The following is a 137,914-nucleotide window of genomic DNA, read 5'->3' as shown; positions in this document are numbered from 1 at the left end:
CTGCACCCCTCCTTTGTGGGCACGAGATCACGACGTGAGGTGGGGGCCGTGGCCACGGGGTGGAGGCGGTGGCAGGTGCACTGACCCTTGCACAGGGCGTGGCACAGGGTTTCCAGGGCTCAGTACTGGAGCCGCTTGGCAGTTCCTGACAGTTTTGTCTGCAGGCGCTGGTCTCCGCCTCGGCTGTGGGTCCCGACGGCCAGAGGAGCGTCCAACGCCAGCCGCACCCTAGCCACAGTCAGGGCTCTGCGGGTGTGGCCCCAGGGTCAGTGGTTGCACAAGTCGTGAGGACCCGTGTGCCTCTCGAGGTGAGACCCGGGACGGCCGGGTCCTCGAAACCCCTCTTACCGGGGAGCAACATTTCTCTGGTGTTTCTGCTGCTTCTGGTTTGCTTCAACTGGTTCCTCTCCGGTTCATTTCCAGTAAAATTAATTGTATGTTTTATTAAAACGCTACGTATGCATTAGCCCAGTTTTTTAAAATGATGTCTTTCTAGCTATGAATATGTGAGCCGTTAGATTTTGGGGATTTTTTTACTTTCTTGGTGGTTTTTTGTGTCGTTTGATTGAGAGCATGGATCGCACGTTGCAGAAATCATTAAATCCTTCTTGCTGAAGGAAACGTACCGTGGACGGAGAACATCCCACGAAAGCACATGACGTGTCCTGCCGACACTCTGGGGCTCCTGGCGGGCTGAGCCCTGCTCCGGGTCCACTCAGTGTCCACCCGGGAGCGGGCAAGGCGGGGACGGGTTCCTCACTTTGGTGCCCGGTGACCCTGGCGGGCTGAGGACCCCTTTCCTCCGTGAGCAGGAGTGACGACGGCCCCCCCGTCCCCGCGGCTGTTGTTCAGCTCCCATGAGACGGCGGTTCTGGGAGAGACGCGGCCGTCATAGCTCCTTTCTTCACGGGGCCCGGCGGCCGCCACGGGGCACTGCAAGGAATGTGCTCCTTCCACAAACCTCCAGCCTGCGCGGAAGCACAGCCAGGGTGAGCGTCCGAGAAGGGCATTTTAAGAATTATTTAGGATATAAAGGTTTAAAAGGCTAAACATTTTTGCTTTGTAGAGAAACCATCATTTTAAGAAACACATTAATGTTTAAAATATAAAAAGGTAAACCTTTTACCCGATGTAACAGCCTTAAAATGTTGGAGCGTCTCAAATAAAAGCTAATACATTTTTAATCAATCTAGTCTCAAGGAAGTGCAGTTTTGGAATATTTTAGGGAAACCTTTTATGATAAACTTTCCACTTCTGCCAACATATAACATTTAAAATTATATTTAGTATAAAAAGATGATGCCACATTATAGATTTAGTTCATAGGCCCCGTTCCAAAATTGGGAAAGTAAGAAAAAAAATTTGAAGTAATAAGGAACATTTTCTTTTCCCAAGAAAAACCTCAAATGTTCAGGTCCAAAATAAATTCCAAATAAATAGTGAAGTTGTGACCAAGAAAATTATGGCGGAAATACTGAACCCAAACCTTCGGGGGAAGTGGGGCTGCCGACCTTCATTTCGGGCGCATCTATATTTCTGAGCCGAGGGACCCTCACCTGGATCCCAGATTGTCCCGATTGTTGCGAGGACCCAGGACGGTGGGCTCCACCAGGGTCCACAGGAAGCGCTCTGAGAAGTGGACATCCCAGATCGGGCCATCAGTGCATCGCGGACAGCCAACGAGTGCCTGTGTGCCCGGCTCGGGGTCCATCATGTCCGTGTAGACACCACCAAGATTCCCCATTGACATGGGTCAGGAGTTAGCAGGGGTCAGGAGCACGGCTCTCTGCCAGAAGTCCTCCCAGGGTGTCCGCGCGGGGGCCATGCGTGGACACGGCTCCTGGGTCTGGAGCACCTTGTGTGCCAGGCACCCTACGGCGTCGTGGTCCAGCAGAGCCCCCTCCCTCAGCAGAGGGGACTAATCTCCGCCTGTCGAGGTTACTCAATCGAAGCCTTTCCTGGTCGTCAGTGCAGTGTCGGGGTCACGGATGCCCGGAAGCAGGTGCCCCAAGGATAGACGCATCCCGCCCGGACCGGGTGAGCCCCAGCACCGCGCACCTGCCCTCAGGGGAGCGGACCAAGACTCGGGAGTTGCGGGACTGGGTCTGAAAGTCTGCATCTTGGGTTTCGAGCTCCGCGGACTTCACCCGCTCCAGGCCTGCCTGTGACTTGCCAGCTCTGCCCGGGCTGGATCCCAAGGAGGGCGTCATAGCTCTTTGTGGGTTCCATGCACTCTGTTTTCAGGGCCCACGCTAAGTGCAACCTGCGTTACCCCGAGCGGGTTGTCTTGTCCACCGGGAGGGAATCCCGGGGAATCTGTCCTGCCCCCGCTGCTGCCGTGCCCTCGCCTGTCGACGCGTCCACCTCACCCCGACGACCCGGGCTGGGAGTCCCCAGGACCGAAGAGTGTGGTGGAGTGTGGCGGCCCCCAAATGTCCTGGCCATGTCTCCCGACACCCGTGCGTGCAGCCGCCTTCGGAAAAGGATGAAGACCTCGACGTGAGATGGTCCTCGCTCGTCCGGGTGGGCCCTGAGTGAGGCAGAGGCGGGGTCGTGCGGCCAGCACGTCAGGGAAAGCCGACAGGCGCGGGGCTGTCGAAGGCCGGACAAAACCCAGAATCTCCCCAGAGCCCCTGGAGGGAGCGCAGCCCTGCCAACTCCTCGACGTTGGCCTCCCGAGTTGTGAGAGAGGGCACTTCTGTGGCGGTGAGCCCCCACGTTCGTGGTGATTGGTTAGGGCAGAGCCTAGACAACGAACACCAACATCTCCATCCCGGGCCGGTCCCAGCTGTTTGTGTAGGAGAACGAGCCGCTTCCCAGCCAGCAGCGCAGTGAGCGAGAATGATGGCTTTCACTCAGCTGAGAGGAGACCTCACCTCACCCCGGGCGTGCATCAGGGGCCCCGTCTGGACACCTGCCCTCTCCCCCGGAAGCCCGGTGGGGCAGTGTCTGCCCTCAGCTCCCGGGCCGCAGCCAGCTCTAACTCTGGCCCGAAGCCGCACTCCTGTGCTGGCGAGCCTGTCCCCGCCACAAACTTCCGCTCTGGGCCTGTCCCGCGCCCGCCCCACACCCACCACCTTGTGGGCCTGCTCAGCCTCCACGGAGCCCGCCGGTGGCTTCCTGCGCCTCCCCTGGCAAGGGGGCACTTTGTAAAGATGCTGGAGCCACACGGTCCCGCTGAGACCAGGGGGTCTCCGCTCACAGCACCAGTGACCCTGAGAGGCAAGCCCTGGACAGGTCAATGTGGCTGGTCCCCTCAGCCATTGCTTGGACTGTGAGCTCTGGCCCCTCAGTGATGTTTGGAAACTGGCGCTGGTGCTGGTGTCGGTGTCGGTCCTGTCGGCTCTTGTGCTGGTGCTGGTGCTGGTGGTGCTGGCTCTGGTCGTGGTGCTGGTATTGGTGTCAGTCCCAGTCCCAGTTCTGGTCCTGGTTTTGGTGCTGGCGACCATTGACTGCCTTGGTGGAGGGAAGCGGGACTCCTGAGAGAGGCTGTGCCCGGTCACTGTGTGCCGCTCTGAGCTTCTCTCAGGGACCGTTCTCCTGGCCCTGACTCTGCCCTCCAGGCTCCACGGGACGTCTCGGCTCCGCGGCTCCCGAGCGGTGTGGCTCTCGTCCCACTTGGAGGGAAATGTGCGTGGACCGTGACAAACGATTGGGCGGGAGCACGTTCTGAGCTGCGAGGGTCTGCGGAGGCAGAGTGTGCCCGCTGGGGGCTCTGGCCATGCGAAGGCCCAGGCGCGGGCTGTCACCCCAGACCTCGTTTGGTCCCCGGCCACCTGCCGGCTCACAAATCCCCGGGCGAGGTGGGGCGCGTCCCAAGCACTGCTGTCCCCGGGCCTCACAGACAGGTTGGGGGGACGCGCTGACACCAAGTCTGGTTCCCCAGGACAGAGGCGCCTGCGCCATGGCCCACCCACAGCCCACAGCCTGAAGGCCGGGCCGAGCCGACAGCGTCCTGCGGGGACCCCCTCAGGACCTCTCAGCCGAGACCCCTGGACGAGCCGGTGTGAAGTCAGGGCCAGGCTGGGGCACCTCTCGGTGCGGCACGAGGTTTCTCAGGGAGTGAACGGGTCTGCCGTGAGCTTCCCCAGGCCCACCAGACCGAAGCCACCTCCATGTCCACGGCCCGTGGCTCTGTGGGGCTTGGCTGGAGGCTCTCCTGTCTCCACTGGGCTCACACGGGCATCCGCATCCAGCCCCGGCCAGGGTGGCTTGTGCCCACCACACCGGCTCCTGTCCCCGGGGACCAGCTCACCTGAGCACGCAGTGTCCCAGGCTCCGGACCGCGAGCAGGGGCTGCACGGCTCCGAGAGGCCCATCCAGAACGGGTGGTACACGCACCGCCGCAGCCCCTTGGCCAAAAGCGGCCACAGAGGAGCAGAGTCCGGGCGAGAGGGAGAACGGAGAGACGCCGAGCAAGGACGCGGCTGTTTCCACACGCGACCCACCGCAGCGGGCGAGCGCGCTCCTGCGCCAGAGCCCTGGGCGTGGGGCTTCTCTGGACTGGGGCCTAGACGGCCAAAGAGGCCAAGGGAGCCCGGAGCCCGTCATGTCTAGGGATGGCGCCTCTGTCACCCCTTCAACCCTTATTCCTCCGTCAGTCGTCAGGCCGACCGCCTCCGACCCTTTCAACACAATTGCCCTTGACCCCATATGCCCGTGGCCACCCCTCACCTCCCACGGCCCAGCCCAGCCACCTCGGAGGCCAGGTCCCACTGGCCCACGGGGTGAGGCTCCGTGGCAGAGAAGTGTCAGAAAACCACCTCAGCTCTGTGAAACCGCTCTCGTCAGCACAGACACCGGAGCCCCAGCGGGTCTCGGCAGCTGGCCTTGCCCGGCCCTGAATGCTGGCCACGTCCTGCTCCCATGCAGCTGTTGCCCGGGCCCTGCTCAAACAGGTGGCAGGGACAGGGGTCACAGGGCACCCGTCCAGTCCGGGAACACGGGCCATCTGGTTCTGAACCAACTGCAGCGGCAGAAGCTCCTGGGGCAGCCGGACGGGGATGGGGAAGAGGGAGTGTGGGCCGCCCTGCTTTGTGCTGCACCAACGTGACCAGAGGCCACAACTCTCCAGGCCTGGCTGGGGCCTCTGGGCCGTGGGCTGGGGGTCTGGGGGCGGCATATGTCTTGTGAGCACCCTCATTCCCCCGTTGGAAGGAGGCCTGGGATCCAGCCACACGTGCCCCACACAGGGTGTGCTTGGAAAGAAGGAAGAACAGGGGCGGGGCTGAGCGAGGGGTGACTGGTCCCCGGGCTTGTCTCTCCTTCCAACCCAGCTGAGACCAGGACAGTGTAGAAGAGCCACCCGGAAGTCCTGGCGGGCCCTATGGGCCTGAGCGAGCCGCGGAGTCTGGGGGAAGAGGGGCTGCAGGACGGCGGTCGCTCTCTCTCCTGCCCCCCCCCCCCCGCCTTGGAACTGGGTCCACAGAGAAGGGGAAAGACAGAGCAGCCTGCTCCCCTCTGCCCACCTGCCCCCGGTACCACTCCAACCCTGGGGCAACCACCCCTCGCTTCTGGCCCATCAGGAGGCCCAGGCTGGCCCCAGGAGTGAAGCCAGGACAGCACTGGGGCCTGGAGGTGGCTCTTCCACGGGGAACCTGCTGGAATGTGCATGGGCTCCACAAAGCCATGCCTCCCGTGTGACGCGGGCACACCGCCAGGATGGCAGGACCAGGCAGGGCCGTGCCGCAGAGGCGGCCAGGGGCCCGGGGCAGGCCAGTGGGCTCGTGTGGCACAGATGCCAGAACTCCCTGTGCCTTCTGGGCGGGCCGGCTGACAGCATGTGCCCTGGCCGGGCCGACCAGTCCCCAAGTCAGGCTCTGGGCCCCAGGAGCCAGACGCATCTGCGGGGACAGGGCACAGCTCAAATACCGTGCCCGTGAGGGGTGGGAGCAGGGGCCTGGGGGCGCAGGGCGGCCCCCTGAAGCCGTGGGTCTTTTCTTCAAAAACGACCATGCGGGACCTTGATTTGTGGATCATTAGGAATTCTGCGCTCACCTCCCGTCCGGAACAATGACTCAAACCATCCCGGTGTGATGGAGTTTTAAGTGGGCCATTTGCATCCTGTGATTAATCACGCCGTCCCTGGGGGCTGGAGCAGGAGGGTCCGCTCAGGTCAGAGGCTCCGTGTCTTCTGCTCACCCCTGGGGTCAAGGAAGCAAACGCGCCGCCAGGGCAAAGCCGGCCCAGGCAGCTGCTGCACTGAGGCTCGAGGGCCGGGGGCACGGCCGCGACAGCTGCCTGCTGTGCCACCGTTCCTCCTCTGGACATCCCTTCCGTGGGGACAGATCCTCCAAGGCCTCTCGCGGCCCCGCACCTCCTAGAAGAAAGACTCCGCTCTCTTCCCAGCCCCAGGATGGCGCTGGCCTCCGGAACCTGAGCCCGGCTGCCCCCAGGCACCTCCCTGGGAGGACGCAGGACCCCAAGGTGGACGCGGCTCCGCGGGGCTGGGCTGAGGGCAGCTACGCTCAGCAGGCGTCCCCCCCACCCCCCGGAGACCACATGCACCTTCAAGTGGCTGACACCGGACAGCTGTCCCCGAGACGTGGACTGAGGCCAGATACTCGGGACAGGTGGAAGCCTGAACTTCAGTGGGACAAGTGTTAGGGAAGGGGGCCCAGGCCAGCTGTCCAGGCCCTCGCCCCCGGACCCAGCTCCCTTCATGAACACATGGAGGGACCCCGCTCCCTACCACTGCCGCGGGGCAGCCGCCGCGGCTGAACCTGTCTGCGCACACGTCCCCCCGGCCACCCTGGCTGCCCCAGACAGGCTTGCTAATGCCAGAGGACGCTCGCAGTGGCTAAGCTGCACGCGGTGACCCCAGGGCACTCCCTCCGGGCCTTCCACAGGTACACCTGGGGACAGCCTATGACCCCATGGCCTGGCACATGCCGGCGGCCCGCGGTGAGGCCCTTTGTGCCGAGGAGATGCTGCCGCACCTGTTCTGGCCTGTGGGGAGACACCGCAGAGCTGCCGGCAACTGGGAATGGTTTGCACTCATTACGCCGGCCGTCCGCCCAGGGACGGGAGTCTGCTGGGACCCTCGCAGGGGCCCGGCCGCGTCCCCCGGAGGGCTGCCCCCGCCCTTCTGCTCTCCCACGGGATGTGCGGCCTCGCCACGAACTATTCACATCACACAGACAGATAGAGCCTTTTTCCTTTTTTTGGTTTTGCTTTTTTGATGAGAAGAGAGCCTCTTCAAATGAAATCCGCTTTAGTGAATTAAGTACAAATCAAGGGGAAAAACTTGGAATTAATTTTTTAAAGTCTTCTGTGTGTCGTTGTTCGGTACCCGGAATAGTGGAATTTGCAGCCATACCGTCGGGTCACAGATGCCTGCGGCGCGTGAACGAGCCGGCAGGAAGGGGCGCTGTGCCCGCCGGCCTCGGAGAGACCCAGCTCGGGGACGAGAGCGGATGTGGTGTCCAAGGACGCAGTCACGCCAGAGAGCCAACCGTTTCATGTGCCAGAGCACGAAGGTGGTTTCCTCCTGGGGACGCCTGTCCACAGGGGTCTGAGCAGAGCCTCCTGGGCAGCACGGAGCCATCCTTGGGGAGAGTCAGTAGAGCCCTGGGAGTCCCCCTGCAGGAGCCCCCCAGGTGACCCCCAGGTATCTCCCTCCTGGTGACCCCCTCGGGAGCACGGTTCTCCGCAGTCCATCGGGCTGTGCCCCCCGCCCCAGCTCTGCCGGTTACGTTCCTGTGGTCTGAGCCGTGGCCTGGGCTTGTAGGCCACCCCACCGAGCTTCCCACGCATGCGGAGCCTGCCCGCTGGGCCGCGGCCTCGTTTATACCTGATGGTTCCTTCGGGATCCGTGCACAGCCTCTCTGAGTGCGCTCTGACGTGCGCGTACCTGTGTGTGCGGACGAGAGCGTCGGGGCTCGTTGACCGAGCTGTGATTCTCCGGCCATGCATCTCGGGGCCCTGGGGTCAGCTCCTCCTGCCTCTCTGCGCCGCTCCACGGGGCTCGCCCAGGTCACCCGAGCCACCGAGCCGCCGGCTCTGTCCAGGGACTTCTTCTCCGGGAGACAATGCAGAGGCTGCTGGGAAGTGTTGACAGGAGAGACAAAGTGCTGTCAGTCGGGTCAGAGCTGTGCATTTTCTCACCCAACTCTGGAAGTGACCCCAGACCAGCAGCCCGGGGCCGCTCACAACATGGGGTGTACCTGGCCTCGTACGGCTCGGAGCCCGGCCCTTCCCTGTGAACACCCGTCAGGCCCCCGGGTACTCCAGGCGGGGGCTCAGGAGCGCACCTCACACCCAGCACCGGAACCCGAGACCCCAGACCCTGCACCCACGCCCTCTGGCCCCCATCCTGCTTCCCTGTGCCTCCCAGAAGTGCCTCTAAGACTGCAGATTCCTGGGATTTGCATCGAGGGCCCCACTCACAGCCCATGCCGGCCACCCAGCGTGTGACCCCCGCAGCGAGACGGGGCCAGGGAGGGGGGCCGGTCCTGCCCCCTCAGTAACCCCTCACGCTGCCGCTAACTGCGTCCATTGGCGCTTTTTCCTGACTCTGTCCCTGGTCATGCTGGGAGTCACCGGCCACACACATAGGTCTGCTGGCAGTACTCCATCTCCACAGCAGCTCACTCTCAGTCGCCTGTTTTCCGTTTACCCATGTGCTCTTCTCCCGTCTGGTGTCCCAGGAGGGACCCCTTCGGGCCTAGTCCCCACCTGGGGGCCTGACGCCACATGCCCGGGACAGCAGGGCTCTGGGCGGGGGAGGGTCAGCAGGGGACAGCCAGTCAGAGGAGCACTGGGTTTCCATAGCCATGCAGTTTGGGGACAGCGGTTGAGGGGGCCACACGGGGCCTGGGACAGACGCACACGCACACGCTCTCCCACAGACCCTGCCGTGCCCCCACCCAGCCTCCACACAGCCTGGCTTCGCCACAGCCTGGCCCGCGAGCTCCTGCATCAGAGGCCGCCGCAGCCTGGCCCCCACATCCCACCCACGGGGCTGAGCACCAGGACAATGGCAGACCCGACAATGTCCCCACGTCTGCTGGTGTCCTCCAGCCTGGAGGCTGGCCACAGGGGCTGTAGGGCAGCATGGAGAGCAGGTGCCCTGCCCTGGGGGACAGCACGGACAGCTTCAGGCCCACTCATGAGGGTGCCCCAGCTCGCTGACCCTCGTTGGGGACCCTCGGGCCCAACCCACTCTATCTATTGGCTCAGAAGTCACGAACTTACCCACAGCCTTCCAGTGTCCACCAGCGGGCAGCTACGAGTGATGAACGCAGGGGAGAGTGGTCCGCGATCTGCTGGGCTTGGTCTCTGGCCCCAGAGAACAGCATTTGCTGAACTGGAATTCGTGGCCCTGGTGTGGAGCTGGGTGCGGCTCGTCCTTCTGTCTGGGGACGGGCGGGGGCAGCCCCCTGGGGCAGGAGGGCAGGGGTGGCCAGCCAGGGGGCCTCTGCACCACCACGTCCACACTGAGCTGGCCCCCAGGGCTCTGGGTCCTTCCTGTGGGCCTGAGCCAGGGCAAACGTGAGGTCAGAGGTCACTTATCAGCCGTCTCAGGCCCCAACACCTGGTCCTGTTTCCTGAGCTTACGGAGAAGCAGCGGACGTGCATCTCTGCGGACGTCTCGGGGGGAAGGTAGGGTGTGACTTACACCTGCTGTGACAGGACCCAGAGGGCTCGGTGAGGGACAGACAGACGGACACCTTCTCCTGTGAGCGACGCTTGGGATCGGTCGGCTGGGGTCCCAGCGGCCGGCTGGGGTCCCCCTTCAGCACTTCCGGATCCTCCCGTGTGTGGGTGCAGAATGAGCGAGCGTTCTCGAGTCTCTGAGAGTGGGAACGAGTCTCCTTGCGCCCAGCGAGGACAGCCTCCGGGGGAGCCGAGCTCTCGGCGCGCTCGGGCAGGGGCGCCCTGGGTTGTCCGTCAGACACTGCAGATGAGCGCGCGGCAGCAACCGCAGGTTTTGTAGTACAGGAGCACGGGGGGCGGTGACAGGACGGGCTCCCCACGGGCCACTTATTCTCAAGCAGGTTCACCTCGTGGGCCTGGCTTCCGGCTTGAACAACGTTGACACGGTCCTGCTGACGAAAATGCCTTCTCTCCTATCTCGGGCCTCTGGAGAGCTCTTCTCCCGTCGTGTGTCCCAGTCCAGGGCGTGCTGGCCGGCCCTTCCAGAACTCTCCACTGGTCCCCCACCCAGAGGGTCGGAGATGAGCATGGGTCCCCTCTCCTAGGCCGGTGGAGGTGAGGACCCTGGGGGAAGCCCTACCCTCACCTCCACCCCAAGGCTGGTGGGCAGGGGGCAGGATGAGGCCTCCACGGACCTCCTGAGCTCAGGCCCGACAACTCGCAGCCCCAAAGACCACACACCTGGACACTCGGAGGGCAGCTGGTGGGCTGCCTCCCCATCACTGCCCCCAGAAGGGGCCAGGAAGGAGCTTCACGGAGCACACGGAAAAGGCGACGTTCCCTGGCCTTGGTGCCAAGCCTACCCCCACCCCCAGGACACACACCGGCACAGCTGGAGGCCCCAGGGGCACGGCTCAGGCGGCTGTGGGGCTCCCTGTGGGAAGCAGGTAGGGGCACGGGCAGGCCTGCTGGGAAGTCTGGCACCCCGGCCCCACACTGGATAGGGTCCGTCACCTGCCCATCTGGAAGCTCACCCACCGCTGGCGGGGACATCGGGGCAGCACTTGGGCCCGGACCGGGGGAGGGCTTGGGCGACCTGTCCATGTCACGCAGCCCCGTGTCCCTGGATTCCTGAGACGGCCCTAGCCCGGCGTGTAGCTTCCATGGCAGAAAGCGGCGGAGGTCCTCCCCAGCGCACACTTGCCGCGGTGCCCGCGCACACCGCCACTCGCCCACTCAGGGACTCGCACAGCCCGCTGGGAGGAGGCCCCCGCTGTCTGGTTGCTGTGCAAGCCCCAGGCGCAGGCACGTGTCCGGCCAGGAGTCCCAGGCAGGGCAGAGGCTGGGCCCCGCTCTGCCCCTGCTCTGCCCAGAGGGCCGACTCCGGTGCCAAGGTCAGGGTGAATTCTGACTTCGCAGAAATGCAGATTTGGAGAGAAAACTGAAGCACTTTCCTCTTCAGAAAGTGCCTGTGTGAGAGCGTGTGCCGAACTGTGTGGACTGACGGACTGACTCGGAACCAGCCTCCAGCGCGGAAGCAGGAACCTGCCCGGCTCAGACCTCAGCGGGGCCGTAGGACTCGCGGCTGAACCTGGCAAGGCTTCCCCGACGGAGGCCGCTCGGGGGCCCAATGGGCTGTGGAAGTCCCACCGCCCCCACAGCAGCTCGCCTGTTTCTGGGTCTCAGGTGCGTCACGCAGGGGGGCTGTGCCCCTCGCGCGTGCCCACCGGCCCAGAGGCACCACCTAGAGGCTGTCGTGGGCCTGGGGGTGGTGGGGGCCGGGTTAGGACCCACGGCCGGCGAGTGGCACCAGGTGAGTGGTGCAGGCACGGGTGAGCCTGGACGACCTCTGGGTGCTGGCGGGAGCCGGATTCTGGCCCCATGCCCGTCCCCCTGCCCCTGGCCCTGCACTTGGGACCCCCGAGGGCCGAGCCACAGCGGGCATCCTCCGCCCATGGTGGCCCCACCGTCCGCAGACAGAAGCAGCCCCGAGCTGGCCTGCCCAGGGAGGTCATGCTCCGCGCCCGGCCGAGATCACCACGAGCTTGCCGGCCGGAGCCAAGAGGGCGGAGGGAGCCCGCGCTGCGGATCTGACCCGTGACCCGTGGTTGGTCCCCCTGAGCCGGTTCTTCACAGCCCACTGGCTGTGGCCAGCCTGGTTGCAGCCGGCAGGTGGGCTTGGGTGTGGCCCCAGTTAAGGTCCGGCGCCTGCCGTCATGTGGCCGAGGTGGGACTCTGGTGCTTCTAACGTCCCCTGTGGGACAGGATCCCAGGAGCCGTCTCTGGGGGTCCCATGTCAGGGAGGACCCTCACCCCTGGGGTGTCTGAGGCCAGGGCCCCCGGTTTGCAGATGTCAGCCGGGCCTGCAGTTCTGGGCCCCCCCAGGGACCAGCCTTCCCCCCCCAGCCTGACCCACGGGGGCCCTGTCCTCTCCTGGACTAATGACAACTCAGCCAGATGCTCCTCGCTCCCTGGGCTCCCGACCTCTGCTGCCAGACCCTGGCCCACTCCTTGTCCAAGCAAGGCCCACCCCTGCTCCGAGTCACCTGGGAACCGGGGAGCGAGTCCCTGGGGTGTGGGGTGGACCGCCCACTACGCCATCCTGCAGACTCGGTCTCCCTGGGCCACCGTGGCCTCTGTGTCCTGCCACAGGACGGACAGCTCAGGGAAAGACAGGCAGATCTTGGCCTGCCTTGGGAACGTCTGCCCTGCCTCCCCTGCCCGCTGGAGGTCCCCCGGCCCGGAGCTCTCCTGTGAGGAGCAGCTGTGCCGAGCAGAGCCGGAGCAGGACCCGACCAGGGCGAGGAGGACGTGGCTCGGGGCCTGGGGGACCAGACTGCCGGGCCGTCTGCCTGCTGGGAGCTGAGCCTAGACCGCGCTCCCTGAGCAGCCTGGTAACGGCCCATCCCCGTGCGGGTAGCAACTAGTGGCACCATCGCTCTGGTGGGGAGGGTCCGCCACGACCTCCTTGGGGACCCCACACTGCCTGTGGCCATCATGGCTGAGGAAGCAGAGCCGTGGGCGGGATGCTTGGCTACCAGCCCTTGAGATGCAGGATAGCCCGTGCCTGCCAAGGCTACAGCGTGAGAAAGGACACCGGCCACCCACCCAGCCTCCTCCACTGTGTAGGTTCTCCAGAAGCGACCACAGCTGCCCCCCTCCTGCCCCCCGAGACCTCACAACACAGCAGGCTGACGCAGGAAACAAAACCACGTGTGTCACCTGGTCCACGTGCAGTGCAGCTTTGGTGGAACCGACCCACTCTGTCCACCGACATGGCAGGGCTGGTTTCGCCAAAGCTGTGGGAGCCGGGGTGTGGCCAGCCCTTCTGTCCTCATGCCCCATGCTCGGGCTTCGGTTTACAGACGCACCTTCCTAACGGGACACCTGCAGTACTTTATGCTGCTTTGTTTCGGAGAGACCGTGGGAATTAGGAGCTCATGCCTAGTCTCCGGGGCCAGCCGGCACCGCAGTCTGAGTGGTGTCCCACCCGGCACCGCCGGGGACCAGCCAAGGCCGGAGGTCTCCCCAGGCACGAGGCAACAGACAAGCCACCCGAGTGACCCTTGCGCCTCACAGGCTGGTGACCATGGGGACAGGAGACCCGACCCCATCTGGGTTTAGCTGGAGTGGCTGGAGGCACAGGATGGGCTGGGGCATGGACCGGCTGACGCTGGGCAGAGGAGAACCCGCCCAGGCTCTCCAAGCTCTTCCAGGGACCCCAATTGGCATGACCACACAGAGCAAGACCCGTCCCTGGGCACAGCACGCCCGCCGCCCCACCTCCCCACCGACCTCTTCCCAGCACAGACCACCCGTGTGCCGGGAGTGCCTGGGCCCCCAGAAGTCACCCCGCTCACCCTCGTGGCGCACCTCCTCCTCCTAAATGGGAAACTGGCAACACCGCTATTTGGGGACGAGCCGGGATCTGGGCAGAAGGGAGTCGCTGCAGAGAAGGCCGGAGGAACGCCAGGAGGCAGCCGTCTGCAGGGTGCGGCTCACTGGGTTCCCCGCAAGGATTTCATGCCCTGAGACCACACCTGCACGGGGCCACCGTACCCATGGGGAACGTGACCCTGGTGTGGACGCTAGGGTTGGTGGGGGTGCCAGGGTGCCAGGCGTACACTCCCCGGGGAGCAGGCCCAAGGCCCCAGCCCTGCAGCTGTGTGCCTGCCCGAGCATCTGAGGGCAGGGTTTTGTGCTGGTCACCTTGCCGAGACCAGAGAGAGGCTGCCCTCGGAGCCCGGTCCCCAGGCCACAGCTGTCCATCTTTGCAGGACTTCTGTGGGCATCGCTTCTTGCAGAGCGAGGCCATCACGGACACACAGACAGGATTTCCACTGGGACAAACCCGTCACCCAAAACACAGACACACCTGCTGGCGACGCGGCCACCTAGGGACAGAGGGCAGAGTATGAAGTCGCATCATTCTGCCAGGCGCATTAGAGAGAGGGATAGAGGGGACCCAGGACGATGTTCTCATGGCTGGGTGGGCTCAGCACTGCGGGGTCTGTGGCAGCCAAGGACATAAGAGGGCAAGGCCCGGCCCTCCACGCCAGGCCCCTTCCGGGAGTTCTTGGGAGCCCTGACTCAGGAAGACCACAGGGACCCTGGTTTCTGTGGCAAGCCACAAGACGGCTCCGCTGGGGTCACGCTACGGCCCTCCCAATGTTCCCAGGGCCTTGGGGGGGGGCACACGGGTTTTGTCAGAGGTGAGGAGAGCTGAGCACCGCCACAGGTCACAGACCAGACAGGGGTCCCCCGGCACGGGCTCCCAGTCTCAGGCTGGCAGCCAGCTCTGTCCACCCCAGCTGCTCCGAGTCAGTGCAGGGACCCGCCACACTGACCACCAGCCCCCAGACAGGCCAGGCCAGCTCAGAGCTGGCTGAATCTGACCATGGAGGACGGCACTGGGCAGACCCACTGTGCACATGGGAGATGTCCACGCAGCAGCGCGTGGGGACAATGGTTGTGCAGAGCCCATCGGAGCCCCAGGCCACGGCTTCCAGACCATCCTCACAAAGGCTTTCTGGGGAGAGCTAGAAAGACTCAAATGAATGACACGGACCTCGGTGAAAACCTGGCAGAGAATAACCTTCCCAGCTCATGGCCCCGGGAGACCCTGGGACCCGCAGTGAGGGCAGGGCCCTCTTGGCTGAGGTCCGTCTGTCTGTCACACTGTGCGTGCGGCTGTCTGGGGGACAGGACAGGGAGCAGGCCCCGGAGCAGGTGGGATGAGCGCTCCCCGTCCCCCGATGGCCGTGTCATCACACAGGCCGTGGAGCTCGACCCTCGGTCACGATGTGTGGAGGAGGGAAGGTAGCAGACAGGCCGAGGACACGGCCTGCAGCAGGAACGGGGGTCGCGCACGGCACGGCCAGGGCTGAGCTGCCCCTTCTCACCTGCAGCATCGGGGGGGCTCCCTCCCCTCCAGACCAGGCTTCCTGGCCCCAGCCCCTAAGTTAGCCTAGTGCCCGGTGCCAAGAACCTCATGTGGGAGATTGGAAACGTCCAGTTCACCAGACGGCTCCCTGCGGCTCCCCAAGGGGGGACAAGGGCTTGTGGGTGGACGCAGGTGCTGGCAGGAAGGTCCTGCAGGAACCTCCCGGGGAGCAGGGCCAGGCCAGGCCCGACCTCCGCCACCCCGTGCTGAGCGGGTTTCCCTGGACCGCGCCCCATGCCCTCGGAGATGTACGTTTGCTCCCATTTGCTGCGGACGCCTGTCTCTTGGGGTTTGCCCCTTGTGGCTCCACCACACGTGCACATCCCAAGCTGCCCAGGGGACAGTCCCAGGCTGGGGTCCCGGGACGGGCTGGGCCACCGGCCACTGGGACTAAGTCTGGAGCGTCACACCCGCTGCCCATCCTCAGGCCCGGCTGGCCAGGACGCGCATCATCAGAAGAGACGGTCAGGGCCACCAGCTGCAGCGTTTTCTCCAGGGAGTGTGTCCTCATGGGATGGTCGAGCAGCCGTCTGGGGCCTGGCCCTCGGACACTGTGCAGCCGGACGAGGAGAGCCTGGCAGGTGTCCTCGGCCCATGCGGGCTTGTGCCTTCCCCTGCCCTGGCCCAGGCCCCAAGGTCGGCTCAAGGACAAGCGATGGAAGTAACAGGCGACAGAATGGAGGTGGACTCGGGCCTTAGCCGCCCGCCGACTTGGGCTTCCTGTGGAGTCTGCGGCTGAGTGGGACCGCCTCCCGGAGGCTCCCAGCCCAGCGGGTAGCACAGCTGACCGCGCAGATGCCTGTCCGCTGGCCGGCTGAGCCCGGGGCCTCCATGGGGCCGCCTGTGGCCTCCGCACGTCCCCTAGCGCTTTCCCTCGGCCCTCGGGATCCGTGCTGCACGCCTGCGGCCTCTGAGGGGACGTCCCAGCGCAGTGAGCAGGGAGCTACCTGGACATCCAGAGTCAGGGGACGTCCCGGGCCGGAAGGACACCCCGCTCTGCCGAGGCTGTACGTCACACACAGGGAGAAGCAGACAGCCTTCGAAAGTCACCGCATGGCCCTGTGTCCCACGCAGACCTGCCCCCCAGCAGCCGGCGGCTTCTAAAGGTGAAGTGTGATGGCGCTCTGAGGCGAGTCTGCCGTGTAAATGCCGGGACGGAGAAAAGCTCAGCCAGAGGGCTCTCTGGCTCCAGGCGGGTCACGTTTTCCTCCACAGTGAGTCAGATGCTCCGCATCACCTCCAGCCTCAAGGTGCCAGGCAGGGACCCGGCTTCCCTGTCACCCACCGGTCCGGCACAGGCAGTGGCTACACCGCACCAGAAAGCCGATCGCCTCTCTGCCTCGTGGCACCTCTCCTCTGTCTCGTGGGAGGGGCCCTCTCTCCTCCAGGAACTTTCTGGAGGGGTGAGTAGGCCCTGAGTTGGGGGGTAACCTGCCCAGGACGGCGTTCCTTCTCCAGGGCGTGACCCAGGGCACGCAGGGGCATACGCCTGGCCTGTGGACACATCCCCGTCGGGCCTGTCTTGGGGACGCCCTTGAACCCGCAGATGGAATTGTCTGGCTCACTTCCTGTGTGCGGTGGGATGCCCCGGGGGCCACCCACACCCCCTTCTAGTGTGGCTGCTCCTGTGAAGACCCCACAGGGCACCCGTCCCCCGCCGCGGGCATTAGGTCACCCCCCGTTCAGGTATCAGGAGTGGCAGCACGGGGAGCTCACCCAGCCTGGCTTTCAGACGTAGCCTTCGTTTCTCTGGGTCATTCCCAAAATCAGCGGACTGGGTCACAGAGAGCACGACCGGGTTGCCAGCCATCTGCCCTGCCTCACCCTCTGCTGGCCCAGGGGACAAGGAGGTGACTCGGGCAGGAGGCGGGGGGCGGGAGGGTGCTGCAGGGCCCTGGCACCAGGAGGTACGGGCACAGGGCAGAAGCGGACACGTCTGTCAGGCTCTCCTGAGCACGGGGGTCAGGGTCCAGGGGTCCTGGAAGCCCGAGCGCCTGAAGACAAGGAGGTTTGGGGGTGCTGCCTACGGCTGGGACTGGTGAACGGGGTCCTGGTGATGCCTGGATCCCAGAGCAGAGGTGCGGACCACAGATCTGGGACCTGAGTGTCCGGCGTGCGCACACCACCTGGCCAGGGACGGCCATTCCCTGCAGGGGGAGGGGCTGCATGACCCCCGAGGCCTCACAGGTCTGTTGGGGGGCGTTCTGTCCCCCAGGAGGGGGCCGGAGGTCACTGGAGGGCTTCTTCAAGTGAAGCAGCAACGTGACCGGTGCCATCTGCCAGAGGTTGGAGTCCTCACGCAGAGGGTTGTCGCGTGGCCCTGGGCAGAAGGGGTGCACCGTGGGCTTCTGGAGAAATCCAGTGCGTGCAGGGCACGGCTGGTACCCGGCGTGGGGCGTGGGGCTCAGCACTGACCCACGCTCCAGCCTGGGCTTGCGGCCAGAGCATGGCCTTGGGTCCCAGTGTCCCCCCAGGGGCCAGGGATGCCCAGGTGAGGCTTTTTCTGAAATGTCAGGATTCGGCCAATGCGTGACCAGTAGGAGGTAGCAGGAGGCTACGAGTGGAAGGAGTCACTTGTGTCGTGGTGAGGGCTGTCCAGCAGGCCTTGGACAGGACAGGCTGGAGGAATGTCTTCTCCCCGGCGGCTGTGGGGGCCCCTGGGTGGGCACGAGGCGGAGGTGGGGAGGGGGCTTGAGCCGATGGGGCGTGGGTCCAGAGCATCATGTGTGACAGAGCTGGGCACAGGGTTGCCCTGGGGTGCGTGCTCCGGACTCCAAGCCATCGCGAGTCTGCCTTCTCTCAGGGGGGTCCGCCGAGAGCCCGGAGTCCTGTCTCCCTCCCTCTGCGCAACAGGAGCAGCCCAGGGCTCCAGGGGTCTCCAGGCCCCAGACCCCCACCCCAGGCTGAGGCTGTCAGCTTTCACTGTCCCCTGGGCACAGCCTGGTGGGATTTTGTCCCACATCCCCTGGGGCTTCTGGCAAGGGTTAACTTGGCCACAGAGCGCCCCACAGGCCCAGCCCACCCCCGCCCTGCGACATGTGGGTGACCTCCGGCAGAGGAACACTGTCTACAGGCTGGGAGCACCCTGACCTCACTGTCCTGGCAGTGGTGACCTCCTGACCCTCCAGGCCACTGGAAAAAGGGAGCCTCCTGCACAGTCAGACGCTCAGAGGGGGCTCCTCCTGGCATGTGGGGGCGATGCTTGCGTAACCCCGTACGCCTGTGCCCACGGCCCCACGCCCGCTGCCTCCGCGCACCGACCCCGCCCCACACACCCTGACACAGAACCTCCCCACAGAAACTCCCCCCAGACCCCTCCGGACAGACCCCTCCCCACAGCGCCAACACACAGACCCCTCCATGAGCACACATCCAAAAGTCCCTCCACACGGGCGGATCACACAGTCCCTCCCACAGGATCCCTCAACGGGGCCATTTCCGTGTCTCCAGACGCGCCGGTTTCCAGTAACGCTCAGCTCTTCCCTGAAGCCGTGTTGGGGCTCCAGGCGGAGACGGGGAAGTTCTCACCGCGGGAGCGACCTCTCCAATGGCCGCTCTGGCCGGTGTTCGATTGCGGCGGACCGGACGGAAACCAACGAGCAAGCCCGGCGCCGCGTGAGGGCTGGGCCGCAGGGCTCCGGGCGGTCCTGAGGCAGGAAGGCGCAGCCTCATCCCTCACAGGCCCAGCCCTGCCAGGGCCACGTTCCTGCGGAGAGGCGTGGCGGCCCCAGGCCCGGCTGGCCGGCTCCCCGCCCCCGCTCGCCCCATCCCTGGCTCCTCTGGCCCCAGAGCCGGGAAGCAGGGCGGTGAGGCGGCCGGCAGGCTGTCCTGGAACGTCTCGGGCAGCGACTCCCATAGATCCACCCTGACCCGGGGTCTAGCCCGCCTCTGGCCGCCAGAGCCCCCACAGACGTTTGCTGAACCCAAATGCAGGAATGGAAAAGGATCCGGGGTTTACTCGGAGCACTCGATGGTTCTGTGTGTGCCCGAGAGCCCTCTAGTCCCCCCGGAGCAGAGCGCAAAAACCTGCGCCTGTGCTGGAATCCAGCCGCGATAGGACAAGCTGCTGAGGGGTGCAGTCTGGGAGCAGAGGCCGAAAACACGTGCTCTGGGCCTTTCCTGCCGGACCCTTGCTGTGCAGCTCTTGACCCGGGCCCCGGCCCGCTGGGGCCCACCCCGGAGGAAGGGCTCCTCTGCCTGAGATGCCGGCCGCTTCCTCCTGCCTTTGAGGACATTCCGCCAGCCAGGCCTGCTCCCGCCTGCTGAAGCCATCTCTCCCCACTCGCTGGGCTCCTAACATCCCTCAAGGTGCAGCTCAGAGGCTGCCTCCTCCAGGAAGCCACCCCTGCTTGCTCCTCCTGGATAGTCAGATTGGCCGGCCCTTTGACTCAGGCTCAGTGCCGTCCCTCACGCCATAAAAGGCAGTCATTTCCTCCATTGGCTCCAGGCGCTCCAGACCCAAGCGGAGGACCCCCACCCATCTCTCAGGGCAGCCTATCCTCTCCTCGAGAGGGACCCCTGCCAGGAGGGAAGCATCACCACGGAAACCACTTGCCCTGGACCAGAAGCTGGCTGTGCTGTGAAGCAAACACATGGCCCATGAGTTCCTGTCACTGAGGACACCTGACTTGACAGTTGCCTGGGCAGCAGGGACACAGGCCAGCGCACACGGTGGGGAAACCCAGGGCAGACGGCCGGGGCCTCCCGGGAGCTACCCAGACAAGACAGCGATGTCAGCTCGTCCCGAGCCAATGCTTCGGACAGACCAGAGCCCAAGGCCCCTGATCACCGCTCTGACACCAGCCAGTCACCAAAGGAGAAAAAAGGGGTCAGCATACAAGTGGCTTCTCTGACCCTCCATCCCACTGCTCCCTAAGCCTCTCCAGGGCACAACCTCCCCAAGAGGTTTCCTCCCCATGGGGCCTCCCCCGAGAGACCCAGGGGGTGGGTCCTTCTCTCCATTTCCAACCCCTCGGTCCCTCTGTCTCTCTCTCTGTCCCCCATCTCTCTCATGACCACTGAGGCCTGTGAGTCTGGCAGGGTCTGGCCTGGACCTGGCATCGAGAGTCCCAGCAGGGAGGACCCCAGCCCTGGTCCTGGCCCCCAAGGTTCTCTCAGAGGCCCAAGAGGAGGGAGTGGGCGCCGTCGGGAGCAGAACGGCTGGCGAAGCGGGGCCACTGGGGGTGGAGCCCAGGCCAGGAGAGCCAGGAGAGGTGGCCAGAGGGAGCGTGACCTGTGAGAGAAGTAAGTCAGCCCCTGACCAGGCGTCTGCAGGTTTGACCTGGGAGCTTCGTGCCTCTGACGAGGCCACGTGAGAGGAAAGGCAGGACCTCGAGGACAGGTGTGAGCCGTGAAGGGACAGCCCCTGGCCACCACCCTGAGAAGTCACGTGCTCCTGGAAGCAGGCTCCCTCTGCCTCTCCTGGGCCAGTGCCGGCCTCGGGGGCATCGGGGCCGTCCTCCCCATGAGGACACCCCCCAAGCTGGGACATCCAGGGGCAGCAGGGCGAGGGTCAGGCAGGACGGGTTTGGGACCGGCGGAGGAGACACTTCCAGAGCAGGCCAGTGGCAAGAGCGCTCAGCGAGGCGAGGAGGAGCTTGCGGGGGGCACCGGGGGTCCCGACAGCCCAGAGACGCGAGCGCACGGGAGCCTCCTCCCTGAGGGCAGCTGGTCTCGGTGAGTCAGTCTGAGGGACAGCGGCCGACGCAGCTGGGCCGTCACCATGGGGACCGTGAGCACCACCGAGAGTGGCCCAAGCTCGGGGCAGCAGCGCCCGAGGGACTGTGAGCCGCCAGCCCAGGAGCCAGCACCCCCTCCCGTGGCAGAGCAGCCCGACATGCTGCCGGGGCCCCAGCAGGAGGCCCGGGGGCCGTCCCCCGCCTGCCAGGGACGCCGGGGCCCTGGGCGCCATGCACTCAAGAGCCCCACATGGGCTCCGCCGCAGGGTCAGGTTCACACGCGCTGCTCAGGCCTCGAGAACTTAAGACGCACCGTTTCCCGTTCGCAGGTTTTGAACATCAGGATCGAGCATCAGATCCCATTTAACGCCATCTCTGCAGACGGTCCTCCTCTCCCGTCTGCCAAGGACACTCGTCCTGCTGCCCAGGTCCCAGCGCGGGACTGTGCGGACCCCCCGGATGGCGGCCCAGAGCTGCGCGGACGGACGTGCCGATGTTCAGAAAACAAAGACGAGCCCGGGGCCGGGACGGTGATTGCTTTCCTCCGTCCAGATCCCTCTCCTCCCCGCGGCCAGCGCCGCCAGGTCAGGGAACGGCCTCGCACGTCTGTGGGAGCGGCAGGGAGCGGGGGCCTCTGTGGCCGCCAGGGTGGGGTCAGAGGACGTGGTCGCTGTTCACATCCGCACCCTGCGGTCCCACCGGAGCCCCGGGTCAGGAAACGGCAGCGGACGTGGGCTGGCCTCACCCAGGCACCGAGCGCCGCGTCCTTGCGGCGCTGACCTGTGGTGGGCAGGGCTTGCGTCCAGGACCCGCCTATGAGGCTGCCACGTTCCCGGGCCTGTCCTTGCCCCACACGGGCGCTCTGGGCTGCGGGGAAGTGTGGGAGCAGGGGCGTCCGTGCCGCGGACTCCACGACGGGAGGAGGGCTGGACGCAGAGCGGGGGCTCTGAAAGTCGTCTGAAAGGCCGACTGGGTGGATCCGGCTGCGTCCAAACTGCATTTGGAGAAAATTGCTTGATCGAAAATCTTTTATTAAACGCAGGATTAAGAAGGCTTCTTTCATCGCGTTTCCGGAGCGACAGGATTAAAGCTGCCCCACAGAGAGATTCCAAAGAGGGACAGGACCATCTCCGCAAAGCTGCACCCTCACGCTCCGGGGGCACCGGGGTCCCGAGGCTCAGGGGTCCCAGCCAGATCCCCAGGGGGGCGTTCTGCCCAGGGAGACGGCCAGGCCTGGCTTCGGGGCCCGCGCAGCCCTGTCCCCGCCCGGGACGCGTCCGCACACGTTCTTGACCACCCGCTGCCGACGGGCGCCCCGTGGTCAGGACGACGCGGGACAAGGCCCCGGACTGCTGGGAGGCCCAGGCCCTCCTGCCTCACATGCTGTCCCTGCCGGAGGCACCCCCCAAGCCCAAGGAGCAGGGTTGTCCCACCCGGAGGCTGGGCCGAGGGGTGTCATGTCCGTGAGACGCCGCACACCTGCTTCCCCACATCCCTCCTGGGCAGGGCGACGCGTGCAGACCGCCCCACAGACCGGCTCTGCCTGCCCAGGAGAAGGCTGGCAGCCTGGCCAGCAAGGGTGCCCCCGGACTGTGGAGGAGGCGGGGCAGGGGCGGAGGTCCCAGCCCCTTGGGGTGCCGTGAGGCTGGGGCTTGGGCAGGTCCAGGCTGATGGGCAGGGGCAGCATGAGGAGGGAAGAGGCCAGTGCGGGCCTGTGAGCTCGGCCTGGGGAGGCCGGGGAGGGCAGGGAAGACCAGGGGCCAGGTGGCACCTGGGTCCCACGAACAGAAAGGCGCGTTCAGGGCAGTGGGGGGTGGCCGCGGCGGGGCGTGACTGGCGGCCGCGCCGGCGGCCCGTGTGAGGCGCTGGCGGACCCTCCCGCCACGGACGGCCGTGGGTGCCCGACACTCCCCAGCCCTCCGTCCACCTCCCACTCACCTACATGCTCCTCGGTTGCTCCCCCGCACGCCACGCCAGCGGGAAGACGCTGCAGAACATATGGGCGTCCTGGTCAAATATTTGGCGTCTGTGAGCTATGTATTGAAATGAATGAGGATCTTAGCTTTTGCAGACTTGCGGGCTGATCCGCGGGCCGGCTCGGGAGCAGACCGAAGCCTGGAGGGGTGGGGGGCAGGTCTGCATGGCGGCATGGCCAGAGCGGTGGGCGTCTGGCCACGAGGGGTAGGACCCGGGGCTGGGCTTCGGCTCTGCGGCCCCGTCTCCCTGCAGATGTGGTTCCCACGAAGCCTCGAGTTTCCGTCCTCACCGCGGTCCTGCACACGGTCTGTCTGGGGTGCTCGCGTCACGGGAGAACCCGGGCAGGGGGGATCCAAGGGCACCGCACCGGCTCCTCGCAGTACGTATTTGGGCAAACACGCACTTGTACTCACGAGTTCTTCCTCAGGATTCAGCGGTTTTCCTGCCTTTCCCCCGCTGCTCGATTTTGGTTTTTAGTTTGCAGTTCGTTTTTGTTATCTTTCCCATTTTGCTTTGTGATCCAGGCCGCACTGAGGAGCTCGTGAAAACACCCGACCGTCCCCGCCGTGAAAATGTCACATTCTTACTGTTTAAGCTGATTTTATTGTTCTTTTTTTTTTTTTTTTACAAAAACAAAACAAAAGAAACCTTCTATCCTCAAGAAAGTAACACCTGAAACAGAGGCGCAAAGACATGCGTGGCCCACACTCGCCCTCCGGCACGGCTCCCGTCGGGCCGGCCCCCGGCGCGCGCACCCGCGGGCTCGCACACGCGTCGGTTCTGAACCACGGCCATTCCAGACGCTCAAGGAGGAACAGCTGACAAACGGTTAGAAATTAAAGATGATTTTTATGCTTGTGGATATCTTAAAACGTGAGGAGGAGCTGTTTCAGGATGCGAAGCCCTGGGAGACGGCCTCGGGGCCGCCTGCGCTGCCAGCACCGGGACACCGGTGACTCGGGATGTTAATCTTCACACAAACCACGATCCTGACAGAATTGCCAGGTGGAGAGACGTGCTTCTGAGCACATCGAATCTGGTGAAATTGCTTTGGCTCAAGTGCCCAGAGCCCTGGCAGGAACCTCCCAGCCACAGCCCAGCTGAATGGGTGGCCCTGGCCAGGGCACGTGCCCAGGGATGCAGACAGGCCAAGCGGGCCACATGGGGGACCAAGAGGCTCGAGCTGGGCCAGAGGGCTCCAGAGCAGCTGGTCTCCTGGGCCGGCTGCCAGGAAGGGGCCACAGCCAGTGGTGTCCTGAGATCACGGACGGCTCTGGGATGGAGCCTTGCAGACGAGGTCAGGGCAGGTGCTGAGCGAGTATCAGGGTCACCAGAGCCAGAGCAGGGTGCTGGAGGGTGGTGTGTGTCAGGGCAGAGTTCCCGGGCTCCCGGGCTCCCCCACCAAGAGGACCCCATGACATGACGTGGGCTGGAACCAGCTCTGCCTGTATCCACCACCCTGGACGGGGCTGCGGGGCAGGTGTCCAGCCCTTACCGACGGGGATGGGCAGAGAATGGCCCCCACAGAAGGGGACTCCCCAGAGCCACCCCACCTGGGAACCAGGCCCTAGGACACAGGATCCCACCCCAGCAGGGACGGAACCTTTCAGGAAACATCAAGTCCCGGTTAGTGGTGCAAGTCTGGAAACTGGACTAGACCTACTATAAAACCATCGAACCGCTGGGTGTCCACACTTCGGTCTCGACCCGAGCACAGCCTGGCCGCCAGCTGGGCGAGAAGCAGGGATCCAGCCGAGGAAGGATCGGGCCGAAGACCCGGCTACGAGGGCTGCCCCTCCTCCCCAGACTCGCCTTCGCTTCTGGGTCTGCAGGAGACACGCCCCGCTCCTCTCCACAGAGCCGGCACCGGGGCTGCGTGCTCTGCCGGTGGACACGGCCGTGAGAGGAGCCCGCATTCCCGCCACGAAGACGTCCTGTGGCCGAGCGAGGGAGATGCTGCCTCACCCCAGACCTGTGGGGCTCCAGGCTCCCTTCCAGCCCCAGGATGTGTGGATGGACATGCTTTGGAGTCACCTTGACTTCCTCATGGCCCCGTCACTAACAGGACCTGCAAGTGGCCCGTGCCACGTGCTCTGCTCCGGGCACCAACGGGTCCCTGCGGTTTGTTGAACCCTGCTCCGTGTGGCGCGTCCGACCTCACTGGGCTGGCCCAGGACTGACCGTGCACGTGTCTGTGTGGTGCAGGTCCTCGGGGCGAGAGTGGGTGGCTGGGGTCACCGGTCACAGAGAGCTTACGGCAAGCACATTGCGCGCTGGTCTATGCCTCGAGGCTGCTCCCGGTTCCCGAGGGAAGCTCGGTCCTTCTCCGATGGGCTCGTCGGCGGACCATGTGGGCAGTCAGCAGACAGGAGGGCGTCAGAGGAGAACGGGTGAGGAGCTGCGAGGCAGCATCCCTGCCCCAGGAGTCGGAGCAAAGTCCCGGCGCATCCAACATTCCCATGCGGCCGAGGGCTGCTGTCCCCCAACACCCAGCACGGCTCCCCAGGCCTGCGAAACCAGCGAGGATCCTCGTGCACCTGCCCTCCCCACTGGCTCCAAGCAGCATCGCGGCCGTTCCTCCTCCTGATGCGAACCTCCTCAGGCCCGTGTGCCCCCAGCAGGGCCGGAGCATCCCCCGCACGCCCCTCCTGAGCCTGGCCCTCCAGGAGCCCTGTGCCCCGTAGACCCCTGCCCCGGTGTGTCAGTTCCAGGACGCGCCCTGAAGGACACTCCCGGGGGCCTGCAGTCTAGGAAGGACGAGAAAAATGTGATTTCAGAGAGAAAACACTGATTGTGCAGGAGCAAGCGGGCACCGGCACCGACGCCCATCCCCCGCCACCCAGCGTCTGCAGAGGGGCCGTCAGGACGCACCCGGGGGGGTCCTCTGCCCACCGGCACTCGGACACCAAGGGCTGCACTTGCCCATGGCCCAGGGAGCCCAGGGTGGGCCCACTCACAGCCCCGCCCAAGCCTCAGGCCCAGACACATGTGAACACAGACTCTCAGGGCACCTTTCAGAGCTGGAACCTGCCTAGGCTCTCCTTCCTCTGGGGCCTGCTGACGACACAGGCCCTGTGGCCTCCCCGTGGCCTCCCCGTGGCCTTGGATGGCAGCCTGGGTCCTCCTGGGGCCCGAGAAGTTTGTTCATGTCTTTGTTTGGTCTGAGGTGAGGCTCCACTTCAGGGCAGAATGAATCTGTTGAGGCCAATCTTGGTTAGAAACGGTCTGCACAGATTCCGACGGACGCCTGGGGTGGGGGCTGGTTGCCACGGCAACGGGAGAGCCCGTTTCCCTTCTGTTCTGCGAGCCTCGGATGGGGAGTGCCCTGAGACACGGGGCTGCCTGCGTGTCCCGCAGCCTCCAGGGCCGGGCTGCGCTCCTGCCCAGAGTCGCCATCCCCAGCACCCCATGGCCTCTGCCTGTGCATTCCCGGGGCCCATGCGGGGGCTGGAAGCAGGCGCCGGCTCTGAGGAGAGGCGAGTCTGGCCTGAGACGTCAGCCCCCGGAACCTTTCTCATCCCCGCGACCTCTATTCTTAGTAAGTGTCAGGGTGGGTGTAGACGCTCACTTTGGGGAGGAGGGAGCCGGGCCCTGTGTTCCCTGCGTCCCCCCCCCCCCGTGCCGGCTCTGTCCTGACTGACCTCCCCAGACCACCCGTCTGGCCTCTGATTCCAGCCACTCTGAGGCCGATCTGGAGGCCGTCCACCACCCTCCCCCAGAACGTTTCCTCTTCTCCCACGAAGGCCTGTGGGTTCCCAGCAGGTACAGAGAAACCCCAGCCCCCAAACAGAGCCCTGGGGGAGGGGTCCCGGGACGCTGGCTGATCGGCACGGCAAGAGGAGCAGGGTGGGCTCGGCCCCCGCAGACCTCCCTCCCTGACGAGACAGAGCCCACACTGCCCGCCCCACGCGGAGCCTGGCAGGCCGTCCAGCCGCCCCGTGCAGAAAGCGCCAGCCGCCCACCTCTGCGTCAGAAGCAACTCTCCCCAGACGGAAGAAACCACCCTCTGCCGAAAGAACAGCTCAGGCGTCTCACAGGTTGGGCTGAACGTCCACAGGCGTGGCCCCCGCCGTGGGCAGAGGGCAGACCCACGCCCGTGGACAGAGGGCACACGCACGCCCGCAGTGTGAGCCCGCAGTGCGGAGACCTGTGTTCATGCGGACAGAGTTTGTGGGGGAGCTGCAGGCGGACAGGCCCCAGCTTGGAGGAGTCTGGGTAGAACCCTGAGTTTGCCATAAGCCTTCCTGCCTTCCTCCTGGCCGTGCTCAGCCAGAACCAGCAGCCGGGGCCCTCTCCCCGCGGGGGAGCGACCCCAGGAAGCCGGGGGGGTCGGGACCCAATCTCAGGGCAGTCGGAGTCACGCGGCCCCTCTGGTTTCACAGCTGCTGTCTAAAGCCCAGGGCTCCACGTGGCGGCCCCCAGAGAGAGCCGGGAACACCCCCTCAGAGGCGAGGTTCCACGGGCTGAGAAAGCCAGGCCCGCAGGACTCCCGTTAGTGCTTCATTCTTAACGATGCCCCCCCGAGTCCGGGCCCAGGCCCCCCAGAACCTGGCGAGTCTCCCAAGCAGGCACCAGCATCGTGACCTTTCAGCCTAGAGGGAAGAGCACTGGGCTCCCCGGGGCTCGCATATGCCAAGCGTGGTCCCCAGGCCTCCAGCCACACCTGCCTGGGAGCGCGGAGCTGGCAGGTAGGGGTCATGCTGGGCGGGAGCCCACCCCGTGTCTGGGTCTCTCCGCCCGTCCTCCGCCCTGCTCCCCTCAGCACCTGGCCCGTCACCTGCCGGGGCCAGGACCCTGGGTTGGGGCAGGGTCGCAGCCCATCCCCACCCCCAGGATCACCCTGCTGGCTCACGGGACCGACGCGTGTGCGCTCAGCTTGGGGTGGGCAACTAGGATTTGAGAGGATTTTAATATAAGGTCCATGAAAATTCCTCTGAAATCAATTTTCTTGCTCCCATTTCTGTGCCTGGAGCCCTCAACAGCCATGATCCCCTTTAAAAATGAGTAAACTACACCACCCAGTCCTCCATGTGCCTCCTGTCAGGGAGATGTTTGATGCGAGTTGTCTGATTCTGCTGGAAGCGAAGGCAAAACCTGGCCGGTTGTCTCTTTAAATCGGCTCTGCAGTGTGCCGGGCGGGCGGCCGGCCGGCTGGGAAGAACCATTCCCGCCTGCCGCAGGGAGCCGGCCCCGGCGCCGCCGCCATCCGCACTCCCCCATCCCCATGGTTACGGCTCCTGCTTCCCGGCCGGTCCTCGTCCCCCGGCTGTCACCCGCCCTCCAAGCAGGCGCAGAGGCGCTGGCAGTCCCCAGGCTGAGTTCTGGAAGCCGCCTGCTGAGAAGCACCGATCGTCTGCGGTCCGGCTCTGACTCATCCCCTGGTGCGGGGCCCGCGGCGCGGGTTCCGCTGCGGTCCTGCAATCTGTTGATAAGTCCACTCGCCGGCTCCTGCCTGCCGCCCCTCGGCATGGAAAACCGTCTCCGGGCACGGAGGTCGCGCTGCAGCGGGTCGGCTCCGAGGAGCGCAGCGGGGCCCCCACAGCAGCTTTTGCCAAAATAGGTGAGAAGTTGAGCTGCAGCTCTGGGTGGGGGTTGGGGGGGACCCCGTAAGGTGGTGCTGGGAGCAGGGGTGGGGGGGCTGGGGGCCTGCAGGACATGGCGAGTCGAGGAGGGAGATGGGAACCCCCCCTGGCCGCTGCTCGCCCTAGGGCCAGCCCGCTGGGGTGGTTCCTTCCATCCCCAGTGCTGTTCCCCAGGCAAACGCTGAATAACTTTGGGCTCCACGGCAGAGGGGAGCGTCTGGGGGGCCACGCCGGACCCCGGGGAGGCTGCTCCTCAGGAGGGGGACCCAGGGTTGGCCCAGGGCTCCCCCTGGAACCTGACAGACGTGTTGCAGACTGAGCAGTTGGCCAAGCGGGGTGGCCGGCAAACGCTGGTTCCAGGGGCGACACGGCAGCACTCCAGGGGCTCTGCACGTCCCGCCCGAGGTCCTGGGCCGGCACGCAGACTCTGTGTGCCCGGGCCACCAAGCCCCAAGCCAGATGCTCCATCAGACTGGCTGGATGGGATGGCCGTGTGGGGCCAGCCCTATGCTGAGGCCAGGGGACCCTCCGCCCTGCCCTGACCGTGGCCTGTCTTCACAGATGGGGACAGCCTCTTGACCCTCACCTGCCCTGCCATCGCCCTGAGACACCTTGCCCGGGGCTCGACCCCACAGCCTCTGTGTGGGACCTTGACCTTCGGGACGGCCATGGAGGCCGGCGGGGAAGAAGGTGCCACATAATCGGCTCGGCGGCAGCCCCACTCCATCCGGCACGCACGCTGCAGGAGCTTGGCAGGGCTCATGGTGAGTACGAGCCCCCACCGGGCAGCAGGGCCCAGCCACACTGAGGGCGGCACCCCTGTCCATGGAGTTACCGCATGGCCCATTAGCGGCCTTGGGCCCCCCAACCCCCCGGTCTCCAGGGCTGCCAGCCGGCCGCTCCGCTGTCGATCATGCTAATTAGCGGCAGGGGTGCCGCAGTGTGAAGCCCTGTCATGAGGTAATGAGATGCGGCCCTGCGTCCCTCCCTAGGGCTCCGGCCTAGGACCCGTGAGACTGCCTCTGGCCCCGGCGGGGGTCCCCCGCCCCTCCTGCCCGAGGCCAGGCCCTGGCAGGGCTTCCCCCCGCCCCTCAGAAAGTTGGCCGGACGGTGGGAGATGTGGGCGGGCTTCGGCAGCACGTGCAGCAGTCACGGGGAGGGCACTGTCCCTCTCCCCAGAGCAGGGGGCACGGTGGCCGCCAGCACGAGCGTCAGGGGACTCGGCGTGCCGGCTCGTGCAGCCTCCGTGCGGTCCCTGCCGGCTCAGCTTCCGGGAAGGCTGGCGGCGAGTCAGTAACGCATTGTGTGTCCGCGAGGGTTGGGGGCAGTGGAGGCCCCGGGCGCGTGCAGGGAATGCCGATGGCCGAGGACACGTGGCCGGCAGCGGCCGCGGCTCGGGTGCCAGCACTGAGTCAGATGCACCCCCGAGTGTCTGCTTCCAGAGCGGCGTCTGTCTGAGTCACTGGTCCATTTCCTTCCTGTTCGTTCAAGACGCCCGAGTAAGGTCGGTGCTCGTTGCCAAGACTCCGCATGGTCCACAGGGCTGCTCTGAGCCCCGCCGGCCAGGAGGGCGTCCAGACTCCCCTGCTCCTCGGGAGGCCGGCCTGGCCAGACGCCCGGCTCCTTAAGGGACTGCCTGTGGCCACGCGGCGCCTTGCCAGCATGGCTGGGGCCTCCAGGTCGGCCTGTTCTCAGGTTTCCATCCTCAGGTTAGAGCCTTACTTGCAAAACGAACCTGTTGTCCGCAGACAGGGTGAGCCAGGAGCCGCGGCAGAAGCCTGGGGGCAGGGCGGGACGCCTCGGCCTAAGCCAGCAGCCCTGGCGTCTCCTCCGGTCTGGCCCTGGCCCTCCAAGCAGGTCTGCCCTGCATCCCCCCTCCCACGGTCGCACCCGTGCAGTGCTACCCCCGGCCCGGCCCTGGACACTGGCCCAGTCCAGGACCGTGAAGCCGATGGGTCACACTTGCCAGAAAGGTTTAGAGCCTCAGCACTTTGTTGGTTTTTTATTCCTAACAAATAACCAGTTCCCTGGAGATTCCCTAAAGAAATGCAGATCCAGCCCTGCGGGGCAGCAGCCAGCACGTCTCTGCACACGTCCCTGAGTCTGTGGTGTGGACGCTGGGAGACCTCACCCCAGGTGCCCAGCGATAAGAAGATGAAGACCAGAGGCTGCGGCCAGCAGGATGGCCCCACCCTGGCCGCCCCACACTGCCAGGCACCTGCCAGGCACCAGCCCCAGGCTGGCCACCAGCTTTCCTGACCCCTGAGGTCGGCAGTCAGCCTGGTGGCTCCGGAGCGAGACGGCACACGGTCCCCTGGAGGCACCTGGGGGCTCCGCTGGAGTCCGTTTTGCACGGAGGTCCCGGTCTTCCCTTCAGGACGTGCGCCCACCTGTCTTGCTGCTCAGGGAGGACCCGCCCCTGCAGGGCCTGCGGGACCCAGGCCGCCTTCATAGCTGTTTGCAAACAAAAGAGGACGTGTGTGCAGTGGCCCCGTTCCTGTTCAATTCAAGCAGCGACCACAACGTGCGTCCTTTGCACTCCGCAATCTTCGGTGATTTGCACACGTACGTCCCCAAGGGAACCCAGCGACTGGTGCTGGAGGAAGGAAGCAGTCGTCCAAAGCTGTGCACATTCTCCGCGGTTCCTTTCAGAGCGTAGGTCGGGTAGGTCCCCTGAGGAGCGTGCGGTCACTGGGAGGGAGGCCCCGTTCATTCTGCACAAGCCCGTCTTCCCAGCCACACCTCCTGTGGTGGGCGAGGTGTGGCGGGACTCCTCGGATCACTGGACATGAAGCAGATCTGAGAGGACAGGACGGCCGCTCACCGATGCTGAAGCGGGAGGAAGAGACCCCACTGCGGCGGCTCCTCTGTGATGTGGCCCAGCAGGTGCCAGCAGCCGCCGAGAACCCACAGACTCGCTCTGAGCTCGGGGCTACCCTGTGTCACCAGACCATGCTTTGGCATGTCCAGCAGGGGCTGGACGGGAGAAAAACAAGGCCTACCCTGGCTGTGCTTGGAGCACAGAATCCCAAAGACACAGCCCGGGACACCCCTTTTCTGCAACAGTGGAATTAAAACCCTGAGAAGACCAGGGGCGGATGCAGGATGCAGAGGTGGAGTCTGGTCCGTGCCTGCCACGCTGCGGAGCCGGCGGGGTCAGGGCGGCCGCACCGGCGCGCGGCAGGACCAGCCTGGGCTGTGTCCACGCTGCCGCTCACTAGGCTGCACCTGCAACCCCCAGCCGTGCCACAGGCTTCTGTGGCACCGGCACGCACCCGCACCCGCACCCAGAATCCTGCCAGTTGTCCCCGTGCTGCTCTTCCTCCAGCTTCACGTTTAAGTTTCCGAAACTCGCGAGCGTCCCTCATCCCAGAGATGGAGGCCGCGTCACCCCCGACGTCGCCCGAGGGCCGCAGCGAGTCCCCGGCTGTCCCGCACTCCCCGCCAAGGCGAAAACGGAACCAGCGGTACAAGATGACGTCCGGTTCGGCCCTGTGTGCGCGGGGTGAGTGATTCACTTTCTGCCTCCGCCTGCCCGTGGGGCCCGCGGCGCAGAGAGTGCGGAGGTGCGGCGACCCGGAACCGCACAGACGCGGGGCCACGGCTCAGACTCACCGGTCCGGAGCAGAGGCGGGGGACGCCGCGGTCCGCAGCTCGGGGCAGCAGAGGCCCCTTCCCTCCCGTCCGGCAAATGGCCCCTTGGACAGATGACGGACACCGCGTGGCACCCCTTCCTCTCTCCGGTCTGTCCAGGCACAAACGGATGGATTTGCAGAACTACCAGAAAGGACACATCCACTAAAACGACACAAACATAAGAGCAAGGGGAGCCTCGGGAAGGGGAAGACGCACCGGCCCCGGGGCAGGGGCACCCGGCCTCCAGGCTCCGCAGAGAACACGGCAGCCGCGGGGATCCCCGGGAGCAGAGGCTCTTCGCGGGGCTTCTAAAGGCAGAGCCGTGAGCGGAGACCGCGGGCGGGGGCCCCAGCGGCAGGCCGGGTCCTCCACGGAGCCCGGGCTCTCCGGTGGCAAGTGTGTGCCGGTCCGAGGGCGCTGGAGGGCCCGTCCCGGCTTCAGCCCACACGTCTCAAGGATCTTCTCTGTGGGACACTCGCAAAGCAATTCCTCCAGGAGGAACTCACACACGTATGAACTTTAAAATACAGACTAATATCTCCTTTCGGCATTACCTACTTTGAATTTTAAATGTCACCTCTAAAAATGTAGAAAGACACAGTTGATACCTAACTTGGAGGAAAAAAATCGGAGCCGGAACGGAACTGAAGACACACAGTGTTGGAGCAGCTGCTCTGGGCTCAGGAGCCCCCACACCTCTGCAGCCTCAAAACCGGGCCCTCGGACGAGAAGGCACCCCCGCAGCAGGGTGACCTCGGCTGTGCGCTGGCCGGGGCGTGGGCTCGGGACACACTGAGTCTTGAGCCTTGGCCTGTGAGGTGAAGGAGATTGGATTTCCCACTGGCTTAGCGGAAGGGGCTTGGGGTGTGGGGCTAAAACTTGGCAGGTGGGACACCCTCGCGCGGGAGTTCTCTGACGCAGGTCCTGGGCCCCAGCCCTGTGTGCTACGCCTGGACACGGGCTCTGGGCATCACAGCACGCTCTGCTCCAGAACGGGCGTCTGTCACTCCTCAGCCCCTCTCCACCCGCCACCCCTGCCCTCGCCCCCAGCAGGAAGGTGACAGCCCCCCAAGAAAGGCCAAGAAGGGACTGGGAGTCCCCAGAGGGGTAGGCCCACCCCAGGCCTCAACTCGGCTGGGGCTCTGCGCACGGGAACGCCGTCCCTGCCGCCCGGGCCTTCAGGTCACTAGTGGCAGGGTACTTAGAGCCCAGGTTCAAAGCCCCCGTCTCTGAAAAGAGCTAATGGCACACACGGGGCCTGGGTGACCTCCGGGGCGCTGACTTCTGACGGCCGGCTGGGCCGCTGTCCGCCCGTCAGCAGCAGTCTCAGAAGAAACGGCGGTGAGAAGATACTCACAGACCAGGATGTGACCAGGGAAACTCGCTTTCCTCGACTTTCACGGTGGTTGACAACCGTCAGGAGGCCGGTGCTGGCTGACGGCGGCAGGGGCCAAAAACCGCAGACCTCAGCGGCGCCACAGGGAGCGCGCCCGAAGCCGGGGCGGCAGGTGAGGAGACGTGAGCGCTTCCGGCAGCCAGCACGTCCTGGGGAGCCGCGCGAGCCCCAAGGAGACAGACACGCTGGGCCGCGACTTCCCAGCACCTCAGCCACGATCTCAGAAACCCACGGTGCAGGACGGAGCGCCCGGAGGAGGCCATCAAGGCCTCCGGCGACCTGGGTGCCTTCCGGAGAGACCTCTGTTGGCCGTGGGCGTGGGGACCAGGACGGGCCGTGCCGGCGGGGCTCCAGGCCACAGTCAGCCGCAGCCCTTGTCCCCAGGGGGCCCCGCAGCCGTGGCATCCCTGTCACCTTGCGGCCGGCATCCTTCCGCTGTCCTTGGTCTTGAGCCTCTGACGTCATGGGAACTGGGGCCACGGCCGCAGTGTGGGTCCTGCTGAAACCCCAGTCACCTGGAGGGGAGTCGTGAGTGCTCTGTGCGTGTCCGCATGTGCCCTGTGCGTGGACAGTCAGGACGGTGGGGGGGCCACCGTCGCATGCAGCCTACGGGCTGCCACCTGACACGCGCTCCCCTTTGGCCAGCTGCTGGGTCAAGGGCCATGATTCCGGCTTCGGCGGTCAGCTAGGTCCTTCGCTGTCAGACTGGGAGGAGGCCCCTTCTTGTCTGGGTCGCCGGCACCTTTCCATGGTGACAGGTTCCGTCTGCTGTTGCCGTGACAGCCGAGAGGTCTCTGGGCCGAGCACGATCAGGATGCAGAGGCCACAGCTGGATTCCGGGGTGGTCCTTGGCTGTCCCTGGACATCCGTCCGAGGAGTCTGACATTCCCTGATGGGCCAGGGCCTTGTCTTAGCTCTTGGACACACTGTCTTCCCAGACCAGCCAAGGCCAAGCGTCCTTCGGGGGTATTCCCATCCTTTCCTGCGTGACTCGGGCTGGCACCGTCCTGGAGGAGCACCAGCTGCTTCCCGCCGCCCTGACCGAGCAGGGAAGGGCCCAGCGCCCACCCAGAGCCTGTGTCAGCCTGGGGGGTGGGTCCGCCATGGGCACTGCTGGCAAAGCTGCGTGCAACACCCCCCGACCACCAGCTCGCTGTCATGCCTGGGCAGCTCCGTGTGGTCTCACAGAGGACCCCCAGGCGGCCCCCTGTGGGTACCAGCCCCCCCCCGCCCCTCCCCAAGCCAATCCGGTCACAGGCTGTGGAAGCGGCTCAGCACAAGCTGAGAGGTGGGGAAAGTGTCTCACCCTCTGGCCCCGACAGTGGGCACAGGAGCAATCCCCCCGGTGGGCTGCATCCGTCTGCTTGTGGGGGGACGGGCCTAACCAGCACCCCAGGCAGAGCCAGTTAATGTCCACACTGTCCCTCAGTCTGGGAGCCTGGAAGCCCACGGTCAAGGCGTCAGGGGGCACTTTCTCCGGAGGCCGCCCTCCTAGACACGTAGATCGCCACCTTCTGACCGTGGCCTCCAACGGCCTCTGGGCAGGTTGTGTCCCCGTCTCTGTCATAAGGGCACAGGTCCTATTGAACCAGGCCTCATCCTGTGACCTCTTGTGACCTTGGTCACCCCCAAAAAGGCTCACCACCCCCTCTGCGGGCACGTGGGGCACGAGGACCCCAACCCCTGAGTTGTAGGGATAGGTTTCGGTCCACGGCCGGGTGTCCTCGTGACTCGGCGAGTTACAGCACATGAAAGGTCTGGAACATTGCTCAGTGCATGTCAGAGGTCAGAGGTCAGAGGCGCGCGAGGCCAGGGTCCCCGCCGGCACCTCTAGGGCCTGCGCCGCAGAGGAGGGTCTGTGCCCCGGGGCCCTCTCCTCCCTCGCACGATCACAGGGCCTGGGTGCTGTGTGCCCGGCGGGGTGTGCGAGGCCCACGGGACGCTCTGTTTGGCTGCCACATTTTCTCTTGGTGGCTTGGAAACCTGGTCCCGGGGCCAGTACATCTCGCGGCTGCCTATGCCGACATCAAGAGAGCTCGCCACACCAGTCTGATGGACAAAAAGGCGGAGTCCCTCAGCTCCCGTGTCCGGCCAGGGCCCTCGCCCCTCAGCTTCACGTGCCCCTTGCCCTCCAGCCTTCGACCCGGGGCTGCTGCGATGCTGTCCAGAGGGCCTCAGGGCCACCCCACCCCGCCCCAGCAACGGCTCTTTCCCCGGGACTGGAGTTGGCTCCCGGGACGGGGCCCGGAATTCTCCTGGGAGACTCTACAGAGCACGATGTCCGGTGCCTGAGGCTGGGAAGTGGGACTCGGCCACCTGCCCTGAGTCGCTGCCTCTAGGGGGGGCTCCGTCCGGACGCTCATGGCCTGCGGGTCTGGGGCCCTCAGACAGGTGCACTCCCAGGAAGTAGGGCCCCTGCCCCCGGACACAGACATCCTTGATGGTTTGCAGGGGACAGGCCGAGGGGGGGGTGCAGGCAGCTCCACCGGGTGCCTGGTTCCTGCTCACACGTCTGCTCTGTGTCCTTCCCAGGATCTGAAGACTGTCCTCTCCCTGCCCCAGTACCCAGGGGACGTCCTGCACCCCGTGGTGTACGCCTGCACGGCCGTCATGCTGCTCTGTCTCCTGGCCTGCGTCGTCACCTACGTCGTGCACCGGAAGTAAGGCCCGCCCTGCCGCAGGTCGCACGCTCACCATCCCACGCAAACCCTGCAGTGAGCCCCTCCTCAGGGAGCAAGACGTCCCTGGAAGGCACCTCTAGATCACTGGCCTAGCACCGGGGGTGGCCCTGACAGCTGCCGAGGGTGGCCAAGAGCTCAGGGACAGCCATGCCCTCCCACGCTAGGCCTCCACCAAGGTCTTCCCCGGGGGCCTCCGTGTTCTTATCAATCAGATAAATAGGTTCTTCCTCCAGTGGCCCGGGGTCAGGTCACGTGCCCCAAGAGCCCACGTCCTGGGGAAGTTACAGCAGCCGCCAGGACCCTCTGCACACCTTGCCTCGTGCCCTTCAATCTGGGGGGGGGGGGGCAGCCGAGGGGCTGTGTTTTTGCCGAGGGGCTGGCCTGCACGCTTCGCCCTCATGCTCGGTGCTGACGGGACCTCTCTGTTGCCCGTAGCGCCATCCGGATCAGCCGGAAAGGCCGGCACACGCTCCTGAATTTCTGCTTCCACGCGGCTCTGACCTTCACGGTGTTTGCGGGCGGCGTCAACCGCAGCAAGTACCCAGTCCTGTGCCAGGCGGTGAGTGTTCCCTCGTCCCTGTGTGTGACAGGATGTAGTGTGTGTCCACCCTGCTACCAATGGGGAAAGCTGTGATCGTGCTCTTGTTCATGAACTAACACTCAAGGGTTGGCCCAGATGCATCTCCCGGAGGGAACCGTCGGGCGCCCGAATCCCAGCCTCTCCCCCAGCGAGGCCCGTCATTTCGCTCAGCATCAGATCACGTCAGAGAATTTGTTTTCCACGTGACCAGCGACCTGGACGTTCACGGTCCAGCCCCGGACGCTGGTCGCAGGGTTAGAGATGGGAGCTGCCCTCTGACAGCCTGGTGGGGCAGGAGCACGGGGAAGGGGTCCCCGCCCCCCTGCCCCCGGCCAGATGAGAGTCCACAGAGGCTGATGCCACCGCTCTGGCCAGGGAGTGCGGGCCCCAGAGGCACAGCCCCCACGGGGAACTGCGGCAGACCCCCACTCACTCTGGAAGGTTCTGCTCCCTCCCAGGTGAAGGGCTTCCGAGCGTCACAGCCTTGAGGACGAGTCACCAAACGGTCTTCTTCCTCCCTGTGGCCTCCCCCGGCTTGTCTTTGAAAGGGGGGGGAATACCCCTTGGTCAGAGCTCAGAAGAGACCTTTCCCCAGCAGTCAGCCTGCTTCCCTGGGCTGCCGAGTGTGACCCAGGCCCAAGTTTCTCCATGCGCTCCCTCTCAGCTCCTTGCCCAGCCCCTGCTCATAGCCCCAGCTCAGCCAGCTGAACAGTGACCTCTGTGTGGACAGTGAACTCCAGGTAGAGTTTCCTCCAATGCAGACAGTGACCTCCATGGTGGGCCGTCTGCTGCAGATGGACAGTGACCTCTAGGTAAACAGTGACCTCCAGGTGGACAGTGACCTCCAGGAGGACAGTGACCTCCAGGTGGACAGTTCCCTCCAGGTGGACAGTGACCTCCAGGTGGACAGTTCCCTCCAGGTGGACAGTGACCTCCAGGTGGACAGTTCCCTCCAGGTGGACAGTGACCTCAAGGTGGACAGTGACTTCCAGGTGGACAATGACCTTCAGGTGGACAGTCCCCTTCAGGTGGACAGTGACCTCCAGATGGATGGTCCCCTCCAGTGCCCAGGCAGGAGTCAGGTGGGGGCTGACCCACGGACTGAGGAGAGTCTTACCAAGAACTAGGCCACATGGAGGGAAGCTCTTGGCCTGGTGTCCACAGGCTGTCATGCTGCTGCCCCTACAGTCTTTTTCTGTGAATTCAGCACTTTCTGATGGCCGTGGGAGCCGCTGGGGCCTGATTACCTGACACCCAGAGGCCACAGTGCCAACCTTGATGGTGGTCTGTGCACACGAGGTGGCCTGCACAGAGGCGATGAGAGTCTGCTCCCGCAGGGGACCCTGGGGAAGGGTGGCCGCTGAGCCCCCGCTCTGGAGCCCTGGCACCTGCAGGTCGGCACGCTTGCCTGGGAACCCCACCCAGGCTGTCCGCCCCATCAGAGGTCGGGTTCAGACACCCGCTCACGAGCCCCCACAGAAACGCTGCCGACACACACATGGAGACCACGCCAGGGGGCAGAGCCGCTTCCTGAAGCCTGTGGAGAGGCATGGAGACAGTGGGGGCTCAGGAAAACCCGTCCCACGCTCCACCTACGAGCGCCTGTGGAGGAGCGATGCCGGCGGCAAGCCACGGAACGGACTCCGTCTTCAGGCCCCACTGGGCCACTCAAGCGCGCCCCATGCCGGGACCCTGGCGATGAGCCAGCCGCCTGCTGCTCCCGGGCTCCGCAGCCAGCTCCCCAGGCTCCTTGGCCCCACTGGGGAGCCCATTCCCTCCCAAAAACCTGGGAACTGTGTCTGTGCACCAGCCCCGAAGGGAACGCCCCGATGCTGGTGTCTTCGCAGCATCTGAGGCCTGGCCAGTTAGCCGGGTGGACAGCCTCGGGACGGCGCAGGCCTGGTTGGGTCCAGACAACCACGGTCTGCAGAGAGGACGTGTGTGACAGACTGTTGATTGCCTTGTGCTGACAGGCCTCGGGCCCCCCATCGGAGGGAGCCAGCCGGTGAGCTCCGCCGTGGATGCCCCCCGACCTCCTGACCACGTTCCCACCAGTGAGCGGGACCATGAGTCATTCACTCATTCATTGGCAAACAGGCATCGGGACCCGGCCCAGGTTTGGGAATGAAGCCACACGAGGCCTGGCTGGGCTGCCCAGCTCTCCAGCAGGCGAGGAGGGACAGAGGGCCTTGTGTGCATTCTAGAGAGCAGAGCGGGGGGGCCCAGGTGAGGGAATGGGGGGCCGGCCAGCCCTCAGGGTGACACTCCCTGCTCTCCCCCGACGATTCTGGAACACAGGCGTGTGATCAGCAGACACCAGTGGAGTGTCAGTCACTATTACGGAAGCCCGGCCGGATATGCCCACTACTGCTGGCCTGGGGCAGGCCCAAGGAGACACAGCTGAAACGCGGGGTGTCCGAAGATGGGCTAGTTCGCGTCAATGTGTCGATGGGACTCTCTGTGGGGCTCACACTGGGTCCGACGTCACTCTGGGGCATGTGTGCAGGTGCCCTCCCCATTCTGGGGCTCATCCGCTCCCCTGGGGGCCTGGGACAAGGGCAGAGGGAGGGATTCTCTGTGCGCCTACCCAGTCTGCGACATCGGTGCCCAGCCCCCGGACTCGGCTCTCCTGGCTCCGACTTGCCCCCATCGGGAACAGGACGTCTCAGCCTCCACGTGTCTGGAACCAATCCACCCGAGCAAACGTGCTTTTCCCCCGTGCGCAGCCAGGCCTACCCCACCCTCACAAGGGACAGCTCGCCTCTGCCTTTGTGCCTGAACACGGGGCGCCCTGGACCACCTCCCCAGTCCCAGTGTGGCTCAGACCCAGACTAAGATGACGCCCGGCGCGCGGCCTGAAGCGCTGTTGGGCAGGAGGACAGATGGTTGCTGTGGCAACAAGATGACCCCGAGTCTGATTGCAGTCCTAAGTGACGTCACGAGCACAGACAGCTGGCCTCCGGTGGTCCCACACGACAACATGCGTCAGCGTCCACGCGGGCCCGGGCTTGGCGGTGGGATGGCCCGTGGCTGCCTTCTTCCCGGAGCGGCGGCAGCCCTGTCCGGAAGCCAGGGCGGGGTCCCTAGGACCTCCCCTTGTGTCCAGCCTGAAGCCGGCGCTGGGAGGCAGGGTCCTGCACTCCTTCCCCCAGCCCCCACGTGGCCCACGGGTCTGGGTCCCGGCGAGGCCGGCAGCCAGCCCCTCCCGCGCTCCTCCTGACCCCCAGCCTCCTCCGGGGACGCGTTGCTGTTCATCTGTGATGACAGCCACGCTGTTGTCCCCTGGACAGAGAGACTCACTGTACTTCAGTCAAGGGCCAGGCAGACGTGGCCCGTTTCTCCCTCTGGTTGGCGCGGAGAGAGCGCTCACGCCCCAGGTCCCCGGGCAGGCCGAGGAGGTTGGACTTGCCACGTGCGTGCAGGGAGCCCCCCCAGAACCACAGACAGCTCTGGGGTCCCACTCCACCCGTGCCGTTCTCATCGATCCAGAGCTTTCCACGAAGTGAGAATGGAATCTGGATTTGATAAACCATTGCGAAACAGCGTTAGCTTTAGTCAGAGTCTCCGTATTCCTTACACATCTGTGCCCTTTCCAGAGACAGCCATAATTTACTTGTCATTGTGAAATGTCAGCTTACTGCTTCCCAGGGAAGCAGGCAGAGACCAAGCAGGGGATGCATGATCTGCCAGGGCAGTACGTGTGGCCAGGGGGCCGGCCGGGGCCGCTGCCGAGGGCCACCAGCCACTTGGCCTTGTGGGGAGTGGATTTCCACATCTGACCCTGGATTGTCATACTCATCCCGCAAGGCCATGCCACTGGGGAGACCCCTGCCGCAGGACTGCCCCGCCCTCCACTTGGGGGCACCTGCCCTCCTGGAGCCCTCAGGGTCCCACGTCCGGCCACGCTGACCCTGGGTGCGTATACACAGGCCCGTGTGCTCCCAGCCCCGTCTCTCCTCAGGACAGCAGAGCCAACCCGTGCCAGAGCCTCAGCAGCCCACGTACCTCCCCGTGAAGGGGAACATCTGCCTTCACTGGGGACCCCACGTGCCCTCCTGCTGGTCACTCCCTGTCACTACTGAGTTGGCCCCTAAGAAAGCACAGGGAGCGGGAGGGCGCAGACCCAGAGCTTGGGGAGCACACAGTTCCCTAGGGCAGCGCAGCTGAGCAGCCCTTCCCTGCAGACGGGCCTCCTGCTGCACTACGCCACGCTGGCCAGCATGCTGTGGATCGGGGTGGCCGCCGGGAGCATCTACGAGCAGGTGACCAGGAAAGCGCCCCCGTGCCCGGCCGCAGACCAGCCGCCGTACCCCAAGCAGCCCCTGCTCAGGTACGCGAGCGCACGCGTGCCCTGCCGCCTCCACCCCCGACTACCAAGGGCCCCAGCTCTGGGCTCCCTCCCGGGGGTCCCAGCAGATGGGCTCACAGGGAAGCTTGGGTTCCAAGGACGAGCCGGTCTGCACAGTTGGCCAGGGGCGGGGCGGGGCACTGGGGACAGGGTGGGGTGTCGGAGAGGGGATGTCGGGGTGCTGGGGGCTAGAGCCAGAGCCGGTGGGTCTGGGGGCCTGCGGGTGTGTCTCTGTGCTACTGAGCTCCACACCACAAGGGGCTGTGGTGGACAGCTCTGGGGGGTGGGTCCGGTCTTGGCTTCCAGCCTGTCCATGGGCTTCCGTGGGCTGAGGCACCGGCTCCTTAGCTGGGAGAAACTGAGGCTTGGTTACCAACCCCCGAGGTGGCCACATGGCCTGGGCCTTTCAAGGCGGGGTGGCAGGTGGCTCTGAAGCCTAGGACTCGGTCGGGCTGGGAGGGTTCGGGATGGGCAGGTGGTCCCCGTGAGGGACAGCTGATGCCTCTGCTGCTAGGACCTCAAAGGACCCTCTGGTCTGGGCCCAGGGGCACGGACACTCAGCCCTTGGACTGAACTGTGTCCAGGTCTAAACTGGGAGGGCCTTCAGGAAATATGTCAGTGACCCAAACTCGCCCGAGGGACTCATCTTGAGGCAGACAGAACAACACCCTATGCTGTTTAATAAATACGGTGACCTCGTTAGGTTTTCTGACACGCAGTTTCCAGAGCTCGCACACCCGTTGCCACACAGCTAGCAGGGCCCATGGCACTCTGCTGCCGACGCCGGCCGGGGAGGCAGGGTTTCCGTACCTTGCTCCTCCTTCCAGGGAGGCCCTTGCTCCTTGGGGTTTAAGAATCACTCTCAGAATGAACGTCCTGGTCTGTCATCGACTGAAAAGCTGCCTGGCTTTCTGAAGAAAAGCATGGCAGCCTTGGAATATTCTGGAGCATTTCTCTCTGATGGTGCCACATGCACATAATGAACCAGACTCCCAGGTGCTTCCAGGAGCAGTGGGCCCGGGGCATCCGTGGGCATGTGTCCTGTGGACTGTGGGCCCAGGGGGCATGTGTCCTGTGGACTGTGGGCTCCGTGGGCATGTGTCCTGTGGACTGTGGGCCCAGGGGGCCTAGGACAAGAGGGGCATGGGCTCGGTGGCTGTGCTCTAAGCTGGCGAGTCACACCTGCTGGTCACTCTGGGACACTTGCTCTCCCTGTCGTGCTGTCTGGAAACCACTGTCACCTCTCTCCATGTCCCCTTCTTTGGTACAAATGCTCGACAGCGGGGCAGGGGTGCGGGGGCATGTGATGTGATTCCAGCAGCAGCTCCCTAGGTAATGACCCCTCCTGCAGGATGAGACTCGGGAGGGTTGGACACTGGCTCTGGGCTCTGCAGAGGCCTGGCTCCTCCACTGTCTTCTGTGGCCAGGCCTGGCCTGGGGGTGGTCATGGGGACCCCAAAGGTCGGGGGCCAGAGTCTGTCTCCCCAGACACCTCCCCGGCAGAGGCACCCTTACCCGCGATGACTCTTCCGACTGGCCCGCAGGGACCATCTTTGATCTGCATCCCGGATCCCATTCCCACGCGGCAGTAGCCTGAGTGCAACCTCTGCAGGCCTGTAGCTCCTGAGTCCCGGGGAGGGAAGTGACCCCAGGACTCGGGCTGTCCCGGCCCCTCGATATGCTGGGCAGCGCTGCACGGCAGGTCCCGCTGACCTGCGGCAGGCCCGGGGTGCGTGCGCCGTCTGCAGGCAGCAGGCACCCCTGTGTCCCCCTGCTCTGCTGTCTTCCCATGAGAAATAAGAGGGAGGCGTTTGCCGGAGGCCGTCCTGTGTGAACTCAGAGCACACAGCTTTTTGAGAAACAGGTCAGCGGTCTCACTTCTCACGCTGACTTCGCTGCCAGGTGGCCGCAGAGATGCGGGAAGGGGTCTGCCACGGGGGAGGGGGCCTGTGGGGCGGGGCCCTGCGTTCCGCGCTCCCGCACCAGGGTCAGCTCGCTCGCTACACGGGCCCCCTCTGCACTGCTTTGGGGGGAACTAAGCCCATTCAGAGATTCCTATCCACATTCACCTAACACTTTGCAGGATTCTGGATTGGAAGAGCATTTCGGGCCTGACTGGCCCCCACCCCTGGCCTGAGCCCTGGGGGCGATCCTTGCTCGGCCGCAACAGCGTGGGGGTGGGGGGCGCTGCCCGGCTGAGACCCCTGGTCTGGGGTCGGACATGTTGCCTTTGAGGCAGAGGCTTTCGGCTTCAGGACTGTTTCCTCTCTTCAGGGTCCCTAGCGATTCCGTATGGACATTAGGGTCCATTTGTCCATTTCTGTAAAACTGGTCACTGCGGTGTTGGTGGATCCCGCCCGGACCCGACAGAGCCCTGGGAGCGGAGAGGTTGACTCGAGGACTTTACAGCTTCTGATCCGTAAACACAGCACAGCTGTCCGTGTCCTCGGGTCCACGAGACCTTTGCTGGGGACACGGACAGCTGTCAGCACACACGTCCCACACCGCCTGGGTTAGACCTCTTTCCTCACGGTCTCTGCCGGCACGTCTTCTCCGTCTTCGGGTCGGTCATCGCTTACGTGCAGAGGCACCGCTGAACGTCGTGTGTTGGTCTTGTGTCCCGAAGACTGGCGGGATTTGTTCCCAGAGCTGGGAGCTTGCCCGTGGACGCCTTAGGATCCTGTGTGCGCGCGTGCGTGTGGTCCCGTCATCAGCATCCAGGGACACGTGTCCTGTCCAGACAGCTTTTAATTTTAACTCTTCCTGCCTCATCACTCTGGCCGGGGCCTCCAGCACAGCAGGACCCTCTCTGCGCCCCCCTGCCTCTCTTCCCCCTTTCCCTGTCCCTCCCGCTCTCACCGTCTCTCTCAGTCCGTCCGGCTGGCAGTACAACCCGTTTGTGCACAGTTTTAAAGAGCCCGCGTGGGGCTCATCCGTTCCCTGTGTGGCTTTGCTCTTCCCGGTCTTACGACTCCTGCCGCAGCCCCCGCCGCTCCCGTCTGCCTGTAGCTGGGGTCCGTTTTGCGTGTCTTCCCTCTAGTCCCCACGGCGTGAAGCTGGGCTAGTCCGAGGTCTTTCCGTCTTCATCGAACGCAGCCACAGCTACGATTTCTCTCGGGGCGTGATTCGGGCACGTTGTATCACTCGTTTTAATATTTTCTGATTTTCCTGTGATTGTTGTCTTTGGCCCGCTGGCTCCTCAATTTCCCCAGACAGTTAGGTTTCAGGGCGGCGGGGGTGCTCTCGAGACCTGTGCCGGCTTCCGCGTCAAGCTGAGGGGACGAAACCCCAGCTCCGCCAAAGAGGCCCGTGGCTTGGAGGGGACGTCCCTGTTCTAGGGACATGTAGCACACCATCCACGGCCTTGGGGGGAGGGGGGAGGGGACAGACTCTGCTGGGGTGCGGATCTCGGCCGGGGCGCTCTGCCTGTCTCAAGCAGGAGGGCGTGGTCCTCAGGCAAGGCCGGTGCCGGGAAGGGCAGGACACAGGAAGGTGATGACCTCGGGGAAGGGCAGGACGCAGGAAGGTGATGACCTCGGGGGGAGGATATGAGAGGGGTCGGCCCAAGACAGGAGCCGCTCTGTGGGGCTGGGCTGCGTGACAGACGCAGGAGCACTGCCAGCCCAGCCCCCCGCCACCAGGGCCTCTCTGATGCACGGACACGGCACCCTGCCCATCACGCGGGCTCTCTTCTCTGCCGCCAGAAGCCGCCGCGTCCCACAGTAACCGTCCCTCCTGGATCCAGGCTTTCACATCCCGTGGCGGCTGACGCCTCCCCCTGGGGTTCTGACCGTGCCCCCCAGTGCGTCCACATGGAAGGAATCCCGGCCCCGCATTCCCCACATGTCCACCGGGAACAAACCCTAACCCACGTGCCCATTTCAGCCTCCCGTCACCGTGTCGGAAAGCCGGCACGGCTCCAGATTATTCTCGTCCCCTAGCCTGAATCAGGGAGCCCACAGGCCCCGACTCTGCCCCCAACCCTGCACCTCCCCATCCCCCACAGGCTCGTTCTTGGTGGCCGTGGTCCTGCCACCACCCTGAAGAATTTCTGTTCCTGCACGGGGGAAGCCCGGCTGTGCGTTCCCCTTCCCAAAGCACGCAGGGCTGCCCACTGCTGCCCAGCCTGGCCCCGGCCTTCAGCTGGCTTCCCCAACGTACCAGCCGGAGGGCCCACGGCCAGATGCCCAGACCCCCTGCTCTCCTCCCCAGGCCCAAAGGAAGGGCTGTGTCCTCAGATCCCGGCACACAACGCCGGCAGGTTCGATGGGGAAATGTTAGGGATTCAATAAATATTTTTTTAATTGGCCTTAAATACTCCATTTTAGTCACAGGACTGAGTCTGGAAGAACCCAGCCTTGGGTGGGTAAGCACTCCCTTCCGGCCGGAGGGCAGGTCCCAGGAGCACAGCTGTGGGGTCGGTCGGAAGCTGCGTTCCGTGGGGGGAGCCGAGAACGAGGCTTCCAAGGGGCAAGTTCACTTTACTCACAGAGAGGGGGCGGCTGTGTGCCCCGCAGGCCCTCGATGGCACAACCGGGCGGCTCGCCCCAGCCTGGCGAGACGGGGACAGATGCCCTCTTGGGGGCCCAGCTGGGGTCCAGCATCAGCCCTGGCACTTTCATGGCATGGCCAGAACGCAGGCTGGCCAGGCCGGCACGGGTGAGGCTCGAGTGCGAGGTCTGGGTTTGCCCCCAGGGTCTCAGCTCCTTTGGGTGTGATGGGTCCTCAGGACGGTGAGGACGTCGACGAAGCCGCAGAGGTGAGCGCCGGGCGCGGGGGTCCCACAGATCCTCCGCCAGCAGCAGAACACACACAGGGTTTCTGCCCCGGAAGCCGGCCTGCCACTCCGTCCGGGTTTCCTCGGGCCGGGCTGCTCAGCCGCCCCCGGTGCTGGCCCTGCAGGTCCTGGAGGAGAGCAGGCCAGGCCGCCCGGGGCAGCCCGCGTCCCCCCGCAAGCCTGCCGCCTCCCTGCTCTTTCCCATCACGTGGCTGGAGAAGAAAGGCAAGCTGAGGGTCGGCCGGCTCAGAAACGCGAGAGGAGAAAGACCGAGGCTGCTTCTGCAGACTCTGCATCCGCCGTGGCCACAGAACAAGGGGCATCGCCGGCCCCGTCTCCGAGAGGTCACGTTCTGCTGCGGGCCCCTGATCGGGTGTTTCCTTGGACCGCTCTGACAGCTACTCACACGTCTTTCCCGGCACCTCCGAGGGCCACGCTTTGGGCAATTTAAGGACCACGGCCCGCAGCACGCCGCAGAGACTCCCGGCGCAGCAGCTCCGCGGGCTCCAGGCCTGAGCACCAGAGAGAGCAGCCCCGTGCCGGCACCCCCCGCGGCGCTGCCCAGCCCCCTTCGGTAGGCACACCGTCCCCAGGCCTCCCGTCTCTCCGAGAGTGTCTCCGTCCGAGCCGGGACGGCCGCCGGCTGGGGCTTATGGACAGTGGAAACGCAGAGTCTGGAGGCCAGACGCCTGCGGAGGGGCCGGCGGGCTCGGTTTTGGCGGGAGCAGAGTTCTTGCTGTGTCCTCATGGGTGGAAGAGGCGGGGGCTCTCCGGGGCCCCTTTCGCAGGAGCACAGCCCCTGTTCACAAATGCGTAGGGCCCCCGCCTCCCGCACACTCCCCTTGGGGTGGGGTTGCCAGTGAGTCTGGGGACACACACACTCAGACTGGAGCCGCTGGCCGAGGGACGCCGCTTCACAGCCAACGGGCCTCCCTGCTGTGGCTCTCCAGATGCTCAGGGCCAGTCCCCAAGTCAGCCGCCTGTAATCATGCCCTGACCTCAATGTCACCAACTCCACCGGCCTTCCTGACAACGGGCTCGTAAGTCCTTCCTGCTTCGTCAAGGCCTGGTGCTCCCCCTTGAAGCACACAGCTGCCCCAAGACCCAGGGGCTTCGTCTGGACACTGTGAGCTCCGTGGGGGAGGGCACTCGCCCACCCACTCCCCAGTGCACAGCTGGTGCCAGGCTGGGCCCTGCCGCGGAGGGACAGTGCCCCAGGCTCCATCTGTAGGAGCCCCTCTGGGACGGCAGGGCATGTGCTGGGAAGCACGGGGTGGCGCCCGCCCTCGGCTTCTTCATACAGTGCCCCCGGCCAACACGGCCGCAGGAGCCCCCAGGAGCCCGTGCAGCACCCAGCCGGAGGCAGCCCTGCGCAGGGGTGGGGGCTCCAGGGCCATCGCTGAGCAGAGCATGAGCCACCCAGGCTGATGTCCATGACCTCCTGTGACCCCGTGAGCCCAGCCCTGGGGGCGGAGGTCCTGGCCCTGGTTTCGGAATGTTGGAGCTCTTTTCAGGCAGAAGGGCTCTGCCGCGCCACAGGCTGTCCCCGGCTGGCGTGAGTCCCGCTACTGCGTGTCTCGGTGCGTCTCGTGGTCTGGGCACCCGTCTCATGCCCGGCTCATGTTGTCTGCGTGACCCCCAGGGCCCCTTCTCCAAAAGCAGCTTCTCCAAACCCGTATGGCAACTGCGGGTGGGCGGCCTGGACACTCAGACCGTGTGGAAGGGCCTCTTGGTCCCAGCAAAAACCGTCAGTCGGATCGCTTGGAGCTCCGAAGTCGCAGCCGGCACAGAGGGTGCTCACTGGACCTGGAGACGGATCCTGTGTGGGGGAGGTGCCTGGGGTGGGTTCCCGCGGCCCAGCAGCGGCCCCCAGGACATTCGTGCTGCTCGAGTTCACCTGGGCTGCGTCGCCTCATGCACACCCAGCCTGGAGGGCTCCCCAGTGACCAACGGTGCCAGCGTGTCGCGGGCACTGACTCTGTGAGTGGGGGTGCTGGCAGGACAGCCCCCAGCAGAGCAGTCCTGGGGACACTCTTCAAGAGAGGAAGTGTCTTCTGCCGGTGGGGCCAGTCGGGGTCCAGAAGGCCCAAGAGGCCAGTCTCTGGAAGGGCTCCTCCGCCTCTTGCTAGCACCAGCCTGAGTTCCCGAGTCCCCCAGCCCCCAACCCCTTGCCTCCCAGGCCGGGGTCCACCTGGATGGGCGGCAGCAGGCGAGGGCACAGGCTCCAGAGGAGAGAGACGCAGTCTGCGGAAGCCGGGCCCAAAGCCAGACTCAGCCGGCTACCTGGGCCCCTGGGGCCTATCAGAGCCCGGTCGTGGTGGCCCACCAGCCGAGGCTGCACGTGGCGGGCGGCCTCCTCCATGGACACCTGTTGCAGGCCTGGGGGAAAAGCACTGCAAGCACAGAGGACGCCCCAGAGACAGGCCACGGAGGTGCAACAGCTGCCACGCTGAGCACAAGAGGCTCCTCGTGTGTGACCGGGGACGGTGCCGGCGGACGGACAGGGTGGAGAGGATCGTCTCGGGGCCTCTGGGCTACACCGCCAGGGCCGCCCCCAAAGGCTGCAGACCCACCGCCAGCCCACCTCCCCGCCGCTGGCCGCCCCTCCCCCGAGCGCCTCCGTCCGTCTCCTCCCTAGGGACATGGGGCGGGACCCTGCTGAGAAACCCACACCCTGGCTTGCCCCCTTCCCTGCGTCTCTCCTGCTGACACTCGCTCTGTGACCGTCTCACCTGACCGCAGCTCCCGTGTCGGTGTTGGGGGGAATGGGGCGCGTCTGGGTGCGGCCAGCCAGTGGACAGAGTCCTCCAGGAAGGCGAGGAGGGCTCACTGCCCCAGCTGGTGGCCAGACCCCATCACAGGTCCCCTGCTGGCTCTGAAACCGGGGGCCAGCCGCGGGGGGACCAGTCTGCTGTGGCCGTCTCCCTTCTCTGTCGCAGGAGTTTGGTTCCCTTAGCGCCCGGGTTCTTGGTCATGCTGCTTCGAGGAAGGAAGAGGCAGACCGGACAGAGTGCCAGGCAGCAGAGCACAAGGCCCCCGGAGGGCTGCCGTGTTCGCAGCGTAGGGGGTTTACAAGCTCTTTCCAGGACCTCGAGCGCGGCCACTGTGGGTTCCTGCTCCGGGTGGTCAGTCAGGGCTGTGATCCGGCCCCGCCAGTGTGTCTGTGGGGCTCGTGGGCAGGCGTCCGGGAGACTGACGACCTCAGCTCCTGACAGGGACCAACCTCTCGTGGTTCGTGGCTTTCTTTCGGCTCGCGTCGCGGCCGTCCCCCTGCAGAGGCAGGTAGGCAGGACGCTGCCATGGCCTTGTCTGGGCAGGAGAACGGGTTGCGGGTGCGGTGTCGTCTCAGCTGTCCCGGGTCCCCATTCTCCTGCTGGGACCCTGGCCCTGACTTCCTCCGTGTCCAAGGAACCCCTAACACTGAGGGCCCTCAGACGCACGCCCAGCACGGCTCCCAGTGGCCACACGGACGAGAGGCGTGGCCGACAGACACATGGTGGGGGGTCGGCGCTGGGACATTAAGCTCAGGGTTTCCAGTGGCCCTGGAGGCCTGGCCAGTCGCCAGCTGCCTGCGGGCAGAGCAGGCTTGCTTGGATGGCCCGTTCGTGCTGTCAAAGCCGGCTCAGAAGAGCCCAGTGGCCAGAAAGTTCACATCGGGGAAACCGTCGCTGCCACACAGTGCTGGGGCGTGAACGGCCGTGTCCTGGGCCCGTCCCTCTTTCTGATGGGTAGCATCCATGAGGGTCCGTCCTCTGAGACACAGACGCCAAGATGAGGGGCCCGCGGGCCCACAGCAGCCAGCACTGGCGCCAAGCCCCGGCTTCCCTGCGGCTGACCCTGCTCGTCTGGCGGCAGAGAGGAAGCAAGTGACTGCGTGGGAATCACGTGGCAGAGACCGCGCCAGGGCCTGGAGGTCGCCGCAGCCACGCGCTGCTGACCGGGCCAGCCCCGACACGGGCTTCCAGATGGTTCTCTGGTCTCCACCTCCGGAACTAAGGGGCAGGCTCCCAGGGGGCCTCGCGCTGGGACACAGGGCCCATCCTTGCCCGTCCCCGGTGCAGCAGCCGGCACCTGACCTGTCCATTCCGCTCCTGGCCTGGGCGGGCCCTCTGGGGCGCGTGCGCGTGCACAGGCCCACACCGCATGCTCCCCTAGCAGAGCGCACGGGAACAGGGCATGTGGTGTGGATGGCACTGACCTTCCGCGGGGGCTAAGGCGGAGCTGTGTCCGTGTGTGGGGATCTGGCAGGTGTGTGGCAGCTGAAGCGTGGCCCGGGCTCCTGGCATCAGGAGCTGCCGGAGAGCCCTGTGCCCACTGCCTGGAGCTCCGCCGGGTCCCAGGAGCCGGCCTGTTCCCGCTGCACCCCGGTTCCACTCGGCCGCGGGCGTGTGTGCCGGGCTGGCCCGGGTCTGACGCTTCCCCGAGACCGGCGCTGCCGCCGGTCAGGTGTGGCCTTGACCAACCTGCCCAGGGGCCCGGGGACGCTGCTCCGTTTTCCTTCTGGATTGTTTGGGGTTTTGGGGTTTTTGGTTTTTTGTTTTTAAATTGAACACTTACATCAAAAAAAAAAAAAAAAAGGCTAAAACATCACTGCATGCTTACAGAACTCGTCCTGTGCCCTCCGGGGGAGAAGCAGAAGCTCCCCACCCGGCCCACAGCCTCTCTTGGGACTTTCTCTGCCTCTTTTCAGGGTTGTCCACCCAAGTACGCGTCCCCAGACATTGGTTCTGTGGGCACCGGTCACGAGCTCTGAGTATACATGGGCCCACAGGCCTTACCGTCTACATCTGGTTCCTTCGCTGCCCGTGGCTTTTCTCAGACGCACGCGTGGGCTGCAAGTGGCTAGCTGGGCTGCCAGGACGCAGCTGGCCAGGACGCTGCGGCCCGGTCGCCCAGCTCCTCCCGAGGGCTCACGCACGCAGGCTCCCCGGCCGCCGGCAGCGCCCCACGCCCGCCGAGCTCCCTGGCTGGGACACGCTTCTGAGGGCGTCGGGCTTTCTCTCGGTGGCACGCCCGCTCAAGCCACTTCCCCACCGTCCTTCTGTCTGTCTTGCTGATTTGTTAAAGCCCCTCACAAGCACCTCACGGGAGCATGTGGTCACGTGGGTCATAGAGAGTTTTCCTACTCACGGCAGCTAGAGGCGCGTTTGCACTTCTGTGAGGGGGACCCTCTCCCACCCACACCCACATCCAGCTCCCACCCACGCGCCGCCGTGGGGGACGTTAGGTGCATGGCTCAGGACCATGTTCCTTTTCTGCTCCTGGTGTAACAAACAAACACAAACTTATTGACTTAAAACAGCACATTTGCTTTCTTACAGTCCTGGCAGGCAGAAACCCAGTCGGTCTCTAGGGCTCCATCCAGGTGTGGCCAGGGTGGCTCCCGGGGAGAGACGGTTTCTTGCCTCTTCTGGAGGTGTCTACGCTCCTCAGGGCCCGCTCTGGTTCCAGCCAGCCGTGCAGCGACCACCCTCCCATCTGACCCCCACATCCCCTTCCAAGGACCTGTGACGACATCAGGTCCCCTGGACCACCCCCATCCCTGCCTCCGCCGCTCAGCCACATCCTTAGCATGGGGTCAGCACAGCCCAGCTCTGGGGCCGTCGCCAGCCCACGCCAGGGGCGGACCTCATGTTCCCGAACATGCTCCATTGACTCGTCAGACCACCCAAACCTGGATGTGGCTCTGCTCCATGCTCTGCCCATCACTGGCTGTCCCATCTCCCCCCTGCCACTGTCCCCATGCTCTCGGGAGCCTACGCCTGTCCCCCACCCCCACTCTTCTCCCCAGGGGCCTGTGGTCCTGCCTTGTGCACATCTTCGGGTCCTGTGTGGCATCACAGGCGGCAGCTGGGGTTTCCTTGGGGTCCTGGTTCATCCTTCTTTCTAGGAACACTGCCCTAAAGGAAGAGGCTGGTCTGCCCCCAAGAGCCAGGTGAGCTCCAGACACCCGGCAGACCTGCCCTGGGCGGTCTGTGTGGGGACCTGGGAACACAGACATGTGCGTGGTCCTAAATGGGCCAGTGTCCTCTGGGGCCGTGCAGGATCCAGCAGACAGGACTTCTGTGCACAAAAGACGGCAGGTCAGTGAGCACAGCAGGGCAGGGTGCCCAGGAGGGAAGGACAGGAACCCCCAAGGGAGAGGGTGTGGCTGCCATCAACCAGTGACCCTGGGCACTGCGCACGCTGAGGCTAGTGCTGAGCGGTCTGCATCGGGCTGGGACAGGCCCGCAGATGTCCTGCTCGTCCACCATGCCGAGTGCCCAGCAGCCGCTAGAACAGCGTCCGGGTGGGGCCCTGCCGCGGCCTGCAGCGCCCTCTGCCGACAGAGCCCGGCTGGCACCAGGAGCTGAGCTCGGCCACCGTCCGGGGGGCTTGACTACTTGGGGCTGACACAGCTCGGGCAGAGGCAGGGGGAGCCCCAGCCAAGGAAGAGATACCCCCTGGCTTGAGAGGCCTGGCCGGAAGCAGTGGGGCTGTGGCCCCCTCACCCTCCAGGATGCATGGCCGCGAGGGTTTGCAGGGCACGGTCCCCAGGAGCCAGGGGCCAGTCCACTGGGAATGGTGACCCGCTCCTGGACTGGCCAGGAGTCGAGGGGGCTGTGTCGCCTAGGGGCACCAACAGGGGGTCTCCAGGACCCCTGCCCCCAGGTGTCAACAGCTTAGCAATGTGGCCCCTTTGTCCTCCTGGGGACACCGGAGGGACCAGCTCCGGCAGCACGCCTGCTGGAGCCGAGCAAGCCTCACGCTGTCCCTGCCACAGGCTCCCGCGCTCCCCGCTTTTGTGCCTCCCCTGAATTACAGGAGGAGTGACGGGAACCCCAGGGTCCTCGTCTCCCTGGAGGGTGGAGGCGTGGCTCGGGGAAAGTGGCTTTCTGCAGGTTCTGAGGGGCTTTCGAGCCTGGTCAGCGCTGGGAACAGGGCCACACATGGCCGTGGACCGGGCCTCCGCCGGGCCGGGTCCACCAGCACGCGCTCACCTGTGGCCTTCTCCTGCAGCCATTACAAGCAATCAGGGATGTTTTCCCTACAGTCTTTTCTGGCTCGCCCCCGCCCCCGCCCCAGCAGACCCCGGCCCTCTTACACCACTGTGCGCACGCTGCGTGGACGCAAGTCCTGCTCGAAACCGGGGCCGCGGGACGGACCACGAACGAGCTCTGCCCTCGATGCCTCCCGGCTGTCTGTCCTGGTTTGCTGAGATCTCTCACGGCAAACGTGTGTAAATTCTGCCGAGTGCTTTACCGCGTCTGTGAAACGATCGCATGGAATCTCCTTGTGCTTCTGTGATGAGCTACTTTGATGTCATGAGACACAGCGCGTGTCTGCGTAACTCTCACCGGCCATGGTGTTTCCTCCACGGTTTTCTGCCGCGGGTTTCCGACCAGGCGCCTCCTTTGCTGTCTGGAAGAGCGTGCTGGGCGGGGACTGGCGTCATCGCTCCCTCAGACGGGGTCCGGTTTCCCCGGTGGCACTCGGGGGGCCTGGGAGTTTCTCTGTTGGGTGTTTGTGGATCTTGGAACCAACATTTAGAGAGTTTTCAGCTTTCTGATGCTCGTCTCGCTGTTGCTAATTTGTATTTTCTCGGGGGATTTGCCCATGTCCTCGGAGCCGCTCCAGTGCTGGCCACGGTTGTTCACACGGGCTCGCCCTCGGTCGTCTGCCTCCCCGTCTTCTCGCCGGCCCGCGGGGCGTGAGGGCAGTGCGTGGACACCCGTCCGTTTGTTGCAGACATCACTCTGGGCTGGTCATCCTCAGCCCCGCCCGTTGGCTTTCTGGCTCCTTGCGTCTGGGGGACTCCGCATTGACTTGACTCTCTCGGCCTCGGCGCATGGCGCCCCGGCCGTGAGCATCCAGCCTCCTCCTCTTCCCACAGACATCAGGGCCACGAATGTCCCTCCAAGGCGTCCACTGCCTCCCAGAAACGTGCTGTTTCCTCTCTCATCTTGTTTGAAGTGTTCTCTAGACCCCCGTATGGCGTCTTCGACCCACGAATGATTCAGAAGTATGTCGTCTCGCATCCGAGTGTATGTGGTTCTCCTAGTCACTGTGTCGTTGCTCATCGGCCGGACGCTGTGGCGGTCAGACCGGATACTCGGTGTGATCGCAGCTCTGGGGAGGTGAGCTGGGCCGCTCCACGGCTCACACGTGGTCCGGCACGGCGAGCGGAGCCTGAGCGGGGGCGGAGTGCGTGCGTCTGTGACTGAGCCTGACGCTCCAGGAAGGGCACGGGGCAAAGTGAGTCACGTTGTTGCTCAGGTCTTTGGTTTCTTTTTTTTTTTTTTTTTTAAGATTTTATTTGTCTACCGGACAGAGAGAGGCACAGCGAGAGGGAACACACACGGGGGAGGGGGAGAGGGGGAAGCAGGCTCCCCGCTGAGCAGAGAGCCCGATGCGGGGCTCGATCCCAGGACCCCGAGATCACGACCTGAGCCGAAGGCAGATAACCACGCAGCCCCCAAGTGCCCCCAAATCTTGGGTTTCTTTCCTCCTCTCTTGCCGAGCGCTTGCGTCTGGATCGCAGGCTGTGCCTCTGGCCTCGTCGGCCGCCGCGGATCCATCCTTGTCAGCCTCATGTCGTTGGAGTCTCTGGCCCCGCGTGCGCACGGCCTGGCCGCTGCGTCCCGCCATGGGCGGTGCTGACACTGAGTAAGTCCTCCTCCTGAAGTCCGTCCTGGCGTCGGTGCGGCCGCCGTAGCTTCCCTGCGTCTCCCCGGCGGACGGAGCCCCCTGCCCGGGGCATCGGACGGTCTAGGTCTTTGTTCTAACCACCCATCCAGCTGCTTTCCGCTTGTACTTCTCCTTCTGCCCCTCCTTTCCCGTCCTATGTTGTCCTTTGGGATCAGGTTAGTATTTCCCCACATTGCGTTTTACTTATCCATTGGCCCTTTGCCTGTTCGTCTCTTGTGCTGCCTCAGGGACCGAAGCCACGGACTCTCCTCCGTATCTTCGGCACGACAGCCGCGCTGGCTCATGAGCCTCCCCGCGGGGCCGTCCCCCCCGTCGCGGTGCCGAGGCTGCGGCGTCTGTCCGTCCGCACGTGGCAGTAACTCCCTGGGCAGTGTTACAACTCTTCCTTCACACAATCATATTGGCTTTCAGTTAAGAGAAAACAAAATGTTCTGTGTTTGCCCTAATAGCGAGCGTTTCCGGCGTACTCCGTTCTTGGGGTTTCTATCCGGCGCAGCAGCCCCTCAGCCTCAAGGACAAAACTGAGAGTTTCCGGAAGGTTGGCGGGTGGCAAATTCGCTCCGTTTTATTTTTGTCAGATAAATGTCTGTATTCGTCCTGTTCTGAAGGACGTGTTCTCTGTATATAGAATTCTGGGAGGCACAGAGCCCCAGGGTCACCCTGCTCCCACCCATGGACCTGGGGCCAGTGGCATTCCCCTTGTCAGGGACAAAGAGCCATCGGCCCATTGGGGCACCCCCTCCCTGGGATCCTCTGCAAGACGGCCCCTTGGTCACCGTGACCCTCACGCGGTCGGACCGGCGAGCTCCTCACATGCTCGAGATCCAGCCTCAACGGGTCGGACGGTAGACGGGAGAGGGCCCTCGGATGGAGCTGCCGGCCGAGACCCGGCTGGCAAGAAGGTCGGGCCAGGTCCGGGGTGGGGGCCAACTCCACCCAGACGGGCCCGTCCTGGGGGTGGTGTCAGAGGCCAGATGCGTCCCAAGCAGCTGAGAAGCCAGGCTGTGGCCGGCACAAAGGTGTTGGGGGGGGGTTGGAGGACGGGGTGGGGGGGTGGACCGGGGGAGAAAGGGGGGGACAGGAAGGAGCGGGGGGGGAGGGGGATACGGGATAAGGGAGGGGTAGAGGAGGCGAGGGAGGAGAAGGGGTTCAGGCCAGGGGAGGCGGGAGTGCGGGGGGGGCAGCCTGGCTCTGCAGGGGGGGTCGGTGCTGTCGGGACCTCGGCCCCGCCTCTGCCCAAGCGCTGGAGGCTGCCCCTGGGGGACCTTTTCTCTCCGCAGGTCCTACCTCATCGGCGGAGGGGTTCCCTTCATCATCTGCGGGGTCACGGCCACCACAAACATCGGGAATTACGGCGTGGACGATGAGGACGTGCCCTAGTGAGTCCCGGGCACCGGGCGGGTGGAGGCTCCTTCCCGGCCCCCCGCACCTCCCTGTGCCCAGACCACCTGTGGGGGCGCCCCTGGGACTGCGTCCCCCGCCCCATCTGTGTCCCCCCAGCAGTCCCCCTTCTCACCGAGTCCCCCTCCCTGGGCACCGGGGACCAGGTCAGAGTGCGCACGGCCCCACTGAGCTCCGCACCCCCCATCACGCTCCTTCTCCTCGGTGGTCCCCAAAGGCCAAGCCTGCAGGACACACTGGCTCTGCTCCCTCGGGGGCTCCAGCACGAGGGACATGAAAGGCCGAGAGGCTGGCCCCGCGGCCCAGACTCCCAGCCACACTGTCCCGGCAGGGGCCGGCCGGGTGGGAAGGTCAGGTCTCCTCACCACGGTCAAGCTCACGCCCCGCAGAGAAAGTCCTCCCACGGCCCGAGGACGGCCAGGCACTCGTCCCCCCGGGCGACCCCTCAGGGACCCCTCTCTTCCCGCAGCTGCTGGATGGCCTGGGAGCCCAGCCTGGGTGCGTTCTACGGGCCGGCGGCCTTCATCACCCTGGTCACCTGCGTCTACTTCCTGGGCACCTACATCCAGCTGCGGCGGCACCCGGAGCGCAGGTACGAGCTCAGGCTGCAGACGGAGGAGCAGCGGCGGCTGGCGGGGCCCGAGGCCGGCCACCACCCCGGGGCCCGGCCTGGCCCGCTGCCCGCCTGCGACGGCCTGGCCGCCTCCCTGCTGCAGAACGAGCACTCGCTCAAGGCCCAGCTGCGGGCCGCGGCTTTCACGCTCTTCCTGTTCACGGCCACCTGGGCCTTCGGGGCGCTGGCCGTGTCTCAGGGTCACTTCCTGGACATGGTCTTCAGCTGCCTGTACGGCGCCTTCTGCGTGACCCTGGGGCTCTTCGTCCTCATCCACCACTGTGCCAAGCGGGACGACGTGTGGCACTGCTGGTGGTCTTGCTGCCCCCGCCGTGGGGACGCACACGCCACGCAGCTGGCCGCCCACCCCGCACTTGACACCAACGGGGACGCGATGGGCCACGTGGCCTGCCTGCAGGACTCGCCGTGTCCAGGCAAGCCACGGGGCTTCAGCCACCCGCCCACCAGCCACTGCAAGATGACCAACCTGCAGGCCGCCCAGAGCCGCGTCAACTGCCTGTCACCAGCCCCGCCGTGCTGTGGCAAGACACACTGCGAGCAGCGGGTGGAGGACACGGCCCACGTCCACGTGCACGAGGAGGACGCCTTTGGACACCTGCACAGGGGCCTCCAGGCCAGAACTAAGCCCCCCTACTTCAGTCGGCACCGGACGTCCCTGGAGGAGCCAGAGTACGCCTACCACATCCCGGCCAGCCTGGACGGCAGCCCCCGCAGCTCACGCACAGACAGCCCCCCCAGCTCGCTCGAGGGCCCGCTGGGGGCACACACGCTGGCCTGCTGCACCCAGGGCGACCCCTTCTCCCTGGTCAGCCGGCCCGAGGGCAGCGACAGCAGCCCGGTGCTCTACGGCTGCCCCCTGAGGCCAGGCAGGGAGTCGGCCTCCGGCCCCGTGCACTTCGAGATGCTCCGGAGGACACAGTCCCTGCCCTTCGGTGGCCCCGGGCAAAACGGGCTGCTCAAGGGAGATCTGTGTGAAGTCCTATCCTTCAGTGCCAATGGCATCGGCAACATCAGGACAGGGCCGTGGAGAAATGAGACTGCTGTGTAGCCGGCCTGACGCCACCGAACCCTGGCAGACGCACGCGGCGCAGAGCAGGGTCCCGCACGGGAGGCCAGCAGGGGCGTGCTTCTCAGACGCAGCCAGCACCCCCACGGACCCTTCGCTGCGGAAGACCTGAGTGGGAAGATGCTTTGGGCCACGTCTGCTTCTGCTAATCCTAAGGTCAGACGGGCGTCCATGTCCCAGACTCCGGCTTTCTGACCCTATAGTCCACAGTCCCCCGGGCAGCCCAGAAATGGAGCAGGTGTTCTATCAGGAAAATACCCTCCGTGCCCGGCGTGGGCCATAGGGAGCTCTGGGGTGAGTCCTATCTGCCCCACCAGCCTGGCCACAGCAGGAGGTACCCCCACTTTTTCTAGTGTCTACTGTGTGTCTCATTATGTTTTACTCCAAGGCACAGGCGCGCTGCCTGTCTGGACCTCGGCCGCCACCCCAGCCCCTCTGCCGGCCCATGTCACTACTGCCACCTTCAGCGGCCGCCCTGGGTGCGGCCCCCACAGGACTGAGAGCCTCATGGACACTTGGGCTTGTGACCCAACCCAGGCGCACGTGAGAAGAAGGGGCAGCCTGTGACCGTCCTCCAGGGGGCCAGCCGGGGTCTTTGAGGGGCTCTGAGCCTTCAGAAATGCCCAAATGTCCGTCAGCAGACTTGAGTGTCAAAGCCAGCCACTGTCAGGACCTTAGCCTGCCCCACCAAGGTCATTTGGGCTCTAACATTCCCAGCCCTGAGAAGAGAAGGGCTGGCGTTTCCAGGAGCATCTGGGCTTGAAGGTCCGACTCAGATGACAGTGGTCCATCAGAGTGAGCTGTGTATGGAGCCAGGGGCCCTTTGCAGAGGCAGGGGCCCGGGGTCCCCAGAGGCAGAGCCCGGACCCCTGAGAACACGTGTGCAGGACCACCCAGCCATTCCTCCCTCCCTCCTCCCAGACCCATGGCACACACGCCCACACGCACGTGCACACAACACACGTACATACGTGTGCACACGTCTCCATGCTTGTACGTGTGCGTGCGTCATATGCTCTCCACACCCACCACACGTGCGCCACATGTGCACACACACAGTCGGTGTTTTCCAGACACTCGAGTGCCCGTCTCACTGCCCTGCACCAATGTCGTCGCTGTGAGACCTCGGCGCGCTCTGCTGTCTGCAGGACGGCCTCACCAGGACAGAGCCTCCTGAGCGCACGCCTGGGGGTGTCAGGTGTCGGGTGTCCCAGGGCCAACGCTCAGTATCTGAGCACGAGGAGCCTCGCTTCCCGGGATTCTTTTAAACCTGACGATGTCCCAAGCCCCCACCAGCCCCGCGTGTCCTCACAGGTCAACCAGACAGGCAACCAGACGACTGCCAGGCAGTTTCTGTCTCTGTGCAGCCTGTCCGCCTGCTTCCGTAGCCAGTAGGAGCCAGAGACCCGACGCCGTGCCGTGTGCACCTGCAGAGCCGTCACAAAATACAGTATTTTGCACTGTTTGCTGCTTGTGAGGCTGGTTGATGGCGTCTCTCGTCCTCCGTGGGGCGGACCTACCTCGGCACGTGGCTCCTGCTTCTGCCCACAGGGCCCAGGCTGGGGCTAAGGAGCCCAGAGAGGCCACTGCCCCGGACACTCCGGCCCCCAGGAAGGTGTCCCCCGTGGCCCTTCGACCCCGGCAGGCCCGGCAGAGCGGCCTCATTATCAAACCAAAGAAGTTCAGTGTTAAACCTCGTGTGCTTCCACACTGATTCGGCCTCCGGAGCCCACTCGGGACAGTGTGGTGACCCTGTTGCTGTTGCGTGTCATGTTTTCAGAGCAGGGGCTCCCCAGTTCAGCAGCAGCACAGGGCCACACGGACAGTCTTCCCCAGTTCAGCAGCAGCACAGGGCCACACGGACAGACTTCCCCAGTTCAGCAGCAGCACAGGGCCACACGGACAGACTTCCCCAGTTCAGCAGCAGCACAGGGCCACACGGACAGACCTCCGGAAGGATGTGGCTGCAGGTCGGAGCTGTCCCAGTATCTCTGGCCTTACAGCGTGTCAGCCCCGTCCCTGGCACATGCGTGTGCATGTGCACACGTGTGTTTCTGTGTGTGCACACATGTGTGTTATCTTGTGTGTGCACTCATGTGTGTGGCGCGTGCATGTGTACACATGTATGGTGTATGTCATCTTGTATGTACACGTGCATGTGTGAATGTGTGTATCTGTGTGCGTGTGTACACGCCTGTTGTGTGCCTTGTGTGGTGTGCATGCACACATGTGTTGTCTGTGGTTTTCATGTGTGTGCACTGCGGTGTGTGTACATGTGTGGTGTGTGTGTGTGTACAGGTGTGTTGTCTATGTGTGCTGTGTATGCACGTGTATTGTCTGTGTGCTGTGCACGTGTGGTGTGTGCTGTGTGCACACACTTGTTGATGCGTGTGGTCTTCATGTGTGTACACGTGTGCCGTCTGTGTGTGCAGATGTACACATGCATGGTGTGTTGTGCACGTGGTCTTTGTGTGCACGCGTGTGCCGTCTGGTTTGTGGCATGTGCCCGTCCTCTGCAGAGAGCAATGCCGCGTGGGCCCATCTAGCTCCCCAGGACAGAGGGGCACCGTGCTGAGCCCAGGCAGCCCGAGGCCTCCGGACGCCCAATGGGTCTGAACGCATCCCTCGAGCGGTCCGAGCACAGAGCTGCCACCACGGCCACCACCGCTCATGGCTGCAGCCACTCACGCCTGCCCTGCCGGCCACCACCCACCCCCAGAGTTCACCTTGGGGCTCTGTCCTCCGACTGCTGCAGAGTGCTGGCACTCGCCAATTAGCTGCAAAGCACCCCACTGCCTCCGGACCCCTCCAAAATCCCCCAGGGCCCCCTCTGAATGAGGGACTACAGGGGAGCCCCCGTGGGCCCTGCCAACACCGGCAAGCCGGGTCTGTGGGGAACGCACTGGATAGGGGCTCGGGGTGAGCAGCCTCGCCCCTCACACCCTGTCCTGCCTGCCTGGCTGGGGCTCTACATGGTGGTCAGGGGTAGCCCGGAGCCCCCAGGAGCCCTGCCTTGGGACAACGGTCAGCTCAGAGGGTGTGAGTACCAGCTGCTGGGGCGGGCTCAGGGCACAGATCCCGTCTGCAAAGGCAGCTGTCCCGGAGGCCCGCACATGGCGTCCAGCTCTGCCCACAGCGCTCAGGGCCCTGACGGGTATGGAGCCGGCGGACACCCGGGCTGCAGCCAGGCCACCTCCGTCCCCACTTGCTGCCCGTGCGCACCCACCATCCCACCACCTCCTCCCCCACGTGACCCTCACTCTAAGGGTGGGGAGGGCCTTGCTGCTGGGCCTCAGGCCTGGGTGTCGCCAGCAGCCAGAGGCCGTGCATGTGGGTCCTGGCTCTGAGGATGGCTGGTCCTCTGGGGACCACTGACCCTGCCCACTTGCTTGTGCCGGGGCCGCCTCCTCACCTTGTGACAGCAGAGGCTTTATTCCATGATTTATGATCAAAGAGGCACCTTTGGGTTGTAACTTTGCCTGTTAGATCCAAGGTCAAAGACCATTCTGCTACCCACAGGTGGGGGAGGAGGGGCCCTGGCTTGGACAGAGGCCAGCTGTGTGTGTGCCCAGAAGGTGGGGACGGGGACAGGGTGAGAGCCCCACGAGGACACGGAGCACATACCACAGGCACTCGCACCCCGAAGGCTTCATCCCCGCCCACCTTCCCTGGAAGCTGGCCCCACTGAGGCCCCACCTCCCACCCCATAGGCCAGGAGGCCCTTGCCTGCTATAAACCTCCCCACTCTGGCACCCCAGAGAAGGGAACCAGGTCCCTCTAGGGGCCGCCGGGCATGGTCAGGCTCCTGCCACCCAAGGGCTACCGAGGTGGGACAGAGGGTGCGCCACCCCAGGGATGTGGTTGGACTCCAGGGAGAACGTCTGTCGGTGAAGCCCTGGCAGCTGGAGGTCAGGCGTGAGTCCCAGTAGACCCATCTGCAGGGCTGGTCACAGGGCTGGACACAGAGCAGAGACGACAAAGGCTTACGCCCCCAGGAGCCCCCCCAGATGGCACACGCAGGCAGGGTATGCCCACATCGCCCCCCGTCCAGGCTGTGTGGACCCCAGCTGTGGGCTGCGAGGTTGGTCACCAGGAGCAGAGAGCATCCACTGGGAGTGGGTGACCGGGAGACAACCCACAGCGGCCCCTGTGTGTGGAAGGCCCCAAGGGTGCCCGGGGGACCGTGGGTCCCAAGGACGCTGACTCTACACAATTTGTATGCATAGGTCACCGCCCTGGCCAAGATCCCCAGGTCTGGGGAGACGCCTGGAAGGAGCGTTGAGCCCAGGAAGCCCCCTGCAGACCTGGGCCACCTCCCAGTGCCTTGGCAGCCTCACGTGGACGCCAAGCTGGCCCGGCCTCCGGGCATGATGACTTTAGGGAACGGCACGTGGAGGCTCCACATGCAGGAACCGCCACCAACAGCTGGTTCAGAAGCCAGAGCAGCGGCGTCCCACCAGGACGGCTCCTCGCCCACATGAGCACGGGGACTCAGCCTGGCCCCCCAGCTTGTCCGGGTGCAAGCAGGGTCTCCAGCCACACCCCATCACACAGGTGCCGAGGTGGTGACTCAGGGACCTCACAGTGTCACCGAGACGCTCAGAAATTCATTTGCGGGGCTTTCTGGTTCATCCAAAATGTCTCCACCAGGTAACTGCAGTCTGTGAGTGCGAGACGTTTGAAATAGCGAAACACAGCTTCTCTGGATGCCACTGTCCTCCTCCCGGGGAGCACAGACCGGAGGGGCCGCAGCTGAGCCGCAGCGTCACACGGACGGTCCTGCGCGTCTGTGTCCTGCTGGGGAGCTCACTCCTGGTCCTCATCCTAAAGGGAGGGTGTCCTGCCACGGGACAGGACTCGTGGTCCACGTCGGGAGGGGCAGTCTTCTGGTGGCAGGGGCCTCCTGTTGGAGGAACGCCTCGTGTTGGGTGGCAGAGAGGCTAGTGCCCATGGCCTCTGTCTGTGAGGCTCGTGGTCTTGGGGTAGTGACTTGGGTGACATTCGTGTCTCCTGTGGGGTGGGGGCCAGGGTTCCAGAGGGAGCGTCCGGCACCACGGGCGGCAGTGGGGACTCGGGACTGGGGTGCGGTGTGTTGAGTAGGTGCTTGAGTGGGCCGTGGCCGGATGTCGATGTGCCCTGCACTGTGGGGCCGCACTCCTGCACACAGGCGCTCGTGCTCCGTGAGTACAGGGGACGGGGGCTCAGGCACGATGCTGCTCCTGGGGCCAGAGTCCCTGCACTGACATGGGTGGGCTGCCGGGGCAGGCCCGAGCCCTGTACCAGGAGTCTGGAGCCGCAGGAGGACTGTTGGTCTGTGCCCATACAGGTATGTCCCGGGGGTCTGTGTGGAGAGATGGCGTGCCCTCCACGAAGCACTGGAGAGCCTGCCCGCGTCCAGCCCCAGCTGCCTGTGCGGATGGGGACCGGGCCGGGCTCCAGGACAGTTTGGCTCCCCTACCCCAGCCCGTCTGGTCCACCTGTGCCGGCTTCTGCTTCCAGCCTCAAGCAGGATGTTAGAACAAAACTCCATGAAGCCGTCCATCTTCCCCTCTGTGAGCCTGAATACCCTCTCTGCACACTTGAAACTCAGGCTTTAGAAGCAAATGCAGAAACTAAGTGGCTGGGTCTTCCTGATGCCAAGTTCAATTTAGTCCAGATTTAGCCAGATTGAAAATTACTCTAATAAGATTGAGAAAAAAACAGTTTCTGCACAATGAGTAACTTGGTGACCTTGGTTACTTGCCACAGGACCCTGAATGCACTCAGGAGTCTCTTGTGCTTGGAAGGGACAGGAGGCTGCCGGGCCCGGAAGAGCCGGTGTGCTGGTTCTGCACACCCCCGGACCCAGGCAGCTGGCAGGGACAAGGCCCTGGCCTCCAGCCGTGTGCCCGGTACGGAGGCCCTCCTGCTCCAGTGGACGGCTTCCTGCCCCACGCGTGCGGGCGTCCTTCCCGGTTCTCCCCACCCTGTGTCTCCCTTGAGCCCACTGACCACTCCCAAGGGACCCTCAACCCCACCGGGCAAATGAGATGGCCGTACCCACCCCATGCTGGCCTCCTGGGGCATCCACGCACATTGTAAATATGGGAGGCTCGGGAAACGTCCGTTCCACCTCAGTAAAGCCGTAGAAATGATTCAATCGGCAGGAGACAAGGAAAAGGCGAGGGGAGGGGCCCCACCAGGCCCTGCTGGGCTACGGCCTCAGCTGCCGACGCCAGGACCAAGGACCAAGCACGGACAAGGGAGGGTCCTTGTGGGCTGGAGGCAGAGGTGCCTGGGGCCGCCCTGAGAACGGGTCACAGTAGCAAGTGAATCAAGATAAGCCTGGGACTATGGTCTGCCTCCCGGGCCTCGCATGTGCTGGGATGTGCGGCTGTTGGAGCCGGGGTGCACATCAGCCTCCTGCCTTCTGAATGCTGGGGCCCCTGGGTCTTCCAGCTTTCCCCACCTGGCTTCGCCTACCCACCTTGCGCAACCTCAGACTCAGGTCTCCTGCCCTTCTTAGCTGGGGCACAGGACAGAGCAGTCACTCTAGGGTCAGGAGAGAGGGGGCAGGCAGACCCCAGAGAAGCTGAGACCCTGGGGGTCAGCCAGCTCCCTGGGCCGCCTGCCTGGGGCCACTGGACCTGAGCCACTTGGCTCAAGCTCTAATGAAGGAGCAGAAGAGAGGGAGGGGGAGGGGGGGGGGGGGGGAGGAGGGGGAGGGGCCAGCTCAAACAGGCGGCGGGGGGGGGCCCTCATGGGAAGCAGTGGGTCCTGGGGGGGCCCTCATGGGAAGAAGTGGGTCCTGGGAGGGCCCCCATGGGAAGCAGTGGGTCCTGGGGGGCCCCCATGGGAAGCAGTGGGTCCTGGGGGGGCCCCCATGGGAAGCAGTGGGTCCCCCTCATGGGAAGCAGTGGGTCCTGGGGGGGCCCCCATGGGAAGAAGTGGGTCCTGGGAGGGCCCCCATGGGAAGCAGTGGGTCCTGGGAGGGCCCCCATGGGAAGCAGTGGGTCCTGGGGGGGCCCTCATGGGAAGAAGTGGGTCCTGGGAGGGCCCCCATGGGAAGCAGTGGGTCCTGGGGGGCCCCCCTGGGAGGGCCCCCATGGGAAGCAGTGGGTCCTGGGGGGGCCCCCATGGGAAGCAGTGGGTCATGGGGGGGCCCCCATGGGAAGCAGTGGGTCCTGGGGGGGCCCCCATGGGAAGCAGTGGGTCCTGGGGGGCCCCCATGGGAAGCAGTGGGTCCTGGAGCCAAACTGCGGCCCCCCTGGGAGGAAGGACAAAACACCAGAAGGTCCAAACCTCGGGTGGGGAAGCATGGGCGGGGTCCTGGGCTGGGTGCCCTATGGCTGGTCTTCATTCTCCCGGCCCCCTACTGTGTTCATAAAGAGGTCAGGTTCGGGTCCCACTGCTAGTCAGGGACGGAGCCGGGTCCTTGGAGCCGGGACCTGCCAGAGCTAACTCCACGGCCTCCAGGAGCGCCGGTCAGTGGGCTCCCAGACCGACCCTCTGCTCCAGGATGACACACTCACCAGCAAGGACATGGCCTTCTGAGCTGGTTTTTGGAGAAAATGCAGGGCTAAAGCAAGGCCTGGGGGTCAGTGAGGCCGATGACAGGTCCCGCACACCCCAGGCCCCCAGCTGCCAGCCCAGGCCGGACAGTGGCCACTGCTAGGCCTAGTCCACTCCCAGAAAGGTCCAGCTCCACAGACAACTGGCTCAGGCAAGGTTCTGGACACTCCTTGGGCCAGTTACCATGCCAGAAGCCCCCCCCCGGCTGCACTCCACCACTCTCCTGGGGGCAGGGGTCCAGCCGGGCCCCTAAAGCTGCACAGTAGGAGGGCTCTGTAGACGCATAGCAGGACAATCTGCAGGTCACAGGGCGTGGGGCTATGGGCCCGGGGGCACCATCTAGCCCCAAGGGCCTGTCCTGGGTGAGGGTTCCCAGCAAGAGACCCCACTGGGCCCTGCAGATCCTGCCTGACCTCTTAGGGAGGGCCGAGCTGCTTGTCCTTCTCTGTCCTGCAGAATGCAGGTGTGGTACACAGTAGGGGCTCAATAAATGCTTATGGAGTTGCAGTAGGGTCCACTCTGCCCAGGCTGATATCCGCCTCCAGCCTCTCATGTTGACCACAGCCCTCCAGACCTCCGGCTGCTGTTCTCTCCTGTGGGCCCTGTGCTGGACACCAGATACGGGGCTTGGGCTGGTGGCTGCAGAAGACATGAGGGAAGCTGGGTCCCCGTGAGGCCAGGGCTGCCCCCCAGACAGGCCCAGAGCCCAGACCCCATCTTTGGGGCCTCTGGAGGCCTGAGCACACGCCCCCTCCCTGGGAGCACTGGGGGCCCCTGGGAAGGAGAAGAGAGTCATGCCACTTGTTATAGAAGGAAAGGAAAGCCAGACTGGAATCCAGGAGGACAACGGCAGAGTCTTGCAGCAGGGGCAAGACACGAGACTCACGGGCAAAGGGGACTCCACGGCCAGGGAGCAGGGGGTCTGACCTGGGTTCTCTGCTTGGCCAGCCGCAGGCCTGCTCCCAAACCTTCTCCCGGGCCCGTCCCGTGTCAGCAAGAGCCCCGCCCTCGATGCCTCCTCATCCTAGGCGGCCGTTCCCAGGAGTTCTGGGAGGGGAGTGCAGCCAGAACCCCCCAGCCCTAAGGTCCCCTTGCCATGCTGTCCCCCCGTGTCCATGCTGCATTCAGAATGGGGCCCAGCCTGTCCGCACACGGTCGCTCGGAATACAGCCTCCGTCCCATGTGTTTTCTCTGACACGGTCGTGAGGTCCTGACGGTGGCCACTGGGAGGAAGAGTCAGGAGGAAGGGTTTCTGGCTCGAGTTGCCAACAGGATTCTTGCTAGAGGCATTGGGGTGATAAGACGTCCCTGGAGAGGAGAAGGGGCCCCTCAGATGCCAGGGCCGGGGTTCTGCCCCAACTGGCTAGCAGGGCGCTCCCTAAAGTCGGAGGGTTTGGAGGGAAGCTCGGAAGCCAGGAGTCAGGCCCGACTGGGTGGCTCAGGAAGCTGAGCAGAGAGAATCTGTCACCTTGAACCCCTCAGTCTTCGGGGCCGTGACAAGGACCAAGGGGCCACCTGCCTGTCACACCCCCACGCAGACACACACCCTGTGTGGAAGCTGAGGGCCTAGGGCTTCTGCCCTGTTCTCGGCCGTCCCCTCCCCAACCCCAGGACTCACAGACAACCGGGGTCCGAGGCAGCGTCCCCCCAACCATGAGGTCACATCTGGAGGGGCAAGCAGGGCCTCCCCTCCCCTCTCCCACACTCACCAGACAGAAGCAGCCCAGCAAACCTGCTCCTTACCCCCAGCTCCGAGGGAGAGGGTGCAGGGGTGGGAAAGAGCCCTTCCCCTGCAGCGCCCAGGAGCGCGGGAAGGGTGTGACATGGCCCCAGGCCCCGCGGGCAGAACCCCCACCCCCCGGAGCGCCAGGCAGCTGCAGCCCAGGCCACAGACATGGGGAGGCAAGTGACCAGGAAGGGCTGGTGGGGAGGTTCTCTGGGATCCAGCTCGGCGCGAAATGTCGGGACACCAAAAGTCCATCATCGAGACCCACGCGCTGGATTCAAAACCCTAAATTGTTGTAAAACACCCTTAGGAACAGCGCCCGAATCTTCCGGAGAGACAGGCTCTTCCCCACCCCCGGCTCCAGGTGCTGCAGGGGTTGCTGGCCCAAGGGAGGGCAGCGCACCCCACGGCAACACCGGGCCCCCCAGCGTGGGAGCCACGTGGGTCAGAGGCGGGGGTCGTAGAGAAGCGACCCCACAGGCAGGAGATTCAGGGCTGAATGTGCTGAAACCACCTGGACACAAAGGGCAGCCCGCGCCGCTTCTCCTCGCCACAGACACGCCCCAGAGCCCCCAGCCGGAAAGGGGAAGCAGGAAGGGTTCTAAGTCGGAAGCCTGTCATGCCTGTCCAGGCCCTGCGGCCTGAGGGCCACACTTCCCAGTTTACCAAGTGCCCCGTGGCTCTCCCTGCCTCTCCCCACATCTGGCAGCCTGAGCTGGGGCTCCGAGGAGTGAGGCCCTGGGGGAGGGGGACCCATGGAGAGCCTGGGGCGCTGGGACCCGCTGGGCATGCAGGAGACCACACAGGTCTCAGTGGGACCACACAGGGCAACACTCCCACCCAGTGTCCGGCGACCAGCTCAGCAACAGACAGCGTCCCTGATTCAGCACCCCCCCAATCTAGGGCACCTCGGGACCAATGACGGGGAAAGCCGAGCTCCCCAGCCCATCAGAGGACTCTGCCTCCGGCCTTCATCGGGGCACCTGAGCCCTCTTTCCTCCACGACCTCCCCCTCTCCCCAGCCTGCCCCAGTCTCTGCCACACACACGTGTCATGGGACCCCCCAGTTCAGGGCACTCTGAGGAACCACCTGGGGCCGGGGGGGCCTCCTTGATGTCCCCATGCCGTGTGCCAAGCATACACTGAAGAGGGCCAGGCCAGGTGCCTTGCACACGTCACTTGTCAAATGCTGATGTCACACCCGTGAGCAGACTCAGAGAGGTCAAGTGACCTGCCCGGGATCACACAGTCAAGACAAGACAGGGCCAGAACGTCCACGAGCCACACGCCCTGGCGTCTAACCCTAACCCTGGCCGCTCCGAGGGAGCAGCACTGAGACGGCGCCCCCGCCCGGCCTCGCCACCGCCCAGCGCTCCTGCGTGGAGGAGGACAGACTCCCCACAACACGCCTGCGGCCTTCTCCGCTACCTCCCGCTGCACGGGCCTCTCTGCCCTGTCTGTGTCTGCTCCCCACGGACGCACACCCGCACGGCTGGGGCAGCGGGGGGCCCCGTGATCACCAGCGCGGGTGGACACGCAGCTGTGGGCCGAGCAGGGCGGCGGGAGAGCCCTCCTGGGCGGGGCAGGTGGTATCAGTCACGTTCCCAAAGTAAATCTCCTCCAAGTTCTCCAGACCGAGCTAAAGACACCGGGATGAGGAAGGACAGGTTCTCTCACTTCCCACAGACGCACCAGAACGTGGACTTCTTTGAGCCGCAGACCCAGGAGGAAGCCAAGAGCACGTCATAGAAGAGGGGCACTGGCCAACGGAGACCCCCGACACGGCCCACAGTCCTCAGATGAGGCCAAGGGAGAAGCCCACCATGTATTCGGGGGTAAATGATAAGACAAATTCCTGGTCAAAAAGGAAAAGACTGTTGCCAGGCCCGGCATTGAAAGCCGCTGACTGTCGGTGGCCACGTGGACCTCTGGGAAGGCCACGGAGCTCGGCCTGGGTCCTGGGGCTCCGTGGAAAAGTCAGCAGAGCCATGGCCTGTGGAACTTTGAGAGGACACATCGCAGGACACCCACAAAAGGACACCCGCATGGAGTTCAGAGCAACAAGAGGAGGGAGACCCGGACGGAGGGAACGCGTGCCCGCTGCTCCCGCTGCTCCCGCGGCAGGGCCCGGGGTCCCAGGACTGGCTTCCCGGCGGCCGCCTGCGCTCCTCAGCGCCTAAGTCCCACGTCTGCTCATCCTTTTCTGAGACACGTTTCCCAGTGACGTGACTGAAACGGAGTCCTGGGCGAGTTTCCCAGGAACAGGAGCCTCGGCCCGGGACAGGGGACAGCGTTTCAGCATTTTGTTCATGGGGAGCCGTAGCGTAAACTCGGTCTCGCTTCGTGCATTAGGGAACAGCACAGCCACTAAACTCCTGGCAACTCCTCATGGAAGCCGGGCTTAGTTAAATTTATTCTGGAATTCGGGGTTTGTTTCTCACGGGTTAGTGTTCCTCCACTGGCCGGAATGTCGCGTGGCCCTGCCTCGCGCAGGAAGGAGCTACCTCTGTGCTCCAGAGCGACCTTTGCCCCCGCTTGCAGCGGCCCCGACAACCCAGGAAAGCCCTGTTGGAAACCCAGCTCCACGGACAGGAACAGGACAAGAAGCGCTAGTTCCCAGGCGAGGGGCTCACTCTAACCCAGGGCCGACACTCCAGCCGCTTCCCAGCGACAGGGAAGCGGTGACCCTCCCCAGGCACCCCAACACCCACACGGAGTAACTGAGGGTGTCTGAGCTCCTGAGAATCCAGAGAAACGGAGGAGGGGGAGACGTGCCAACAGTAACGGGGGGGCACCCGGCGCCACCTCCCGTGCCAGGCGGGCAGTCCCCACCCCACCTGCCTCCATCAGGCGTCGGAGTGTCAGAGTCAGGCCCTGAGCCACCGACGCCTGCATCTGTCCTTGGCAGAAACCCTCAGGAGCGACGAAGACACAGGAGAACACGCTGCCGTGGCTTCCAGTCATGAACCCTGCAATTGCGGCACAGCCCGCAGCCCCGCCGGGGAACCGGGCGGGCAGGGAAGCCGCGGGGCCAGGAGCTCCTCGCCACACCTGGGCCACCATGGAAGCCAGCCCACAGCACACAGGACGGCCCTCCGGGCTGCTCCTACCAGCACCAAGCCGGACACTCACGGGTCAGGGTCAAAAGCCCCCTGGGCGTGGGCTGCACTCAATCCCCGTGCCCCCCCCCGCCCCGAGGGGGGCCCTGCCCGCCGGCGAAGGCTGCTCTCTGAAGCCTTCACAGCCGCAGTGGAAGAACACATGTGCACAGCGAGCCCAAGCGCTTGCCCCAAGCGACAGGGGGGCCGGCCCCGAGCCTGAGGCTATGCCCTCACCCCACTCCAGCCCTGGACCGTGCTGCCCTTGGCCCTTGCAGAGCTCCCAGGCCAGCAAACAGGCTCCCAGGGATCCCAACAAGGTCTTCATGGTCCCAGGGGCAGCTCGAAGGACACTGTGGTGGGTCCAACGGTGTCCCCAAAATGACCTGTTGAAGTCCTAACCACAGGCACCTGTGAATGTGACCTTTTTTGGAAACAAATGCTGTGTATATATAACACAATATGACGTCTGTCTTTACGGAAAAAGGGACAGCCAGCGTGAGAACCACAGAGTGACAGCGCAGGGCTCAGACTCCCCCAACAGAAGCCGCGACAGTGGTCCACAGTCCTCGGGTGTGCATTCCCATCCCCAGGACAAACATGTCATTTACTTCACCAAAAGACTTCAAGATTGTAAAATAAGTTTTACGGTCACTGGGGGGAAAAAGTTTGTTTTTTTATGTATTGAATTTTTGATGAAAACCTGCATATGTATTTGTTGCAAAGAAGTGTGATGGAGATCTAGAGAGTCTTTCAAGCTGAGCAGTTATTACTGCAGGAAAAATTCTGGCCAAAATCTGAGGTCTATCATAAGTTTAAGGGAAAACACTCTGATGAACGCTGTGGACTGGCAGACAACAAGTACATGATTTTTTTTTAAATGACGAACGGGGGGCGTCGCAGCTATGTCTCCGTGGGGACCCGGGCCGGCTCAGGCCTGTGGGGGGGGGCCTCCTTGCCCTGGGGTGGTGAGTCTGAGCCCCACGGCAGGCGCAGAGCTTACTTAGACAGAAAATGAAAATCCAAAAACCATGTTGGTATTTAGTTCCTTGGATAGGTTGACAAGAGTAACAGCTTTACTTCAAAATATCAATATTTACCACACCGGAAACTCCACGCCTGGCAATTATTTACATTTGTGATTTCTTACAAAATTTAAATGTTGACTTCAAAATGTGCGAGCAGTTTGACAGCTTTTCAAAATTCATCCAGGGAAAGGAGAGCCAAGCCCCCCACCCTGTTCGCGTCAGCCGCGGACTGGTCGGCCGGGAGCCCCTGCTCGCGTTACATGGGAGCGACGCCCCTGCAGAAGCCCCGCGGCTCAGAAGAGTGAAGCAAAGTCCTGCCTGTGTCTGAGAAGGACCAGGGCCTGGAGACGAGCACTGGACTTTGCAGGAGACGCGCCCGTCTGGGGCGTCCTGTCCCGGCCCCGATCAGGAGCGAGGTCTGTGGAGGGCAGGGGCAGAGGCGGGGAGGGCGGCTCAGGCCAGGGTCCGCAGAAGGACGGCTCTCGCAGGGACGTGAGGTAGGGCAGACCCGTGGGCAGCGCACGCTCAGACGGGTCAGGGAGGACCACCGAGCGGACTGCGGCACCACCACGTCGCGGCCTCAGACTGCAGGGCAGGACTCCAACACCACGGGACTGTCCTCGGGAGGACGGGGAGCAGGCGCGGCGGGGCGGGCAGGCACAGAGGCCAACACTCGGAGGCCACTCCGGGGTCTGCTTGTGAGGATCCTGGCACTGCTGGAAACTGGGTCGGGAGTGAACTTTGAATGGACACCAAGGGCCTGCCGGGCTGTCCTCTCTCGTGCGCGGGCTCATCGGCTCTGGGAAGACCCGGAGTGCCTAATCGAGACCAGCGCTGGTGCTCAGAGTCCTGCCTCACCCAGCCACGTTAACGAAGCCTCTACGCTGTCCGAGGCCCCAGAACACCAGGCGAACACCAGATCCTCTCCTGGGCCAGAGCTTGCCACGAGAACAAGTGAGCCCTCAAGCCCTCAGACCCACCCGGCTGCAGGGGGAGACGCCGCAGAGCCAGGCCGACCAAGGAGCACAAAGCTTCCGGGGAAAGCAGAGGGTAAGGACCCGTGTGCAGTGCGGCCCCATGGGCTCCCCCTTGGCCCTTCCCCACCGGCCCATACTCCCAGTCCCGCTCTGTGGAGCAGCAGTCTGCCCGACCCAGGAGATGGAAAACACGCACCTCAACCGCCTGTTTCTGCTGCATTTTGCCCAAATTGGATGCGTCTTTTCCTCAAGTAGACGACCTGTCCTTAGATCCAGAATACCGGCAGCACACCCCTCCTCAGAAATGGGTTATCTTAGCCCCTCCCCTGCAGTGCCTAAGCCCCACCCCCAGACCCTGCACCCGCAACCAGGTGCACAGTGACCGGAGAGCCAGGGGACAAAGCCCACCTCATCTCCATGAGGTCCCCGCAGGTCGGTTTTCGCGCCTCAACAAGGCCTCACCAGCCCACTCCCCCAGCCCTGCAGCAGGCAGACCCTGCGGCCAGAATGCTCAGCCCTGTGCACGGGGTCTGAGGGCAGGGGGGCACCCCAGGGCCCTCTTGCCTCCCTCTGCCTCCTTCTGAGGCCCTGAGTTGGAGACAGCTCAGACAGTGGCCCACATCAGACAACTGGGAGGGGCTTCTCTCCGGTTCCTCCACCCAACCCTGCTGCTGCTCTGGGCATCCGCACGCCCAGAAGCAGGGAAGTGGCACCCAGTTTCTGCCTAGTTGGCCTGGGCGGGCTCGGGGCATTTCGCACAGGACGAGGTCGACTGCCCGGCTACCAGCTCAAGGCCCATTTCTCCAGTGACTTGAGCATCCCACACGCTTGGGCGTCACATGCCAGGGCCCAGGGTCACTGTGACCGGACCCAAGCACAAAGTATTGGGAATTAATGTCCCAGTGAACGCTTGGACTTGCACGCCTTGCCACGAGCCCTGGCTCAGTCACACAAGGAGCGTTTACGGATCACCTGCTGTGTACCCACGGAGCAAGGGTAGGGCCGGCGAGCGAGGAAACTGAGAGCCTGGCCCGTAGCCTCCGCTGACCAGAGCTCTGCTGGCAGCGGGGAAAGGACCGAGTCCACTTCCTGTGGAAGAGCGGGTAGGGGTGCCGCCTTTGCCAGGGTTGGGAGAGTACCCTGCATGTTCAGACAACCACGGGCCCAGCCTGGGGCAAGGCTCACACGCTGCTGAACCGAATCCAGCCACTGGACCATAAGCGGAACAACGAAGGGGTTCATGGGGCGACAGCAGGGCCGCTGAATGGTGGGCAGGCGTCGTCCGGTGTTTGGGTCTCCTTGGCCCCAAGGCTGCCTGGCAAGGTCAGAATGAAACCCTAACTGCTGCTCCCTACATCCCATGAACCCTCGCTCCAGGAGGAGGCGGGCCAGAGCCCCCCCTGCTCAGACCCGCCCTGCCCGGTCTCCCGCCCGCTCCCCGCTCCCGCTCCGCCGCCCCACCCCCACCCGCGCGAGGACTGCGGCAGCCCCGCCCCGGGGCGGCGGGGGAGGGACGGGAGCGCCCCCGCGGAGCGTCCACCACCCACCCAGAGCGGCGCCCCCCACCCCCCCGCCCCGGCAGTGCCCCCAGCCCTGCGCCCGGCCCTCGGCCTCGGGGGCCCAGGTGGGCGCTCACCCAGCGGCAGGGGGCGGGGGCGTCGCTCAGGGCACCGAGGGGCCCCGCCCCGAACCGCTCCCGCCGCGCACCGGCCGCCGCCTCCGCGCCGCCCGCAGAAGGGGCCGCGTCCCCAGGAGCGCGCAGCCCCAGTCGCGCCGCGGCGCCCGCCGAGCTGAGCCAGGCCTTGCGAGCGCGGGGACCCCCGGCCTCCCAGGCGCCGGGTCCCCGCTCGGGTGACACTGCGGCAGGCGCGCGGGCGGCTCGCCGAGGGCGGGGCCGCGGGGGGCGGGCGCGTTGCCATGGCGGCGGGGCGCGCGTAGCCGAGCCGAGCCCGAGCCGAGCCCGAGCCGAGCCCGAGCCGAGCCCGAACCCGAGCCGAGCCGGAGCCGGAGCCGGAGCCGGAGCCGAGCCCGAGCCGCAGCCGCAGCCTGGGCCCCGCCGCGAGGCCGAGGCCCCCGCGCGGGTGTGTCCGAGGCGCCGCCGGCGCGCCCGCGGGCTGCAGGCCATGGACGCGGCCGAGCTGTACGAGGAGGAAGGCAAGGACCTGGCGGGCTACGACTTCGAGCCGCTGCCCACTCTGCCGGAGGACGAGGTGAGCCCCGGCGCCCGCGGTGGGACCCGCTCCCCGCCCGCTCCCCGCCTTCCCGGCAGAGTCCGGGGGAGGGCGCCCCCGCCCCCCCCCCCGCAGGCCCCTACCCCGGGCCCAGGTCTTGGCAGCCACTCTCAGCAACCCCCAGCGGCCTTGAACGTTCTCGCGCCGAGCGGGCAGGCCCCCTGGAACGCCCACCTGGGACAGCAGTGGGTGGGTGGTCACTGAAGAAGTTGGTGCCTTGTGGGCTGGGGGGCTGGGAGCTCCGGACTGTGAATGTTGGATGGACCAGTGTGGTTTGGGGCGTCGTGAGGGGGAGGAGGTGGATCCTGTTTTCCTCCTGCCAGCGCCCTGGGAGGTCAGTGGGAGGCACCAGCCAGCAGAGCCCAATCCAGCCCTCAGGTTCCGGAGCTGGGGTGGAGGTCCAGAAAGCCCCCCAGGACAGAGGGCTGCTTCTTGCACACAGTGGACAGCAGGGGCCTCCACTCCGGATCCTGAGTCCTGAGGCATCTCCCTACCCAAGGCTCAGAGAGACCAGCAGCCTCCCTCACTGGAGCTGCTGGTCATTCACTGGACTGCTGCCCGCAGAACCCATTTGCCTGCAGCTCTGGCTTCCCTGGCGCACCCCACAGGCTCTGGCTCGGGGTCAAATGAACAAGGCAGGTCCCTCCGTGGGATTGCCAGCCCCCAGAGGACGCAACCACCCCCAGAAAGACCCAAGGCTATGAGGTCTGGGTGGAGGGCCTTCCAAGCTTCCAGCAGGCGAGTGGCCTGGTCTCCAGGCTTCTGCACCCATGGCTGAGGAGCGCTGGCGTCACGCCATGCTCATGGGAGGGGCTGCAGCCAGATGGTGCTGGTGAAGACCCTCCAGTGCCGGGCAAGGCTGGTGCCAAGGCTGAGACAGGGCCTCCAGCCTCCTGGTGCATGAGGGGCTCATAGGGGCCACAGCTGCAGTCTCCACAGCCTTCCACCTCTGCCCCCCACTCTCAGAGGAGAGCCGGCCGCAAGGACGGAGGTCACACTGTGGGCAGCGCTGTCCTGGGCAGCAGAGTGTGCCCCGGGGCGCCGGTGGCCAGCCAGCCGAGGGCCGCTGCTGCTGCTGCCTGCTCCCTCCTACGCCCGCCGTGGTGGCCTGGATTTGGTGACAGTCTGCAGAGGGGGGAAGCAAGAGCGTGAATAGAGCTTTGGGCATCTCTATGGCTTCGATGGAAAATGAAAGGGCGCGCCCAGCCCACAGCCCTCGGAGTCTCCCCCAGAGAACACATTTCAGCATATCTGTTAGAGACTCACCTCCGAAGTCAGCATCTGTGTAGAACGCAGTTCTTCTGCAGACCCGTGCTAGGTCAGCCAGCCCCCTCTGAGGGCCACCTGTGTGCCCCGTGCAGAGTCAGCGGCCCGTGCCCAGTGAACAGAGCAGCAGAGCCAGGACCCAGACCCAAAGCCAGATCCCCGCCCATGGTTGGCACTCCTGTGTGCCCTGGTGCCTTCTCTGGGCTGGGGTTCCCTCGTACCCCTCTGGGTCGGAGCAGCCCCCTAGCTGTGCACAGTATATAGGGCTGAGGGGTTCCCCCGTCCTGTGACCGGGGCCTCCAGGTGAAGTGGGAAGCCACTGCATTAGTAGCGTCCACCGGGAGAGCTCAGCTGGGCCCTTCGAACTTCTCGCACCTCTTCTGGGGGACAGAGGCACTGTCTTTGGGCATGATCCCGTAAAACAGGAAGCCCGTCGAAGCTCAAGCCTTGGAGCTTGACCGATGTCCTGTACCTGCGAACACACCTGGTTCAGACTTTGCACACACTGAGCTCAGCAGGTGCCGGAGGTTTTACATCTCCATCAGAGACACGTGATGTGCTGCTACAGCCCTGTAGAGCCCGGCTGCCTCCGGAAAGCTCCTGTGTAAGGGGAGGGGGAGGCAGCCTGCATCGTCACCCGGGGGGGCCACGCTGGTGCAAGCCCTGGAGAGAGCCAGACTGGAGAAGACTCAGGGCAGCTCCCCAGGGAGGGACGGCAGGTGTCAGACCCAGGACACAGACAGAGGAGTTTGCAGTCCCACAGCTGATCACAGCCAACTGCACAGCAAGGCCAAGACACGGGGCCCTATGCTCACCCCCACCCCTGCCCAGGAGCCCCTTGGAATGTTTCGCTGGTTATAACCCTGGAGAAGAGCCGAGTGGCCAGTAAACATGAAAAATGTTCAACTTCATCATCGAGGAACGCGGAAGACGCTGACGGCGGGGGTCTCTGCACAAGGCCAGTCGGCGAGGACCAACATCGGGCGGTGGCCGCGTCGGCAGGGACTGGTGTGCCGGTGGACTCCCTCCCGCCAGAGTGCGTGTGCATGGAGCAGCCTCTCTGGGAAGCAGCTTGGGGTCTGGTGGTGGCGTGGAGGATGGCCGCTCCATGTCCTGGCAGCTGCACTCCGGGTGCAAGCCCTGGAGAATTCTCTGAGCTGGTCACCCCCGGAGCATGAGGCGCATGGGCCCGAGGTCCTGGAGGGCGTCGTCCAGCCCACTCTCTGGCTTCCTGTGGGCCGTGTGGCTGCACTGGCACCAGCGAAGGACCGGGATGGGGGATCAGGAAGAGCAGCGGCTGGGGGGGCAGGCCTTCTGGAGGCCGGTGGCGCCCCTTCCAGGGGCCTTCAGGGGACAAAGACAGGAGCGGGCTTGGGGATGAAGGTGGCGTACCGGTTTGGGCCCAGAAAGGGGCCTGTCTCCTGCTCCCTAGACTCCCCGGAGGTCTAAGGAGTATTCTCGTCCCTTTGAAGTTCGGTGAGCACCTCTCCGGCTTCTATGGGCTGGGCGCTGGGCCGGGCCCAGGGATCTGGAGGTGGGCGGGCCCACAACTCCAGGGTGTCCCGTGAGCAAACAGATATTCCCGCGGCGCCCCGCTTGGTCCACGTGAGGCCCCTGGCCAGACAGCACAGGGCAGCAGACAGCTGGGAGCCCAAGGAGAGGGTCGTGGTGGGCGAAGTTTGGGGGTGGAGGGGGCACTTTAGGGCCAGTGGAAGGCCCCCAGCAGGGCACTTGGCAGAGCTCCCCGGGCGGGGGGGTCCAGCCCCTTGGAGGAAGCTGCCGGCAGGCCTGGAGAGTGTCAACTGCTCTCGGCAGTGATCCGTGTCTCGGGGGGCAGTTCCGGTTAGGGTGCGGCAGGGTTGAAGACGGGAACATCAGAGAGTACACGTGAGATCCGCAAGAGCCGTCCAGGGGTCTCTGCGCGTCCCTGCGGGCACCCTGGCTCCCATGCCCTCTCTGACAAGGGGCAGTGGGGTGTCTTCGAGGCCCAGACTCTCCTGGCGGGGCACACTCTGCCATAAGCAGACAAGGGTCCTCCGGTGGGAAGCTGACGCTCGCCTCTGAGACCCAGGGACCGGCTGAGGAGGGGTGCCCTTCCTCCCGGCCTGGGCGGGGTGGAGCTTGTGCCTGCAGGACCTCTAGGGAAGGACAGCTGTCTTCCTGTCCTGCGAGGACTGCAGCTTAGGCGACTCCCACCTCAGGCCTACCCCACATCCCACCCAGCTGGTACGTTCCTGGGGAACGGGAACCCTGGACCCTGTGGGTGGGGTTCCAGGACCCAGGGGCCCACCCAGAAGGCTTGGTCTACACCCAGGATGTACAGCCACCAGAGGCTGCCCAGCAGTGACAAGGTCAGGCTGTGCTGGCGGTGTCAGGGGACAGCTGCAGTGTGAGCAGTCCCGGTGCCTGCGGCCTGCCACGGGCCGTCACGGGTGCCGGGCGTGTGGGCGCCCCACGGGTGAGGCTGCAGACAGGCATCAGTGGGCGCTGTGACCAGCCTTACTGCTCGCAGCACGTCACCTGCTTCTGAAATGTCTGCGACAAGCAGGGACGCTCTTGTCCATCCTGCCCCAGGCCCTGGAGGGTCACTAGGGTCTGCGTCCCGGGGCGTGCGGGGCCCACCTGGCAGCGCGGCTGAACCTCTGGGTCTGGAGGTGGGCACAGGTGTGCAGGATGCCCGCACGGCTCTCATCTGTCAGGGTGGCCAGGGCGAGGGACGTCTCCTGGGATTCTGGTGGAGACGGGCCGGGGACCCTGAGCAGACGACACAGGCTTCCCAGTCTCTCGTCCTTGTCCCGGCCAGCTCACCGGCCGAGTTTCATCCCGCCCACCCTTCTAGAGCCACGGACTCAGGCAAGGAAGGGTGAGTCCTCTGGGTGAGCTGACGGAGGGGTGTCAGGTCCCAGAGGACAGGTGACCAGGGAGTCTTTGGCTCAGGGTCCCCCAGCACGTGGTGAGACCACCCCCCAACCTTGGTGTGCCAGGAAAGCCAGTGGCAGATCTCAGCTCTGTCCCGGAACCACGTCAGCTGAATTGTGCCTTCCCGTCACAGCCGGGCTCTGGAGGGGCCAAGAGCATCTTGTCTGTGAGTGGGGGCCTCGGCCATGAACCAGAAGCAGTGACTCGGGACCCATCAGACCAGTCACCTGTCCAGATGCCCCACCATGAACAGGTGCTGGAGGCTACAGGTCTTTTGGGAAGGATGAGGCACCCCCTCACAGGGAAATCCTTCAGCAGGACGGGGTGGGGGGGCCTTGAACAGGTCATGCCATGGGCCATGAGATGCCCCATGGGCACCCCTGACCTGGGCTCCCTTCTCTGGGCGGCGCATCGACAGCTGTGGGGGCTGGTGCGTGCAGCCGGTGCCGTGTGCGTGCACTCCGACGCAGTGTGGGCTAGCGTGCGTTTCCTAAATAGCACAAACCACGGGGTCTTTGGGTCGTTTATTAGTGCGTGCCTGTGCGTGTGGGACCTCATGCGTGTGCACGTGCGTGTGTGGGGCCGCGTGTGTGTGCGGGTGTGCGTGTGTGTGCGTGTGGGGCCGGTGTGCTCTGTGTGCCTGTGCATGGTCATGGGTGTGCACATGGGTGTGTTGCGTGCACAAGTGTGTGCATATGTATGCACTCCCTAGACATCTCCTTAACGAGGCCCCACAGGCACCATGGGGCTCTCCTGCACCCTGGGGAGTCCCCAAATAGTGCACAGTGTCCCCTAGATTGAGCCAAATCAGAAAGACCTTTTGGGGTACCTGGGCGGCTCAGTCGTTAGGTGTCTGCCTTCGGCTCAGGTTGTGATCCCGGGGTCCTGGGATCGAGCCCCGCATCAGGCTCCCTGCCCAGCGGGGAGCCTGCTTCTCCCTCTCCCACTCCCCCTGCTTGTGTTCCCTCTCGCTCTCGCTCGCTCTGTCAAATATAAACAAAATCTTTAAAAAAAAAAAAAAAAAGGAAAGGGAAGAAGTTTTATCCATGACCCCCGGGAACAGCCGGGAAGTGGAAACGGAGGTTTTCGGGTCTGCTAGCCGCCTGCACACCCCCGTCTGCTTTACGCTCTCATTCGCTTTCCAAGCTGCGACCACCGTCCTCGCAGGGCCACGCGCTGCGGGAAGCCGGCGAGCGGCTCTCTGCTCTTGTCCGCGTGAACCCTGGGCCCCTTCTTGGAGCAGCTTCCAGCGGGCTGTCCCTCCTTCTCCCCTACCCCGCAGAGAGCGCTGGAAGGCCTGGGCACTGACGGGGCCCGTGGCGCGCTCTGAGGAGGAAGCAGGCGGTGGCCTGTGCCGAGCCGCGTGGGCACGCGACCACCCAGTCCCCGGGGGCCCCGCCCATCCCCCCACCCTGCTGAACCCCGAGGCTTAGCCGAGATGCCATGAGACTCACCCTCCGATTCGTTTCCTTCCTTCCTTCCCGCGGCTCCTTGTCCCCCTTGCCCGTGGCTGTGGGGATCCCTGCCCGCAGTGCAGGCGGGAGAGATTCGACGGCTCGAGCTAGACTTTTCCCGACCAGACAGCTAGGCCGCGCTCGGAGAACAGCCCTGTGTGCGGGGCGCGGTGGGGCGGCTGAGGCGGGGCAGGAGGGAGCTCGGGCTTCTGCACCATCGCCCCTGCTCCCCCCACCTCTCCTGACCCCACCTGCGTGCGCCTTCCAGGCTCTGGCTCCCCCGGCCGCCATGGGCCAGCGGAGCAGAGACACACGGGCACAGCGAGGTGACTGGGGCATGAACCGCCGGCCAGCTTCGGGCCTGGAGATCCGAGGTGTCTCATGTGAGAATGTGTGTGCACATCCTCGGGGCACATGCACGGTGTGAGCGCACGTGGGAGTGTATGTGAGTCAGTGTGTGGGCGTCTGGGTGTGCACAACTGTGCATTTACGTAAACATGCGGCTGTGAGCGTGTGCGTGTGTCTGCGTGTGCGTGAGGCCGTGTGGCACGACCATGGAGGGCGCAGGAACTCGTACGTGTGTGCGCACATGTGAGCTATGCATCTGCGACCGTGGGAGAGCTGTGTGTGTGTGTGTGTGTGTCCACCTGGTGCGTCCCGATGTGCACGCCTGCCCGGGAGGTGTGTGTGCGCATGACCATGCGTCCGTGTGTAGGTTCAGGTGCACTTGTGCATGTTTGGGTCCCCTTGGTCACAGGGAGGCCTGGGGTCTGACCCTGGGGGAGGGACCACAGTGACGTCGGGTCCTTTGTGTGCCCTGCCCGAGCTAATGTCGGGGCCGCTCCGCCATCCCATCCACATGTCGCTGTGTGTCCCGGGTTCTGTCAAACGCTCACCCCACGTCGGCTGGGCTGCAAGCTTTCCCGGCACGAATGTGCTTCTGTCTCCCCCGGTGACCGCCCTGCCCGTCTGTTTCTCCCCCGGTGACCGCCTCGCCCGTCTGCGACAACCCAAAGAAGCGAAGACCCCCACAGGCCCACTGAGCCCCGTGTGTGAGCCGGTGGGGTCGGGGTACAGGGCCCAGCTGGACACGGGGGCCGCGGGGAGGCCGTGATTTCTGGGACCAGAAGCTAGGTCCCAGCCCCCGGAGTGAACATGTCTCCCAAGAACACACCGGTTGTTCTGCCAAATGCTCTGTGGCCTCTGGCATCCAGGGGACAGTGCGGAGGGTGACTCCGTGGGTGGCTTTTTTCTAGAGGCTTTGCCCACAGTCCTGTTTCTGATGTGAAGTGAAATCCTGCCGCGCGTTGTCTGCTTCCCGAGAATCCGTGCAGACGCCATGGTGCCAGGCCCTTCCCGGGGAGGAGGGCCTGCTGCGCCCGGGCCTGTCCCCAGACCTGCCTCAGCCGCAGCCTGTCTTGGCAGGAGAACGTGTCCCTGGCCGACATCCTCTCCCTGCGGGACCGCGGCCTCAGCGAGCAGGAGGCGTGGGCCGTGTGCCTGGAGTGCAGCCTGTCCATGAGGAGCGTCGCCCACACGGCCATCTTCCAGACCCTATGCATCACGCCGGACACTCTGGCATTCAACACGAGCGGGAACGTGTGCTTCATGGAGCAGCTCAGTGGTGAGCCCGGGGCGGCACAGGGGTGGCAGAAATACCCGCGGGGAGACCAGGGACACAGGGTCCCGACCCGTCCCCGATTGCAGCGGCCACCCTGGTGGGGTCTCCAGCCCCAAGAACGCGCTGAGGGAGGAGGAGTGGGGGGTCCCCACAGGCTGTGTCACCCGGCTCCTGCAGGGGACCTGCCAGGGGCCAACATGCCCTGGAGACCCTGGGCCACTGGCCCGCAGTGAGTGGTTGTGGGGCATGAAGCAGAGGGCACAGTGGCCCTGCAGGAGGCCCCCACTGGCTGCCCAGCCTCCAGGACTCCCACAGCCCCTGCCCTGCTCCAGGGAGGGCCTGAGCAGACGGCCCGACTTTCCGCAGCCTGTGCCTCCAGTCCCCTTTCTGGGAGCCGGGAAAACCCTCTGCTTCCCCTTTGGACGGCTTCCCCGGGCTTCCAGGGAGCGTGCGGGCTCCACGTTGCTCCGTTTCCTCCGACGCTCGACGCAGTCCCCAGGGACGCCGGGACAGAAGGAGGTGGGGGGGCGGGACGGGGCCCCTGGTGAGCAGGAGGCCATGGCTCCTGACCCTGGGTGGGCGGGCTTCCTCTTCACCGCGGGCCCTGTCCGTGTGCGATCCGAGGCCTTCTCTTTTCCTTCCCCAGATGACCCCGAGGGTGCCTTTGTTCCCCCGGAGTTCGATGTGACCGGGAACACCTTTGAGGTGGGTGGCAGCAGCCGGGCCCCACAACCCTCACCGGGCTGCCGTCGAGGCCGACATGGGGAAGGCCGCTATGGCGGGGGCTCCTCTGTGCAGGGCGCGGGCTGGGGGCGGGGCCGCCTTCGGAGCACCCCCCTTTGTCAGAGTCAGGGTCCCCGGCGGCAACTTGGCGTCTGGACGCGCTTGTCATTATTGTTGTTGAGTGTGTTTCCCGCGTGCGAACTTGACTACGTGTAGCAGGTTGGAAGTGCCCGGGGTTGCCAGTGGCGGCGGGCGGGCATCGCGGCGTCCCCAAGGAAAGAGCCAGGGGTAGGTGGCAGCGCCTGGCGGGACACGCGGCCTGTGGGGGAGCATTCGCGACCATCTCGCTCCAGGCCGAGGTCGTCCCCCCAGGGCACCCTGTGTGCAGGCCGGGCAGCGCGGCAGGGGGCGCCCAGAGTGGACCTCGCCGCGGAGCCTGCAGCCTGAGAGGGACGGAGAAGAACTCGATTGCGAATGAGTCGCTACGAACACAAAAATCCTAGCTTAGTGACATCAGGTTAAATTTTAGGGTCGGCTCCTCCGGGACTCCGTGTTACTTTGTAATAAGCTGGCATAGGCCTGGTCCGTGCTCGGGGCGGTCAGGACCCCAGGGCCCTGGGTCACCGGTGGGGCAGACCTCTCAGATGCCCTGGCCTCTGGGGCCAGAACCAGAGCCTGGGGCCTTGGCTTGTGGCAGTTCCCAGCCCTGGTCCGTGCACAAACTCCCTTGGTTCACCTGCTTGTCCAAGTCCAGAGCCAGCACGGAACCGGACTCCGGGATTAAGGAAAATTCCCCCAAGCCGCCCACCTCTGTGCCACGGGGCTGGTCCTAACAGCAGTGTTGCTGGGTGTGTGCTGGTTCCCACCTTCTCAGAAGAGTGTTGCTGCGTGTTATCTTCTGGAACTTTCTCTGGAAAGTTCTGGACGTGCTTCTGGACGACACGTCTGAACCCAGCGGAGGGTCACGTGCAGCCCACAGCTCGTGGGGCATTAGTGCCGCTCTGCGCACCCTCGGTCGATCTGGGCCAGACCCGCCACGGGACGGCCACGGGACGGCCACGCAGCGGGGCAGGCGCTGTTCCACGGTCTCGGACGCAGGCTGCCCCTGAGTGCTCTCCCGCCAGCATGTGCCGCGGACCCCCTTCTCCCCGTCTTCCGTGGCGTTGTGGTGTTCTCCTCCTGTATCTGCGCCCGCAGTCGGAGGGTAACTGTTGCGTCTGCAGCCGGCGCTACCCTTCGCCTCCCGGAAATGACCGGGCGGCCGAGAGCTTCTCTTGGTGCAGGTTACGCCTGCCTGTGTCGGAGGTTGGAACTGAGACAGACCCTGCGACACACAGACCCGGGCTCACTTAAAACCAACGGTCAGCCGTTGCACGTTAGCATACAGAACAGGTTTTCATACATTAAGAGACTTTCCGAAACCTGAGGTCTAATGGAGGTTTGCCGATATTTTCTACCAGGAATTCTAAAATTTGGCTCTTCACAGCCGAACTGCTTGACGGTGGTTTTCTCAGCAGTGGGAGGTAAGGACCCTGCTCCTCCCTTCCTGTGCGGGTGCCCATTCCCGCGGGTGCTGGCCGTGGGCACACACGTGACGGGCCCGGCGGCAGGAAGGGCCCGTCCAGCCCAGCCCCAGACCGAGCACCTCCCTGGAAGGGCGCCCGACCCTGTTCTTCCTCAGAAATATTCTCATTATCCTTGGTCTTTAATCTTTTTTTTTTTTTTAAGATTTTATTTATTTATTTGACAGACAGAGATGACAAGCAGGCAGAGAGACGGGGAAGCAGGCTCCCCGCTGAGCAGAGAGCCCGATGCGGGGCTCGATCCCAGGATCCTGAGACCATGACCCGAGCCGCAGGCAGCGGCCCCACCCACGGAGCCCCCCAGGCGCCCCCTTGGTCTTTCTTCTTGCGCATAAATGTTAGAATGAGTTACCCAGTGCCGCGAAAAGCTCTGTTGGCATTTGCTGGACAGGCGTGCACTCTGCATCCCTTTGGGGAGGAGGGTCTCTGTAGGGCCGGGTCTTCTACATAAACCCTTTCACCACCTCCGTCCAGCACCCCAGTGGCCCTGTGTCGGCGTCTGGAGCCTTTCACTAGCTGAGTCTCGGGCATTTGCTCATTTCGGCTTACACGCGGACCCGGTGGTCATCTCTGGTTTGTTGCTCGTCTGTGGCGCACGGTCCCGTAACACCTGAATCCTCCGTCCAGCCGTCGCGCTGAATCCGTTTACTGTTTCCGTAGCTTCTTCGGTCTTTCTCTCCAGCGATCAGCCCGTGCGAAGGGTTTGCGTCCTGTTGCCGCTCCCCGTCCCACTGTCTGCCCCGGGAGCCGCGCCGCAGCCAGCAGTGCGGTGTGGGGGGCGTGGGGCTCTGACAGCAGCGTCTCCCCGCACCCCTCCCCCAGCCAGGGCGGTGTCGGCGGTGCGAGGCCCTTCTGGGCCAGTTCTCTACCGTGGCCGTACCTCCGGCGTTATGAAAGTGCTTCTGCGTCCTTTGAAATGACCATTAAGATTTTTAATATTTACATACTTAATTTCTTTTTTAAATTTATTTATTTGTCAGAGAGAGAGAGAAAACACAAGCCTGGGGAGCAGCACAGAGAGAGGGAGAAGCAGGCTCCCCACTGAGCAGGGTGGGCTCGGTCCCAGGGCCCTGAGAGCATGACCTGAGCCCCCCAGGGGCCCCGCGAACTTGTTTTCTGACGTTGATTCCCTCCTTCCTGCTTAGAAAAACCTAAAGCAGCGGCTCAGCGCAAGGTCACGTCCCCCCTGCAGACGCTTACTGTGGCGTCTCGGGCCGTGTCTGACCACGTCGGGGCAGGACCGTCCCAGGCCGTGCGAGTGCCCCAAGCTTCCCCTCCTCTGCTCACGAGAGCTCGTGCGACTGTGGGGCACCCTGTCCCCGAGGCCCCTTCACCCTTACTCATCAGGACACCTGGGTCCTCGGAGGGAAGGCTTTTGTGCGAGCTCTACTTGGAGTGGCGGGAGCGACGTTTTCTGTTCCTCGCCAAGAGCTTTCTGGTAAACTGTGGGTTTCTGAAGGTGGCCCATTTCTCCTTGTGTTTTCAGTTGCTGCCGCTTGGTCGCCGTGCTGTCTGTGGGACCTAAATTCTCCCTCCTTGTCCTTGTCAGGCTCGCCGGCGGGCATTCCCTTGGTTCGTTTTTCAAAGACCCCACCTCGTGCCGCACGATCTCTCCCGACGTCTTTGTTTTCTTTCTCCACGGGCTTCATTTTCACTCTCTTCTCCTTGTTCTGAGTTCGGCAAGTCCCCCCCGACACGAGTCAGCTCAGCTCTGCTGCTTCCTTTCTGCATGAACATTTCTCTCCAAGCCCGTGCGTCTCCCGCGGAACACGGGTCTGGCTGTGTCCTGCCCACCGGGCCAGGGGCACTGGTACCAGCCTCCACTTCCCAGTGTTTATTTTATTCCCAGGGATTTCTGCACGAAGGGGTTGACTTTCTCCCGACTTGTTCTGGAGACATAACGTGCGCACAGAGACACACACGGTCATAAGCGTGCAGCTCCACGTGCTTTCCCAGGCCGAGCAGCCCTGGCCCCGCACTCACGAAGAGAGAGCACACGGGCTCCCTGCGGGGCGCGGGGCCGGGCAGGCCAGCCACAGCGTCCACACTCCTGCCTGTCCGCAGCGGCCAGGGGCGGCTCCAAGCCTTAAATGTGTCCCGACTCTGCACTTGTCCCACTGTGAGTTCCCTTATTTCCCAGCAGGTGATTTTCTGGGTTTTCCACCCACGGAGCTGGCAATTCTCCTTACCTGACATGTGCAGAGGGCCTGCTGGTGTGTACTGACGCCTTGAGCCCAGTGTTTGCATGCGTCCCCCCTTGGGCCCATGATCCCAGGGTCTCTGTTCTGCTCTTGGATTAGCTTCATTCTAGTGTCTGTTCCTAGGGCTGTGAGGACCCCCCCAAGTGCTGCCTTCTGGAGACCCAGGACATGTCCCATGGACTTACCATGTCTGCTCAGGTGCCCATTCCTGCCCGCAGCCCAGGGCCTCGACCCCCTGCACAAGGACCACGGTGGCAAATGTGTCTTCTTGGGGCATTCCCGACAGGGTCGGCCCTGCTGCTTGACTAGGAGACCTCTGGCCCTGGCCTCTGGGCCTCTGGACTGTGGCAGGAGTGCAGCCTGCCGGGCCGAGCCTGCTGGCCGTGTCAAGACTGAGCCACACCCTTGCCCCCTGTCCTCCCACCAGGAGGCAAAGATAGAGATTTTCCTGAATTCCTCACACAGAATGCCCCCTCGTGGCCCCACCCCACAGCCCCACCCACTGCTGGGACGGCGCCTCAGGCTCCCCAAATCCCCAGATGCGTGGAAGCCGGCCCTCCTGGACCATCCCCTGCACATGCCAGCCTTTGCCCAGGATGCCTCAGAGATGGGCTCGTTCCCCAAAGCTGAAACAATGACCATGGCCAGCATTCAAGGCCTGCCCCAGGCAAGCCCCTGACCCTCACGGACTCACCATGAGCATCTTTGGGCTCCAGAAGGACATCGACACCCCCCACCCACCAGGACTGTCCCTCGTCCTCCGACGTGAGTGCCAGGCCTCACAGGGAACAGAGCAGGTGGGCTCCTGCTCCGTGGGCCTCATGGTCTCCCGGGGGACGAACTTGAGGTGGGCAGTGGGCTGGGTCCTGAGAGAGGAGGATGTGGTCTTTCAAGGAGACGACAGGGTCCACGTCCAGCTCAAAAATCCTTGGAGGCCATTCTGAGAAAGTGATGTTCAGGTTGGAACCTGAAGGGTGAGTAGGGTTCGCCAGATCCAGACCAGGAAGGGCTTCCCAAGACAGACAGGAAGGAACGTGTAACGGCCTTGAGGGGCAGAGGTGCCTGCGTTGGCGGCGCGTCGAGAACAGCGTCATCCGACGGGCAGTGAGAGTGTTTGTCGGCGTGCTGTCTCTCGCAGATACGGAGTGATGGGTGGGTGGCTGGGTGGACGTGCGGATGGGCGTGTGGGCGGCTGGGGGCCGGGGTGCGGGCGTGTGGGCGGCTGGGTGGTTGGATGCATGTGTGTGTGGGTCGATGGCCGGATGACTAGATGGTCTGGGGACCGGACGGATGGCACCGTTGTTCCTAGAGGGGAGTAAAGGGCAGACGCAGATACCCTCACCTTGCAGGAACAGAGGCAGGTTTTATTCTCAGGGCTGAGATCGCGTGGTGCTCAGGGCAGGCTCGCGGCTCTCGGCCCCGGCTGGAGCCCTACCTGGGGGCTCATAGGGTTCACCTTTCCTTCCACCGCAAGCATCAGCCGCCAGCAGGGTCCCTAAGACATGGCGTCCGCCCCAAGTCCGTGCCACAGCTTGACTTCAGTTTGGCGCCCTCGGGAAGCCCCGGACACTGGCTGTGTGGGGGCCCAGGCAGGGCACCCGGGGTGTGGTCGGCAAGGTCAGTGTGTGAGAAGGGCGGGCAGGCTGCCCTCCACATGGGGACCAGGGCTGGGGGTTCGGTGTCTTCTGTGAGAGGTGGGGTAGTGGCCCACGGGCCCTGGGCAAGCGGCCGGACACCAACAGGGACAGGTGCGGGAGGTCGGGGGCAGGGCTGCCCTGTCTGTGGGTGACAAGTCTGTGGGCCTGAGGTCTAAGAGACCCCGGTGGGAAATCACAGAATAAGAGACCTGAGAGGCCAGCTGAAAGCAACGTACATCCCCAGAACAAGTAGCTTCTCTTTGTGTAGGTCATTACCGGTCGGAGAGGAGATGGTTTCGTTCATATCAGCAGCAACCGTAGAGTCGGGAGTAGGTACGGCAGGAGGGCCGGAAGTGTGAAGTGCAGCACGTTTCCAAAGACGAGACACCCAGATGCAAGACGAGGGCACAGACCCGCCCCTGCCCCTGAGCCGCCCCCCAGCTCTCCGGAGACGTAGCTGACCTCTAACATGGTGTGAGTCTGTGCACAGACCGACGACGGCATACGCTTGTGCTTTGCAAACCTCCCCCTTCTGGTGGGTTAGTTAGCACCTCCGTCGTGCAGTCACCATTTCTTTTCGTTGAGAGAACACTTGGGGTCTCCTCTCTGAACAGCCTCACAGTACCCGTTGCACTGTCGCGGGCCCTGTCACTGAGCCACGCGCCGACGCCAGGAGCTCACTCGCCTCCCCGTCTCCGCCAGCCCCAGCCCTTGGCAACCGGCCCTGCACGGTGTCTGTGCGTTCGGCGTTTTTAGATTCCGCGTAGAAGTAGGATCAGATGGTGTTTCTCTTTCTCTGTCAGACTCGCTTCGTGCAGCGTAATGCCCTCAAAGGCTTCCTTTCTCACAGCCGAATCGGATTCCCTGGTATCTCTAGACCGCATTTCATTTTTTTTTTTCCTTTAAAGATTTTATTTATTAGAGAGAGTGCACAAGCAGGGAAAGCAGCAGGCAGGGGGAGAAGCAGGCTTCCCACGGAGCAGGGAGCCCGATGCGGGACTCGGTCCCAGGCCTCCAGGAGCATGACCTGAGCCGAAGGCAGAGGCTTAGCGACTGACCCCCCAGACGCCCTTAGACAGCACCGCTTTACCGATACATCCAAAGGCTGACACGGGCTGCTTCCACGTCTTGGCTTTTGTAAATAAAGCTGCGGCGAACGTGGGCGCACACACATCTCTGAGACCCTGATTGTACTTCCGTTGGGTAAGGACCCAGACGTGGAATTGCCAGGGAGTGTGGCAGTTCCGTCTGTAACGTCGGCGAGCCTCGGTGCTGTTTCCCACGGTGGCGGCACCAGGTTGCATTTCCTCCAGCCGTGCGCAGGGTTCCCCTTTCTCCACATCCTCGCCGTATTGTCTCTTGTCTTTTTGGTAAAGCCACAGCCACAGGTGGGAGGTGACGTCTCCTCGTGCTTGGGCCGTGTGTCTCCCTGAGGACGAGTGACGCCGCGCATCTTTTCTCGTGTCTGCTTGGCCATCTGGACGTCTTCTTTCGAAAAGTGTCTCTTCGGTTCCTCTGCCCATTTTTTAATCAGATTATTTCTTTGCTCTTGAGTTGTAGGAGTTCCTTCTAAATTGGGGGATTCACTCCGTCTGAGACAGATGGCTTGCAAATACTTCCCCCATTCTATCGGCCGCCCGTCTCCTCTGCCGCGCGACATCGTTCCCACTTCCTTGTTTTCCTTTTGTTGCTTCTGCTCTTGGTGTCACGTCCGAAAAGTCATTGCCAAGACCAATGTCTTAGGGTTTTTCCCGGTGTTTTCTGGCGGGAGTGCTATGGCTCGGGGTCTTACGTCACGACCTTCACCCATTTCGAGTTAATTTTGTAGGTGGAGCGAGGCGGTCCACGTTCATCCTCCTGCGGGTGACTGTCCAGTTTTCCCGGCACCACATGGTGAAGCGACCGACCTTTCCGCATTGACCATCACTGGCTCCCTTGTCAAATGTTGGTTGATTGTGTAGCAAGAGTTTATTTCCGGGCTCTCAATTCTGTTCCTGTGGTCTGCGTGTCTGTTCTTCTTCCAGTCTGGTCTGCTCGTGCTACCGTAGCTTTGGGGTCGTTTGACCTCAGGATATGTGGTGCCTCCAGCTTTGTTCTTCTCTCTCAGGACTGCTTGGGCTATTTAGGGGCCTTTTGTGGTTCCATATGAATTTAGGATTGTTCTATTTCTGTGAAAAATGCTTTTTTCTGTGAAAAACAAAAACTTTGATAAGGATTGCATTCAATCTAGAGATGACTTCGGGAGGTACGGACGTTGCAGACACTAGACCCCCCAGCCCGTGAGCACGGCGCGTCTTCCACCAGAGTGTTAAACTTGTCAGTGCATAAAACTTTCACTTCCTTGGTTAAATTTATTCCTAATTTTTTTTTTTGTTTTCGATACTATTGTAAATGGGATTGTTTTCTTTACTTATTTTTCCTGTATTACACTGTTTGTGTGTGGAAAGAGAGCTAACTTCTTCATGTTGCCCTTATGTCCTGCAACTTTATTGAATTTGTTGATCTGTTCTAAGAGAGCTGTGGCAGAGTCTCTAGGGTCTTCTATATGTAAGACCGTGTTGCCTGAAAATAGAGACAATTTTGTTTCTTCCCTTCTGATGTGGGTGTTTTTTATTTCTCTTTCTTGCTTGATTGCTCTGGCTGGGACTTCCAGTGCTGTGTTGATAGGAGAGGGAACACCGGACACCCTTGTCTCGTTCCGATCTTAGAGAAAAGTTCTCACCCTGCCACCACCCACTGTGATGCTGGCTGGTGGCTTGTCCCATGCAGCCTTTGCTATGTTGAGATTTTGTTCTGTTTCTTCTATACCTAATCTCTTGAGAGTTTTTATCATGAAAGACGCTGAGTTTTGTCAAATGTCTTTCTGCGTCTATTGAGATGATCATGTGATTTTTGCCCTTCATTCTACTAATATAGTCATCATGTTGACTGATTTGCAGGTCAGTTGGATCACTTTGCAACCCAGGGATAAAACCCACGTGACCATGGTGTACATCCTTCTCATGTGGTGCTCAGTTCAGTTTGCTGATATCTTCCTGAGCACTTCTACATCTCTGTTCATCAGGGATTTGCTCTGTAGTTGTCCTTTGGTTCTTTATCTGACTTTGGCGTCGGGGTAACGCTGGCCTCACAAAGTGAGTTTGTGAGTGTTCCCTCCTCCTCAGTTTTCTGGAAAGACTCAAGAAAGATTGGTATTAATTCTTTAAAGGTTTGGTAGAATTCACTAGAGAAACCATCCAGTCCTGGCTTTTCTTTGTTGAGAGGTCTTTGATTACTGATTCAATTCCTTAGTATGCATGGTCTGTTCAGATTTTCTATTTCTTCATGATTCAGTCTTGATAGGTTGTATGTTTCTAGGGATTTATCCATTTTTTCCTAGGTTATCCAATTTGTTGGTATGCAGTTGTCCTCAGTAGTCTTAAGACTCTGTGTGTTTCTGTGGTGTTACCTGTAATGTCTCCTCTTTCCCTTCTGATCCTATTAATTTGAGTCCTTTCTTCTTTATGGGCTAGTCCAGGAGTAGGGTCCATGGCCAGGACCAAAGTCCGTCTGTTTTCCTATTATCTGACACATAGGTGGGCAACATTCCTGCCGGGTCCCTCAGCATGAGGCACTGGCTCACACAGACCCCACACAGGGGCTCTTGGCTGTGAGTGGAGGTTGAACTGCTGTCGAAGAAGACATCCTGTTGACCTTGGTGACATCCTAAGTATTTTATTTTGTAAGAAGTTGATCCTTCCCAAATTCTGCATTATCGATGCAATTACAATAAAATCACAACCATTTATGGTTTATTTTGTGAATGGGAATGGGAGAATTTATATTTGTGCTTTGAAACCAGACAAAAGTGAAAATAATCCAACTTTCTAAGGGAAAAAGAGGGACAGCTTGTCCTCAGGATACAGAAATACACTGTGGCGCTACTATAATTAAAATAGCACAGTCTGGACAGGACAGACACCTGGGCCAGCATCAGAGGAGGGGAGGCCCGCTGGGCCCCGGGGTCCCGGGGGAGACAGCAGGACCAGCAGTGGCGGAGGGCAGAACATCCTCTAAATGCTTCCGGGGCTGCTCTCCACGACAAGGGAGACAAACCCAGATCCTGACCACATGCCAGCACACTGACAAATTGCAAATGGATTAGAGCTGGATGTATAAAACTTATAAAAAATATGGGAAGAAACAAAAGAAAGATGTTTTTATCAACCTGGGGTAGGGAAGAGCCTCCTAAGAACAGCTAAAGAAAAAAAGGTCTGATTTCACCGATTAAACGTGAGAATTTTTGAATGTCAGAAGACGGATGAACTACATCAAAAGCTAAGTGACAAATGGAAAGAACATATGTGTGGCACCCAGACCGGCGGTCGGATCCGGTGTGCCAGAGGTGCGCCCCAAACAGGAAACAGCCTGGTGGCGTGCGAGGCCCGTGAGTGAGCATAAGGAGGAAAAGTTAGAACCGTGAATAGCAAAGAACAGATGCTCAGTCTCATTCATAATCAGAGAAACACAGATTTAAAGAAAGAAGACTGCCCTTCGGAGACACGGCGACCATCACAGGTGGGGGTCCTGTGTCTGCACACCCTGGGGTGAGGCTGGGGTGAACCGGAAGCCCGGGGGGTGTCCACTGGTCAGTGCAGCAAGGCCTGCACAGACCCCACACCCACAGGCACAGGGCCCCTGCCTTCGTGTCGGCACAGTCACCATGGTGGGGGAGGCACTGCCTTGGCCGTGCCGCATGGGCCATCAGGAGCAGGGGTCCCCCAAAACACGTGTCCCAGGCCAGTGGAGCAGAGACCGTGTGGGGACAAGCCATGCTCCGGGGCACTGATCAGCTTTCTGGGGCCGCAGGCTCACATCTACTCTCTGGGGGCCACGCTGAAGGTGGCCCTGGAGTACGTGACTGACCCTGAGCTGGAGCCTAGGCTGAGCCAAGACCTGGAGGTGTTGCTGAGCCGGATGCAGGCAGAAGACCCCAGGGACCGGCCCGACCTCGAGGTACAAAATCACCCTCAAGGCGAAGACCTGAGACCCTCCCTCTAGCCCCGGGGCCCCGGGGAGACACACACACACACACACTCACACACACAGGGCACTCCTGCCCCCACACCTCTCCCCTCGGTGCACGGGCTCTTCTTCAGCTGGGACCTGGTGGCATTGCATTTTGCTTAAAGAAGAACCTGATCTTTTATTATACATTATTACTGTGAAGAGGGTGGCTTAGAAGAATGGCCTGGTTTTCCATAATCGCGGGACACATAGCTTTTCTTTGCCAGAAAGCAGACATGGAGGGGGTGGGCTCCAGAGGGCAGGGCTCCCCGCGCTGAGCTTTTTGCACACGTGTGCAGGCCATCATCGCGCTGTGTGAGGAGAAGATGCTGTTCACATCCTCCTGCCGCCTCTGCCGGAGCCTCTCGGCCGTCGGGAGGAGAGTGCTCTCCATCGAGTCCTTCGGAACATTTCAAGGTAAGCGCTTGCACACACAGTCACACACACGCACACATGCACACGCACATGTGTGCATGCCGTCGTGCTCACCGTGTAAACACCCACACTCATGTGCACGTGCCCCACGGGCACACATGTTCACACTCACTTGCTCCCGGAAGCATATGTGAAAGGGCAAAGTCCTTCACACCTACTGGTGCACGTGCACACTTGTCCACACACACAGTTGTGCACGAGCACAACACTCTCCCATGCACACCCATTTTGTAGCCATGCTCACAGACAGACCCCTTCGCTCGCAGTCACCTTGCACAGGCTTTGCAGACAGCTGGGCCCCTGGGGGTGGAGCACAGGTCGTGCTGAGACGTGAGCAGCCCTGCACCTCTCCGTGCAGGTCCGTGAGCAGGTCGGGACAAGGGCCCAGCGACACTGAGCCGTTCCTTCCCACTGGCCGGCACCACACGGTGCCTGACGGACCCGTTACTTCTCCACAGGAGAAGCTGCTGCTGAAACCTCTGGGCTTTCCTGTCCCCCGTGGGGCTCCTGCATGGTCTCACATCACGTTTTGAACAAACATCAGTGTCTGTGCTGTGCCTGCAGCAGGGAGCCTAGAGGGCCCTCAGGGCGGCCACACGGAGCCTCTGGTGGCAGCAGGCCCCAGTGGCCTGAGGCTTAGCTCCCCCGGGCAGCAGAGAGCAGTCCCCCGGAAGAGGCTGCAGGCCACAAGGAGGGGCGTGTGTCTCGAGCTGCGTCCACGGAGACCACAGACGTCTGTGCAAGGGGCGGTGGTGGGGAGGGCCCATGTGTCTTGAGCTGCGTCCACGGAGGATGGTGGCTGCATCCCGACTCCGTGTCTTCCTTCAGGGACAGCATTCTTGTGATCGTACTAGAAAGCAAAGGCTCTTTGGATAAGCTGCTTGGATGACCTTATGAAGACCCCGGGGAGGTGTGCATGCTGCACAGGGAGCCCAGGGGCCCCTGGAGCCTCCGTAGTTGGAATCAGCCAGGTCATGCAGATGAAGGTGGCTCTAGGCCAGTGCTGTGGGGGGAGGGAGGCCCAGGAGAGCAGGGGAGGCGCCTACGTCCCTCTGGTACCAGGTGCAGTCACTGGGGATGCCCACCCTGGGCTCAGGTCCCCGGCCGCCTCCCCTGCAGCAGTCACCTTGCTTTTGTCCAGATGTCACCGAGAGCACCTGGAGTGGGAAGCCAGCCACAGGAAGCATGGGGCCCAGGAGGCCGACGGGGGGCCAAGCCGTGGACCCAGGGAGCGTGCCCCAGCGCCCTGCCCAAGAAGCCCAGGGCAGCCCAAAGCAGCCTGCTGCCCAGCCCTCCAAGCCCCTGCTGTCAGCCCCCGTGAGAAACGGAGAGCAACTGGCCAGTCTCCTCCTGGACTCCCAGCACCCCCCGGGCGACATGGAGAGGAGGTGCCTGCGGAAGGTGCAGACCTTCCCCAAGCTCCCGCCCGATGGCCCTGAGCCCAGCACTCTCTGCCTGACGCTGACCCCCGCCAAGAACCAGCCACCCATACCCCAAGTCTTCCCTCCAGACCTCAGCAAGGCCTCTCTAGATGGGAAAAATGGCCTTTCCAGCTACAAATCAGAGCCCGATTCCAGACTGCTGCCGGGGCGGGAGCCCGAGCTCCAGCAAGGGGAACCCGGAGACGCCAGCCAAAGTGGGGACAGGGCGTGTGGGGCACTGGGTTGGAGCCCGGTGGAGCAAAGCGCCCCACCCCGTTGCGAAGACCCTGGAGATGCAGGCCGAGAGCCCAAGACATGCAGGGCTGAGGAGGGGTCAGCGGGCCGAGCTGGGGAGCCGGCTAGCGCCACGGCAGAGCAGGTGGGTGACAGCGGTTCCCACCACATGCCAGGAGGGGCCCGCATGCGTGCACGCACTCAGTCCATGGCTCACATGCGGTGCTGGTGTCTCCTGCACGGAGAGGAGTGACTCCGTCACTCCTGCTCCATGACTTACCAGTTTCAAGCAAGCTATCTATTTCTGAAGGAAGCTCTGGGTACAGCCTGCTGTTGTCCCAGGCCAGGCCCTTCCTGCGCCCTTCCTGGAGGTGGGGTGTCCATGGGAGCTGCCCCACACCCCACACGTTCACCAAAGGAGACACACCCCTGCTTTGGGGTTAATGTTCTTGCCAAAGGAGTGTGCAGGGAGCTGCCTTCCCAGGAGGAGGCGCAGCAGCCCCAGGCCGGCAGGCTTACCTCTGCTGCTCTGTTCCCCAGCCTGGTGGCCAGCGGCGGCAGTGCCTTTTTCTCCTAAGTATCTCAAAGTCAGGAGCAGGCTCCTGAATGGCCCGGTTGGTTGAGCACCCTACTCTTGATCTGATCTCAGGGTCATAGGTTCAGTCTCTGCACTGGGCCCCACAGCAGGCATGATACCTGCTCCCCGCTGAGCATGGAGCCCGACGCGGGGCTCCATCCCGTCACCCTGACATCATGACCCGAGCCCAGATCAGCAGCCGGACGCTTGACGGACTGTGCCGCTCAGGCACCCCAACACTCGAGTTAGTTTAAAACAAATGTCTGTCGCGGAGATCCCCCTGCACACCCCTGTGTCCACACCTTAGCCCACATGGTCTCCACTGGCCTCCTGGGCCCACACAGGCTTGTGTGTAGACAGCTCCAGCCACTGAGGCAGGAAAACCCCACCACATCCCGGACTGGGCTCACCTTCCCATGCCCAACAGCTTCTTGGCCTGGGACAACAGCAGCCCACTTGTCAGATGGCTGAACTGAGGCATGGAGCAGCCGTCCATGCCGTTGGAGGGTGGGCAGCCGCTGAGGGGCAGAGCCAAGCCAGCTACTCAACCACCAGGCTCCCCTGCCCCAGAGGCCTCATGGGACCAGGGCCCGTCCGGACCTCACCCCCACCCCAGGCACAGCCTGCTGGGCATCAGAGCCCCAGATCTCTGCAGCAGAGCTCGACCTGGTTTCAAAGCCAGCTGCCGCAGCCTCCACATGTGGCGAGGGGCATGGGGAGGGCCGGAGCATGGGCTGCCAGCCACACTTGCAGACATGTGGCAACAAGCTAGAAAGAGCAAGGCAGCGGCACCCCAGGCGTGGGGGGGTCAAGGGTGCCTCGGGGACCCTCCCTAAAGCATGTGCTTGTGTGTCCCAAGTGTGGTGGCTGGGGCCTGGCTCTTTCTGCAGCCTCCGAGGCGAGGACCTCCTGCCAGCTGAGTGCGTTCCTCAGACTCCCGGGAAATCTGTGTGTGGTGGGGAGGGTGGGGGAGAGTACGGTCGTGGAAGACGGCCCATCTCCGCCACCAAGCGTACAGCTCAGTGGCGGCCAGTCCCCGAGTCCCGCAGCCAGCCCCAGCCTCCCCCGCCAGCCCTCTCTTCACCCTCCCGACGAAGCTCTGTCCCGGTCCCCGCATCCACCCTCTGTCTCTGGGACTGTGACGGCTCCTGGCACCTCACGACGGCAGCGGCACACACTCCTGGTCCTTCAGTGCTGGCTCTCTCCCTCGGCATCAGGCCTCTGGGGCCCCTGCACGCAGGAGAGGTGCCGGCCCGTCGCTCCTCTCGAGGCTGCGGGACACTCATCCCTTCACCCCTTCATCCGTGCTGGGCGCTCGGTCCCTGCCCCCGTGGCTGCCGTGACCCACGCTGCTGTGAACACGGGTGCAGACACCTGTTGGAGGCCCTGCTCCTGGCCTTGGGGGTGCGCGCCCACAGGTGGGGTCACGTGATCATCTGGTGATTCTCTGTTCAGTTCCTGAGGGTCCACACTGGTGTCCCCACATTCTGGCCAGGCACGCTGGATTCCCAGCCCCTGTCGTGTCCACGTGGGGACGTCGCTCCCCACAGGGCCAGGAGTGGGCCATGTGGGAGGCCCACCCCACCCTTATTCAACGTGGTTCCTGCCCTGCCACTTGCCCGCGGGCCCAGGACCACGCCTGCTAGGTGCCACTTCTCCCTCCCCAGGTCATCTCCCTGCGGCAGCTCCTGCGCCAGCTGGGCCGGCCCTTCAAGGAGTGCGAGCTCTGGGCTCTGTCGCACACGTGTCTCACTGCTCTGCGCGCTCACCACGAGCACCCAGGTGCTGGTTTGTCCTGCGGGTCCGTGCTCAGCCTGCCCCCCATCCCGTGCATCCCAGGGCATCACATGGCCTCAGTCAGGCACATGTGGGCCCCGGGGACCGCCTAGGGCCAGGTGGCTGTGAGCCCACAGGGTCCTGGAGGTGTTGGCTCTGGTCTTAGGACCAAAAGGGTCTGGGGGCCGCAGGGGGCAAGTGCATGGAAGGTGGGCCTTGAGACCGACGACCCTGCTGTAGAGTGGGAGTTGTAGGGGTGGCCCACAGCCCCTCAGCAGGCGCCATTGTCCCCAAGGAGGCAGAAGTGGCCGGGGGAGGGGGGATTTCAGACACTGCCCTGGTTTGCAGCCTGCTGGACAGTGTGACAGGCCCACGACCCATAGGCCCTTTGGGGCGCAGCCTCCTCTGGGACCCCTCAGAGGGGCAGCACCCGGGGCTGGGCTGTGACCCTCCATGCCCCGACTTCTTCCTTCCTCTCCATTTCCAGCTTGATGTGCGAGGAGCGGCCCTGAGGCAGCTCCGGTGGCAGGAGGGGTGTTGCAGAGGACCCCCGTGCTCCGTCCACCGGGCAGTGTGCTGGGGCCTCTGAGAAGAAGCAGTGCACCAGCCCCGGCCCCTGGGCTCCCTGGGGTGGGGGGCGGCGCAGAGGGAGCCCCCCCCGCCTGCCTCTGCGGGGTTCCTGGGAGAGCAGTGTTCCCACGTGAGCCACCCTGACCCTCACCGTCTCTTGCAGCCTGCCTGTGCCTGGACTCCGTGCTGGTGGCCGAGGACGGGGCCGTGCTCTTCAGCCCACCCCCCGCCAACGGTGTGTACCGGGGTCGCCCTCAGGAGCTGTGCTCTGCCGCGGACACCCAAGCCTGGAAAGAGAACTCTGAACTGGGGCTTTTCTCTCTTAGGCACTTACGACTCGTTCTTTCTGGCTCCTGAGGTTGCAGAGCAAGAACTGGTGACTGAGAAGGCAAGCGGGCGCCCCCTGTCCCTCCCTACACCCACAGCACCCATGGTACCCCCTTCTGCCCAGAGCCGGGGGTGGGGGAGGAGGTGTGGGCCCAGCACAGGGCCCAGGAGAGGCAGGGCCCTCCCGCAGTGCAGCGGTCACCTCCAGAGCCTGGCCCTCCTGGCCAGGGTGGCCTCCACCTAGCCAGTGCCTCCCCAGGGGTGACAGGCGCATGGCTCTGGGAGCGTCACCCCAAGAAGGGTGGGACTTGGGCAGGGACCGTTCAGGCCAAACGTGCTGGTTGAGAGAGCCAAGGGCTGAACGGTCAGCAGTGTTCACGAGGCACTTGCTACACAGACCCATTATCCAAAATTAAACTGCGAACTTGGGGGCACCTAGCTACCTCAGTCAGTGCAGCGTGCAACTCTTGATCTCAGGGTCATGAGTTCAAGCCCCACACTGGGCATAGAGCTTACTTTAAACAATAATACTAAAATAAAAAATCAAATTGTACAAACTAAAAGTTAGGTAAATTATATTAGAAACGGTGGTGGAACCCCGCCTCCCGCCCCGCCCAGTGCGTCTAGAAACCCGTCCCTGAAACAAGAATGACAAGTCTGAAGGGCAGAGAGACAAAGGCAGCCTGGCGGCGCCCCAGGCCCGAGGGAGGCACAGTGGCGAGGGCCCTGCTCCCTCTCTCTGCCCCATACATGGGGACAGAAGCCACACTCTCAAGCCCGAGGCCGTGGCTAGGGAAGGGGTGGACCCGCGCATGCCGGCAAAGACCCCAACCAGGTGGTGCCAGGGAAGGCCGAGGGTCCCCACCGGCCTGTAATGGCCCCTGCCCTGAAGCCAGTGGAGACCATGTGGTCACCATGGGGTCACATCCCCCACCCCTGGCCGAAGCAAACGGCCCTCCCAGCCAGGTGTTGTGAGAGGAAGCCTTGTGGAGAGCCGGCACTCTGACCGTCACCAGCAGCAGCGAGGCCAGCCCTGCCTCGTGCTGGGAAAGGAGGCAGGTGAGGCGCCGGAAGGATGCACTCTTCCCGCTCCCAGCCAGAGGCGCATCACTCGAGGCCCTGTGGAGATCTGGTCTCCCACCCCCCATGCGGCAGTGAGGAGGAGCCCTCGGCTCAGGTGTCCGGACCCTGAGCTCTGCCACCACCTGGCAGTAATGAGACGGTGCCCACTTTCCAACAGTGCTGTCAGAGAAAGCCACGTAGAAGGTCACAACATGAAAATGTCCAGGTTTCCCAAAAAACCACTTCCCATACCCAGAACCAGGGAGACTTCAAACCGAAGGAAAAGATCAACAGATGCCAGCATTGACGCTGTGGGACACAGCCATAGCGCGGCTAAGAGGGAAATTCGTAGCATGAGGCACATGCATGGGAAAAGAGGTAAAAGTTCAAGTCCGTAGTCTAAGCTACCCCTCGGGGACCTACAAAACGAAGAAGCAACGTAGACCCAAAGCAGAAGGACAGAAGCCGCGAAGACTAGAGCCGAAGTCAACAAAACGGGGAACAGCAGAGGAAACCAGTGAAGAGCTGGTTCTTAGAAAAGACCAATAAAAGTTTGAAACTTCCAGCAAAACGGACAAAGCCAAAAAAAAGGGGGGGGAGAAAAGAAGAGGAAGGAGAGAAAGACACGAATCGCCGTCGCCAGGAGTGACACGGGGGATGCCCACAAACCGTTCAGACGTCAAAAGAACAATGGCGGGCTGCAGACGACTCTACACACATGAATCTGACAACTTTGGTGAAATGGACCAATTCCTCGGGAAGCATAAAGTGCCACAACTCCCCCAATGCGAAACAGATCTCTGAACAGCCCTGACTGTTGAGGAAACGGAATTTGTAATTTTAACAAAAGTAAATCTCTTGGTCCAGAATTTCGCTGGAGAATTCTACTCAACGCTTAAAGAAAAATTAATATCCCTTCTACACCATCTTGTCCAGAAGACAGAACACTTCCCTGTCTGTTTTATTAAGCCAATATATTTCCTGTCAATGTATACGAATAGATAGAGGCTTACATACAGCAACATCCCTCACAAATATCAACACAAAGTCCTTACCAAAATATGCAAATAGAATTCAACTATATATAAAAATTATGCACCGTGACACAGGAAGTTATTCTAGGGATACCGGGCTGGTTTAGCATTTGAAAATCAATCAGTCCAACGTATTATCAGGTAAAAAAGAAAGACCCCATAATCACACGTATTGATACAGAAAAGCCATTTGGCAAGATTCAACACCCGTTCATAATAAAAAACTGTTTCAGAAAAAAACAAACAGCAGAAAGTTGCTCAACGGAATAAAGAGTGTCTACAAACACACACACACACGCACACCTGTGGCTAACATCATACCAAATGGGAAAAGACTCAATGCGTTCCCCCAAGACGGGGACCAATGCAGGGACGTGCACGGTCACTACTTGTACCCAGCATAGTGCTGAAGCTCGAGCCACTGCAGTAATGCGAAAACAGCATGAAGACCCAGAAGAAATAACACCATTTGCACATGACAAACTGTCTTTGTAGAAAATTCCAAGGAAGCCCATGGGATTAAGGAGTGAGTTCTGAAGGTCACAGGATGTACGGTAAACGCTCAAAAATCCATTGTATTTCTGCATGTTAGCAATGAACATACAGACACCAGACTTAAATTACAGTCCCCTCCCCCCAAAAAACAGCGCGCTCTCTCCGCGTCAGCACCGTCTCGGAAGCCTCCACGCGGTGGAGGAAGGGGCGAAGGCACAGGCTGAGCGGAAAAGGAAGACAGCGAGGTGGAGGACCACGAAACGCGCCCGCGGACGCCCCCGGGAAGCCCCAGGAGCACACACTGGGAAAGCCGGAGGCCGGGGACGCTGGTGCAGACTGTGGGACACACACCGACTTTCTAGAATCTGTTTCAGGAGATCTAAACCTCCCTCGCCGTCCGATCTCAACGACCACTTTTGAGAGACCAGCCTCGTTCAGACCAAACCTGTCCCTTTTGGTCCTTTGCCCCGGACCTGTGACTTTCGGGACTAAGTCTGTTCTCAGCTGTGGCCAAGTGGGATGTGTACGGTAGATCGTCTCTTCTGTTGTCTTAGCTGAAGAAAAAAATTTTAAATAAATATTAATTTGAATTGAATTAAACTATAAAACGTAAACTTAATGTAAGTGACCATGACGCAAAAAAAGGAAGTACTTACATTCGGATCTAACCAAGCACGCACTGGACTGAATGTGCTGAGAACTACAAAATCCTAATGAAAGAAATCAGACCAAATCTTAGGCAAAGAGTTCTTAGACGTGACACCAAAGGCCGTGTCCATAGACTTTTCCACAAAAGGAAAAGTGGGCAAGATGAACTTCATCAAAATCAGAAACTGACCACTGGGGCTCATCCCGCGTGTGGAGGATGACTCAGCCACGGGAAGGCCTTCGTGTAGAGCGTCGAGCCAGTAGGCTGGAGAAGACAAACCCTGTGCATGTCAGTAGGGGACCCCTGGGAGGGATCTGGCAGTAACTTCTGGGCACAACGCAGAAGCACGTTCTGTGAAAGAGAAAGTCGATGTACGCCTCCGTGACAACCTCAGACTTAGAGTGAAGCGACTGGTGCAGACTGGCAGCAAATACTAGGAAAACACACATCTGATAAAGCATCTATATCCCGAACATACAAAGATCTCTTAAAAGTCAGCAGTACAAAAAAAAAAAAAAAAAACAAATTGGGCGCCTGGGTGGCTCAGTGGGTTAAGCCTCTGCCTTCGGCTCGGGTCCTGATCTCGGGGTCCTGGGATCGAGCCCCACATCGGGCTCTCTGCTCAGCGGGGAGCCTGCTTCCTGCTCTCTCTCTCTGCCTGTCTCTCTGCCTCCTTGTGATCTCTGTCAAATAAATACATAAAATCGTTTTTTAAAAAAAATTAAATTTTTTTAAAGATTTTATTTATTTGACAGAGATTACAAGTAGGCAGAGAGGCAGACAGAGAGAGAGGAGGAAGCAGGCTCCCCGCTGAGCAGAGACCCCCCCCCCGATGGTGGGCTGGATCCCAGGACCCTGAAATCATGACCCAAGCCAAAGGCAGAGCCTCAACCTACTGAGCTACTCAGGCGTCCCACCAAATTAATTTAAAAACCAATCCACTTTAAAAGTGGGCAAAAGGCCTGCAGAGCCCCTCGCCAACGACGTCATACGGCAAACGAGCATGAAAGCTGCCCGACGGCATGGGGCACTCAGGAATCGCCCACTAAAACAAGGAGACAGCACTCCACGTCCATGAACGCGGCTGGCACCCCAAATGCTGCCCACACCAGAGGCCGGCGAGGATGCGGAACAGGAGCCCCCGGGCACCGCTGCTGAGCATGGGAAAGGACGCGGCCCTTCTGGCAGTTTCGTCAGAAAGTAAACACGTACCTGCCTTAAAGCCCAGGAGCCACATCCCCAGGCATCCATCCCGGGGAAACCGTGTCCCCAAGCACCCGTCCCAGGGGAACCGTGTTCAGAACAGCCCCAAACGGGACACAGCCCAGATGCGTGAGTGGTTAAGCACGCTGGGTCCGTTCGCACCGCGAACGCCACTGAGCAGTAAAAGGAGCAAAGCGTTGACCGGCGGTGACCTGGGTGCATCTCCATTGGGTTATGCCGACAGCAAGACGCCAACCCTGAAGGTCCCAGACCGCATAGTTCCATGTATGAGAAACGGCACGACCCTAGAATCGGACAACAGGTCCGTGGTTGCCAGAGACAGAGAACACATGTTGGGGCCCCCGGACCCCTCCTGACGACCAGATGCTCTGGATCGTGGCGATGCCCGTCACCCGGGCGGGGCCGCTGCCCTGCAGTTTGGCAAGATGTCACCTCTGTGGGGACCTGGGCCCAGGACACACGGACCTCTGTCTCACTGCTTACAACAGTGCGTGAATCTATAATGACCTCAAAATAAAGGGTTGAATGTTCTCAGAAGGTCAGTAACCATCTAGAGCCGATAATTCCCTCTCGTGGGACTTCCCTGCACAGGGAGCTCCTGGCCGTGGGAGGCCCCCACCCCGGGCGCCCGCACCACCCTGGCTGCCCGGCGACAGCCTGCGGAGCGTCCAGCCGCAGAGACAGGTGTGCGTGGCCACCAGCGCCGGCTTGCAGTTCTGTCCACTGTGCCAACCTGACAAAGTGACAGAGGAAGTGTTCGTGGTGTGACGGAATGCACAGGTGTGTCGCATCCACAGAGCCGAGCCTCCTGCTGCCCCGCTCACCGGGCCCTCCGCGCTGCGCCTCCATCGGGCCGTGGAGTTCAATGACACCGGCCAGCGTGTGGCAGTAACTTCTGGGCACAACAGCATCTGCCTGTCTGTCGCAGGCGGATTTCGGATCCAAGAGCTGAGAAGAATCCGAGACGCTCGCTGGTCTCTCCTGGGGGGGTGACACCTTCCCTTGCTCTGGAGCCGCGTGCCCATCCTTCCCCCGGACGTGAACAGCTGGGAGGCCTAGAGGCGGCCGGTCTTGTTCAGAGCCTGCGGTCTACCACTGAGCAACGCCCCACAGGTTCGGGGGACCCCAGCCTCAGACCCCCGAGCTGCGACCTCCACCTGCCTGAGGACTGTGAGAGCGGTCAGGTCCCATCGAGGCCTCACATGTCAGTGTGAAGACCCGCGGGTGTTTGGTAAACATGCAGGTCCCCAGGTCAGGCCCCTGTGGGATCTGACTCGGGGTCTTGCCAGGGCCTCCAGGCTCCAAGCAGGTGCACAGGGGGAGGGTCTCCCAGGGCTGCTGTCCCGCTTGTGCACCCCTGGGGAGCACAGAAGAAGGAGGGGCCACTGAGCAGGGCTGGGCTTTTCTCCACCCAGGCCTCCGTGTACGCCGTAGCTGCGGTCCTGTGGACGGCGGCCAAGTTCAGCGTCCCCCAAAACCACAAGCTGGCCCTGCCACGCAGGCTGAAGACCTTCCTCTTGGACATGGCCAGGCGCAGTGCCCAGGAGCGGCCACACACAGCAGAGGCCATCAAGGTAAGCCCACTGTAGCTGGGACCCCCACTCACCGTCCAGGGCTCAGGTGATGACCAAGCAGCCAGGTTCCTGTTTTCAGGAAAAGTGGACATTGGACAGGGTGGGCCACGGGCTTCATTTGTGGACAGGTGGTGGACAGGTGGTGGACAGTGTCTGCTGCCCGTGACCCTGGCAAGCCCCTCCCAGACCAGCCGGTTGCCTCCAGTGTGTTCGCCCGGCCGCAGTGGGCAGGGGTGTCCTGGGACCAGCCTGACCGTGTCCCTCTGACGGCAGGGAGTCCCCCCAGCCACCCCACTTCCCTCGTGTCCCCTGAGGGTCCTCTCAGCCTCCCCTTCCTTCACCCTCCCAAGCCTGCCCCATCTGCCAAGAGCTGGACAAGTACGGGGGGCCCCGTGAGTGTTTCCGTGACCAAGAGGCCACCGGAAGGCCACCCCCGGGGGAGAAGCTCCTTGCAGTCTTCTCTGCCCCTGACGCTCTGGGCCTCTCTGGCCTGCCCGGCCAAGGAAGGGTGAGGTCTCGTGCCACAGAGAAGCCAGCAGATGGCAGCTACAATGCTGGGACAGTTCACTCAGTAGCTACAGGTGGATGGACGGATGGATGGACGGACAGATGGACGGCAGGGGAAGCGCTTCACTCCACTCCAGATCTGCACGGAGGCAGCCAGGCGTGTTCAGGGAGGATGAGGGGCTGGGGGTGGCAGCAGCCGTGTCCGCCATCCCCAGACCCTGGGAGCCGGGCCCAGCCTTCCTGAGGATCGACGTTCTGAGCATCAGGTTCAGGTCCTGGGCTGTGAGGGACATAGACGCCTCTAGGACGGGGAAGAGTTCGCAGTCGGGACCTTTGGCAATAAACGCTCTGGGGGCGTTAGATCACAGCCTCTGCCCAGCGTTGGCTGAGCAAACTGAGCTTTTCCAGACAGGAACCCTGGGGGCTCTGGGCCCCCCAAGCCGTGCTAGGCTGGGCAGTCTCCGTGCAGAGCCTGGATGGGGACGTTCTCTGCCGAGTGTTCTGTGGTTCTTGCCAGCGGTTAGGAAATGAGATGAGGCGGGTGGCGGGGGAGCCTTAAACGGCAGCTTAAGGAAAGAATCTTTATCTTCACGTTCAGGACCGTCCATAACCCAAATGAGAAATACAGATTCTCAGCAGTGACATTCTGTCCCCAAATACCAGAAGGTCTGAGCTGGCAGAGACTCAGTTCCCAGGGGTCAGCTCCATGCTCCGGCACCAGTCCTCACCCCAGAGCCGTCCAGGGCCCACGTGCACCAAGGGTGGGCCTCAAACCTGCCTCGGCCCAGGCACAGGCTCTGGGGCCCACCCACAGTCACCCTGCAGGCCCCCACTGGCCTGTCGTCAAGGTCACAGAGGACTTGGGCTTGTCTGGGTTGCAGTGGGGGGTTGCTGTCCTGTCTGTGCATGTGGGAGCTGACTCGCTATGGGTCTTAACGTCTCCCTTCCTCAGCACTCTTAGAGGGGCCAGCTGGAAAAGGTCATGTTCCCTCGTGCCCCTCGTGTCCAGCACTGGGGTAGCCCCCTCTCCCGGAGCCTGCCCCTCGCCCCTCACCCCTCCCTGCGGATGGCTGTCAGCGGGGCAGCGGTCCCAGGAAGGGCTGTGGCCCTTTCTGTTGGGTCTTTATTCCTTCCACACGGGGCTGCTGGATTTCCCCCCAGGCTGCCGGAGGCTGGGCCTGCTCAACTCTCCCCAAGGGGGCCCCCGTGGAGTCCCCCTGTACAGGAAGCCCACAGGCCGCCATGCGCTCTCTGAAGGCCCCTCTGCGCTTGGAGGGACATGGGGCCGCCACCCGGCCTGCGGCGTCTCAGAGCGCCTGTTCACGGGCTCATCCCTCCTACAGACATGCAGCACCTACCTCCGTCAGCGAGGCATGGACAGCAGGAGGATTCTAGCCCACCTGAGGGCGTCCACCCACAAGGCTGGACGGGGACTTCCAGAGCAGGTGAAGACCCCTCAGTCTGCGCCCCGGGGAGATGAAAGTCCTTGCATTTTGCTGTTTGCTGTCCCTGTGGAGGGAGCTGAGGTGGTAGCTTCTCCTCCGCTCTCAGGGCAGCTCCTGGGGCGGCCCCATGCCCTGCCCTCTCTGCGGCCGTGGGGGGCGGGGGGCGTGTCCTGCAGGACGACCCTCAGGTGGCCGGCACACTTGGTCAATGTGCCTGCAGCCTCCTGAGCTGACCGGGCGGGGCCCTTGGAGGGCAGAGAGGCCACCCTGAGAAGCCCGGGGTCCCTGTCGGCGCCGAAGTCTTCCCAGGCCCTAGAAACCGACCGAAACCTTGTCGAACTGCGAAACGGTATCCCCAGAGCCCAGCAGTGGGAGTCAGTGTGGGCTGTGGGCCCCACTGAAGGGCCAGAGAGGTCCGCACCCGCGGGCCCTGCTGTCACCTTGACTGGGACCGTCCGTGGCCTTCTGCCTCAGGCTGACCAGGAGGAAGAGACCATCGGCCTCCAGAACGCGCTCTCCGTGGGCAAGCTGAGCCCCAGCATGACTCCCGCCTCTGGGCCCAGCTCAGGTGGGTCACCAGGGCCCACCTCGCCTGCCCCCGATGCCACGGCCGCCCCCGCAGCTGACCCCAGCCCTGAGAGGACACCCACAGGCAGGCACCCCTGGGCCCCAGAGCATCAGGGCAGTCACGCCGTTTACTCACACCCTCTGTCTCCACGGCCCAGTCATTCTGCCGCCTCGCCAGCCCCCAGAGCAGGCCGTGCGGCCGGACATCCCTCACTCTCTCCCATGTCCACGCACACACCCTGCCGACCGCTTCCTGTCCGGGCTGGGTGGTGACCCCAGCCTGCAGCAGGAGGAAGACCCCCTCGTCCTGTCTGTGGCCCCCGCCCTCCACCACCCGGCCCCTCCCCCGGCTCCTTCACCCTTGACTCTGGAGGTCGCCATGGGGTAGGGAGGAGCCGCCACAGCTTTGGGGCGTCTGCACTGCCCACTCTCAGGCAGGGTTTGTCCCCAGGCTTTGTTGGGGTCAGCCGTGACCCCAGGCTGGTGGCCGTGCAGGGGCCTGTGCCCACGCAGCCCCCCGGCACTGAAGGGGCCACATTGCTGCCGGCCGCCTTCACCGCCGCAGCCACACACTTCAGGCCCATCGTGCTGGCCCCAGATGCAGAGGACGCCAGGTGAGCACCCGACCCTGGGGCTGGTGGGGTCCCTGAGCCCGCCCCGAGTGCTCTCTCCTTCTCTCTGTGCTCTCAGGGACAGGGAGGACGATGGCCGGCAGGCTCCCGAGGCCCCTGGAGCTGCCAGCTGGACGATGCCTGACCAGCCGGCACCAGGTGCCGGACCCCAGGGAGCGGCCCCGGAGCCTCCCAGAGAGTCCACGCCGAGAGACAAGGCCCAGGGCATCCCCTGCGTCCCAGCCCCGGGCCCAGACGGGGCGTCACCAGTGATGCCCGAGTCTTCTGCTGATGTCCGACTCCTGAAGGCACAGGCACTCCCCACGGAGGAGGGGTCCAGTGTGACCCGCCGTGACCCGAGTCACCCAGCCAAGCCACCCAGGAGCAAGGCCACTAAGGGCCCAGGCCAGGAGCCTGAGGGTCGGTCCTCGGCTCCATGGGACCCGTCCCTGGCCAAGGCGAGTCCAGACAGCCCCAAAGGCACCTCTGTCCCAGAGCAGGATGACCAGGCCACAGACAGTCACCCCGAGCGGCCCCTGCCAGCAGACTGCAAGCTTGGTGTGCCCAGTGTGGACGCCTCGCCCCTCCCGAAGAGGACGGCCTGCCCGTCGCTGCAGGAGGCCACACGCCTCATCCAGGAGGAGTTCGCCTTCGACGGCTACTTGGACAACGGACTAGAAGCACTGATCATGGGTATCGAGGCAGAGGGCCCCCTGGGTTCTCCAGACAAGCCCCAGGACCAGGGAGAGGCCGTGGGGGGACACAGTGCCCTGGGGGAGGGCCAGTGTGTAGGGGAACTGGGGCCCCCACACGTCCGTCTGCATGAAGAGTTCGGGGGCCAGAGCCGCGCCCAGGCGTGGGTCCAGCAGCAGAGCCTCGGGCAGGAAGAGGGTCTCAGAGCCCAGCCCCCCCGCCCGGGCGTCTCCCCGAGCTGTGCGGCGAGCAGGAACCCGGAGGGGATGCTCCCCCATCGTGACTGGCCGCTGCCGTTTTGCAAACCAGGTGAATACATTTACGCCTTGAAAGACCTCACCTATGCCACTTTCTGCGGGGCCATATCGGAGAAGTTCTGTGACCTCTACTGGGGGGAGAAGTTGCTGCAGAGTCTTTTCAAAGTGGTGAACGGGAGGACGTCCCCCTCCGAGAAGTGAGTCCCCCTCCCCAGGCCCCAGGCTTCCCCCACCCTGGGGTCCCCTGCCAGGCAGGACGGCCCTGGTTCTGCCTCCTCTGGCCCACCGCTGTTTTCCCCACGTGCTCCTGTCCCCTAAAGTCCAGCGCCCCTGGCTGGCCGGCCACGCGGGTCCCTCCCGCTTGTCCTGAAGCCCACCCTAGCCCCCAGCTTTCCCTCTGGGCACCGGGCTCCTTCGGGCAAGAGGAGAGGACTGTGGGCTCACGGGGCGGGAAGCACATTCCTGCTCGGGTACCAGCTTGAGGAGGCCAAGCAACCAGGAGCCCAGAGGGCAGGAGGCCCCCCAGGGAACAGCATCTGCCCCCAACCCCCATCCAGCGGGCACTGCATGCCAGCCGCAAAGGGGGTGATGGCCGCCGGAGGACCCGCCCCTTCACAGACTGGGCCCCATGCTCCTCTGCCGTGGACTGTGGACAGCCGTGTGGGTGGAGGTGGCCCCGAGGGCTGGGACCATGCCTGGACCCCAGTGCTGTGACACCCCATCCCTGAGCTCCAGGCACACCCACAGCCCCGTCTGCCTCCAGGGGCCCCACCAGGCGGGTAGGCAAGGGTCCCTTCACATTTGCCGTGGTTGCTGCGGGGGCACTTGCCGCACTCCCTGCCCGGGCAAACGGGTCAACAGAGCGCCCAGATGGCTGCCGCCCACACTGTGCTCTTGGGCGGGGAGAAGGGCCTTGCAGGGACCTCCCGAAACGAATGTCCAGAACACCCTGTGCCCGTTATTAGGCCCCCTTAACCGCTGCGGAAAGAGAGGCCCTGTGCCGTCCTGTGGCCGGGGGTCACGTTGTCCTCAGGAAGCTTGCATGGGACGGGGAACGTCCCTGTCAAACGGTGTGCGTCCAGGGTGCTGGCACGGGGTCACGGGCAGGCCCGCACCTCAGCCTCAGCAGGGTTCCCCTCATCCACCTAAAGCTTCCTACGGGAAGGCAGAGCAGGGAAGGCACTGTGCTGTGGGGAGGGGGCGGGGGGCCACGGGGGGCCTGCGACGTCCGTCCTTCTGATGACAGTGCTTCAGAGGAGGCTGGGGCAGAGCCTGAGGGCAGCGCAGCCGGCACTCCGAGTGGCTGCTTGCTGTCCAGCCAGAGGCCATCGCTGCACAGAACAGGTAAGAGACACGGGCCCGAACGCAAGAACTCCTCTTTCAAGAGAGGCTCCCCTTGTCCCAACTCTGCCGCACGCACACCCAGGAAGTCTGAGAGCAAAGGGACTGTGCTCAGGGAGCCCCTCGGCCCCTCTGCCCGTCTCCGCACAAGCAGTCCACCAGCCCTGGGGTGTCCTCTCCAGACTCCGGCCCCACGGGATGACCTGTGTTTGGGAGGGGACCCGAGGGACCCTCCTGGGAAGCGGGACCACCGCCCTGAATCCGAAGGACCCTGCTGGCCCCTAGAGCAACAGAGGGGCACCCGGCCGTCTCGAGGGGCCTCCTGTCCCCGACTCAGCACGGGCGGCCTCTCTGTAAACAATGAGGGACGGACTCTGCCACACGAGCTAGTGTCGAGTGGACCCTCCTCTCCTGCGCAGGGAAGGAGACACCGGCCATGGCGCGTGGCAGCCGAGCTCCCGGCCCGTCCCCGTCGATGTCCGATGTGGATGCAGACGAGCTCTCGCGGGGCAACTTTGAGGTGGGATTCCGGCCTCAGAAGTCAGTCAAAGGGGAGCGGGAACAGCAGCCGGAGGCCGGAGAGCACGGGCAGCAGGGTGGGGGCCCGAGCCCCGAGGCAGTGGCCCGGCTGGCCCGGCCCAAGGAGGGGGGCCTGGCCGCGCACCCGGGCCCGGCGGAGCTCCAGAGCTGCAGCCCCGGCTGGTGCAGCGCCTTCTACGAGGCCGACTGCTTCGGCGCCGACGTCTACAGCTACGTGAAGGAGCTGGCGAGGCAGAAGGCAGGCGGGGCCCCCGACGCGGACGCCCAGAGCCTGGTGAGTCCCGGGCGGCTGCCCGCTACTCGTGCTGCCAGGGAAGGGGGTGCTGTGGCCGCAGAGGCACCCTGGGCAGGGAGTCCGCGTCGCAGCAGCGGGAGCTCCCAGTCACTCTGGCGGGGGTGGGGGGGCACAGAATCCCACCCCCCCGCCGTGACCCCGGCACTCGTCTGGGCGCTCTTCCTGTGCGTCTCCCCGGGCACTGCGGTGCTCGTCTGTGTGTGTCCTCCACATCAGGGATAGGACGTGGCCTTTCTCTCTCTTAGCTGGGCACACGGGTGGCCGTGACAGGTGCAGGAGGTCACCTTGTACCATCACAGCTGGCCGCGGGCCATGTCTCTGGAGGGGGCAGGCAGGCCAAGGCCCTCGTCCCAGGCGGCCTCCTGTTCCTCAGGCAGCAGCACTGAGACAAGAAGTCTCATTGCCCATGGCTGTCGGTTCAGGCTGGACCTGGAGTGCGTCTGGCCTGGGCTTCTCTGGGGGGCCGCGTCCCTCCTGCACCAGCCAGCCAGGGCAGTCTGCGTGTCTCCCCGCTCAGCAAGTTTGAGGTTGGCCAGGCCAAGGCCCTAGGTGAGGGTCGTGCACAGAGCTCTGGACTTCTGGTCACTGCGCCCGCCACTGGGCACCTGCCTCCCATACCCAGTGGCTCTGACCAGGGCTGCAGGCCCCACTCCCAAGTGACCTAGAGCTCGTGGACCTGGGACCTGGGCTGCAGCCTTCCCCTGTGACCAGCAGCTCCCACCTAGGCCTTATCACACAAGGCCTGACCTTCCAGGATAGCAGGCAGGAAGGACCCCCTCGGCTCACGCGCTCTGCTCCCGGCGCCTCTGCTTGGCCTGTGCGATGCACTTCCTCCGGCCTCCAAGGCTCCGAGCGAAGCCGCAGGAGCACCATGTCTCCCTGGCCCTGACCTGCCCCCATCTGGACCTTCCCCGGGGCTCCCCCTTGTTCTCCTGCTACTGCCTGAACGTCGCGCTTCTGCTCAGTTGCACGCGGGACGGAGAGCAGGGCCCTGTCCCCGGCCTGCACACGTGACGGTGGGGCCATGCCCTATGGCCTCAGCCTGCTCCTCTGAGCTTTGTGCTGTGGTCCCCCGCAGGAGCCATCGCGGGTGCCGGACTTCAGGGCCTGGTGGGGGCCTCCCTGGGGGCCCTGGCACAGAGGGTGGCCCCCACGTAGGGCGTCGGGGCAGGGAGCACAGAGTCCGGCCACACGGCAGCTCCGTGCCACTGCGGCAGAGTCCGGGGCTCCCAGCCCCTGGCCGTCTCGTCACCTGCCCTCAGGGGCCTGCGGACCTCACCCCCACTTCCTTGCCTGTGACAGGGATTTCCACACAGTGACGCTTGCCCGGGGCTGCCGGAGGTTCCTGTCCCAGCAGCACAGGCTTTCCACCTGCGACAGCCGTACCCACAAGTGGGAAACGAACAGACTACCAGAGGCAGAAAGCCACATCAGCGGCCCCTCGTGGGACCAGCTACCACTGTGAGAGGGGCCCGTGGACAGTGAGTGCCGTCCCGTGGCTTCCGAGGGGGAGAGTCACGGAGCACACACCGTGCGTTTCCTGGCTGTGCTGGCCGAGGGCCTGCAGGTCTGACAGCCTCTGGCTCCAGGCCCGTCCTCCAGTCAAAGGGACCAGGGCTCCTGGGAGTGAGGAAATGGTTAGGAACCCATGACGGGGGCATGTTGGAGGTCAGAGGAACCAGTGGAGGGGCCACCAGCAGCCCAAGTCAGAGCAGCCAGAGAAGCAACACTGAACCAGCTTCTAACTCAGAGTGTGCGTCATGCACACGTCCACACTGCCGCGGAGCTTCTAACTCGGAGTGTGCCCCGTGCACACGTCCACACTGCCGCGGAGCCTCTAACTCAGAGTGTGCCCCATGCACACGTCCACACTGCCGCGGAGCCTCTAACTCAGAGTGTGCCCCATGCACACGTCCACACTGCCGCGGAGCCTCTAACTCAGGGTGTGCGTCATGCACACGTCCACACTGCCGCGGAGCCTCTAACTCAGAGTGTGCCCCATGCACACGTCCACACTGCCGCGGAGCCTCTAACTCAGAGTGTGCCCCATGCACACGTCCACACTGCCGCGGAGCCTCTAACTCAGAGTGTGCCCCATGCACACGTCCACACTGCCGCGGAGCCTCTAACTCAGAGTGTGCCCCATGCACACGTCCACACTGCCGCGGAGCCTCTAACTCAGAGTGTGCCCCATGCACACGTCCACACTGCCGCGGAGCCTCTAACTCAGGGTGTGCCCCATCCACACGTCCACACTGCCGCGGAGCCTCTAACTCAGGGTGTGCCCCATCCACACGTCCACACTGCCGCGGAGCCTCTAACTCAGAGTGTGCCCCATGCACACGTCCACACTGCCGCGGAGCCTCTAACTCGGAGTGTGCCCCATGCACACGTCCACACTGCCGCGGAGCTTCTAACTCAGGGTGTGCCCCATGCACACGTCCACACTGCCGCGGAGCCTCTAACTCAGGGTGTGCCCCATCCACACGTCCACACTGCCGCGGAGCCTCTAACTCGGAGTGTGCCCCATGCACACGTCCACACTGCCGCGGAGCTTCTAACTCAGAGTGTGCCCCATGCACACGTCCACACTGCCGCGGAGCTTCTAACTCGGAGTGTGCCCCATGCACACGTCCACACTGCCGCGGAGCTTCTAACTCGGAGTGTGCCCCATGCACACGTCCACACTGCCGCGGAGCCTCTAACTCAGAGTGTGCCCCATGCACACGTCCACACTGCCGCGGAGCCTCTAACTCAGAGTGTGCCCCATGCACACGTCCACACTGCCGCGGAGCTGAAAGGAGCAGCAGCTCAATGATGGGTTTTCAGGAAATAGAAAATCCCACCTACAATTCACACAGACTCTCAAGGGACCTCCAAGAGCCAAACAGTCCTGGAAAAGAAGAGCAGAAGTGACGACTCACTCTTCTGATTCCAAACCTGCTGCAGAGCTGCCGTCGCCGACGCAGTGTGGCCCGGCACGAGGGCGGACGGACAGACCCGCAGGACAGATTGGAGAGGCCAGAAACAAGCCCGCGGGAGATGGGTTTTGACCAACCGCCAGACCAGCCAGCGGGCAGAGGACGGCCTTCACGACACGCGGCGCTGGGAAAACGGCGTGACCTGCGAAAGGGCCTGTATGTGCGCCACTTCCAGAAGTTAACTGAGCCGTCAGAGACCTGAACGTTGGAGCTAAATTATAAATTATTTCTTCACAGCACTGGACACGGAAACGACTTCTCGGATACGATACCAAAAGCACAGGCAACAGAAGTGAAAATAGAGAAACTGCGCTCGATCGAAACGTGGTGCGTCCAAGGATGCCCCCCGCAGAGGGGACGGGCACGCCAAGAGCAGCCGGGAACACCCACAGACGCCTCTGAGAAAGGCGAAATGTCCAGAATGTCCAGGGAACACGGCAGCAGCCTCGCAGGGCCCCCGCCTAGCCAGGGCTGATGGACCCGCGTAGACGTCTCCCCCGAGGACCGACACAAGTAGCTGAAAGTAGTCCCACTTCACTGGTCACTGTGGAAAACTAAACCGCAACGAGACGCCCCCTCACACCCAGTAGGACGGCTCCCACCAAAATTTGAAAAAGAAAGAAAAGACCGTGTTGGCGAGTCGCAGAGAAACGGGAGCCCTGTGCACGGCTGGTGGGAAGGGGGACCGGCGCGGCCACTCCGGAGTTGCCTCCAAAAAGTAAGCGTGGCCGCACTGCGTAAGCCGGCAAGTCCAGCTCTGCGTGTCCACCCCGGAGAGCCGGAGGAGGCCTCCGGGAGCCCCCTGCGCCGCGCCCACGGCCGCCCCAAGATGGGAGCAGACGGCCGGAGACGGAGCTGGGGAGTGCGTTTGCGGGGGACCGGCCAGCACCCGGCCCACGAGGAGGAGCCCCGAGGCCTGCTGAGTGACAGCCAGACCCGGAGGGACCAGCACCGTGTGCTGCCAACCTCGTGGGGTCCCCGGGGTGGCCACGTGCGCAGAGACCGCGCGGGGGCGGGGATGGGGCCTTCGTGGGGACAGAGCCTCAGCCGTGGATGCCGGACGTGGAGGGCGTCCCGCAGGGTGAATGTACTTCAAGCCACTCAGCGGCGTGACAAGAAATGTTACCGTCGGGAATTTCATGTTGTACATATTTTGTCGCAAAGGAGTTTATCCAAATAAAACCTTGAGAACAGTTGAGAGCGGGACACGGAGGTGGCGCCGTCGGTGCAGCGTCCGACGCTCGGTCCCAGCCGGGGTCGCGTCTCAGGGTCGCCAGGACGAGCCCCACCACAGGCTCCGCGCTCCGCAGCGAGTCTGCTTGGGACTCTCGCTCCCTGCGCGTTCTCTCCCTCGAGTAAATAAATAACTCTCTGACCCGATGCCGGCGGATGTCCTTCTAGTTGAATGGCGGTGAACGGAGAAGGCGAGGCGGGGTCCCCGCGCGGGCTCCTTTGCCCCAGTCCCTGCACACGGCCCGCCACCAGCTCGCCGCTCTGACCTCAGCTGAACCCAGAGCCCCGCTGACCTGGGCACAGGGAGGCCGGGGGGGTGCTCACGCCCCTGTCACAGAGGACAGGGCCCTTCCCGGGGCAGCTCGCTGTGTCCACACCGCCTTCCCCAGCAGCTTAATCCCAGCAGTTGGGGGGGGTATGCTAAGGGTCCAGGTGTGCCCTCCAATGTCATAGGTCATCCTCTGACTTCACAGGTCACGCCTGCTGACTACAGCCACATCTTTGGGGTGGGCGGCAATGGACAGACAGCCCGGTTTCCAGCCCCTCGTGTTCAGTGCCACAGGGAGAGGCTCTCGTGCGTGCGAGAGCCCGGTGTAGGCTGACGGGGCCCTTCGCTGCATCCCGCGCTCTCCTCAGGGCGCTGGCCCTTTGCAGGGAGCCGCACTCACGAGCGACACCAGTCACCCCTGCACCACACTCAGATTGTTCTTGAAGGTGGGCTCAGAGACCAGCTCAGGCCAGGCGTGTGCTGGCGGCCAGCACCGCTCTAACCCAGACCGTGGCCTTGTGGTTGGGACGAGGTGTCCTGGGCCTCCCACCTCGGAAACTGGCTCGGCCCCACAGTCACTCTGTGGTGGCACCGGCGGGGCGTCAGGAGGAGGGAGGCAGTTTGAGGGACACTGTGGAGTGGCCCGGAGTGACCTGGTTCTCCTTTTCGTTCCTGCCCACCTGGGGAAGACGTCTCTCCTGGAACCAGAATGCAGACAGGTGAGTTCCCGCGCGCTCGTCTGCGTCGTGGCGGGCTGGCTGCGGCCACAGGTTCGCGCTTCTCTTTGAGAACCCGCTGCTTCTGCTTCAAATCGTGAGCCTCGGGCTAACTCGCCGGTGGAACCGCCCTCGGACCCACTGTCGCTTCCCTCCCCAAACCGAGGGAGTGCGAAGCAGGCCCCGGCGCTGGGGAGGGCAGAGCTGCTGGGGGGTGCGGTGTCCGTCCCCGAGCGTGCGCCGAGGTGCCCCTGCCCTGAGGGCCGGCTGGGTGCCCGCGTCTCCGCGCGCCCACGCCACAGGCCCCCCTCCCTTGCTCTCAGGATTTAGGTGCTGATTTCTGTTCATCCCTCCTCTCTCTCTGTCTACGAGTTCCGGCTCTCCAGCTCCCTCCGTCCCGCGGGGCGGGCAGCTCTCGGGCCTGGGTCGGTCGAGGGCTGCTCTGTGTGGCTGTTCCTCAGAGCACACGGACACTGACTCCTCCTAATTCTACGGGGAAAGGCGCTTGTTGGGTGAGGCCGTGGGGAAACACCTCAACGCAAATGACCCTGAACGTTTTCCTTAGACCTCGCCAGTCCGCGTCCACTGGGGTCGGGTTTGCTGGGCTCCTGCAGGAATGGCCATGGGGACGCCCCACTCGAGTGTGTCTTCTCCATCACCCCCTCTTGTGTGGAGTTTAGTTCACATAGATTTAGTTTTAAAGTCAGTCAGAACGGTCCTGGACTCTATGAGCCCTGTTCCAGAAGGAAGCAGGTGCCTCCGATCGGCCCTCTCTGGCGGGAGGGGTCTGGATCAGCATCCGGACCGCGTGTGAGGGGGCGATGGTGCCGGACAGAGCCTTATGCGGAGTCGCTGCAGAAGGGCCCTCGCTGCGGCGGTCCTGAGCTGCACAGAGGGAAAACCCAGGGACAGAGAGTTCAGGGCCGCCCTTCCCCTCTTCAGGCTCTGAGGGAGGTCAGCCAGGGTCAAGCTGTCTTCAGAAAGCCAGGGGCAGAGACACCTGGTGGCTCCATCGGTTAAGCAGCTGCCTTTGGTCATGACCCCAACGTGCTGGGATGGAGCCCCGTGTCCAGCTCTCTGTTCAGTGGGGAGTCTGCTTCTCCCTCTCTCTCTGTGTGCTCTCTCTCTCCAATCAATAAATGAAATCTTTATTTTAAAAAAAAGAAAGGGGGCACCTGGGTGGCTCAGTGGTTAAGCCGCTGCCTTTGGCTCAGGTCATGATCTCAGGGTCTTGGGATCGAGTCCTGCATGGGGCTCTCTGCTCAGCGGGGAGCCTGCTTCCCCCTCTCTCTGCCTGTCTCTCTGCCTGCTTGTGGTCTCTCTCTCTGTGAAATAAATGGATAAAAATATTTTTTAAAAACCAAAAATTTTAAATTTAAAAAAAGAAAGAAAAAAAGAAAGCAAGCCAGGATCACAGAGAAGCACGCAGTGATGGGACGGCAGAGCCCCTGGTCCTCGCGCGAACCAGACCTCCAGGGGACGGAGATGAGTCCGTCTGGAGCACAGCTGTGGGGGCCACTTGCGGGTGCTGCTGCCAGGCTTTGTGGCGTCCCACGGGACTGTCCTCAGGGATGACATGTTGCAGACCTGTGCCACCCACCGGGTAGCCGGCAGCCGTGTGGCCTGCGAGACAGGAGTTGACACTTTCATGTTATTTATTTTATTGTTTTTAAAGATTTTATTTATTTATTTCACATATAGAGATCACAGGTAGGCAGAGAGGCAGACAGAGAGAGAGAGAGGAGGAAGCAGGCTCCCCGCGGAGCAGAGAGCCCGATGCGGGGCTCGATCCCAGGACCCTGAGATCATGACCCGAGCCGAAGGCAGAGGCTTTAATGCACGGAGCCCCCCAGGCACCCCTCACATGCCCGTGGTTCCCATGTCAGAGGTGAACGCAGGTCCTGCACACGCAATTCTGCCCCATGCACCGGGGGCGCTCATTCTGTCCCCCACGCTGGCAGCCAGCGACTGGGTCCTTGGGCCGATAAGTCGGGGAGGCGGGTTTGGAGCCAGGCTGTGTGATGTCAGACCCACGGGCTCCTCACACAGAGTCCCAGCCGAAAGATGCCTCAGCAGCCGCTCGCCGGCTTCCTCCCCAAGCAGCTGCCTCCTGCGGGGATCTCGCTGTGGTCCAAATCAGCGTTCTGTTTCCATGGAGACAGATGGCCTGCTGTCCCAGGGTGTGACCCCTCCCCCTGCAGCTTGCATGTGGCCCAGCTGGAAGGGCCCAGAGGCCTTGGGAGACCTGAGTTAACCACTGAGGCGCGGAGGAGGAGGTGAATCGGTATTCAGTCTGCAGCACGTCCCCCAACAGCAGACACAGCCCCTGCCCCACAGCTGCCCGGGGCCTGGTGCTTCCTACCACCTGGTGCGGCCATCGGTGACCTGGCTGTCGGGATAGCAGCACGGGGAAGACGACAGCCACACGAACCACCTTTTCAGTAAAATCACTAGATAGAGGGGATTCAAATATTTAGATAAAAACACCACCTGCATTTTTAATTTCACAACATTGTACAGAAATCAATGCTCCTGACAAAGCCAAATCCCTTGTCGTCAGAGGAGAATGGGGGAAGCTTGTGTGTGTTTGAGCTGATTAGATGCGCCCAAATGAAGACCACTGTGTATTTGGTTTCAGATTAAGGTTCCTGTCAGTGTGGCCGTTTCAGGGTCCTGGGGCCACTGTGAACCCGGTTAGCAGGAAGTTATTTTGGTGGGAGTCTGAGAGATCCCTGGGCCTCTGCCCCTTCCTCTGGTTCCTGGCCCTGGCCAGGTCCCCCTCACTGCATCCACCCCACACCCCTGTCGTCCTCCTGCAGGTAAAGGCAACCTCACCCCCCAGCTGGAGACCCGCGGTGGCTCAAGGCCCCCTCCCAGGGACGTGCCAGGCTTCCAGCACCCTCTCCGCTCCAGAACCACACCCATGCTCAGCCCTGGGCCCCACAGGGTTGGGGCAGTGAGCCAGGCTACATCTGTCCCCTCCTTCCTGAAGGCAGGAACCATGTCTGGATTCTGGTCATTTCTAACAGTCGCGGCCCGAGCCTGGCTTGCCAGCAAGGCTTCCCTGGTCCCTCTGGGGGAGCGAAGAATCCAGACCGTCCTCACGGGAGGACAGAAACTGCTCCCGCCAAGCAAACTCGTGGACCTTCCTGCGAGATGCACATTCTCCAGGAGGGGCTGGGACCCCTGCTTCTGGGCGCCCCGGCCGTGACACGAGGATGCCCCGCTGGCACCAGCTCTCTGAACTGCCCGCGGGCAGCAGTGGCCACGCGTCCTGGCCGCTGACCCCGGTGCAGCACAGCCGAGGGGCCCGGAGGGAACGGGGGCGGGGGGGGGGGGGGGGGTCAGCCAGAGTCTGGGGCAGGGACTCCGCACCGGCGTCCCTCGGGCTCGACCACGCGCGCCGGACGGCCGGGCCTCGGGTGGGGTCCTCACCCGCGGGGGCCCACGTGCAGGGCGGCGGCAGCCCCGTGGGGGTCCTGCAGGGGCCTCGCGGGGCAGCTGGGGTCCCCGGCCGGTCGGGGGGGACCCGTCGGGGGTGACCCGCCCCGCCCCCCAACCAGCCAGAAGGGGTCCTGGACGCCCCGCCCAAGGGCAGCCGCTCGGCGGGGCGGGGCGGGGCGGGGCGGGGCGGGGCGGGGCCTGGGGGCGCGTTTGTAGAGGACGTGGGGGCGCCTGCTGCAAACGAAAGTCCATTGGCCTAAACTGGGGGCTGCAAGAGCAGTAGCTTCTCATTGGCTGGGCCCTGACCGCCTCCCATTGGCTGGGCCGTGAGCGTCTCTCATTGGCTGGGCCCTGACCGCCTCCCATTGGCTGGGCCGTGAGCGTCTCTCATTGGCTGGGCCCTGACCGCCTCCCATTGGCTGGGCCGTGAGCGTCTCTCATTGGCTGGGCCCTGACCGCCTCCCATTGGCTGGGCCGTGAGCGTCTCTCATTGGCTGGGCTGTTGCCGGGGCAGGAGGAAACCGTCCCGGTCCATCCCGGCCGGCTAGAGCCCCAGGTCCCCCTGCAGGGTCCCGCGGGCGCGGCCGAGCGCCCCCCGCCCCCCGCTAGCCTCCTCCCCGCACTGCAGCGAGGTTTCCCTTCCCGTTGGCTGGTCCCCTCGTCCGAACTCACGTCCCCCGGGGCGCACACAGACACCTTTCTGTGGCTGCATGACTATCCCTGCGAGGTCCCTAGGAACCCTGGTGTCCCCGCGTGGGACGTGTCCCGCGCTCTGGCTCTGTGCGGGCCCCGAGGGGAGGCCGCGCTCTGGCTCTGTGCGGGCCCCGAGGGGAGGCCGGCTTCCGCGAGCGCGCCGGGCCATCGCGGGCTCTTTCCTGGCCAGGAGCTGGAGCAGCAGCTGCTGATGGAGAAGAGGAACCACCGGAAGACCCTGAAGTTCTACCAGAAGCTCCTGCAGAAGGAGAAGCGCAGTAAAGGTAGCGGCGGCTCCCGGGGGGCTGGGTGTGGGGGCAAGGGCCTGGGGCCTGCTTTGTGGCAACTCTGCCCACCTCCAGGCTCCGAGGTGAAGACCATGCTGTCCAAACTGAGAGGGCAGCTGGAAGAAATGAAGTGCAAAGTGCAGTTCCTGGGACTGGTCAAGAAGTATCTGCAGGCAAGTCTGCCCGAATCCCTGCCCCCCACCCCGGGTCAGTAGCAGGTGACCCAGCACCCTGGCAGCACAGGCCAACCAGATGAAGGCAGCTCGCTTCCCCCCACAACACACAGGTCATGTATGCCGAGCGGTGGGGCCTGGAGCCCTGCGCCCTGCCTGTGATCGTGAACATCTCGGCCGCCCACTGTGACACGCTGGATTTCAGCCCCCTAGACGAGTCCTCATCCCTCATCTTCTACAACGTCAGCAAGCACCCGCGAGGCGGCAAGCAGAGGAAGGCCCGCGTCCTACAGGCCGGCACACCTCTGGGGCTCATGGCATACCTCTACTCCAGGTGCGGCTGCCCATGCCCCAAGCAGGCAGTTGGGCCTGTGAGATCCCCTGGACCCCTTGATGCCTTTTGAAAGCAAAAGGGAGACAGAAAAAAAGCAACAGGCCCCAAGAGGTGAATGAGGCGAGGAAAGTCTGCCTTCCCTCATCTGAGATGGGTTTATCCTTTTTTTCATTTAAAAAGTATTTTCATCAGAACTTTAAGCGGCCCATGTCAGCTGCCATCTGCCTTCTTCACCAAGCTCTTGGCCAGACCTGCACCTGGAGTTGCAGGGGCACCCAAGCAGGTGCTGGGGAATGCAGCCACGCACAATCAACCTCCCAGGAGGCTTCTAAAACGAAACACACACAGGAGCCTCAGAGACATGCCTGGATCACAGCCACTGTGCTAGGTTAAAACACCCCATAATTAACTGTCCAGCTCCCCAGGGCCCACGAGGGAGCTTGGTCTCAGCATGCGTGTTGAATTATTTTTGCAGCCACTGTCTCTAGGCATGAGTGTGTGTGGTCATGAGACCCCCGAACAGATATGCAAGGCGTACGTACTCGCCCTGCAGCAGGGAAGACCAGCCCCTCACACCCAGGGTCACAGGCACCCCCAGCACACCCCCCAGACCCCTCCACCCTTGGCCCCTCCTGACCACCTGAGATTCCCTTGACGCAACAGCCTGGCAGCTCAGGGGTGGGTACAGACTACCTTCCCAGGCGGTGGTGGGAGGGCTCACCCAGTCTTGGCTTTGGGAGACCCATGACACACTTAGGAACCCCCAAGGCCTTCTTTGCGCTGGAGGCTCTGGAGACCCAGAACTGATGGTCAGGTGTCAGCAGGAGACACTGGAGGCTATTGGGGAACAGGGAAGTCTCTGAAAGCAGGAGCCTGCCAGTCCTCTGAGGACAGCAGTCTCTTCCCACGCAACCTGAACTCCCAAGGTGGGCTGCACCTGGCTGTGCTGGGAGCCTTCCACTGGCGGATGGCCCAGGTAGACCTTTGCAAGATGGGTATACAACGCAAACACAAACCAAGGCCTGGCTGTGTGATTACAGGAGACGTGTGTACATGTGTCTGCATGTGTATGAGCAGTGTGTGTGTGTGTGTGAGAGAGTGTGAGTGGGGGTGTGTATTTGCATGGGTGTGTGTGTGCACATGGCATATGTGCATGGGCGTGTTGTGTGCATGTGTGATGTGTGAGAGGGGTGCACATGTGTGTGCTATGCATGTGGGTGGTGTATGCATGTGTACGTATGTACATGGTATGTATGCATGTATGGGTGTGAGCGGGCTGTGTGCATGTGTGCTAGGTGTGTGAGTGGGGGTGTAAGTGAAGTATTTGTGTGCATGTAGGAGCATGTAAGTAGGGTATGGGATGTGTGTATATGTGCATGCATGGGTGCTGTGTGCATGTGGGGGGTGTGAGTAGGGTGCGTGTATGCGTGTTATGGTGTGTGAGTGAGGTATGTGTGTGTGAGTATATGTGCACATGTGGGGGTGTGAGTGTGTGCATATGTGCATGGGGGTGGGTATGTGCATGTGAAGGTATGAGTAGGGTATGGGGGTGAGTGGGGTGTGTGCGTACGTATGTTAGTGTGTGTGCGTGGAGGGTGTGAGTGGGGTGTGTGTACATGCATGGGTGTGGGGGGGTGTGAGTGAGTTGTGTGTGTGTGCACGGGTGTGTGCGTGGGGGTGTGAATTGGGTTTGTGCGCACATGCATGGGAGTGTGTGTTGAGGCCTATTGTGTGGTGTGCTGTGTGTGTGTGCATAGGATCTCCAATGACAGGAGGGTCTTCACTCGCGAAGGCTGTGGTTTATCCTCACAGGCTGGGCCTGACCCCAGCCACAGCACCCCCAGCCCACAGAAGCCCCAGGGTGACCAGGTGGCTGGCCCCCCTCATTCTTCGGACACCAGGCCTCAGCTCTGCAGCACATCTTCCAGTGGCTAGGGAGGCGGCCTTGCCAGCACCTACACGCCTTCCTTGTTTCTGGAACTCAGTCACTGACCTGCATGGTGTCACCTGACCTCAGGCTCTCTGGGGCACCCCTGTGGGTGGGGGACACTCAGTGAAGGGTAAGGACCCTCATTCCCTCAACTACCTGGTTTTGTCCTGAGGAAACTGTGAACCTCGGGGCACAGATTGCTGCTCTCATTTCTAACGCCGTGAGTTCCAGTATGGGGGCTGGGGCCGCCGCATGCGCATAGGAGATTTCTGAGTAGGTTCTAGAAGCAGATAGTGAGGGTGCCTCCAAAATCAATGGTGAAGAAGGTCCTCTCACCAGAAACAGTTGGGGGTCGCTCCTGTTACCAGCACCCCGCGTGCACCTTTTACTTCCCCGAAGGGTTCTCTTGCCCACCATCCTGCCGGCATGGGCACACGTGTGCACACGCTCACACACACAACTCACGCCTTCACATTCACGCACGTTCACACGCGTGCCCTCTCACACATTCGCCCCAGAACCGCTAATGAAGGCTGCAGGGAGCCGGGCCCCCCCAGCTTTCCTGTGGCACAGGGAAGGTCTGGTGGGGGGACTGGCTACTCGCGTGCACAGGGAGAACCCACGAGCCGGGGGCCTGGCCCCGGGTCGGCAGGGCCGGAGGACGCGCCGCGGCCGGGCCTGTGACCTGACCACCCCTCTCCACCCCAGCGACGCCTTCCTGGAGGGCTACGTGCAGCAGTTCCTCTACACTTTCCGCTACTTCTGCACACCCCAGGACTTCCTGCACTTCCTCCTGGACCGCATCAACAGCACCCTGTCCAGGTACGGCCGCGGGCCCCGGGCCCCACAAGGGCCACACAGCCCAGGGTGGACCCCGTGGCGCCCCGTTAGTGACCATGAAGGGCGACGGGGTCCCCAGTGACCCTGACGAGGATGGGGGCAGAGCCGGGTGGGAGAAGGGAGAACACGGACAGGGCCACGGGGTCCTGAGGGAGGGGAAGCCGCAGCAGGAGGGGCGCATGGCCAGAGAGAGGCCTCGGCTCTGGAGGCCTTGAGGATCGGGGAAGGCTGAGGGTAGGGGCAGGACAGGTAGCAAGGTGGCTGGGGGGGGGCACGCCCATCCACTGGATGGGGGCAGCCCAGGGGGAGGAGGGCCCTGCCAGCCCTCAGCCGGGGGCTGGAATCCTGGGATCGGGGAGCTACAGGGACGTGGCACCGCCAGATTCCCCCTGCACTCCCTCCCTGGGGGCAGGGACTCACAGGAGAGACGCCGGCCTGTGGAGCCCAGCTCCCACCTCACCTCTTGCTCGAGTGTCCGCACACTGCCTCCCAGACCCCGGGCGTCTCAGGCCCTGGCTGCAGGAGGTGACAAATGCTCCAGGACTGGGCTCCAGGCAAGGGCGGAGGAAAGCAGCAGGTTCCTGCCCAGTCACCGAGCCTGTGGCCCAGCTGTGCAGCTCCTGCCTCTCCTGTCCCCTGAGACAGGAGGGTTGTGCAGAACTAGCCCTGGAAGGCAGAGCCACGCTCAGAACCCACTCATGCCCCTGTGCTCGGCGGGGTGACTGCCGCCTGCCATGTGCCTAGTGCAGCAGACGGACCTGCCACGGCCAGCCGGTGGCCCCCACATGACTCAGGCCTCCTCCCCTCTGCCTGCAGGGCCCACCAGGACCCCACCTCGACCTTCACCAAGATCTACAAGCGGAGCTTCTGCCTCCTGCAGGCCTGGCTGGAGGACTGCTACGCGGTGGATTTCACGCGGAACTCCGGGCTCCTGAGCAGGCTGGAGGACTTCATCTCCTCCAAGGTGACCCGGGGCAGAGCACCCGAGCAGCCCCTGCACCGCCACGGGCCACACTCGGGCGCTCAGAGCCGCCACCCCGCTCTGGGGGCAAGTGACCGCTTTGTGCTCCTGCCCAGATCCTGCCCCTGGACGGCTCCGCCGAGCACCTGCTGGGCCTCCTGGAGGTGGGCACTGACCGGCGGGCCGAGGGCTCCTTGCGCGGCACCGACCTGGAGGACCCCAAGGAGGCCGAGGACGACGCCAGACCTCTCAATGCCCTCTGTAAGAGGCTCTCAGAAGACGGCATCTCCCGGAAGGTGGGGGCCTTTCCCAGGCAGGGCAGCTCCCGGCACTCAGCCTGAGCTCAGAGAACAGGGAGCGTGCACGCCCACACACGCCCACGCACACGTGTGAGCACACACAGGCCCCCCAAGTTGCTGGTCCTGGGCACTGGCCCAGGAGGGTGGCACTGCCCTTCCCACCTCGCTCCGTGCAAGACCAGGTGCTCAGATGACCTAACGTTCTGACCCTCGGGCCAGAGGTCTGGGTGGAAGAAACCATTGTCGGGAAATGGCCTGGGATGTGAGCCGGGTCTGTGGGGACCTGTCCGTGATGTCAGGGGATGGCCCCAAATCCCAGTGCCTCCGTCCCTGGGGGACCTGCTGAAGTGGCTGGGACAGGTGTCCTTGAGCCAGCACGGCCCCAGCGGGAGGGGTTTGCTCTGTGGCTCTACCTGAGATGGCCCGAAGGGTCCCGGACCCGGAGGCAGCCTGCACCCCCTCCAGCGCTCCACCCCCAGAGGCTGCCCCCAGGCAGGACCAGCTGTGCCAGCGGCCCTTCAGCACAGCCTGCCCTTGCCCTGCAGAGCTTCCCCTGGAGGCTGGCCCGGGGCAACGGGCTGGCCCTGCCGCACAAGGAGCGCCAGTACACCATCGCGTCCGCCCTGCCCAAGCCCTGCTTCTTCGAGGACTTCTACGGCCCCTATGCCAAGGCCAACGAGAAGGGGCCCTACTTCCTGACTGAGTACAGCACCCACCAGCTCTTCAGCCAGCTGACATTGCTGCAACAGGTGTTGGGGGCCGCCGGCCGGCCCCGGGGGAGGGGGGATGGTGCCCCCCGGGGCGGAGGGTGAGGGCCTGTGCGCAGCTCCCCCGCAGGGGCGTCCTGAGGAGGGATGCTCTGGTGCTAGAGAGAGGTTTGCGGGAGGGACGTGTGGAGGGCAGGGAATGGGGCCAGAGGCACAGGCAGGGGCTGTGGGGAGGACACCCGGAAGGGCCGCGGCGGCAGCAGACCCTCCCCTGCCACCTGCCCCGCCGTCCCGACACGCCCATCTTGCAGGCACTGGAGGCGCCCTGCGGGCTCCTCCTTCCTGGCTCCTCAGCTCCCCCAGCCCCGCCCCCAGGCACCCCACCCTGTGGCACCCCCTCCAACCCCCGCCATCCTGGGCCCTGTGTCACTTGGCAGGAGACAGTAGTGATGGTGACCCCAGTGATCCTACCTAGGGTCATGGCAGCCGGGCAGCGAGGACCCCCCGAGACACGGCCCGGTCCGCGAGGAAAGGACCGAGCGTCTGTGTCGTTGTCTCCAACAGGAATTATTTCAGAAGTGCCACCCTGTCCACTTCCTGAACTCCCGGGCCCTGGGCGTCATGGACAAAAGTGTGGCCATCCCCAAGTGAGTGTTCACCTGTGGGGCGTCACCCTAGAGTCCTGGGACAGGTGGCTGGTGGAAGGGTCTTGGGGACCTCATCGGAGTGTCTCGTGGACTCTCGTGACCAAAGGGAGACACCGGTGTCGTGAACGGCCCCGGAGCCGGGCCCTCCCCTCTCCCCGCGCCCATCCTGCGCCCACCCCCACCCCCGTGGATCCAGAGAGACCCTGCAGCCCCAGGGCCGGGCAGGGCCACCTCCACGTGTCCTCCTCGCCACCATGTGCACCCGGGTCTCTTCCAGAGCCGGCTCCTCCGACTCCCTGTCGGCCAAGACCTGCAGCTTGTTTCTGCCCAGCTACGTCCAGGACAAGTACCTGCTGCAGCTCCTGCGCAGCGCAGATGATGTCAGCACCTGGGTGGCGGCGGAAATCGTGACCAGCCACACGTCCAAGGTGGGTGCCTCGGCAGCTGCCCCCTCAGAGGAGGGTTGGGGCATCGCCGCTCGGGCACACAGTGCCTCCCGTGGAACCCAGTCGCACGTTCTCCAAGCACCGGGAATCCACAGGCCCGACCCCAGGCCAAGGGGGAAAGTGGCGTCTCAGCTTCTGTCGGTGGCACCAGACGCTGTCCAGCTGTCCAGTGTGTGCCGCCGGCCACGCCCTGGTTTCTCGCCACTCTTCCGTCTCACAAACGCACACTGGCTCTGGTCACCGTGACCAGCCTCTCCTCCAGGGGCCTTGCACGCGTGTGTACTCTCTGCTACACCCATGGTCTTCCACAGACACACCCCTTCACACACGTTCCCTCACACTCACACCGTGGCTTTCCTGGTCATCATCTCGGACGCACAGAGATCCTCCTGCCCCGTAGATCTCCTTACTGGCTCCCTGACACATGCTCCGTCACACAGTCCCTGACACACGCGCCCCCTCCCCCACACCCACGCACACGGACCCTCCCGGCTCACGCTCAGGCTTCAGTCAGAGCGTCGCCCTCGGGGCTCCGTCCACACTCCCGCCCGAGTCAGGTCCCAGGGCTAGGAACCGTGACTCCCAGGTGTCCCCCGAACCCGGACCATCCGAGGGTGGGGACCCGCTCGGTCACTGCGGCGTCCACCACAGGCAGTGCGGGGTGTGTTCTCGGCCTGCGAGACTCAGGTCGGCCCGTCGAGGCCAAGCGCTTGCTGCTCTGGGGCCTCTTCTAGGGCCTTGGGGCCTTGGCCAGGACAGAGGGTGTCTCAGCCTCGGCCACTCACCTGCTTCAGGCCGGGTGCTGCACAGGCCAAGGGGGACAGTCCCCTGCCTCGGAGCCGGCACCTCGCTCCAAGCTCCCGCCGCTCAAGAGGGCCGGGGGGACAGAGGGCCCCGGTCCCTGGTGCGTGTGCGCCTCCGGCCCGCCGACGCCCTGTCCCTGAGGCCTCCAGCTTCCTGCCGCCCGAGGCTGGCAGTGGACGGCGGGTCCCTGGAGTCCTGCCCAGTGACGTGGAACATGAGGAAGGACAGTCGGGACCCCTCGGGCTCCTCTTGTGAAACAGAAGCCCCTTCCCACGGGGGCCCCACCCCGCTGAGGGCCGCTGCGGCTACACGGCGGACCCCGGCCCCAGCACCAGGTCCCCTCAAGCACGATCCCCACCAGGGCTGGCCCGGGCAGAGCGTTGGGGGGACACGGAGGGGTGGGGGCGCCTCTGTTCCGCCCCGGCTGCCCCCGGCCCTCGGAGGCCGCCCCCCTCATCCGACAGCAAAGCGCAGGTGAGTCTGTTCCGGCATCACCGGCCTCCGCAGCTGGTTTTGCTTTTTCTAACGTCCCCCGTGTGTCGGCTCACCCGGACGCGCAGCCATTAGCACTCGCAGCTCCTGCTTTTCCCCTCTGGGGGGAGCTTCCAGGCTTTAGGGGTTTGTCGGCGGCACACTGACCCACCCTCCTTTGTGCCAGGATGCGGGGACAGCTTAACGACTTAGCATTGTCCCTAGCGGCATCAGGATGTAGCTTCCCGAAATCAGGTCTGCAGACGGGGCCATCTGCGGTCCTTTCCTGACCTCGGCTTCCCAGGGTCTTCCTCCGCCGGAGCCCCCAGAAAGAGGGAGGCCGGGTGCCCTCCCAGCCTGAGGGAGAAGCTGGGCTCTGGGTCCCGAGCCTGCAGGCGCCCTGCCCAGCAGGGCAGCACGGAGCGCGGACACACGCGCTGGCCTGCGTGCTCGACGGGGCCTTCGGCGGACGGACACGTGGTCGTGGGCGCCCAGCTTAGAAGGGCAGGAAGGACTCGTGGGGACGCGGGGGCAGAACTCCATCCACGGTCGTGGAAGGCTTCCCGCATCCCCGTAAGCAAGGACAGAACGACCGACGAGTGGCCGCGGCCCTTCCACAGACCTGCTTGCCGCCTGCTGGCCCGCCGTCTCCCGGGCTGTGTGCTGCTTACTGTGACGTCAGAACAACCCAGAAGACTGACTTTTGTATTTGTGAACTGTGGTCAAGAAAAGAGCTAAAAGTCAAATTTTGAGCCAGAGACTGCGACTGTGTGATGACGGTCCCGGTGGCCGCCGCGCGGTCCGTGCAGGCGGCGCAGCGCAGAGAGACCCGGTGCGGAAGGAAAACGCTGAAGCTCGTCGCCCTGAAGGAGAGCTCGCGGACTCTTTTTAGATGAAAAATGGTGGGCTTCAGTCTCATCAGGCAGTCTTACGTGGGCTGGAACACGGCTGCCAAAGATGTCCGTCCACAGGCAAATGGGTGAACAAGACGGTCTGTCTGTCCTGCGGACTCGAGCCCCGGTTCAACGAGGAGTGAAGCCCTGACACAGGCTAGAGCGCGCATGAGCCTGGGGGACAGGACGGGGGGCGGCCAGTCACAGAAAAACACACGCCACGTGGCGCCAGCCTAGGAGGCCCCTGGGGTAGCCGAAGTCACACCCCGGAAAGTGGAAGGCTGGGGCCGGGGCTGGGGGCGAGGGACGGGGAGCGGGGCTCTGACGGCCGCCACACAAGGCAGACACATGTAAACTGTGGCACTAGCAGGCGAGCAGCTACTACTGAGCTGTACGAAAAACCGTTCAACAGCAGATTTTATGTTACGCATTTTTACCACATTTAAAAAAAAGAAAAGATGTGACGGAACAGTTTTCTCTGAAAGTGCTGGAAAGTATATTTTGCATCTATTTAAACGTATGAAGAAAAAATTGGGATGTCAACTTAAAAAGTATAAGCCGGTAAATGTCGTTCAAGATCCTTTAAGAGCCTGGTAAGCCGGTCAGCTGGGAAGCCACCATGGGGAGCCAGGGGCCATCTGTGCGACCACACAGGCAAGGCCAGGCCCGGGGAAGGGGAAGAGGCGTGTGGTTGGCACCTACAGACAATGCCCCACCTGAAGATCCCAGCCCTGGTGGCAGTTCGTGAGGCAGCTCTGAAAGGGTGCGCCCCATTAGGAATGAGAACCCCGTGGGCTGTTCCCGCCAGATCCGCTGACTGGCTAAGCACAGAGGAGTGGGGAGTGGGGGGACCCGCGGGAACAAAGCCACCCCACGCCCACGCCCATCAGGCTCTGGAACCCCGTGAGGGGTGGACCCCCCCAGGCAGAAAATGAGAAGAAGCTGCCGGCTCACCTCCCGTGGGCCCCCAGATGCACCCGCACTAGATGCGCCCTCCAGACGCCGAAGCTGTGCCCCTCCCCCGCATCTGACCGCCTGCTAGAGGTTTGTCTGGGGAGTGACCTGCCCTCGAGCAGTGAGGGTGACTTCTTTTCACATCTTTGTGCTTTCAAGTCATGCCTGTCCTCCTGCGTCTCCCGGCAACTCCTCTCGCCGGCCTGCTTCCCCCACGGGGCGCCCCTCACTGCCCTCGCGGCCGGGCGCTGGGTCACTCTGCTGGGCCCCCGGGCTGTCTCCCCGCTTGTGTCCCGCGGGAGGACTGAGTGTGGCCTCTGGTTCCAGCTGCAGGTGAATCTGCTGTCCAAGTTCTTGCTGATCGCGAAGTCTTGCTACGAGCAGAGGAACTTTGCCACAGCCATGCAGATCCTGGGAGGCCTGGAGCACGTGGCCGTGAGGCAGTCCCCCGTGAGTCGCCCCCCAGAGCCACGGGCTGCAGGCAGGCACGTGGGCAGTGGCGTGGCCGTGGGGGGCTCACCCGTGCTTTCATTTCAGGCCTGGAGAATTCTCCCCGCGAAGATAGCGGAGGTCATGGAAGAGCTGAAAGCGGTGGAGGTAGGGGCGCTGCGTGCGCACTTCTGGCCGCCTGGGGCCCCGGGGCTCCCCTACGGACGTTCTCTGTGCAGCCCTGGGCGGTCACTGGGCAGAGCTTGCTTGGCGGCCCCACGCCACCCCTGTCCCGAGTTGGTCTGGTCTTGCCCGTCTCCCCGCGGGGCAAAGACTGCAGGTACAGACGCCCGGAGGACCGACCGAGCGTGGCTGACCCACTGGCTTCCTTGCTTCTCTCCAAGTGCAGAGGCAGCCTCCCGAGATCTCGACTGAGGAGGCACTGGAAGGCTGGGCATCTCCCCAGAGGCGGCCCTGGGAGCCGACCGCCGCCCCAAACACCGCTCTCCGCAGGGCGGGTGGGCCGTGACTGTGGGCCGTGTGTGTCCTCAGTCGACACCACAAACAGGTCCTTCAAGTCGGGCAGCCTGGGTCACAGCCTCCTCGGGGCAGCTGGGTGGCCCGGCTATTTTCTGGAGCCCAGAGAGAGTAAGTTAGGAAACAAGTTTGCCATTTCTGATGGCGGGAAGTGTGTGGCTTTCTCATGGGCGTCCACATTCCCTTGGTATCTGCCAGCTGCAGACGTCCGGATGTCCAAGCCGGACCCCATCCTCCGCGGTACAGCGTGGACGGGGTGTGCATCAGGGCTGTCGCCTCCCTGCAGGGGCTGTCCCCGTGCCAACCGGGGTTGCCTGAGCCGAGCACCCCAGACTGACCCCTCCCCCGTCTCCCCCTGCCCACACCCCCAACTGGGCCCCCAGGTCTTCCTGAAGAGCGACAGCCTGTGTCTGATGGAGGGGCGGCGCTTCCGGGCACAGCCCACGCTGCCCTCGGCCCGCCTCCTGGCCATGCACGTGCAGCAGCTGGAGACGGGGGGCTTCACCATGACCAACGGCGCCCACCGGTGGAGCAAGCTCAGGTGAGGGGCCGGGCTCCCAGCAGACCCACAGGACCCTCGCACCGGCTGCATAGCACCCGTGGCCAGTCCTCTGCCCGGGCCGGTGGTGCCACGGTTCCCCTGCCTGGCACCCCTGGGGGCCCAGGACACCTGGGAGGTGCAGACTGGGGGCTGCTTGTGAAAACCACCATGGCGACCCCAGGCAAAGAGGGTCATGATCATCTCTGCCTCGGAAACCACAAGCTGCCTCCAGCCCTGCTCTCCTGGGGTCCCAGGCCTCCGTGGAGATGCCCCCCCACATCTCACCGGCCTGGGCCAGCCTCTCTCCCAGGCAGCCCCACAGCCTTGGACGCACCTGCCCGTCCACCCCCTGCGCCACCCACGCATGCAGACAGGGGAGGCCGGTCAGGCCGCGGTCCGGCTGCACACCCCTCAGGGTCAGGGCAGACCTCAGGAGGCACAGCCCAGGGGACTTGGAGCCCGGAGGTTCCGACCTCCTTCTGGCCACCAACTCAGTTTTTTAGGAGACAACACAGAGCACACTAGTCCGTGTTAGCAAAATGGAAACTAACCATCGGAGAGAAGGCCACGACCCAGAAGGAGCAAGGGCAGAGGCCCACTGCCAGCTCTTCACTCTGTTTTAGGTCTGGATGTATGTTCATGTCTGTCTGTATTTATCTGCGGGAGAGAGAGATGGGTGGGGCGGGGCAGAAAGAGAGAGAATTCTGCGCAGGCTCCATGCCCGGCGCAGAGCCCCACGCGGGGCTCACTCTCAGGACCTGGATGGAGATCGCAACCTGAGCTGAAATTAAGAGTCGGACACGTCGCTGACTGAGCCACCCAGGCACCCCACATGTTTGCCTTTTAATGACCAAAGTGCCGTCCTTCCTACGGGAGGTGCTGTCTCTTTACCCACAGTCAGGGTGAGAACATCTGTCTGCACAGTCCACAGCCTCCCCCGGGCAGAATTACCGACTTCTGCTTCGTGATCCCAGTTCCCTTGGATGACACCCGAGGGTGTGCTGGTCACAGTCCCCTTCCCGCTCTCCAGGCCAGCGAGCCCCAGCTCACAGCCTTGGCCAATGCCCAGGGCGTAAATACTTGGGTGACGGAGGCTCTTGATGTCCCTGAACACGGAGCTGGGGAGAAACACATGCCCAGGGACCCCTAAGCACATCCTGACTGACCTGCGTCTGTCTGGCTCCTCCGTCGCGGCCCAGGCGCTGACACTGGGGTGTGCTCCCGTCAGAACCCTTAGCACCAACCAGGACCAGCACAGCTTTTCAGTACATGTTTACGGACTGAAGAGTGGCTGCCTGGACCGACGGGCAGAAGGACGAACAGAGGGCGGGCGGGGGTGCAGGCGGGCAGGCGGGCCCGAGTACTGAAATGAGATCGGGCCTTGGGAATAAGTATAGAAAACTGAGCCCAGAGTTTGTACCGGAAGAGGCGTGGGTTGGATACTCCTGGGACACGCTGGGAACTGACCGGCACAGGCTCGTGCAGACTGACGGCTCACTTCTTCTCCCTGCACAGAAACATAGCCAAGGTGGTGAGCCAGGTGCACGCGTTCCAGGAGAACCCCTACACGTTCGCGCCCGACCCCAAGCTGCAGTCCTACCTCAAGCAAAGAATCGCACGCTTCAGTGGGGCTGACATCTCCATTTTAGCCGCAGACAACAGAGCCTCCTTCCACCAGATCAGCAACGAAAAGCACTCCCGGAAAATCCAGGACAAGTTACGGAGAATGAAGGCCACGTTTCAATAATGGGGACAGCGGGTCTGGTGTGGATTCCAAAGCGAGGACCGACCCGGGTAGAAAAGAGGCGCCTGCTTGCTGTCCCAGACCCAGAAGGCCCCAGCAGCGCGGCTCCTGCCGCCGCAGACGAGGGAGCCTGACCGCGGCGCAGGAGCTGGGGCTCCGCCTGGGCGGCAGGGTGCATGCCCGGGGGGCACCGGGAGGCAGAGGCTCAAAGGCCCGGCTGAGCCGGAGAGGACGGGCTCCAGTGCAGGTCGGGGTGCTTCTGCTAGTGTAAAACTCTATTTAAAAATTAAACAGAAATAGAATACGTGGACTCCCCAGGAGCCACATACCATTCACACTTCTTAACTATAAACCCACTCTTACTCAACTCTCCAGGGATCCTGCCCCCCAAAACTCCACAGCCACCCACCCCGAGTCAGAGCACTATTTTCACGAGTCTGGCTTATGTCTGCTCAGCAACCAAGGACCAAAATGACCTCTGACCCCCACACCAACCACAGGGTTCCAGGGGTTTCCAAAACCTTCCAGTGGGGCCCTGAGGCTTCTCAGTGGCCCAAGTGCCAACCCGGGTCCACATTCCTACTCCCATGCCCAGACCTACCCCCAACACTCCAGCCTCCCCCTCCCTTCCACTCAGACCCTCCCAAACCCCCGCCACCCTCTCTCAGACCGTTCTGCACACCCCAGACTTCCCCGACCCCTCCTTCCAGACCACTCTAGGGGCCCAGCTCAGCTCTTCCCCATACCAGCCCGGATGGGGGTACCTGAGCTTCGCAGGCCCTGTCCCAGCAGGCCTGAAGGGGTCTCATCCTGACCCAGCCTCTGGCTGCTGGCGAGCCTGTCCCAGCTCCACGCCGGCAGCCCCCCAGTGCCCGTGGCCCCGCGCACCCTCCAGCCTTGCCAACCCCCGCCACTTAGAACAGCTCCAGGTACGGCCTGCCAGGCTCTGCGTCCTAGCCAAGCACACCGGACACAGACTCGGGCCTCCTAGCCAAGCACACCGGACACAGACTCGGGCCTCAGGGGCCCTGGGAGCACCCCTAGTCCCACCCAGTTGCCCGGGGGCTCAGGCCTAGGGCCCACGCCATCTGCTTCAGCAGCCACACATGCCCCGCGCCTAGGCTCTGCTCACCCTCACCCCGCTTTGTTGGCACGGCGGCAGCAATGACGTTTGCCGCTTGGACGGTACCAGGCTCTTCCCCCAGGGCTCCGTTCCCCAGCAGCTGGCGTTGGGCATCTGTCTGCTCAGCGGGTGAAAGGCACCCTTGGCCGGAGGCACCAGGGCCAGGACGGTGTGGCAGATGGCGCGGAGGATGGCGCGGTGGCATCCATCGCGCCTGGGAGCTCAGACCCTGGGCACCCCCCTGGGCACCAGTGCTCTCACTTCGCAAACTGCTGGGAGACCCCAGGTGGCTCTCTCGTTTCGGAGTCAGGGATTCTCTGGAACACGCAGCTGGTGGTGTTTCTGGAAGTCCGCTCCTTGTGCTTGAACTGCAAGTCTGTCGCCTCCAGCTGTCTCCCAGAGACCGTCCAGAACAGGGGAGGGACACGTGCACCAGCCGTGCAGACGGGGTTTGCCTTCGTGCGATGTCTGGGGTCGTCCTGAACAACACCTGTGTTCTCAGACGCCGACCTGAACACAGGTAGTGTCACTGAGCCTGAAACTGAGTCAGCGTCTGGCGCAAACAAACATTCCGATCCTAACGATTCCTTCACGGGGAAGTGACCGGGCCTTCAGCTTAAGCACGACCGTCTGCATGTCGCCCGAATGTCACCGGCACAGATTTCTAAATAAAATCATTTCTACCGATGGCTTCCATGGGCCTCATTTTGTCTGTCTCCAAAGTGAGCCTTGCTTTTGGGGTCAGGGTGGGCTCCTCCGTGGCCAAAGACAACTGCAGGGGTGCTCCCGAAGGCACAGGGGACGAGTCCCAGCCACAGCCGCGTCCTTGGGTGGCACAGACAAGGGCCAGATCTGCTTATTCACTGAATTCAGGGTCCGCCACAACCAAACCCTGGAGCCCCTGTGAGCAAGCTGCCAGAAACGTTACCTGCAAACCACCCAAGACAGCTGAGCCACGAAGGCCTCACGGCACACAGCTCCAGAGCTGCTCTGCCACAGACTCTGCCCAGCCCCAGCCAGTCCCACGTGGCAGGCCCCAAGCTGCAGCGGGCCACCAACCTCACCAGAGCCTAAGGGCAGGACAACCTGCCCCCTCCCTCCCCTGGGTGAGGCAGGGCTGTTCCCTCCAGGCCCGCATTGTGAAGGGTCCGGATAGACAAGCTCAGGACCGGGGGGCACTGCAAAAGGCGGGGTGGAAGACCACGGGTGCAAAGACTCTGGGGACTTCAATGGCCGATGTGTCCCATGGCAGAATCATCTGGGGATGTCCCTGCAGTGAGTGATGAAGTCCTCTGTGGGGCAGGGCCGTCCCAGCAGAGTAAAAGCCCTTCGTAGTAGCGGCCTCCGTGAGGGGGTTCTGGCGTCCCCGTTGTGGGCGGGTGGGTGGTTTCGGTCCTCACCACCTTCAGGTCACAGAACCCCCGTGTCGCTTCCTTCCTGGGACTGAGGAAGGCCGCGCAGACCAGGGTCTCCCTCCACTTCACTGGTCTAATCGAATCAATGGGTTTTCCTTTAGGTGACTTGACAGCTCGTGACCCCTTAGGACCCCGACGAGGCAGGCTTCCCAGGTCCCACGGCCACGTCGCCCCTCCTACTCCACATGGAGGCTGGCTCGGTGCACCGATGCTCTGGGGGCAGACCCCACTATGCGCGACGTCTGACCACCCCCAAGACTGCCACACTGTGCAAGCCCAAGGTAACCCTAACGGGCTGAGAGGAGATGGAGAGAAATGTGTGGCCAGCCGGCCCAAGAGCCGCCTGTGGAGCCCAGGCCCTGGCCTGGGAAATGGCACCCAGGCAGGAGGGAACGCCCAGCCGCGCACCTGCACCTGGGTCCCAGCTCCCAGCACAGCACCAGCAGCATAACCGCACCGCGTCCGGCTTACTCCGTGCTAACCCTCAGTCGTCTGCTATGCACTGTGGGGTGCATGGGCTATCTGTTCCCTGACGGGCTTCTGGTCTGTGTAAGGGGACCCCGTCCGCGGGCCCGCCCACCAGGGTGCCCTTGCAGACGGGCGGTTTGGGGTCGCTTCCTATGGCTGCTACTGCTTTGAAGCCCGCTCTACAGGAGTGGGGGTTCTCGGGGGTACATGGTGCCAGGAGCTGTCCCATCTCTTTACCCTTTGGGGAGCTGACCTGCGCCACTGTGGGAAACAGCAGTTTGAAGGGAAAGGGTGCAGCCAAAGACCACACAGGACCACACTCCCGCCAGTGGACTGACCTCTTGCTAGAATCCTGATGAGCAATCCCAAAGCTCCCTTGCCTGCACACAAGGGCTCATCAGTAAGTAAGAACATCGTGCATGAGGTTGCCGGCCTCCTGCTGTCAGAGAAGGAGCGCCTCTGGTCTGTACCCCCAGATGCCAGCCGCACCCCCAAGTCGCGTCAACTAACGTCTCCGCACCTGCCCAAATAGACCCTGGAGGGAACTACTCCCCCCGGCACCAGTGGGCTGGAAGCAGTGACACCCCAGAAGCATCAGGTGCACCTTGTATCCGGATCCTGGACTGCAGATCTCATTTTCCAAACAAAAGGAACCAGAGGTTTTTGGAAAAGTGGCGGAAGGGCTGATTCTAGGACTGGAGTGGGGAAAGTCCAAGATGAATGGAAGAATCTGGTCGTGCCGCCAAGCAGAGATGTGCCGGGGCAGGGGTAGAGCATGTCAAAAGGACAAGGACGGGGCGCCTGGGGGGCTGTCATGAAGCATCTGTCTTTGGCTCAGATCAGGATCCCAGGATCCCGGGATTGAGCCCCGCATCAGGCTCCCTGCTCAGCAGTGGGAAGCCTGCTTCTCCCCCTCTCGCTGTCAAATAAATAAATTAAATCTTTAAATTTTTAAAATTTTTAATTTTATTTTTTTAATTTTTAATTTTAATTTAACTTAATTTAAATTTTTAAAATTTTAAATTTTAAATTTTAAAAATAAATTAAATCTTTTTTTTTTTTTATTTGACAGACAGATCACAAGTAGGCAGAGAGGCAGGCAGAGAGAGAGAGAAGGAAACAGGCTCCCTGCTGAGCAGAGAGCCCGACGCGGGACTCGATCCCAGGACCCTGAGATCATGACCCGAGCCAAAGGCAGCGGCCTAACCCACTGAGCCACCCAGGCGACCCAAAAATAAATTAAATCTTTAAAAAAAAAAAAAGGACACAAAACAAGAGGGAAAGGGGAAAAGAGCTGCGGCCATCGGAGCCCCTAACGCGACAGCACGGGACCGCCCCCGGGAACAGAACACCCGCGAGTCCCCTGAACAGGAAGAATTCCAGGAGATTCCCGAACAACACATGTATGTGTCCCCCGGAAGTGCAGCCTGGTGACCGGCCCCAGCTGCAGCGCAGGAGGGGGAAGCGGAGCGATGGGCACTGCTTGGACTCCTAGGTCTTCTTCCCGAAAGCCCACACCCGCAGGCTAATCATGAGAAGGCACAGGCCAGACCCAACTCGAGGGACACCCGCAAAGCACCTAACAGTGTCCTGCAAGTGTCAAGAACGCGGAAGAAGCGTGTGCTGCTGCCAGGGTCCGGAGGGGACAAAGGAGGCAGGGTGACCGAACGCACAGCAGTCCCCAAGACCGAGGCAGGGCAGGAAGGACATGTCTGTGCAAAACCTGGGGAACCCCGGAAAAACCCAAATGCAGTCTGCGGCTCTGCCGATGGTGCCATGCCCACGAGCTTCTCAGCTTGACAAAGGTGCCATGTCCCAGGGGACGCTGGTCACAAGGGACGCACAAGGACGCCGGCGCCTCCTCTGCCACCTGTAAATCTAAACTTGTCCCAGACTAAGACTGCTAGACCTAGTATGCAAAATAGAACTGAGTTTTGTTTATTGCTGCATTCAATGAGCTTGCTAAATTCATTCATTAATTCCAATAATGTGCTTGCAGATTATTTTGTATTTTCTATGTTTACAATCATATCACCTGCAAATAATGATGCTTTCACTTCCTCCTTTCCAATCTTTATAAACCTGACTCTTTTTTCTTGCCGTATTGCTCTGGCTAGACTTCTAGAACAACGCTGAACGGAACCAGGATGGGCACCCCTAACCCTGGTCGCAGGGGGCAAGGCTCAACCATCTGCGAGTCACGACGTGAGCCGTCGCTGCTCTTCATCAGAACAAAGCCGTGTTTCCTCTGAAGCGTGCGTCTGAGTGAGGACCCCGGCCTGAGCACGGGTCCTACGTCGGCGCTCTCAGGCTCGCGGCGGCGACCACACCTCCCGCGCACACTCTGCACCCCGCACGTGGGGCGGGGCCCGCACACCACCGCCTCCGCGAACCGCA

General features: G+C 63.3%; 2 protein-coding genes across 5 annotated transcripts; both read left to right on the top strand.

The window, feature by feature from the left end:
• The first annotated feature begins 25,997 nt into the window (after window positions 1-25,997).
• Window positions 25,998-58,921, top strand: ADGRA1 (adhesion G protein-coupled receptor A1). Its single transcript, XM_004781887.2, has 8 exons — window positions 25,998-26,233; window positions 26,371-28,255; window positions 28,839-29,041; window positions 35,842-35,969; window positions 36,426-36,549; window positions 40,755-40,900; window positions 55,664-55,762; window positions 56,254-58,921. The coding sequence occupies exons 3-8, from the start codon at window positions 29,039-29,041 to the stop codon at window positions 57,464-57,466; spliced, it is 1,713 nt and encodes a 570-aa protein (XP_004781944.2). The 5' UTR covers window positions 25,998-26,233; window positions 26,371-28,255; window positions 28,839-29,038; the 3' UTR covers window positions 57,467-58,921.
• A 14,964-nt stretch (window positions 58,922-73,885) lies between these two features.
• KNDC1 (kinase non-catalytic C-lobe domain containing 1) lies at window positions 73,886-134,321 on the top strand. Of its 4 annotated transcripts, XR_006603155.1 has the most exons (32): window positions 73,886-74,074; window positions 81,160-81,358; window positions 82,002-82,060; window positions 92,348-92,494; window positions 92,845-92,962; window positions 94,122-94,780; window positions 96,880-96,994; window positions 97,722-97,793; window positions 97,885-97,946; window positions 103,765-103,923; window positions 105,774-105,875; window positions 106,350-106,443; window positions 106,894-107,056; window positions 107,133-107,746; window positions 108,056-108,200; window positions 109,250-109,347; window positions 109,764-110,158; window positions 115,351-115,380; window positions 119,705-119,798; window positions 119,877-119,974; window positions 120,088-120,308; window positions 122,947-123,060; window positions 123,895-124,042; window positions 124,156-124,335; window positions 124,884-125,087; window positions 125,610-125,692; window positions 125,970-126,120; window positions 129,588-129,710; window positions 129,798-129,857; window positions 130,610-130,767; window positions 131,263-131,390; window positions 132,283-132,420. XR_006603155.1 is itself a non-coding variant. In XM_045068749.1 (31 exons), exons 1-31 carry the CDS (start codon window positions 73,988-73,990, stop codon window positions 132,512-132,514), a joined length of 5,184 nt encoding a protein of 1,727 aa, XP_044924684.1. In that variant the 5' UTR covers window positions 73,886-73,987; the 3' UTR covers window positions 132,515-134,321. The 4 variants fall into 4 exon arrangements, 3 of the variants coding, with proteins under 3 accessions (XP_044924684.1, XP_044924685.1, XP_044924686.1); XM_045068749.1 differs by lacking the exon at window positions 131,263-131,390 and having other exon boundaries at window positions 132,283-134,321; XM_045068750.1 differs by lacking the exons at window positions 115,351-115,380; window positions 131,263-131,390 and having other exon boundaries at window positions 132,283-134,321.
• Window positions 134,322-137,914: the final 3,593 nt, after the last annotated feature.

Source organism: Mustela putorius, unplaced genomic scaffold (genome assembly GCF_011764305.1).
Source record: "Mustela putorius furo isolate JIRA1106 unplaced genomic scaffold, ASM1176430v1.1 tig00003909_pilon_pilon_pilon, whole genome shotgun sequence".
Taxonomy (NCBI): domain Eukaryota; kingdom Metazoa; phylum Chordata; class Mammalia; order Carnivora; family Mustelidae; genus Mustela; species Mustela putorius.
This window is presented reverse-complemented; position numbering and strand designations above follow the sequence as displayed.

Bases quoted from the DNA above. Each gene is read 5' to 3' on its own strand.
- ADGRA1 (XM_004781887.2), top strand. The intron at 36,550-40,754 runs GTGAGTGTTCCC...CCTTCCCTGCAG, and splicing joins ACCCAGTCCTGTGCCAGGCG to ACGGGCCTCCTGCTGCACTA. The intron at 55,763-56,253 runs GTGAGTCCCGGG...CTCTTCCCGCAG, and splicing joins GACGATGAGGACGTGCCCTA to CTGCTGGATGGCCTGGGAGC.
- KNDC1 (XM_045068749.1), top strand. From the start codon at position 73,988: ATGGACGCGGCCGAGCTGTACGAGGAGGAAGGCAAGGACCTGGCGGGC. The intron at 105,876-106,349 runs GTGAAGACCCCT...CTTCTGCCTCAG, and splicing joins GACGGGGACTTCCAGAGCAG to GCTGACCAGGAGGAAGAGAC. The intron at 119,799-119,876 runs GTAGCGGCGGCT...GCCCACCTCCAG, and splicing joins GAAGGAGAAGCGCAGTAAAG to GCTCCGAGGTGAAGACCATG.